This window comes from Saimiri boliviensis, chromosome 15 (assembly GCF_048565385.1).
Source record: "Saimiri boliviensis isolate mSaiBol1 chromosome 15, mSaiBol1.pri, whole genome shotgun sequence".
Taxonomy (NCBI): domain Eukaryota; kingdom Metazoa; phylum Chordata; class Mammalia; order Primates; family Cebidae; genus Saimiri; species Saimiri boliviensis.
In genome coordinates this window covers 32,690,530-32,834,708 of record NC_133463.1, presented here as the reverse complement: position 1 = coordinate 32,834,708, position 144,179 = coordinate 32,690,530, and the positions used below count along the sequence as shown (strand labels likewise).

General features: G+C 41.8%; 1 protein-coding gene across 2 annotated transcripts; it reads right to left on the bottom strand.

Moving 5' to 3' along the window:
* Positions 1-31,971: 31,971 nt before the first annotated feature.
* On the bottom strand, positions 31,972-111,388 carry CDH17 (cadherin 17). 2 transcript variants are annotated; one of them, XM_010349399.3, is made up of 18 exons: positions 111,296-111,388; positions 96,736-96,806; positions 89,105-89,203; positions 73,698-73,832; positions 72,658-72,796; positions 70,227-70,385; positions 69,919-70,118; positions 67,017-67,148; positions 66,577-66,727; positions 60,295-60,510; positions 56,725-56,801; positions 54,295-54,486; positions 46,612-46,856; positions 45,336-45,466; positions 42,538-42,777; positions 36,026-36,142; positions 35,776-35,889; positions 31,972-33,110 (listed from the first exon to the last, which is right to left on the bottom strand). In XM_010349399.3, exons 2-18 carry the CDS (start codon positions 96,784-96,786, stop codon positions 33,010-33,012), a joined length of 2,499 nt encoding a protein of 832 aa, XP_010347701.1. In that variant the 5' UTR covers positions 96,787-96,806; positions 111,296-111,388; the 3' UTR covers positions 31,972-33,009. The 2 variants fall into 2 exon arrangements, with proteins under 2 accessions (XP_010347701.1, XP_074242957.1); XM_074386856.1 differs by lacking the exon at positions 111,296-111,388 and adding an exon at positions 98,249-98,398.
* Positions 111,389-144,179: the final 32,791 nt, after the last annotated feature.

Genomic DNA, 144,179 nt, shown 5'->3' with positions numbered 1-144,179 from the left:
TAGCATTAAGTACGTCTTGCGGAATGGAAAAAATGTTCTAAGAGTCCATATTAATAGAGTGGGGTTATCTGTGGGGCAGAAAGATAGCTGTGACAGAAAAACGAAAGGATTAGACCACTGTAGATTATTTTAGGAAGAGTTGGGAAAGTGTCTGTCACAGGGCTATCCCCTTTTTATTAATTTGTAACTCCCCCTACTCGGGTGAGAACTCGGCATTTGTTCCTCTCCTAGCCTAACTTGAGTTCTCCATGTACACTGGGCCTGTTATCTGCCTCACGCTGGCCGTTTTTCCTCAATGCGTTCTTAGGCAACAGCTGTAACTGCCTTACTCCGGCGTGTCACTACCCACTTAATGATTTTCAATAGAAAGCTTCAGTACTTTAATCTGTGCCACTTTCCCCACTCATAACCTTCAGTAGATTTTCTGTAGCTGTTTCTAAGGTGACATCACAAGCAGAAGGTGACCGAGAGACAATGACTATCGTGTATCATGATATACCTACTATGTGTCAGGCAGAGTTTTACCTGTATTTTCTTGTTCAATCCTGACAGCAGCCCTCTATGTAATCTTGGTCACATACCGGTTGTGTAGCCTCAGGAACAGTTCTTACCCTTCTTCCAATTTCTTCAATTTAAAATACAATAAAAATATTGATAGAGAATACGTCAGAACTGTGAAGACTAACTGAGTTTAAGACATTTACTTAAAACAGTGTTCTGTATTCAGTAAGCTCTCAATAAATGTTTATTTCTAATGGGAAGCGGTTATAGTCATCATTATCTTTGTTTTACATAGGAGGAAGTTGCATGTTTAAATTACCTCCCCAAAGTCATCATAGCCAGCTAGTAAGTGGCAGAGCTGGGTGATGCCAGACCCTTTCTTTTAACACAAGACACCAGTTAGAATGGTGAGCTAACAGGGCTCTAGGCTTCAGTAAAGAAAGGTAAGGCCGGGTGCAGTTGCTCATTCCTGTAATCCCAGCACTTTGGGAGGCCGAGGTGGGTGGATCATGAGGTCAGGAGACAAAGATCATTCCTGGCTAACATGGTGAAACCCTGTCTCTGCTAAAAATAAATAATATAATTAGCCGGGCTTGGTGGCACATGCCTGTAATCCTAGCTACTCAGGAGGCTGAGGCAGGAGAATCACTTGAACCTGGGAGGCAGAGGTTGCAGTGAGCTGAGATCGCACCACTGCATTCCACTCTCTCTCTGGGCAACAGAGAGAGACACAGCCTAAAAAAAGAACAAAAGATGCCATGGTTGTGTGGATTCAGTCTCATTGCCCCTTTTTAAACTGGAAGTGGTGAGTGACTGTCTTGCTCCACGTTTTTGCATGCCCCGCTGGTTTGCATGGTTTTGCTGGGGCATTAGCTGTCCTGTGAAATTCTGTGAATGCCCGTTTCTTTCTAAGGGGATACGGTGTGAGCCATTTATGGGCAAAAATCTTCTCGGAACCTTGACCACAAATATCTGCTGAAAAGGGAGTTCTTCTGCACAACCCTGGTGTTCTATCATGTGAAAAGAAACATGGGTCATAAGATTTGCAAAATGAATCACAGAGGCAAAGATTCCCCCATATGAAATATCATCATGGGCATCTGTTGGAAAAACATTGAATGTGCTTAATTTACTTTTCATGATCCTCTTGGGAGTTGGCTCTCAGTGTATGTGCCTCTAAAAAGTTTCAAGACTCTTCATACTGATGCTAAAACTGCTGCTTACTGATGTCTTATTATGTTACAAGCAGAATCACAGCCCAGATTTTGATATTCTGATGTGTAAGGACTTCTTGTATTGGCATACTGTCTGTCCTTCCAGTGGCTGAAAGATATTCTCAAGTGTCCGCTTTGTTCTCTCCCTCAGCATCAACTTCGCTAGATAGTTGTTATGATCATGATTATTATCTATTGATGTCAAAACTCAGGTGCATTGATACTAAGAGGTGGTTCTAAGATTTGTATAGCTAGTCAAGGGAAGAACTAAATTGGTGTTTCCCTTTTTGCCTTAGTTGTGGGAATATAAATATGTCATAGTCTTCTATTAAGACTGTATATGATTGTAAGTAAATAAAAACCCAACTTAAAAACATTTGAAGAAATGGGAATTTTTCTCATATAACAATAAAGAAAAATCAAGATGGAGGCCATTATTGTCATTACTGATTCAGTAGCTCAGTGATGTCAGGATTGTCTCAGTTTCTCATTTGCAGGATGGTTGCTGAACATTTGTTCCCTTTTATCAAGATATGCTCCCTGACCCTTAGCAAACCGCTGCTTACATTCAGTTGCCAGAATGGTGGCATATGCAAGGGAGGCTCAGAAAGTAAGCATGGAGGAAGGGAACTGGGAATGGGTGTTGACATTCCCACCTTCACATCTGAATCTTGAAGGTTATACAGCCCCTAAATAACTGACTCAAAATTTTCAGTCCGGTCATTGAGCAAATATTCAGAGATTTATTTGGTGATGTAGTCATTAACTGTAATAGAATATTTTATTGTTCAGTAGGTTGTTGGGCTCTATTTGGACAGTCTAATCCTGCTGAAATCTTCTGTGCCTTTGGTTTACTGATATGCTTAGATAAAATCTAAACCAAACCAGTGGTTTTCAATGGCATTCTGTGAATCAGTGGATTAGCTTCGTAAGAGATACTTTTCTATTCTTGAGTCACTTTTGGTAACTTGAGTCTTTCAAAGAATTGGTCCATTTTGTCTAAGTTTTCAAATTTGTTGGCATAAATTTGTCCATAATATTCTGTTATTTGATGTTGGTAGGCACTGTAGTGCTGTCTCTTCTTTTGTTTCTGATATTGGTAATTCGTGTTCTCTCTCTCCTCTCCCACCTCCATTCATCTCTCTTAAGGTTTATTGAGCCCTTCAAAGAGACAGTTTTTCCATAATTTTAAAAATTGTTTTTTTAAATTTTCGAATTTATTACTTTCTGCTCTTATTTCCCTTCTTCAACTTACTTTAGGTTTAATTTACTTCTTTTTCTGGTTTAAGAAGAAAGCTGAGATCATTGATTTTAGTCCCTCCTCTTTTTAAAATATAAACATGTAGCATTATAAAGTTCCCTTTAACAACTTCTTTAGCTGCATCATACACATTTTAATGTTGTTTTTATTTTCATTTAGTTCAAAACACTTTCTAATGTTCTCATTTCCTTTTTTGTTTTTTAATTTACTGTATAGTTAAGTATGTGGTTTGACTTTGGGATTTCCCATATATCTGTTTGTTACTGATTTCTACTTTAATTTCACTACAGTCAAAGAATATACTCTGCATTATTTTGATTCTTCTAAAAATGTTAAGTCTTATTTTACAGCTCAGCAGGTGTTCTAGCTTGGTGAATGTTTCATGCACACAGAATGCGTATTCTGTTGTTGAGTACAGCATTTTATATGTGTCAACTAGATCAAGTTGGTTGCTAGAGATTATAAAATCTTTTATTTCTTGACTGGTTTTTGGTCTACTTCTATAAATTACTGAGAGAGGAATGTTTATCTCCAAGTATAATTTACATTTTTTCTGTTTTTCGGTTCTTATTTTACATATTTTGAAGCTCTTAAGTATATATATGCACACTTAAGATTGTTATTTCTATGAGATAAATTAACTCTCAATATAATTAAATGTCCCTCTTTGTCTCTGGTAATACTTCTTGTTCTGAATTCTACTTTGTTTGATATTAATATATCTACTTCAGGTGTCTTAACATTTAGTGTTTACATGGCATATTGTTTTTAATTCTTTTACTTTTTACCATTTTTATATTAAATTTTTTTGTAGACAGAATATATTTTGCTCTTACATTTTAATCATGCTGAGAATATTTTTAATTGTACTGTTTAGAAAACATATTTTATCAATTTAGTTGAATTTAAATATTCCATTTTACTAAATGTTTTCTGTTTGTTTCATCTATACTTTATTACCCTTTTCCTCTTTTCTTGGCTTTTTGAGATTATCTTTTGTATTCTATTCTATCTCCACTATATAGTCTATACATCTCTTTGTTGCATTTAAAAGTTAAATCTAAGGTTTATGATATGTACTTTCAACTTGTAGAATGTCTTCAAATAATATACCACTTTGCGCAAAAATATAAAATTCTCTTAATAGTATACTTCCATTTCCTGTATATCTTCCTTTGTATTATTTCATCACACATTTTATTCCTACATGTTATAAACTTCAAAATACATTCTTTTTGCTTCAAACAAAAATGTAACAGTCTCCAATATCTACTCATGTATTTACTATTTCTAGTATTCTTTATTCTTTTGCTATGTTAGAGTTCTCTAGAGAAACAGAACCAATAAGATACACACACACACACACACACACACACACATACACACACACACACAGAGTTGGGAAAAACAGCAAAGGAGAAAGGACTTACAAAGTGCCTACATAAATTGGTTGTGAGTAACATATAAACAAGGAACAACAAACTGCGGGAGACTTCAGCAGGCCTCTGAGGAGGAACCTCCATGCCTCAGGTTCCAGTGCAGGGTGACCTAGGCTCTATTACCATAAACATTGTGCTCAAGAACGTAAAACCCCTTGACTATGACATAGCACTATGACATAGCCAGACTTATAGGCTCCTTGTAAGGCCCGTGTTCCATCAGCTGCACATAGATAATAAGCTAAAGATAACCACATGTTCTTGTTTTGTGGAACTCCCAAGCTGCCAGTCTTATCAATCTTAGGATGACACACCAGTGCCGGTTCACTGATTCACTCCACCACCACTCTACCCCTACCCTATAGATCAAAGTGATTATAACCAATAAACAGTGTGAATGATCAGAGCTCAGGGCCTTCACTGCCTCCACCAGAGTAATAAAGTGATGACCCCCTGTCCCACTTTCTCTCCTTATCTGTCTTTTTCTCATTCCTTTGTTGCCACTGAACTCACAGTACCCATGGGTAATGTAGGGCTGACTCCCTACATTCTGGTACCCAATGTGGGACTCATGGATTCCTATGTTCTGGCACCCAATGTGTGGAGCTCATCAGTTCCCTACACACACACACATACATACACATTTACATATATATAAATTTGTGGAAGGATTTATTTGAGAAGTCCTGTAATCTGCCATCTGCCAGCTGGAGGCTCAGGAAAGCTGGTGGTGTAGTTTCAGTCCAAACTCAAAGTCCAGGGAACCAAGGGAGCCAATGGTGTTAGTCCCAGTCCAAGTCCAAAGGCCCAAGAACCAGAAACACTGATATCTGGGGGCAAGAGAAGATGGATTGTCCCAGCTTAAGCAGAATGAGCGAATTCGCCTTTTTTCTGCCTATTTTATTCAGGCCCTCAGTGGGTTGGATGATATCCCACATATTAGTGAGGGCAATTTACTCAGTCTGATTGAAATGCTAATTTCTTATGTGAGTGTGCCATTAATTTCCTCTGGGCAGCAAGTGGGTGCATTCACAAGGCTGACCTTGTCTGTTTCTCCTCCTTCAAGAATCACTCATGTGCTATGCATAGTCCAATGTCTGATAACAGTTGCTGCTCATCTTTTGTATAGTTTTCTGGCAGTTTATAGTAGAAAATTAAGTCTAGATGTCCTTGCTCCATCAGAGGAAGGTGAAGTTTTTCCACGTAATTTTTGATAGGCAATCGGTTTGAGGACCATTGATATTAACAGCATTGACATAATTTTTATCCATATTTTATCAGTAGCATGATAATATTAACGAAAGCACTTTCCCAGGTCCAATTTAGATAAGCATCTCTCTCTCTCTCTCTCTCTCTCTCTCTCTGTCTTTCTCTCTCTCTCTCTCTCTCTCTCTCTCTCTCTCTCTCTCTCTCTCTCTCTTCTTTCTTTTCTTTCTTTTCTTTCTTTTTTTGGAACAGCATCTCAGTCACCCAGGTTGGAGTGCAGCAGCATGATCTTGGCTCCCTGCAGCCTCTGCCTCCCAGGTTCAAGTGATTCTCCTGCCTCAGTCTCCCAAGTAGCTGGGATTGCAGGCACGTGCCACCATGCCTGGCTAATTTTTGTATTTTTAGTAGAGAAGGGCTTTCACTGTATTGGCCAGGCTGGTCTAAAACTCCTGACCTCAAGTGATCTGCCCACCTCAGCCTCCCAAAGTCCTGTGATTACAGGCATGACCCACCACACCTGGTTACATAAACATTTCTGATAACAGTACTAATAGTTTATAATATGTTGTACAGGCAGTCTACTAAGGACTTCATTTACATCATTTCATTTAATCTGCACAAATACTATTATTAGATCCATTTTATTAAAAAACCCAAAGTTCAAAGATATGATATAGTTTTTCCCTATGTCATTCTGCTAGTAGATGGCATGCTAACACCACATCTTGTGCTTTTAACTACTATAACACATTCTAGGATGCCTATTGAATGGCACATAGATTACACAACTGCAGCCCACCAACATTAAAAGCTGGAAAACCACATTTGCATGGAGTTAGGTTGGTAGAGACTGCTCATGTTGAGTAAAGATTTCAAAAGCCAAAAGATATTATCAAAAATCATGTGCCTCTAAGTACTTGACATTTTGAAATGACCCTGTTGATAATCAGATTATCTTAATGTGCAAAAAAAAATTTACCCTACTGGAATTTTACATTAAAAAAAAAATCACTGTAATCCTACAGAGTTAACATTCTTACCCCATTTCTAAATTTCACCCATGACAACTTTTACCTACAGGTTAAGGTCAGGGTGTTCTAGGCCGGGGGAGGATCAGGAATAGAGAGATCCAGAAATCTGTTGACTATCTCACTTGGCAATTTTTAAAAAAGAAGCAGTAATTTTTGATTTTGATGAAGCGTCAAAACACTGAGGTTAAAACAGTTACATCAAAATATTCCCTAAATCAAAATAGCTACATCCAAACATTTGTGTTAAGTCAATCCTGTTAAAATGTTTTTTCTTCAGATCGCTCCTTTTTTTTAAAAAAAAGTAACAAATCCCATTTTAAAAAATTGCAATTTGGGGAATATTTTGTTTTGGTGACCATTAGTTGCCTATTCTTTCTCTTCAATCAAATTAGGTTGGAATTTTCTAAGCAGATGTTAAAGCCCTGGATTAGAAGATCAAAAAGTAAACTGAGTCTGAGAAGACATCATCTTCTTAGCTCAGTCATTTAGGCAAGTTGTCTTCTGTGTTCCTTCTTAAGTCACAGCTCATTGCTTTTAGGTGAGATAATGGCTACAATGTGCTTTTTAGTAATAACATAGCAATACTTCTTGAGATAAAGGAATCCATGTCTATTAATACAGATTCTTAACATAGTAAATGATTGCAGGAATGTACTTGGATACACTTGGCTGTTGGCAGGACTCAGGTCCTCACTGGCTATTAACCAAAAACATCAGGGGTTTTTTGGTTTTGTTTTGCCATGTGAACTTTTCTTAAGGTAGCTCACAACATGGCAGCCGGCCTCCCCCAGAATAAGCAGCAGTGAGAGACAATCTTTTTGTTTCCTAATACGAGAAGCGACATCCCATCACTTCTGCCAGATTCTATTCACTAGGATTATGTCACTAAATGTAGTCCATATTCAGGGTAGGAGATCGCAGAACTGCCCGAATGCCAGGAGTTGGGGACAATCTTAGAGGCTGCCTACTGAATTAATCGTGTACATAAATTGCCACCCAGATTACCACTTTGTTGTAAAATCCATTTGACACACATTGGTCCTGATTTTGAGGTCTCTTGCTGCATTGCACCTTGTCAACCACTTGTTCCTTCTTATAATTTTTTTTCTGAATTTTTGTCAGCACTTCAGTCTGCAAGTTTTGGTCTTAGTTTTTTTGGCCACTGTTTTTATCCTGTTTCATGGGGCCATTATAATCTGACAAACTTCAAGCGTAGATCTTTCAAAGTACTTTATTTTTCACCTTTATTCTGCTTATTATATGTCATTTATTCATGTATTTAGTATGAATTGAATGAACATTTACTGAGCATGTAATATGAATTAGTTGCCCTGACATTAAGCACTCTTATTGGCAGAACCATTTAAAGATTAAATTCCTTCGAATCAATGGTCTAAGGTTTATATATATTCATATTATTGGCTCTTAGGGCAGTTATGCCGAAAACTTCTTCTGACTCTACTTTGCATCTGTTAAATTTGAAATCACCTGCAAAGGCAGGTGGGGAAAGAATGCACCATTCAGCCTTGTTTCCCGCTTTGCTTTTGGAGCATATGATGTAGTTTAAAAAGTCGGTAATGTTTGTCCTGAATTTGCTCATCTGAAAGTGATTTAAGTTGAGCAATTTAATGATTGGAACGTTTTGGAGCTTTTTCCAGGACACCAAAACTCTTAGCATGGTTTAGGAATTCTGCAGCACTCTGACTGTTCCCAGCTGCTTGGGAGTCTTTGCTGAGTCCTTCTGTAACTCCACAGATCTGGCCTCAAGAGGTTTTCTTGCATTTTGTTTCCTTTAAATATTTTCCCGTTGATATTAGGATCAGGCCCTGATTGTGGGAAAATACCAGAGACAAAAATGGTTCAAGGTAGGCAAACATTACCATAAGCATTTCTTTACTAATCATTTGGTGGAAGAGTCCTTGAGCCTAGAGTCTAGGAACATCCAAAATTCCTTCTGAAGACCTGATAGGCTTCTGTTTTTTGTTCGTTTGTCTTTTGAGACAGAGTCTTGCTCTGTCACCGAGGCTGGAGTGCAATGGTGCAGTCTCAGCTGCAACCTCCACCTCATAGGTTCAAGAGATTCTCCTGCCTCAGCTTCCCAAGTAGCTGGGACTACAGGCACCCGCCATTACACCAGGCGAATTTTTGTATTTTTAGTAAAGATGGAAGTTTCACCATGTTGGCCAGGCTGGTCTCAAACTCCTGACCTCAAGTGATCCATCCTCCTCAGCCTCTCAAAGTGCTGGGATTATAGGCATGAGCCACTGCACCTGGCCAAGACCTGATTGGGTTCTGTTGAGCAAGAAAATAAATGGATAGGAGATGACAAGAAGAAAGGCTGTAGTGATTGCTGCTATTGCTTTTTGACTGTCTTTTAGGGATTAAAAAAGTAATAAATAGAAAGTTGTGGATTAAGCACATAGTACATGAATCTGAAGATGATGATCCTTAGCTAAATTCAGGGAGCAAGTATCATCCCAACCATTGAGATGACTCTTTGAACAAGGCTGTCATTGACAGAGCAAGCTTCACCATTCATAACACAGTGAATGCTCATTTGCCCTCAATGAATGCTTTCTTCCTTTCTTTTCTCTCTCCTTTGCTTCACCCTGAGCATTTTTCCATGCTTCCTTTATATTTTAAACATGGTTCTATAAAAAGGTTATGAGCATTACTAATGTTAAGCTGTACTTAAGAGCTGGATGTATGTCAAGGAGAAAGCCATTTAGGGCAGGGTTCCAGAAAACACATACCCAGATGACTTCATTTCTTCCTCTATCACATGGTGTTACCCTTGGCTGAAATGTGGCGATTAATATTCTCTTCAAACACTGAAATAGCTAGAAGTTTCCTAAGAGATTAGGATTTGCAGCAAAGGATCTTGTTTAAATTTTTAAATTGTTGTTTCACTATAGCAAAAAGTTATTTTTAGTTTTTTCTTATTCAATCATGTATAATCTTGGGTAAGGAGAAACCTTCCAAATTAAGTCACAGATCGGTTAAAGCAAAAATGATATTCCTGTTCTTTAATAGTTTCTGACAAGTGGGACACAGAGTTTGATCTATATTGTTAAGAGGCAACAACTTTGGGCTCAGATGAATTGAGACAACTTGCTCTATTAAAATGAGCAGAGAACTGAACTTCTAGAAGGTCTTGGAACATTTCAATTTTATTCAATATTTACCAAGCAGCTGTTTTATTGAAGACTCCTTGCAGACACTGGAGTTCAGTAATAAGGCATGATCTCCTGCCTCAATGAGCTCAGAGTGTGTTTTTGCAGGAGGTGGGGTAGGGAAAGGAAAACTCATGAATACGTAACAAAAATAAGACTTGATACTCTGTAAACAGATTGTTTCTAGGCAAGATTTTTTTAAAAAACGCCTATTGAACATCAATCAGGACATGTATAAAATGGTAACAAGTCTTGACCTTTGTTTACTTTCAAAATATATGGAAATCCGTAAGTTGAGAGGTATACAAGTACATAATTCAGTGAATTAAATGTTGTGTTTTATTAGCTTCCTATTGAGAAACAAAACAGGAACAGCTGATAGAACACACTGTAATTGGTGAGGTCTAGCTGTACTTCTAAAATTTGCCTAAATTTATGAGGTACAAGTATAATCTTGTTACATGGCTATATTGCATAGTGGTGAAGTTGGGGCTTTTAGGTTACCTGTCACCTAAATAACACACATTGTACCCATCTAGCTCCACTTCTAAAAACCTGGAAGGAATTCTAAAATGCGGCCATCTGAGAGCCTTTCTGGTGATGAAGGGTCACTCTGTGCATGATTTAGAGTAAAAATAAAGACAACATTAGTCATGGTTTTTCCCCGAATAGCTTCATTTCTAGACTGAGGAGCCATATGAGATTTCAGTCTCAATGTCGTGTTGGGTCCCCAGAAACACACTGAGGAGAAGCTAGACAAATGTTCCTGGTGGTCTCAGCCCCATGTTTCAATAAGTAGGAGGAGGGACCCAGGAGGGAGGAAAGTTGAGGTCATTCCAGACACCGAACATGAAGGTGCTGCAAACCTGCAGCCAATAGAAAACTTTTTGTTCCCACACAGACTCCTTTTTCTCCCCCAGCTGGGTTTCTTATTCCCTAGCCACCCCTAACTCCGATTTCCACCTGCCCTGCTCAACGCTTACATCTCCTTGAGAGTTTCAGCACACATCAACCTCTCCGTTCTTTGAGCAGTCCAGTAGTTGATTATTTTCTGTGTCAGATGTGCATCTGACTCATTAATTCTAAGCAAAGCTGTTTGTTCATTCAAATGTGAAGCACCTACTACGTGGCAGGCAGCATGCTCACTGCTGGGATGCAACAGTCCCACTGTCGGGGGGCATCTTCAACATCCCTGCCCTGACGATGCAAACCAATACAACATACTATGAAAATTTCTTGGGAGGAAATGAACATGGTGCTATGATGGAAAATAACAGGCAGAGCTTCTCAGAGGAGGCAACATTTACACTGAGACCCAAAGCCAGAGAAGAAGCCGCCCATGCAAAAGCAGCTGAGGGTAGGAGAACATTCCATGCAGAGGCACGGGTAGAAGAGAAGTGGAGGGAGCTTGACCTCCTCAAGGAAGTGGCAGATGGCCAGGCCAAGAGCTTGTCAGAGGAAGGAGGCAGGAGATGAGGTCCAGTGGGAAGAGATGGGGGCAGCTCCGTCAGGCCTGCATAGAACCCAGTGTTATACTTCAATTCAGCACTTGGTGCTGAGCCTGCAATTTCCATCAGTTAGCCCCCTTGGTGCCCAGCACAGATCTTCGCTCAGAGTGAAGTTTCAGCAAACACTCAGCAGGCAGAATGACTCAGAGGCCCCAGTCTTGCACTGGTGCTTCCAGAACCTCCTGCCCATCAGTCCTCCCCCACCTGACTTCAGCATGTGTTGGGACTCCCAAAGGTCTCTCTCAATTCTCGTGTTTGGCCATATTTACCCTCTCTCAGCCTTCTCTCAGAAAACAAAGTGCTCAGTGGACAAGAATGATTTTGGTGAGCACGACTTGTCCCCAACCTCCCTTCCGAGACGTGGCCCAGCCATATGGTTGACATCTGAGACTGGAGAGCAGTGCCACTGGATTCTCATCTTGACTCCATTATCTGCCAGCTGTGTGCTGGGGTAAATCAGCTAAACTCCTGAGCCTCAGGCTTCTCTCTTACAAAATGAATCTCATGAGGGGGGTCTTCTTGGGGCTTCTATGAGGATTAAATGGGGTGATACACAAAAAGCCCCTTCACACAGTGCCTAGAACATGGTTAACACTCAATAAGCTGTTAGCTACTGTTATATTTTTAACATTAGCATGTCAATCAAGGACCCTAACATACTCAAAATATCCCAGTTCTACCCCTCTTCTCTCTTTGGAAAAACTCTAAGGCTCAGCCGGGTGCCACTTCCTCTGTAAGTCTTTCCAGGCAACCTCAGCTGGCAGTGATTTGCTCCTCTATGTGCCCCTGCAGCAATTTGTACATTTCTCTTGGGAGACACTTGATGTTCACCACGTAGCATGGTGATGGCATCAGCCTGTCTCTCCTACTCAACGGCCAAGTCTTTGAGAACAGGCATAGTACCTTTTTATAATAACTATCAGTTCACATTTTTCTTTTTTACATTTTAATCTCTCTGAAATTGAGGATGATCTTACCAATAATGGCATGCTGAAGTTAATTGACAGTGCTCTTTTTTTTCCTCGGTGTCACATAAAATAACGATACATCTTACAATAGATGGCACCTTAGGTTAGATGAAATGCCATTAACTTTGGTCGTGGGCTCTGGAGTCAGATTTCGGGGTCGCTTATTTGGCATGTAGCCTTGAGCAAGTTACATAATCTTTCTGTGTGGCAGCTTCTGATGTGGGCAACAGACACAGCAATTGCCTCATAGTTGCAAGGATTCAGTGACATAATACAATGAAAAGCATTTAGAACAGTGCCTGGCACATTGTTAATGCTGTGTATTTATTATCTATTGTTATTCCTGGAGACCAGCTCAGTTTCTGGCCATAGTGGGGCTCAGGAAATATCTGAATAAATAAAAGAACAAAAGAGCGACTGTGACAGCCATGGGAGCACATAATCAGCTCTTCCCAAAGAGGACTCGACTGCAGGGAGCTCGCAGACCTTTGGGATCACAGGGTCACACTCCCAGTCAGTGACTAAGCAAGGTGGGGTCCTAGATCTGGGTGGCTTCTTCCCAATGCTAGGTCCTCAAACAGATAATCTTGGTTCTGGGATTTCACATCAGCCTGGCTCAGATTTCTCAGAGTAGCATTGTGGCCTAAGACTCTTGCTATCCATCCGTCTTCCTTCCCTCCCTTCTTAAACAGCTATCAAACACCTCTCAAGGTCGAGGGCTTTCCATACCGACTCCTGTTCCCTCCATTTATTCTTCACAGGTTTTTCCCCCACTAAATCTCGTGCCTGTCTAATTCCGTCATGGCCTCTGCTTCTGGGCGGGCCATACTGACCTGTTAGTAAGCCTCTGAGAGAATGTGCTGGTGCCCACCAGGATCCAAGCAATTTCACAGTTTCCTGCTTGGATACGTGGTGCTGCCAGAGGAGAATCTGAGCAGAGAGATACAGGAATAGCTCAGGCGGAACTGACACCCCACGGAAGCCCCACTTCAGTGATGGCATTTGGCTTAAACTGTGCCAGGACTTCAGCGAGTACCCACCAGGCCACATTTGCCTACATGGAAATCCTTGCCGCCCTCCTCATAGGCCCCAGGAAGGCTGCCTGAGATCCCACTGTGAGAGGCAGAACTCAGTGGAAAACCCTCAGCTGGGGCCTTCCCCCTCCTGCTGCACAGCTGACCTGGACGCATCAAGACCCTTTCCCTAGTTTTATGTCCACCATGACCCAAGGCCATGCCTGACTTTGGTTGTGGCTGAGCAGAGCCCTGGGAAATTCCGCCTTTGGGATCTTTCCTTGGCCAGGAGCCAGAGAGAGGTCTAATTTGTCTTCTGCTACCAAAAATATATTCTATTTCCTTTCAGTCCTGTGCTTAATTCAAAAGAGGAACTAAATTTGCTGGATAAACACGTGCTATTTTTATTCCCACCTCCCATGTGCACACCCTCCTCCTCTTCCTAATGTAGCCTTGGAATCCCAGACGTACACTTCTGCCCAAATGTTGCAATGGGAAAAAATGAACATGCTTTCTCTCAGTAAGATGAACTTTTGCTTCTGTAGCCCACTCCTCCTTCCTTCAGTCTTCCTGCCTTCCTGCCCAGGATGAGGAACATGTAAAAGAAGATGCTTTGATTTCTGTTCAAAGAAACCAGGAATGATCTGGAGACAACACATGGAGGCTCAAGCATGGCTTTGCTTTGCTGTCAACATAATTATCCCTGGATTCCATGGCAGCCCCTTGCCCTTTAGAATTGCCTGCCATCTCAGTAGCCTAGCCTACTGGTTTTATGGGCCCAGAGGACTTGTAAGTGACTTGCACATAGCAGATACAGGAAGTCATTTTGAGATGTTGAATGGAGCTTCCATCATACTGCTAAGTAAAAATACAAACATAGAAAATCAGTAAAATGGTTGACATTCAAGGCAGACCCCCCCAAAAAGAAAAAAAGTCCATAAAATGAGAGTTAATTATATTATAAAAATAGTTTTTTCATTGTCAGTAATGTTATCTAAGTCATCTTTCCAAGCACATGCACAAAAGAGTCACTTGACACTAATGTGTATTTTTGAGAGCTGCATCTATGGTGAAAAGTGAAGCACTGCTGTTTCTTGCTCAGCTCCGGTTTGCAAAGGAGGGCTGCTCTTCTGCGGGCAAGAACTAGCTCCTTCATGGCTTCAGGGTTGGGATTTCCAAGGCTCTGATGTGGTGACAGAGTGACCCAGGCCGCTCTCAGTTGAAAGATCTCTGTGGGCTGAGGAAGCTTCCCTGAGTTCCAGGTCATACTACAGATGGGCATCAGAGAAAGGCCTGGGCAGGACTGGTCAGTGTTAGAAGTGCCCAAGAGGTTGAGGCCATTGGGAAGCTGATGTTGTTCTGAAGGAGGATCCTGATTCAGATTCTGTATTAGTCAGCTCAGGCCATTATAACAAAATACCGTGGACTGGGCGGCTTAAACAAGATGTTTAATTCTCACAATTCTAAGGCTAGAAGTCCTAGATCAAGGTCTGTCAGGCCTTGATCTGAAAAAGCCTTTTGAAAGGCCTTTCTTCCTGGCTTGCGGATGGCTGCTTCTTCGCTAGGTACCTGTGTGCCTGCTCCTCTGTGTATGTGTGGGAAAAAAGTGAGTAAGCTCTCATGTTGATCTACTTATTTTTTGAGACGGGATCTTACTTTGTTGCCCAGGCTGGAGTGCAGTGGTGAGATCACAGTTCACTGCAGCCTCAACTTCCCAGGCTCTGATGATCCTCCCACCTCAGCCTCCCAAGTAGCTGGGACCACAGGGATGCACCACCATCCCAGCTAAATTTTTTATTTCTTTGTAGAGATGGGATTTTGCCATGTTGTCTGTCCTGGTCTTGAATTAAGCAATCTGCCCACCTCAGTCTCCCAAAATGGTAGGATTATAGGCGTGAACCACTGCACCTGGCCTGTCTTTACTTCTGACGACACAAGTCCTATCAGATTAGGGCCCCACCCTGAAGACCTCATTTAACCTACCTCCTAAAGCCCTATTTCCAAATGCAGTCAGCATGGTGATTAGGGCTTCAACATATGAATTTTGCAGGGGACACAATTCAGTCCTTAGACACTAAAAAGAATCATAATCCACACCAGCCTGTACTAACTTGGTCTTTTAAGAATTATTTGGAACAAGGGTTCTCAGCTGTGGTTGCATAGTACAACCTACCAGGGTAGTTTTAAAAAATACCAAGGCTAGGACCCCATGCCTGAAGATGTTAATTGAATTGAGGGTAGAGCCCTGAAATGCATATTTTTTTTTAAAAAAAGCTTCTCCAGGTAATTCTGACATGCATTCATTCATCAAGAACCCCTGTACTAGACAACTGGTCATCCAACAGCTGACTACTCCTTGGGGCTCAGCCAGAATGAGACAGATTTCTGTGAGGAGAAACCTGGCAGCACGGAGTGTCTGTGTGTGTGGTGTTTGGGGAAGGTAAGTGCATTGTGTCTGTATTGTGTGGACATATCTTCACAGGCACAAAATGTGTGTTTACGTGTATACACTATGTCACAGATGAGCACATATAAAATCAAAAATAGCATTAGTCTTGAGACAGTCTCATGAGGCAATTTTTTCTAGGTTTGAATGCTACTTTCTCTTTTGATTACTATTTTTTTTTATTTATTTTTTATTTTTTAATTTTTATTTTATTGCATTTTAGGTTTTGGGGTACATGTGAAGAACATGCAAGATTGTTGCATAGGTACACACATGGCAGTGTGGTTTTCTGCCTTCCGTCCCCTCGCCTGTATCTGTCCTTTCTCCCCATGCTATCTCTTCCCACCTCCCCACCCCACCGCCCCTCCCCCATTTCCCACCAACGGACCCCAGTGTGTAGTGCTCCCCTCCCTGTGTCCATGTGTTCTCATTGTTCAACACCCGCCTATGAGTGAGAACATTCAGTGTTTGATTTTCTGCTGTTGTGTCAGTTTGCTGAGAATGATGGTTTCCAGGTTCATCCACGTCCCTACAAAGGATGCGAACTCATCGTTTTTGATGGCTGCGTAATATTCCATGGTGTATATGTACCACATTTTCCCTATCCAGTCTATCATCGTTGGGCATTTGGGTTGGTTCCAGGTCTTTGCTATTGTAAACAGTGCTGCAATGAACATTTGTGTGCATGTGTCCTTATAGTAGAATGATTTATAATCCTTTGGATATATACCCAGTAATGGGATTGCTGGGTCAAATGGGATTTCTATTTTTAGGTCACTGAGGAATCGCCACACTGTCTTCCACAATGGTTGAATTAATTTACATTCCCACCAACAGTGTAAAAGTGTTCCTATTTCTCCACATCCTCTCCAGCATCTGTTGTTTCCAGATTTTTTCATGATTGCCATTCTAACTGGTGTGAGATGGTATCTCAATGCAGTTTTGATTTGCATTTCTCTAATGACCAATGATGATGAGCATTTTTTCATATGTTTGTTGGCCTCCTGTATGTCTTCTTTTGTAAAGTATCTGTTCATATCCTTCGCCCATTTTTGAATGGGCTTGTTTGTTTTTTTCTTGTAGATGTGTTTTAGTTCTTTGTAAATTCTGGATATCAGCCCCTTGTCAGATGGGTAGACTGCAAACATTTTTTCCCATTCTGTTGGTTGCCGATTCACTCTACTGACTGTTTCTTTTGCCGTGCAGAAGCTGTGGAGTTTGATTAGGTCCCATTTGTCTATTTTGGCTTTTGTTGCCATTGCTATTGGCGTTTTAGTCATGAAGTCCTTGCCTACGCCTATGTCCTGAATGGTTTTGCCTAGATTTTCTTCTAGGGTTTTTATGGTGTTAGGTCTGATGTTTAAGTCTTTAATCCATCTGGAGTTAATTTTGGTGTAAGATGTCAGGAAGCGGTCCTGTTTCTGCTTTCTGCACATGGCTAGCCAGTTTTCCCAACACCATTTATTAAACAGGGAATCCTTTCCCCATTGCTTGTTTTTGTCAGGTTTGTCGAAGATCAGATGGTTGTGGGTATGTTGTATTTCCTCTGAGGCCTCTGTTCTGTTCCATTGGTCTATATCTCTGTTTTGGTACCAGTACCATGCTGTTTTGATTACTGTAGCCCTGTAGTATAGTTTGAAGTCTGGTAGTGTGATGCCTCCTGCTTTGTCCTTTCTGCTTAGAATTGAGTTGGCTATGCGGGCTCTCTTTTGGTTCCATATGAAGTTTAAGGTGTTTTTTTCCAGTTGTGAGAAGAAGGTCATTGGTAGCTTGATGGGAATAGCATTGAATTTGTAGATTACTTTGGGCAGTATGGCCATTTTCATGATGTTGATTCTTCCTAACCATGAACATGGAATGTTTCTCCATCCGTTTGTATCCTCTCTTATTTCGTTGGGCAGTAGCTTGTAGTTCTCCTTGAAGAGGTCCTTTACGTTCCTTGTTAGTTGTATTCCTAGGTATTTTATTCTCTTTGTTGCAATTGTGAATGGCAGTTCATTCTTGATTTGGCTCTCTTTAAGTCTATTACTGGTGTATAGGAATGCTTGTGATTTTTGCACATTGATTTTGTATCCTGATACTTTGCTGAAGTTGTTTATCAGTTTCAGGAGATTTTGGGCTGACATGATGGGGTCTTCTAGATATACAATCATGTCATCTGCAAATAGAGACAATTTGATTTCCTCCTTTGCAATTTGAATACCCTTTATTTCTTTTTCTTGCCTGATTGCTCTGGCTAGAACTTCCAGTACTATATTGAATAGGAGTGGTGAGAGAGGGCAAGATTTCAAAGGGAATGCTTCCAGTTTTTGCCCATTCAGTATGATATTGGCTGTTGGTTTGTTGTAAATAGCTTTTATTGTTTTGAGATACGTTCCGTCAATACCTAGTTTATTGAGGGTTTTTAGCATAAAGGGCTGTTGAATTTTGTCAAAGGCCTTCTCTGCATCAATTGAGATAATCATGTGGTTTTTGTCTTTGGTTCTGTTTATGTGGCGAATTACGTTTATGGACTTGCGTATGTTGAACCAGCCTTGCATCCCCGGGATGAATCCTACTTGATCATGGTGGATGAGCTTTTTGATATGCTGTTGCAATCGGTTCGCCAGTATTTTATTGAAGATTTTTGCATCTATATTCATCATGGATATTGGCCTGAAATTTTCTTTTCTTGTTGAGTCTCTGCCGGGTTTTTGGTTATCAGGATGATGTTTGTCTCATAAAATGATTTGGGAAGGATTCCCTCTTTTTGGATTGTCTGGAATAGTTTCAGAAGGAATGGTATCAGCTCCTCTTTGTATGTCTGGTAGAATTCAGCTATGAAACCATCTGGACCTGGGCTTTTTTTGGGTGGTAGGCTCTTTATTGCTGCCTCGACTTCAGACCTTGTTATTGGTCTATTCAGGGTTTTGGCTTCTTCCGGGTTTAGGCTTGGGAGGATGCAGGTGTCCAGGAATTTATCCATTTCTTCCAGGTTTACTAGTTTATGTGCATAGAGTTGTTTGTAATAATCTCTGATGATGGTTTGGATATCTGTGGAATCTGTGGTGATATCCCCTTTATCGTTTTTTATTGCATCAATTTGGTTATTCTCTCTTTTCTATTAATGTGGCTAGTGGTCTGTCTATTTTGTTGATCTTTTCGAAAAACCAACTCCTGGATTTATTGATTCTTTGAAGAGTTTTTTGTGTCTCTATTTCCTTCAGTTCTGCTCTGATCTTAGTTATTTCCTGTCTTCTGCTAGGTTTTGAGTTTTTTTGATCTTGCTCCTCTAGCTCTTTCAATTTTGATGATAGTGTGTCAATTTTAGATCTCTCCTTTCTTCTCATGTGGGCATTCATTGCTATATATTTTCCTCTGGAGACTGCTTTAAATGTGTCCCAGAGATTCTAGTATGTTGTGTCTTCGTTCTCATTGGTTTCAAAGAACATCTTTTTTTCTGCCTTCATTTCATTGTTTATCCAGTCAACATTCAAGAGCAAGTTGTTCAGTTTCCATGAAGCTGTGCGGTTCTGAGTTAGTTTCTGCATTCTGAGTTCTAACTCGATTGCACTGTGGTCTGAGAGACTGTTTGTTATGATTTCCGTTGTTTTGCATTTGCTGAGGAGTGATTTATTGCCAATTATGTGGTCAGTTTTAGAGTAGGTGTGATGTGGTGCTGAGAAGAATGTATATTCTGTGGATTTGGGGTGGAGAGTTCTGTAAATGTCTATTAAGTTTGCTTGTTCCAGGTCTGAGTTCGGGTCCTGGATATCCTTGTTGATTTTCTGTCTGGTTGATCTGTCTAATATTGACAATGGGGTGTTAAAGTCTCCCACTATTATTGTGTGGGAGTCTAAGTCTCTTTGTAAGTCATTAAGAACTTGCCTTATGTATCTGGGTGCTCCTGTATTGGGTGCGTATATATTTAGGATCGTTAGCTCTTCTTGTTGCAGTGATCCTTTTACCATTATGTAATGTCCTTCTTTGTCTCTTTTGATCTTTGTTGCTTTAAAGTCTATTTTATCAGAGATGAGAATTGCAACTCCTGCCTTTTTTTGCTCTCCATTTGCTTGGTAGATCTTCCTCCATCTCTTTATTTTGAGCCTTTGTGTATCCTTGCATGTAAGATGGGTTTCCTGGATACAGCACACTGATGGGTTTTGGCTTTTTATCCAATTTGCCAGTCTGTGTCTTTTGATTGGGGCATTTAGTCCATTTACATTTAGGGATAGTATTGTTATGTGTGAATTTGATACTTTCATTTTGATGCTACCTGGCTGTTTTGTTGGTTAGTTGATGCAGCTTCTTGATTGTGTTGATGCTCTTTTACCATTTGGTGTGTTTTTGGAGTGGCTGGTACTGGTTGTTCCTTTATATGTGTAGAGCCTCTTTCAGGAGTTCTTGTAGAGCAGGTTTGTTGGTGATGAAATCTCTGAGTGCTTGCTTGTTCACAAAGGATTTTATTTTTCCTTCACTTATGAAGCTTAGTTTGGCTGGATAGGAGATTCTGGGTTGAAAGTTCTTTTCTTTAAGGATGTTGAATATTGGCCCCCAGTCTCTTCTGGCTTGTAGGGTTTCTGCTGAGAGATCTGCTGTGAGTCTAATGGGCTTCCCTTTGTGGGTAACCCGACCTTTCTCTCTGGCTGCCCTTAGCATTTTCTCTTTCATTTCAACCCTGGTGAATCTGACAATTATGTGCCTTGGGGTTGCTCTTCTTTTGGAATATCTTTGTGGTGTTCTCTGTATTTCCTGGATTTGAGTATTGGCCTGCCTTGCTAGTTTGGGGAAGTTTTCCTGGATAATATCCTGAAGAGTATTTTCCAGCTTGGATTCATTCTCTTCATCACATGCAGGTACACCTATCAAATGTAGATTAGGTCTTTTCACATAGTCCCACAGTTCTTGAAGATTTTGTTCATTCCTTTTTGCGCTTTTTTCTCTGTTCTTGTCTTCTCTTTTTATTTCATTGAGTTGATCTTCAACCTCTGATATCCTTTCTTCTGCTTGGTCAATTCTGCTGTTGAAGCTTATGCATGCTTCACGAAGTTCTCGTGTTGTGTTTTTCAGCTCCATCAGTTCACTTATATTCCTCTCTATGCTGTCCATTCTCGTTAGCATTTCGTCCAATCTTTTTTCAAGGTTCTTCATTTCTTTGCATTGGGTTAGAACATGTTCTTTTAGCTCACTGCAGTTTCTTACTACCCACCTTCTGAAGTCTGATTCTGTCATTTCATCACCCTCCTGCTCCATCCGGTCTGGTTCCCTTGTTGGTGAGGAGTTGTGATCCCTTTTAGGAGGAGAGGTGTTCTGGTTTCGGGAGTTTTCATCCTTTTTGTGCTGGTTTCTTTCCATTTTTGTGGGTTTATCCACCTGTTGTCTTTGTAGTTACTGTCTTTCAGATTGGGTCTCTGAGTGAGCTTCTAGTTCGTGGATGCTGAAGTTACTTCTTTTTTACTTATTATTATTTTTTAAGCTTTCCTTCTAACAGTCTGGTCCCTCTGCTGTAGGACTGCTGAGGTCCTCTCCAGGCCCTGCTTGCCTGGGGATCACCTGCAGCAGCTGCAGAACAGTAAGGGTTGCTACCAGTTTCCTCTTCCTCTATCTTTGTCTCAGAAGGATGCTCACCAACTGTCAGTCCGTTCTCCTTTATGAGGTGAGTCTTTGGATCTATGGGGGTCAGGGAGCTACTTGTGGAGACAGTCTATCTTTTATTGGGGCTTAAGTCCTGAGCTGTGAGCTCCCTTGTTCATTCAGAGCTGCTGGGCAGGTACGTTTAGGTCTGCTGCAGCTGAACTCATAAAGCACTTTTTGTTCCCAGGTGCTCTGTCCCAGGGAGTTGGGGCTTTATGAGTTTCTGTTGCACTATTTCCTTTTTTGATTTTTCTTTCAAGTCTGCCCCGCCCAGCATGCAGCACGCCTAGCCACTGCCTGCCTGCAGAGGCTTTGCTGAGCTGCTGTGGGCTCTGCCCAGCTGCCCTGCACTTTTCCCTGCAGTCCTGTTTATATGGACGTAGTTAGAACTGTCTCAGCAATGGTGGCCCCGCCTCTGTTATGGCGGACTCTCTCTGTTGTGGCAGGTTGCCTCGGCAACGGCGGCCTGCCTCCGTAGTGGTGGAGAGTCTCAGTAATGGCGGATGCCCCTCCCCCACCGAGCCGGACCATTCCGGGTTCAGCTGTCCTTGCTTTGAAACACTCAACCCAGAGGGTTTCCTATTACTGTTTTTGTTTTCCTTGTTATGGGGGTCGGGGGTGGGACCAACTGAGCCTGATCACCTGGCTCCCTGACTCAGAGTCTTTTCTTTTAAGTTGAACGACCCCGCGTTCCAGTCACTTGTTGAAAAGGCGCCGCCGCCAGTGCTGCGAGTCACTGAGTTGGCTCAAACAGCAGCAACGGCTCCTGGCGGATTTTTTGCCTAGGAATCTCCTGGCCTGGCTCACTGTTTCAGATGAATGGGCAACTCTGCCGTCTCAGGGCTCCGATCACCAGCTAAGAGGGCTCCTAGACCAGTGGCTTTTGTACGGAGAACCGCAGCAACAGGGCGTGGTCACAGCAGCCGCGCGGGCGGAATCAGCCCCACGGGGGCCAAAACAGCCGCACCGGCCAGGACTGCAGCGCTGGTGACCCCTCTGCCTGGGTATCTCCTGGTCTGTGGGCAATAAAAATTCGTCTGGAAATGCGGCGTCCACTCACCCTCTGCAGTTTCACTGGGAGCTGAAGTCCTGAGCTGTTCTTAGGCGGCCATCGTCCCAGCATCCAAAACTGGTTACTATTTTAAAAACTGTTTTCAAATGATGCCATTGTGGACAAATGTTATGATTCCATTTATAGGAGATACTTAGAATAGTCAAATGTATAGAGACACAAAGTTAGAATGGTGTTACTGGGTGGAGTTATTGTTTAGTGGGTACAGGATTTCATTTGGAAGGATGAAGAAGTTTGGGAGTGCATAGTGGTGACGGTTACATAACACTGTGAATGTATTTAATGCCACTGAACCGTACACTTGAAATGGTTACAATGGTTTTTAAAGTTGATACTGTGAACTATGGTATTTTTTCAAGTTTACCAAGCTCTCATGATGAATACAGCATTGTATAAAATCCTAGAAGCAAATAATTCCCTGTGTGTATTAGATACTTGAGGTAATCTCTGATTTCTGCTTGTGAATTATCTACACCAAGGATTGATAGCTTGATCTCTCCATTCTTAAGTTTACTACTCCATAGAAGGCCAAGACTTTCTACATAACTGCTAATGAGACCCTCCAACTCTATCCCCACCTACCCCTGAGAACCTCTCGGTCTCACAGTTGTTGTTAGTCATCTAGAAATTATCAAAAGCTTTGTCATTCACAGGCCTCATTCACTGTTACATCCTGCTCTGAGGATATTTGGAGCATCAGGGTTTGCAGGTTGAGAAAAGGAGTGTGGTGAGGTGGAGGATGAAGGGGTGTCTGAGTGTACTCTAAGTGAACAGAAAGAATGGCAGTTTTCTTTAGTTCAGACTTTATCAAATGGGTGGCACTTAAGCTGTTGTCATTTAAGTGGCCAAAGTGAATCAGCTATTTCATTTATTCTTCAAAAAATTATGGAGGAACCACTATGAGCCAGGAGTTGGGCTCACAAAGTGGCATTGAGAGAGATTCTAAGAAGTCCCAGCCTATGTGGGGAGATCAAACAGGCACTAATGGTAAATCATGAGAAGGGCCATATGCAAAGTATATATATCCACCCTGTTGATTGCAAGGGGCAAAAAAATCATGTTTAAAAAATATATATATTGGCTCATGGGATAGAAAAGTCTAGGACAAGGCTGTGCTTCAGACACAGCTGGATCCAGGTATTCAACAGCTTCAAGATTTTCTCCTTTCTTGATTTTCTGTGGTCCTCATTCTTGGGGGAAGACTCGCCTCTTAGGGTAACTGTAATACTTTACTCTTCTACCACTTAGCAAATTCCATATAAAGCAAGCTCTTTTCTAAGAGTTCCAACTAAAATTTTCAAAGTGAATCTTGCTGAGATAAAGTACCCAACTCTAGAGCTGAGGGGATGGAGAAAAATGAGGAGCTGGCTCACTCAAACTATATTGATTGGATGAGAGCTGGGGGAGCCATTTCCCAGTGTGAGATCCAACTATTCTTACTAGAAGAGGGAATAGAACCTGACCAGGGAAACCACTGTTCCTCACTACACTGTGGAAGTTTAGGTGAGGTAGTGGCCTGGTCTCCTGTAAGAAGTCTGAAGGCTTCCCAGAGGGACCAGCATTTAAACTGGTCTTTAAGAATGGGTTTCAAGAGCCGGTCATGAAAGGATGAGAAGGTTGAGGGAGAGGACCCCTGCCCAGGGAAGAAATAGCACAAGCAACATGAATACTAATCAATGAGTTGATGGAAAAGTTCTGTGTGATCAGTCTATTACTGCATGACACCAGTTGCTCCAGAGAATAACATGGTGTTGAAGCAGGAGAGTAGTGGTATCTTTTAGTAATTATATGATTTCCTGAAAATAAGCAGGGCAAGCAGTAATGCAATTTTAAGTGACAACATCACATCACTCATCGAGTAAAAACTTACAAGTAGAATACCCACAGAGATGCTTAAAAGTTGTACTATTCCTCAGCTCTTGGAGTATAATTTGTGAAGTGCATTTGCTTTTTGTGCTCTTGGATCTTTTTTTTTTTTTTTTTTTTTTTTTCAATTTGTCTTTTGAGGTCAGACAGGAGATAACTTTACCCATTTCTGGGTGGGAAGAGGTAAAATCGTTTGAGGCACCGTGTAATATTGACGGTGGTGGTGGCCTGTCTGGAGCGGCTGCTGCAGAGAGGCCAGCTGCAGTGAGGGAGGCACAGCCATGTCTACAAGCTCTGTGGATCCAGAGGGGGTTGGGAACAGGCAGGAGTCCTGCCCGCTACTGAGTTGGCGGGGTGGGAGCCCTGAGCTCCTGGGCACGGCTGCTGTAGTCCCTACATGCTCTTAGGGGGCTTCCTAGGGCCTCTGCAGGCTTAAAAGTGCCCACTCCTGCTCCCTGGCCTCTCCCTACTCCCAATGCCTGCTCCAGGGTGGAGCAAAGCTGTGGCCAAGCTCAGGCACTGTTGCAACCCAGCCAGCTATGTGTGCGCTCATGGAAGTGCTGACACACCAGCCCCCTGCTGCCTTGGCCCTCTCTAGACTTTGGGCACCAACAGGCGCAGGAAGGAGGCTGAAGCGGGAGGGCAAAGAGGGCGGCTTGGCACAGGCATGCAGGCACCTCTCAGTGCAGACAGCTTAGGCGTTTGGACGACATGCTAATGGCAGAGGGGTAGAGCAGGTTCTCAGTGAACCCATCTTCAAGGGGGGACAGCCTGAAGCCTGGCGGCCGGGCGGCCAGTTCCAGGTTAAGTCTACCTCTGTGAGTGAGGGATTCACTGATGACTGTTTGGCCAATCAGATAGTGCTTTTTCCAGGCCCGCCCATGGCCACTCATGGACCAATCAACATGCACTTCCTCCATTCTGAGTACATGAAAACCCCCAGACTCAGACAGACTGACACCCTCACGGGAAAGACATGCCTGCAGAGAGAAGCTACGCACTTCATGTCTCCTGACAGCCGTTCTGTCACTCAGTGAAGCACCTCTGCCTTGCTCAGCCTCTAGCTGTCAGCATACCTCATTCCTCCTGGATGCAGGACAAGAACTCGGGACCCACCAAGTGGCAGGACTGAAAGAGCTGTAACACAGACAGGGCTGAAATACGCCCCCTGTTTGCCACTTTGTGGGTGACGAGGAGAGCTGTGGCCCTTCTGGGAGCCCAGACTTCCGAGCTGTGGCAAAGTGTAACACCCTCTTTGGGGCTCTGCAGTTCCTGGCATCTCCAAGCTTTCCGGCACCATTGCGCTAGCCTTGTCCAGTCACTGGTGCCCATAGCAGAAGCCACTTGTGGTACATTTGGTCCAGCTGCAGCATTGCACAGAGCCAGTGTCTGTGCCAGTGTGCCTGGCTGTGCACAGTGGCCAGACCCACGCTCGCTCGCTCACACCCCCCTCGCCTCTCTCTGCCTGGCTCGCTCTTGGCAAGTGTAGGATCTGAGCCCTTAGCACAAGCCAAGCGCAGCCTGCTGGGCCTAGAGGGTGGAACAAGCCCAAAGGTGCAAGAGAAACCCAAGCAGAGGCGCTGCCAGCCACAGAGATTTCCGGCTGGTTAAGCAACACTCTAAGGATCCAATGATACTATACAAGAAAGCAATACTGAGGTCTTAAAAACAGTTTGAGTATTTTGTCTTACATTTTGCTTTTAAAAAATAGAATAGATGATTATTTATGAAAAACCCAACCCCATGGCCTGCTTCAACAGCCATTGTATGAGCGCAACCTTCCGCAGTTGAGTTCTTCCTGGTTAAAATTTCTGAGAGGTCATGTAGTGTTGAATGCTCCCAAGGCTCAAATCAGGAGCCAAACAACAGTTCCACACCTAGAAATCTTTCAAATCTCCAAGCTTCTCTTATTTAAAATTTAAAAATTTCTGATATACTTACCTGAAACAATTCTATCCATGATCATGTGAGTGGTGAGTTTGTTTCATCATAGACTCCATCTCTTGGGCTAATTCTCCATGGGAGGCAATTTTTTTAAATTACTTTTTAATTTTACTTTAAGATCTGTGATACATGTACACAATGTGCAGGCTTGTTACATAGGTATACATGTGCCATGGTGATTTGCTGCTCCCATCAACCCACCATCTAGGTTTTAAGCCCCACATCCATTAGGTGTTTGTCCTAATCCTCTCTCCTCTTGCACTTCACCACCTCCTTCCCTGCCCAACAGGCCCCAGAGTATGATTTCCCCTCCCTGTGTTCATGTGCTCTCATTGTCCAACTCCCACTTAAGAATGAGAACGTGCAGTTTTTGGTTTTCTGTTCTTGTGTTAATTTGCTGAGAATGATGGCTTCCGGCTTTATTCATGTCCCTGCAAAGGACATGAACTCATTCTTTTTATGGCTGCATAGTATTCCATGGAGTATATGTGCCACATTTTCTTTATCCGGTCTATCACTAATGGGCATTTGGGTTGGTTCCAAGTCTTTGCAATTGCAAATAGTGCTGCAATAAACATACATGTGCATGTGTCTTTATAGTAGAATGATTTATAATCCTTTGTGTATATACCTAGTAATAGGATTGCTGGGTCAACTGATATTTCTGATTCTAGATCCTTGAGGAATCACCACACTGTCTTCCACAACGGTTGAACTTTTTAATGTTTGCCATTCTCACTGGTATGAGATGGTATCTCATTACGGTTTTGATTTGCATTTCTCTAGTGGCCAGTAACAATGAGCTTTTTTTCATATGTTTCTTGGCCACATAAATGTCTTCTTTTAATAGGTGTCTGTTCATATCCTTTGCCCACTTTTTGGTGGCGTTTTTTCCTTGTAGATTCTGGATATTATCCCTTTGTCAGATGGGTAGCTTGCAAAAATTTTCTCCCATTTTCTAGGTTGCCTGTTCACTCTGAGATATATAGATAGATAGATAGATAGATAGATAGATAGATAGATAGATATAGATATAGATTTTTTTTTTTTTTTTTTTTTTTTTTTTTTTTTTTGCTGTGCAGAAGCTTTTTAGTTTGATTAGATCCCATTTGTCAATTTTGGCTTTTGTTGCAATTGTTTTTGGTGTTTTAGGCATGAAGTCTTTGCCCATGCCTATGTTCTGAATGGCACTGCATAGGTTTTCTTCTAGGGTTTTTATGGTTTTAGGTTTTACATTTAAGTTTTTAGTCCATCTTGAGTTAATTTTTGCATAAGGTGTAAGGAAGGGATCCAGTTTGTTTTCTGCGTATGGCTAGCCGGTTTTTTCAGCACCATTTATTAAATAGGGAATTATTTCCCCATTGCTTGTTTTTGTCAGGTTTGTCAAAGATCCGATGGTTGTAGATGTGTGGTGTTATTTCTGAGGCCTCTGTTCTGTTCTATGGGTCTATATATTTTGGTACCAGTACCATGCTGTTTTGGTTACTGTAGCCTCGTAGTGTAGTTTGAAGTCAGGTAGCATGATGCCTCCAGATTTGTTTTTGCTTAAGATTGTCTTGGTTATATGGGCTCTTTTTTGTTTATATATGAAATTTAAAGTAGTTTTTTTCTAATTCTGTGAAGAAAGTCAATGGTAGCTTGATGGGAATAGCATTGAATCTGTAATTTACTTTGGGCAGTATGGCCATTTTCATGATATTGATTCTTCCTATCCATGAGCACAATTTTTTTTCCATTTGTTCGTGTTCTCTCTTATTTCCTTGAGCAGGGGTTTGTAGTTCTCCTTGAAGAGGTCCTTCACATCCCTTGTAAGTTGGATTCCTAGGTAATTTTTTCTCTTTGTAGTAATTGTGAATGGGAGTTCACTCATGATTTGGCTCTCTGCTAGTCTATTGTTGTTGTATAGGAATGTTTGTGATTTTTGCACACTGATTTTGTATCCTGAGACTTTGCTGAAGTTGCTTATCAGCTTAAGGAGTTTTTGGGTTGAGATGATGGGATTTTCTAAATATACAATCATGTCATCTGCAAACAGAGATCATTTTACTTCCTCTCTTCCTATTTGAATACTCTTACTTTTTTTTCTTGCCTGATTGCCGTAGCCAGAACTTCCAATACTATGTTGAATTGGAGTGGTGAGAGAGGGCATCCTTGTCTTGTGCCAGTTTTCAAAGGGAATGCTCCAGCTTTTGCCCATTCAATGTGCTATTGGCTATGAGTTTGTCATAAGTAGCTCCTATTGAGATGTTCCATCATTACCTAGTTTGAGAGGTTTTAGCATGAAGCAGTGTTGAATTTTATCAAAGACCTTTTCTGCATCTATCGAAGTAATCAAGTGATTTTTGTCATTGGTTCTGTTTATGTGATGGATTATGTTTATTGATTTGTGTATGTTGAACCAGCCTTGTATCCCAAGAATGAAGCTGACTTGATTGTTGTGGATAAGCTTTTTGATGTGCTTCTGGATTTGGTTTGCCAGTATTTTATTGAGGATTTTCTCATTGATGTTCATCAGGGATATTGGCCTGAAATTTTCTTTTTTTGTTATGCCTCTGCCAGGTTTTGGTATCAGGATGACGCTGGCCTCATAAAATGAGTTAGGGAGGAGTCCCTCTTTTTCTATTGTTTAGAATAGTTTCAGAAGGAATGGTGCCAGCTTCTCTTTGAACCATCTCTTAGAATTCAGCTGTGAACATGTCTGGTCCTGGGCTTTTTTTGGTTGGTAGCCCTCAATTTCAGAGCTTATTCAATTCAGGGATTTGACTTCTTCCTGGTTTAGTCTTGGAAAGGTGTATGTGTCCAGGAATTTATCCATTTCTTCTAGATTTTCTAGTTTATTTGCATAGTGGTATTTATAGTATTCTCTGATGGTAGTTTATATTTCTGTGGGATAGTGGTGATAGCCCCTTTATCATTTTTTGTTGTGTCTATTTGATTCTTTCTTATTAGTATGGCTAGCGGTCTCTGTATTTTGTTAATCTTTTCAAAAAATCAGCTCCTGGATTCATGTATTTTTTTGAAGGGCTTTTTATGTCCATATCTCCTTCAGTTCTGCTCCGATCTTAGTTATTTCTTGTCTTCTTCTAGTTTTGAATTTGTTTGCTCTTGCTTCTCTAGTTCTTTTAATTGTGATGTTCAGGTGTTGATTTTAGATCTTTCCAGCTTTCTGATGTGGGCATTTAGTGCGATAAATTTTCCTCCTAACACTGCTTTAGCTGTGTCCCAGACATTCTGGTACATTGTCTCTTGTTCTCATTGGTTTCAAAGAACTTCTTTATTTCTGCCTTAATTTTGTTATTTACCCAGTAGTCATTCAGGAGCAGGTTTTTCAGTTTCCATGTAGTTTTGTAGTTTTGAGTGAGTTTCTTAATCCTGACTTCTAATTTGACTGCACTGTGGTCTGAGAAATTGTTATGATTTCTGTTCTTTTGCATTTGCTGAGGAGTGTTTTACTTCTAATTATGTGGTCAGTTTTAGAATAAGGGCTGCGTGGTGCTGAGAAAAACGTATATTCTATTGATTTGGGGTGGAGAGTTCTGTAGATGTCTATTAGGTCTGCTTGGTCCAAAGCTGAGTTCAAGTCTTGAATATCCTTGTCAATTCTGTCTCATTGATCTAATATTTACAATGGGGTGTTAAAGTCTCTCACTATTATTGTGTGGGAGTCTAAGTCTCTTTGTTGGTCACTAAGAACTTGCTTTATGAATCTAAGTGCTCCTGTATTGGGTGTGTATATATTTAGGATAGTTAGCTCTTCCTTTTTAATCTTTGTTTAAAGTCTGTTTTATCAGAGACTAGGATTGCAATCCTTGCTTTTTTGCTTTCCATTTGTTTAGTAAATATTCCTCCATTCTTTCATTTTGAGCCCATGTGTGTCTTTGTATGAGAGATGGGTCTTGATTCTATCCAATGTGTCAGGTTGTGTCTTTTAATTGAAACATTTAGCCATTTACATTTAAAGTTAATATTATATGTGAATTTGATCCTGTCATCATAATGCTAGCTGGTTATTTTGCACATTAGTTGATGAAGTTTCCTCATACTGTTGTTAGTCTTTATATTTTGGCATGTTTTTGCAGTGGCAGGTACCAGCTTTTCCTTTCTGTATTTAGTGCTTCCTTCAGGAGCTCTTATAAGGCAATCCTGGTGGTAACAAAATCCCTCAGCATTTCCTTGTCTGAAAAGAATTTTATTTCTCCTTTGCTTATGAAGCTTAGTTTGGTTGGAAATGAATTTCTGGGTTAAATTCTTTATGAATGTTGAATATTGGCCCCCACTCTCTTCTAGCTTGCAGGGTTTCTGCAGAGAGATCCATTGTTAGTCTAATAGGCTTCCCTTTATAGGCAACTTGGCCTTTCTCTCTGGCTGTCCTTAACATTTTTTCCTTCATTTCAGCCTTGGAGAATCTGACAATTATGTGTCTTGGGGTTGATCTTCTTGAGTATCTTAGTGGTGATCTCTGTATTTCCTGAATTTGAATGTTGGCCAGTCTTGCTAGGTTGGAGAAGTTCTGGGTAATATCCTGAAGTTTTCTAACTTGGTTCCATTCTCCCCGTCACTTTTAGGTACACGAGTAAATCATAGGTTTGGTCTTTCCACATCATCCCATATTTCTTGGAGTCTTTGTTCATTCCTTTCCTTCTCTTTAATCTTGTCTTCTCACCTTATTTCAGTAAGTTGATCTTCAGTCTCTGATATCCTTTCTTCCACTTGATTGATTCAGCTATTTATACTTATATATGCTTCATGAAGTTTTTGCACTGTTTTTCAGCTGCATCAAGTCATTTATGTTCTTTTCTAAATGGGTTATTACAGTTAGCAGTTCCTGTAACCTTTTATCAAGGTTCTTAACTTCCTTGCATTGGGTTAGAACATATTTCTTTAGGTTGGAGAGGTTTGTTATTACCTGCTTCTGTCAATTTGTCAAACTCATTCTCTGTCCGGTTTTGTTTCCTCACTTCAGAGGAGTTGTGGTCATTTGGAGGAGAAAGGGCCTTCTGGTTTTTGGGATTTTCAGCATTTTTGCACTGGTTTTTCCTCATCTTCATGGATTTATCTACCTTTGATCTTTGAGGCTGGTGACCTGTGGATAGGGTTTTTATGTTGGGGTCCTTTTTGTTGATGTTACTGTTTTCAAACAGTCAGGCCTGTCTACTACAATTTGCTGGAGGTCCACTCTAGACCCTGTTTGCCTGGGTATCACCAGCAGAGGCTGCAGAACAGTAGAGACTGCTGCCACTCTTTCTCTGGAAGCTTTATCCCACAGGGGCACTGGCTTGATGCCAGCCAGAACTCTCCTGTATGAGGTGTCTCCCAGTCAGGAGGCACAGAGGTCAGGGACCCACTCAAGGAGGCAGTCTGTCCCTTAGCAGAGCTTGAGTGCTGTGCTGGGAGAATCCTCCTTGTCAGGATCATCTGCTCTCTTCAGAGCTGACAAGCAGGAACGTTTAAGTCTGCTGAAGCTATGCCCACAGCTGCCCTTCCCCCAGATGCTCTGTTCCAGAGAGAGGGGAGTTTTAGCTATAAGCCCTGACTGGAGCTGCTGGGGAAGCCATTTTTATACATGAAGAATAATCATTGTTATCCAGTCCTTCCCCTCCACAAATAAGAAGAAACAGGAAGCAGAGCTGAGGAGATCAGCAAACAAAAATGCCCACAACCAGTATTTATTCTTGATTTGTTATCACTCTTTTCATGTCTCATTTTCCTCCATGTGTTAAATATATAATAACCAAAACTTTATTAACATACAAATAAAGAAAACATGCGCAGCATGTAAGCATGGCAGGCAGTGAGGAAACCTGGCCAGCTGACTGGTTCTTGCACCAAGGTTTACAGAGTAGGTTGTGTTTGAACATCTTCTGTGGGTCTGTGTCATTTTCAAGTTGAATTTCAATCAAAGAGCAACATATGTCACATGGGCTAAAGACAGTTAATGACACAGAAGTGTTTCTGTTCATACTAAGGGAAAAGGCTGTTCTTTTATTTTTTTCCCCATGAGTTGTCACTTTGTTCTTTTCTGACAAATGTTTTAAATACAGTGAAATACCAAAGGAGACGAGGATTAGGCAGACAAAGGATGGAATCAGAAAAAACAGAAATGGAATCCAGGAAGTTGTGTGAGACACAACTGATTTCCTTCATAAAGAAAAAATGTACAGAATATTTAATGAGTCTGTCTTGGGAAAAGGAAAGGGAAAAACATATATATATATATATATATATATATATATATATATATATATATATATTTGTTTTATATAAGCAGCTAAGCCATTTGCAGAAGGGAAAAACATCATGGGAAAAAGAAAAATATCTCTAATATCTATAGCACATGAAATATCTAAGTAGGTGGGTGCAGTGGCTTATGCCTGTGTTGGGAGACCCAGGCAGGTGGATCACTTGAGGTCAGAAGTTCAAGACCAGCCTGGTCAAGATAGCGAAACTCCATCTCTACTAAAAATACAAAAATTAGCCAGGTATGGTGCCTGTAATCCCAGTTACTTGGGAGGCTGAGACAGGAGAATCACTCGAACCCAGGCAGTGGAGGTTGCAGTGAGCCAAGATCACACCACTGGGTGACAGAGCAAGACTTCATCTAAATATATATATAATTTAGTAAATATTAAAGGACAAGAGGGAATATCTTTAAAAAATTATAATGCACATGTTGGATGAAAGGTACTATTATAGGATTAGATCGTTGTTATTGAAATAGCAGTTGACATATAAATTCAAACATTCATTTTCAAATTCAGCTTCTCAGAGGTCTGACTTCAGATGCCTGAGCACTTTCAACATTATCTTTGCCTTTATCCTTCTTCATGCGGATAAACACAACTGCTAAAATTATACCTAAAAGAAAAAACCGAGGCTCAAATAAATGGAATCTTTTCAAATGTACTGTCACATTCATTTATGAAGTAGTACTGTGATGGGAAAAAAATGACTCAAACTCATCTTTTTATGTGGTTTAACAAAGTTTCATTGTCCTAATGAATAAGGGATTGTAGTTATTGACCTTCTTGGAGAGAAATGAGCTTATCATTTATCCTGTTGTATGTATGTATCAAGTCCCAAACCATAGCTGACTTGGTGGCTCTCACTGGATCTCTCCCTAAGAATATAGGACCTAATATGCCACACTATGGAGTGTATAAGCACCTGACAAAGGTCCTGAACTTTATATATACTTAATATTGATTCTATTCTTCCCCTTTCCTAGAGAAAATAATCCAATTAGCACAACCAGAAAACTGTTCTCTGACCTGCTCACCTCCCTGAAGCTGACTTCCATCGTGTACACACCAAATATCGCATTTCCTTGCACACCTTCCTCTTGCATCCTGCCTACATTGTTGTGGGACCCTGGGTAGACAACTTTCTTGGTTTCTCCCATCTGATGGATTAAAATTACAGTGTGCATCTTAGCACTGATTGTGTACCGTCAAACAGTCTACTACAAAGAAGGGAGCTGTTTTAAGGAAATTAATCTGCTAGTAAGTTTATAAGAGGAATCATGGCAGAAAAGACTGGATGCTCAGAAACTTCTTGTTTTCACAATAGGGTTGGAATTATAAGGGCATGAAACTGTAAGATCCTATTACTTCTATTTCTAGATGTCCCCAAATTCAACCAGTCTTTAACTTGCGGTAAGATTATAGAATGAAATTGGCATGTTAAGAAAACTGCTATTTGATATGTAAATTCAAAAATCCTTTCAAGGTGGGAGGGCAAATAAAGCAGAGGCAGAAGGGACCTTGGTAAGTGAGTGGGACCTCAAAAATCCAGCTCAATTACAGTAAAAATTACCATGAAAAGTGTGCAGCAGATAGTGGTTCTCAGGGAGAAATGGTGATCACCAGGCACACATTAGGGTGGGCAGTGGCCATGACAGGAACGCCCTCCCACACCGTAGGGAGTGTGGACTGGAGGGTATAAAGAAATGGGGACCCCTTTCTCTGATGCATGAATCAAAGTCCAGTGTGACACACTGGATCATGAGATAAAAGACCAGATGCTGAGAGAACAATCAAGAATACTTAGAATAATCCTAGCCTTTCTTTTAAAAGAAAAAGCATATGAAACCATGAACCGCTTCACTTAGGTATGCATGAAATAATGAAGTACCTGCTTCTAATATGTTTAGCTTGTGGTGGGGACAACACTTGAAAGAAGATAATTACTATATATAGCTTGAGTATCCCTAATCTGAAAATCTCAAATCTGAAACTTTTGGGGTACCAACTTGATGTCACAGGCAGAAAATTCTACACCTGACCTCCTGTGACAGGTTACAGGCAAAACTTTGTTTCATGTACAAAATTACCTAAATTTGGTATGAAGCCAGGTACCGTGGCTTATGCCTGTAATCCCAGTACTTTGGGAGGCAGAGGGGTGGATCACCTGAGGTTAGGAGTTTGAGACCAGCCTGGCCAACATGGTGAAACCCCGTGTCTACTAAAAATACAAAAACTAGCCGGACATAGGTGGCGAGTGCCTGTAATCTCAGCTACTCGGAAGGCTGCGGCAGGAGAAGTGCTTGAATCTGGGAGGCAAACTTTGCAGTGAGCTGAGATGGCGCCACTGCACTCCAGCCTGGGCAACAGAGTGAGACTCCATTAAAAAAAAAAAAAAATTGTATGAAGTGCTTTCAGACTATGTATATAAAGTGAATTTTATGTTGAGATATCTTGAGGATGGGACCCTAGTCTCATCATGTATTCGCAAATGTTCAAAAATCTGGAAACAATTCTGCTCTTAAGCATTTTGGGTAAGGAAACAATTTGAGTGGGCATTGAGTTGTTTGGAAAAAAGAATAAAAAAAGACAGCTACATCAGGGGACTCTACTGTCTAGCCAGGCCAGAGGCTATGGCAGAGGCTGTGGTCATGATGCAATGAGTTATTCTGAGTAATAAAGAATCAGGGTCCTATGCATAGGGAAGTTCTGCACTATACATTTCAGGTACCTCAGTGTCTCCACAGAAATAAGGGTATGCATGATATTGTACCTGGTTTTCAGGGTATTTACCACCTTTTTTAAAATATAAAATTAAGAGTGCAAAAACACTAAACTTCACATTTCTAAAAAATTTGATTTTGTCAACTTCTACCTATAACAACAGTGGCAGGTGAGACCATAAACTCGGTTGTTGGATCGATATGTCTTGCCTGTCACTGTATCCTCCATATCAAGCACAGTGCATGATGCATGACACAGCTACTGCATTTCTTCCCTCTTTATCACAAAACATTGTAACTAGGCATAAAATATAGCAATTGATGGCTATAAAGCCCCTTATATTTCTGAACTAAACAATGAGGCAATAGAGGCAGAGGGTGGTACTAAAGCTAAAACTCCAACCAAGAAAGTCTGATATAATTTGCCAGTGATTCTGGGCTATTGCCTGGGTGGCCATTTGAGCAGCCATTAGACCAGTCCAGGAAAACAGGCCCTGAGATAAGCTCACATTTCTGAGGCCCAGGATATGACTTTTTGAATTAAGAAATTACACTCACCAATGACCAGAAGGGTGGTCAACAGTATACCAACTGCCATGCCCACGGTGGGTATCCCAGGCTGGTGACCTGCTGGCCGGAAACAGCTTCCTTCCACACAAGTGCAGAATGTAACTGAAAAGCAAGACAGTATTTTGTAGGATAAATATTCAAGTGAATAGTTGCAGAATCCCCCATCAAAGAGGAGAATCTCCTCAAATGGCCCATGGTGACAGATACTAGCCTGAGTTGCCTACAGCAAAATACCTACCTGGTAAAGAAACAATGCCTTCTAAGGGGGGCCGACCCCCATCGTTGATGCGGATTAGGACGATATATTCCCTCTCCTCAAAGCTTGTGTGCCTGGTAGACAGTCGGGCATGAGTGCCTGCCAGGACAGGAAAGAAAACATGAAAACACAACTTCAGACTCTAGATCAGCAGGAATAAAGCTCACCTTGCATCACATACTAAGGTTGACTGGAACATGGCTGGATATGAGTTAAGCTGCCCAAAGTATCACACACATCATTCCACATGTATCTTCTCATAAGGTAAGAAAGGGCTAAAGCATCCTTTAAGTTCTTAATTCGTGATTTCTCTATAGACATTAATACTAAATATGGTCAATTATCATTTCTCACACTTACGGTCTATAAAGTTACCCCAAACACTGAATTAATGAATACTGAACCATTGCTCCTAGAGGAAATACAGGATTAGCTTCCTGTGAGCTTCTAGTCACATTTTCCCTAACCGATCAATATACAACTTTGGTTTTTTGCATGCTTATGTTTCAAGATATCTTATTTAACATATATTGTTGACTCTAACATTTCACGCACATCTAACAGCACTAGAATTCCATCCTGAACCAAGCTTATCAAACACACACATTTTTAGGTTGGTGGGAAAAAAATTGCAGTTTTGGCCATTACTTTTAATCTGTGGCCCAAAACCACAATTTTTCTCTGTAAGGCACACATCACAGCCTTCCTCTGCTTAGGAACTCTAAACAAGACTTCAGCGCCATTTTAAACCATGAAACCATCAATGAAAAGCACAAAAATGTGAAAAACGGGGCACTACAAAAACTGCAAAAGGAACAAAAAGACCCACTTAACAGCATAAGAGATGGGAACATATGTGTCCAGGAATTCAAATTTCACCACTCTGCCAGTGTCCATGAAAGCAAAAGCTTTAAGTACTGACTTTTGGGTTACACATTTTATCACTTAGGTGATTTTATAAACAGCGTCTGCAAATAATGGGATCGACTGTGTATGTCAGAAGATTGGAGAGTACCTGGGACTGAGCATCTGTAGACCTGACCTGGGTTTCAAATCTGCTGCTTGTTAGCTATGTCATTGGGTAAGTCATAACATTTATAGGCCTCGAAATCCCTCTGAGTCCAGAAATAAGGGTATGCATTGATATTATACCTGGTTTTCAGGGTATTTACCACCTTTTCTTAAAATAGAAAATTAAGAGTGCAAAAACACTAAATTTCAAACTTCTAAAAAATTTGGTCTTGTTACAATTCATGCTTATGCCCTCCCTGTTCATATCTGCCAATGAATTTTCCCAGACTGGGGAAGACTTAAATATTCATATTTAAAAATCATTATGGCCCAACTAGATAACATATAGTAACAGGGAACAGATTTACCATCCCACTAAAAACAACTAAAAGAACAGAAAATATATGAAACCATGGTTTTAAAGATTTATATATTAGGCAAGGGACAGTGATTTCTGAAAGAAGAAAAGCAAATGAGGTAAATATTATAATTGCCTCAGCTTATCATCCAAAGCAAATATTCAGGTCTCAGTTGCAGAGAGTGGAATGTTCCTGTGATGTCCCTGAGTTGAGGTGATGGAGCACAGGAGTAAGGGGAGGTCAAGGCAACTAGAGTTTACAGAGCAGAGTCCCAGAGAGAGCTGCAAAGAGAATGCTCACTAAGGAAATCTATAGAGGGGTCTCTGAAGGCTTTAGCTGAGTACTGATCAGCGTCTGTGTATGAAGAAACTACTCAAGGCTGGGGAAAGAACCATCTGAAAGAGCACAGAGCTTACAAAGGGCCAGGAATCATTCCTGGTTCCAAGAGCTGAAAATCTCATAATTCGTGTGCTACCAGGTGGAGTATGTAGAAGGCTTCGCCTCACAAGTTTGAAAACATTAACCCTAGAAAAGTCCTACCTAAGAAAACTTAAAAGCAACACACACATGAAAGTGTCAAATTTTTTCCAAGTAATCTACCTGTATTTCACAATAAAGTTCAAGAATATTTATGGGAATACAAAATATTCAGCATCCAAATGTCTGGAATTAAAAATTGCCAGACATTTAAGAAAAGAGAAAAATATGACTCATGAGAGAAAAGATTAATTGAAGCCTACCTGGAAATGACATATATAAATAGTAGGAAAAGACATGAAAACAGTTACTATATTCTATGTTCAAGAAGCTACAAGACTGAGAAGTATAGATGGACATGGAACATATTTTAAAAACCCACAGCTAAGAAAACTACAAATAGAATAGGTTGTATTAATGGCTATAATATAGCCATTGAATATAGCGGGGAAAAAAGCAGTAAACTTGAAGATATAGAAATAAAGCTATCCAAAAAGAAATAGAAAAAAAAAGTAAGTTTGAGACAATTTAAGTGGCCTAACATATGTGTAATTAAATCTCTGAAAGCCAAGAAAGATAGTGGAGAGAAAAATATTTGCTGAGACAATGGCTAATATTTTTTCCATGTTTAATGAAAACTCCGAATTTTCAGATCCAAGAAGATCAGCAAACTTCAGGCACAAGAAAAGTGAATAAAACACCACCAAAGCAATATAAGCATCAAATTACTTAAAACTAGTAAGACAGTATCTTAAAAGCACCCAGAGAAAAAATAATACAAACATTCAATGGAACAAAGAAGAAACCATAGTGGGCAGGGCACCCCAGGTGGTTCACACCTGTAATACCAGCACTTTGGGAGGCCGAGGCAGACAGATTACTTGAGGCCAGGAGTTGGAGACCAGTCTGGCCAACATGGAAAAACCTTGTCTCTACTAAAAATACAAAAATTAGCTGGGCATCATGGTGTGCGCCTGTAATCCCAGCTACTAGGGAGGCTGAGGCGTGATAATTGCTTGAACCTAGGAGGCTGAGATTGCATCAGTGTACTCCAGCCTGGGCAACAGAGTAAGACGATTGCCCAAAACAGCAACCAAAATGGTGAAATATCTTTGGAATACTGAAAGAAAAAATGTCTCAAAGTTAAAAGTATTCTAGTCATATGTTTTCTGGTTATGATATAATTAAATTACAAGTCAAAAAGTTATAGGAAATATTCCCAGAATATTTGTAAACTAACACATGATCACAAAATCTAAAGGGTTGGGTTCTACTGGAGTCATATAAGAGAAAAAAAAAATCTAAAGGGAAAACACAATGTATCAAACTTTGTGGGCCAGGCATGGTGGTTCACACCTGTAATCCCAGCATTTTGGGAGGTGGAGGTAGGAGGCTCACTTGAACCCAGGAGTTTCAGACAAGCCTGGATAACACAGGGTGATCCCCATCTTTACAAAAAATTTGGCCAAGTGTGGAGGCTCCCACATGTAGTCTCAGCTACTTGGGAGGCTGAAGCAGGAGGATTGTCTGAGCCCAGGAGTTCAAGGCTGCAGTGAGCCATGATCACACTACTGCACTGCAACCTGGGTGACTGAAGGAAACCCTGTGTCTTAGAAAAAAATGCAGCTAATGTAACACTAAGATAAATTTGTAGTACTAAATGTCTGTTTAACAAAAAGATCTCAAATTAATGGCAACAGTTTTAATGAAAACAGAACAAGAGCAAAAACACAATGTAAGAAGAATAAAGGAAATAATTAAGATCTGGCCAGTGGAATACAAAACAGAAAAATAGGGGAAAAAAAAATCAATGAAACCAAAAGCTGGTTCTTTGAGAATATCAGTAAAATAAACTTCTAGTCAGATTATCAGGAAAAAAGACAATTTGCCAATATCAGAATGAGGTGACAGCACTACATATTCTACAGATATTAAGAAATAACAAACTATCATGAACGATGTCAATAAATTAGATAAATGAATAGACAAATTATTTGAAAGGTACAAGCTAACAAGCTCAACCAAAAAGAAATATATAAATTGAATTTTCCTATATCTACAAAAGAAAATTGAATTTGTAGTTAAAACTTCTTTTAAAAAAATACACCAGGCCCAGATAGATTTACTGGCAAAAACTTTAAGAAAGAAATAATACCAATTTTATGCACACTTGTCCACATAATTGAAGATACAGAGGTCGAATGCTTCCTAACTCATTCTACAAGGCCAGCCTTGCTCTGGGGCCAAAGTCAGACAAAGACAGTACAAGGAGAAATAGACTAATGTCCCTCATGAATATAGATTCAAAAATTATTTAAGCAGTTTTAGCAAATCAAACCTAACAACATATAAACATGGTAATCCCAGGAATATGTTAGTTTTAGATTCAAAAGTTGCTATAATTTATCAATTAATAGACCTAAAAAATTAAATCAGCCACATAATCAATACATGGACAAAAAGCACTTGAATAATTTAACATCCATTTCTAATTTTGAAAAAAAAAAAACAACTTCATAAATAGGAGTAAAAAGTAAAGTCCTCAAACTAATAAAGATCACCTACAAAAAACCTGCAGCTAACATCTTACTTAATGGTGAAAGGCTAAATGCTTTCTCCCTAAGATCGTGAACAAGTCAAGTATTTCTGCTCTTACTACCTCTATTTGACATTGCACTGAAGGTTTCAGCCGGTAATTAAAGAAACAGAAGGCAAACAGATTGAAAAGGAAGAATTGTCATTATTCACAGACAACATGATCATATATGTAGAAAATCTATGAAATCTAAAAAAATAAGGTCAGCAAGGCTGTGGAACAGGCGTCCCCACACTTTTTACACAGGGGGCCAGTTCACTGTCCCTCAGACCGTTGGAGGGCCGCCACATACTGTGCTCCTCTCACTGACCACCAATGAAAGAGGTGCCCCTTCCTGAAGTGCGGCGGGGGGCCGGATAAATGGTCTCAGGGGGCCGCATGCGGCCCATGGGCCGTAGTTTGGGGATGCCTGCTGTAGAATATAGATTAGTATACAAAAATTATATTGCTATATCTAGAAATATTTAAAATATCAAACATATGAAATGATTAGGGAAAATTTTGCAAGAACTACATACTGAAAACTAAATCACATTGCTGAAAGAAATTAAAGAGCTAAATAAGTGGAGACATAGTTGGAAGACTTAATTTTGTTAATATATCAATTCTACTCCAGATTCCCCTATAGATTCAACACAATCTCAACAGGCTTTTTTGGTAGAAAGGAACAAGCTACATTCTAAAATTTATATAGAAATGAAAAAGACATAGAATGAAGGAATTTTGAAAAAGAACCAAGTTGGAAAAATTAGTCTACCTGATCTCAAGCCTTCTAGAGCTACAGTAATCAAGACAATGTGTTATAAAAATAGACACAGATGGATGAAACAGAAAAATCCAGAAATTGATTTATGTATAGGTGGTCAGTTGTTTTTTGCCAAAGTTGTTAAGACAATTCAATGTGAAAAGGATGTTTTAAACAAAAATGGTGTTAGAACAGTTAGGTAGCTATGTTAAAAACAATAAACTTCGGTCTTTACCACGCTGCCTATACAAGCACATCTCAGAGATATTATGAGTTTGTTTCAGGATCACCACTGGTCATTAGAGAAATACAAATAAAACCGTTATGAGATACTACTCCATGCCCACTGAAATGGCTAAAATCAAAGAGACTGAGCACAGGAAGTGCTGGGAGACCGCTGAGCAACTGGACCTCTCACACACCGGTGAGAATGCAAAATGTTAAGAACAATTTGGAAAGCAGTTCAAACTTTTCTTAATCATACACCTCCCGTAGGACTCAGCCATTCCACTCCTCAGTATTTAACCAAGAAAACTGCAAACGTATGTCCCTACAAAATATTTGTTCAATCCTCACAGCAGCTTTTTTTGTAATAGCAAAAGTTGGAAACACCCTTAGTTACAATCAACAGGTGAAAAGACACAGTCATTCAATGGAATACTACTCCTTAAAAAGGAATGAAGCATTGATGCCTGTAACACCACCAATATATCTCAAAATAATTATGAGGTGAAAGAAGCCAGACCAAAAAAAGTATACGTACTATACTATTCTACTTAGATAAAATTATTGAAAATGAAAACTAATCTATAGTGATAGAAGGCACATCAGTGGTTGCCTGGGGAAAGGGGATGGTTGGGAAGTGGAGATTATAATAATAGGGCATGAAATATCTTCTGGGGGTGGTGGAAATGTTCATTATCTTGATTGCACTGATGGCTTCAGTGGTATTTACATATAATGAATTCTCATGGAATTGTATACTTTATATATTATATCTCAAAGCTTTTAAAAATTTCTATAAAATCTGCTTTCCAGCTGTCATTGGAAATTTTGCAAATGATTCCTAGGTCATCCAACTGCTCATCTACACCAACCGGATGCTGTGTGGTCACAATCTTTCCTCCCTTGAAAGCCTGGGGCTTTGTCCCCTCTGGAGTCCTTCCCTACGCAAGTTTCCAAAGCATAAACTTCCTTCCTGAAGCACGAGAGAAAGCTCTGTGCCGAGTACTACAAACCCACCAAGTCAATTAAAACCTGCGTTCACCAGTCATCTGTTTTTTACCATGTATTTTTGACAACTCACCATTGATTTTGGAAACTTCCCAGTCGTTTTCTAAGTTTCCACTGGCGAGGGAAAATGTAAAGTGGGGACCCCGCAATGAGGGCTGATCGTCATCAGTAGCCTCGAAAATGAGACTTCCAGGTGCACTGAGCGGGTGGCAGAAGAACAAGCCTGTGTACTCCTTGGCCAGCCTGGGAGGGTTGTCATTCACGTCTGAAAGGGTCAGGTGGAACTCTGACACAGAGCTCAAGGAAGAACCCCCTAAAGAATTGAATGATTGAAACATGGGATCAATTCACTCATTTTCCTCTGAACAAGAAAGATTTCCCTTTCTTTAACATTTAAGCAGTTAGGTACACTGAGATGCTACAAAAAAGACAAGCTTTTGAATCAAAAACCTAGTTTCATTACTGGAGAAAAAGACTTACTGACCATTATAATAATAACTAAGGTCTATGTGCTAATATTGTACATCTATTATTTCAAAATAATTCTGAAAACTGAGCTCAGAAGTTGTGTAACTGGCCCAAGGCAGAGAAGTTTCAATCCAAGAGGTCTAACTCTAGCACTCACACCTTCACTTGCTCCTTACCAGGCCTTAAGCATGTTAGTCGAGTTTTCTAAGCTTACTTTCTTCAGCTGCGTGGCTTTGTGAGCAACCTGCATATAAGTGAATGTTCTGGAAAAGTAAAAGGCTCCGCAGACGTTTACTGTATGATAGGAATGAAAAACTTGGACTCTGCAGCATAACCGGTTGGTAGCTGCGTAATCGTGGGCATTTACTTAATTTCTCAGTGCTTTGGTTTCCTCGTTCATAATATGTAGTCAATAATAGCACCTACCTTATAGTGATGTGTGAGGAGTAAGTTATTACACTAAGTGCTGTGTATGGGGCTGTCAATGCAGCATAAACACTGACCATCATCATGTTCTCCCCGACACCAATCACAGACATTGTTTCTACAATCTGACTCTGACCTTACTTGATTCCAGGAAATATTTTCTTGCTCCTGCTTTGTTTCCAGTAAACCCTGTTTACTTGCTTTTCTTCTCCACATCTTTTATGTCCATGGCTACACTTAACCAAAGAAGAAAAGGGTGCTGTGTGCTTGAAGTCATTGTATCTATTTACAGCATGTCAGTGTCAAAAACTAAAAACAGAACAGGGTTTTGGGCCCTGGTTTTGATTTTTGAAACTTCTAGAATGTGAGAAACTCTTGGGACACATCCAGAGTGAACTGCTGATCCCCATGGTATGAGAAAGGGGTGTGCCTGGCATAAAGGCTCAGCCAGAACCTGCCTGCTGCTTCACTGGGAGCTTTTAAATCAAGAGTTAAATGTACACAATGTGATAGCAGAATGTGCTTAACTCAAGCAAGAGACAGAAACAGAGGGCCTGTCCACTCACACACACCCTTCCCAAGCTGGCACGCGGTTTTGCCTTCTACCCTTTTTGGTTTGACTTGACTGAAGTAATTTTGTTTTTCTTAGTCTTTCCATACGCAGGGACCATTTTTATGATTCCTGTCTCTGTTCTCCATTTCAGTAAACCCTGGGCCTCACATTCTGAAAGTTTTTTTTTGTGGGGGGTTGGGGAGGTCCTAAAACTATATTTATTGAGTAATAATTACTTTAATTATCTTTTCTGGTAAACCTGGCAGATACATTTACTAGCTAATTAGAGCCTGATCAGCACTGGATCAACAGATTTCCTACATATGTTTGAAAATTCCATTAAAATGCAAAGAAACTCAATTTGTTAGTTGCCAGGCTTGTTATTGAGTAAACATACTACTCTTACAAGTTTATTTTTATTTTAAAAATTACCTAAAACTCCACCTTTGGAGCCAGCAGGCAATATATATCACCACAACTGAAAAAGGATGCAAAGACTATACAAAAATGGCTCAAACGTCCCAGGCTTTACGGTATAATAGTCTTTCCTTTCAAAAGTTCACCTGATTTCATCAAGACACAGATTACCCTGGTTCACCCAAACCTAAGGAAGCAGAATCTCCAGGGGTGGACTCCTAGTGTCCATATTTAACAAGCTCCCCAGGGGATTCTGACACATATCAAAGTGGAGAACATTTCATAAAACATTTTCTGCTTCCAAAAGGATGAGAGTTACAATTTAAGGCTGAAGGAACAAGTGGTGGTCTAGGTGAACAGGTGAGTGGTTTGACTCCACTCAAAGCTCCTGGGAGAAACCTACAACCACATTGAAAGAAGGAAGGTAGTTCAGCCAGGGACATGGAATCTTCTACAAGAGGCCGTAGCTACTACGGGAAACCACAGAGTGAGCAGCACCCCTGCTAGGGCACAGGTATTTATCACCTTTAGCAAAACCATAATGGGGCCGGGCATGGTGGCTCCCCTGTAATCCCAGCACTTTGGGAGGCTGAGGAGGGTGGATCACCCTGCGGTCAGAAGTTTGAGACCAGCCTGGCCAGCATGATGAAACTCTGTCTCTACTAAAAATACAAAAATTAGCTGGGCATGGTGGCACATGCCTGTAATCCTAGCTACTCAGAAAGCTGAGGCAGAAGTATTGCTTGAACCCAAGAGACAGAGGTTGCAATGAGTGGAGATTGTGCCACTGCTCTCCAGCCTGGATGACACAGCGAGACTCCATCTCAAAACAAAAACGAACAAAAAAACAGGAAGGTGTGAGCACTCCCTTACACTTTTCTGCCCTTCTCATCTTTCCACTTTAAGGTTGTGATATTCTGGTGCTTTGGCACTGTCAGTTTTCTTATCTTCCCTCCCATTTCAACTCATGTATCTTCCGATAATATATGTTCCTTTTATTTGCTTACCTACTTCGGTGGCCACCACTTGTACCCGATACGGACTTCCAGCTTCTCTGTCCAATGGAGCCACACTAAAGATCTCACCAGTCACGTGGTCAATTTTAAGCCAACCTCTTGTGTCTCCTCTCAGTGAATATCTTCATCAAATGAAAAGAGCAAAAGAAAGCCCACATTACTTTGCATGAAAATGTGAAGATAGTTCATGCATCAACTAAATATGTTTGTGCATCCTTTAAATATGTTGTAAGTACAAATGATAATGCTCATAATGATAATCTCAGCATTATCAATTGTATATTATTTATAACAAATTTAAAAGATCTGTTATTAATGCTTTGTTTGCATTTCATCTTCAAAAGGAGGATTTGTTCATCCTTACAACGTGGTGTTTGTGCTTGTGTTAGGAAGGGTATAGTTCACAACCTCTGGGGAAAGTAGTTAAACTTTTATGGCAATCAAAGAATTCAAGTTAAAGTAATCCAGAACTATCTTTTAAAACCTCTTAGCAAACCACCCATCTAGAAAATTTGAACACCCAGTGGTGGAAACATTGGGCGAGATGGGTGGATACTCATAGACCCCGGCAATGCAGTGAATTCTTCATCCAACAAACATCTATTGAGTGTGGAGAAGATCAGGCAGTGGACCAAGGGCAGAGGTTACAAAATGGGGCACTTAGGCAAGCAGAAGAGGTAGATGAACAGATAATTCCAATGACATGTGGCAAATACAGCAGAGGGGGCCCTATGGAATCCAAAAGAAGTTTATAGGAATCAGCAAAGTCTTTCTGAAGGAGCAGAGGTTAAAGGCAAGAACAGGACACTTCGAATAGAAGAAGAGTATGAGCTAAATTACCAGGGGCCAAGGAGCAGCATGGTGAGTGTGGGATCAGGGATTTCAGCAGTGTTGGGTATGTATACATGGGGAACAGAAGGTGGCAAAAGATGAGCCAGATCATACGAAGCAGTGGGCAGCCAGCCAATGATTTAAGTTTCTCAGAGGTGAACCTCACCTCCTGAACTGTCCAGCTCTCAGCTGGGACCTGAAACTCATGGGCTGGAATGGAATCTCATGCCACTTCCCCCTTGTCTTGAGCCTGGATGCTTGTTGATAAACCACCATCCCTTGGAATGCCCCCCAGGGGTTGACACCTTCCTAAACCAAGGCCAAGCTCATCATTGCTGGGTATGCTGTGCTCCTCAACCCTGGAGTCAGTACAGGCCAGCTCCTCCTCCTTTGCACTGGCTTCGGTGGCCACACAGCCAGGCCTGCCCCCCCTTACCTTATGTCCAGACCTTCTGGATCCTTGGCAGTCACATTGCCCACTTTAGTGCCTATAGCTACATCCTCACTGACTTTTGCTTGGAATACATGTTGGGGAAACTGAGGTGCTTCATTCACATCTGTCACAATTAGCGTGAACTTGGCAAAAGAACTTTCATTGTACATCACACCAAACACTAGAGGCTCAGGATTTTCTGCTTTGAACACAATGTTGGAAACAGCTGCTGTTTCAAAATCAAGAGGCTGTGTAGGAAAAAAAGAAAGTTATTTTTGGAGTATTAGCTCCCTTAAAAGATTCATTCCCTATGCTTTTTAAACTCTCATATATTCAACATATGATATTGGGAAAACTGGATATCCACACAAGAGAATGAAATTAGACTATCTCATACCGTATATGAAAATCAACTCAGATTATAGACTAAAACATAAGACTAAAACGCTAACACCACTGGAAGAAAACTTGCTGACATTGGTCTTGGCAATGATCTTTTATTGTTTTTTATTTTTGCGATGGAGCCTCATACTCTGTCACCCAGCCTTGAATGCAGTGGTGCAATCTTGGCTCACTGCAAGTTCTGCCTTCCAGGTTTGTTCAAGTGATTCTCCTGCCTCAGCCTCTGGAGTAGTCGCCATGCCCAGTTAATTTTTGTATTTTTAGTAGAGGCTGGATTTCACCAGATTGGCCTGGCTGGTCTCAAACTCCTGACCCCAAGCAATCTGCCAGCCTCAGCCTCCCAAAGTGCTGGGACTACAGGCATGAACCGCCATGCACAGCTGGAAGAGAAGTTTATTTGGCTCCCAGTTCTAGAGGCTGGAAAGCCCAAGAACATGGCACCAGCCCCTGTTGAGGACTGTGACAGAAGGGCAAGCCATTTCTTGAGATGGAGAGAGGAAACTCATCCTTTTATTTTTAGTAGAGACGGGGGTGTTGCCATGTTGGCCAGGCTGTTCTCAAATTCCTGATGTCAAGTGATCTGCCCACTGTGGCCTCCCAAAATGCTGGTGTTATAGGCATGAGTCACTATGCCTAGCCTACAATGATCTTTCAGGTATGACCCCAAAAGCACAGACTACTAACGCAAAGATAAACAAATTGTATTGCGTCAAACTAAGAAGCTTCCGCAAAGCAAAGGAAACAGTGAAGAGACAACTTACATATTGGGAGAAAGTATTCGCACATACACTTTTGAAAAAGGGTTAATAAAAAAAAAATTTTAAGAAACTCAAATCAGTAGCATGAAAACAACCTGTTTAAAATGTAGGCAAAGGACCTGAATAGTCATTTCTCAAAAGAAGACATACAAGTAGCCAAACGTTATATGAAAAAATGCTCATTATTCATCATCAAAGAAATGCAAATTAAAACCCCAATGAGCTATCACCTCACACATGTTAGAATGACTATTATCAAAAAGACAAAAAATAAACATTGGCAAGGATATGGAGAAAAGGGAGCCCTGTACACTGTTGGTGAGAATGTAAATTACAAGAGCCACTGTGGAAAAGTATGGAAGAACCTCAAACAATTAAAAATAGAACTACCATATGATCCAGCAATCCCACTACTGGGTATATATGGTCAGTATGTCAAAGAGAAATCCTCACTCCTATGTTCACTGCAGCATTATTCATAATAGCCAAGACATAGGAACAGCCTAATTGCCCAACAACAAATGGATAAACAAAATGTGATACACACACACACACACACACACACACACACACACACACACACACACAATGAAATACGACTCAGCTTTAAAAACGAAGGAAGTTCTGTCATTTGTGATAACATGGATAAACCTGGAGGATATTATGGTAAGCAAAATAAGCCAGGCATGAAGAGACAAATACCACATGTTCTCACTGGTGTGTGGAATCTAAAGTGTTGAACTTAGAGAGTAGAATGGCGATTACCAGGAGCTGGGGTGTGAGGAGACTGGGGAGGTGCTGGTAAAAGCTTACAAAATTTCAGTTAGAAGGAATAAGTTTAAAAGATCTATTGTACAATGTGGTAAATAGTTAACAACAATATAGCGTATACTTTAAAATTACCGAGAGTAGATTGTGTTTTCATCACAAAAAATGGTAAGTATGTGAGGTAATGCAGGTGCTAGCTAGCTCTAATTAGCCATTCCACAATGTATACCTATTTCAAAACATGTTATACTCCCATATAATTATGTCAATTATAAACAAGACAAACTCTCATAGAAGTGGTTCTCAATCTAGTATCAGCAAAAGCCTTCTCAGAATGATTACAGAGCCATGAAAAAGTATTTTTTCTGCAGGACTTATCAGAGCTTACACTATGCTGATGTGTCTTAGAAGACGAACTGAAACATGGAATGCCTCAAATTTATTTAGCTGTGGGATACTTCATTTATTCAACAGGAATTTATTGATGCTCCCAAGAGTTCTCAGGTGACAGCTTGGGAAATACTTACATACAGATTTCCATTTTTTATGGGAAATAACTTTCCAGGAGCCTCGAAAGTCAAGCTCCCAAATCAAAGATTTTAAACCCATAGAGGATGGGAGAGGGAAATGGAGGTGACAGATGATCTGCTGAAGAAATGCCAGATGGAACCAGGAATGCACATCGAGGAACCAACTTTGGGTTCATATGAGGCAGAACTGAACAGTTAGGGCTACCCAAGAGTACTCTCCCAGCTCTTCAGGAGTGGGCTCCCTGCTGACCTCTCCATGTCTGCTTCTTCATCCCTACATTCAATCCTCAAACCGACAAGCTGCACATCCTCTGCAGTCTCATAGCACCTAACAGTTCTAACTGTTGATCTGTTTCAGATCTTCACTGACCCTAAGCTCTGTGAGAGGAAGACCCGCGTCATATTCATCTGTGCTTCTCGTCTCTTCCCCAGCACGCAGTGCCCATAGCCGATCGGTCAGGAAATACAAAGACCAGAAAGGCCTGGTCCTTGAGGGCCTCCATGGGGAGGAGATTCTGGAGAACATCCTCACCCTCCAGAGCCCCCTTCCCCTCATGCATGCACCAATACACACCATCGTGACTCACACTCTAGTTCATAAGTGCTGTGAGACAATTTTTCACGTGGAAGGGTGGGAACCATGTGTAAAGACTCGGGTCATTTGAGATAGAAGCAGCAATTGAAATTTGTTCAGATATGTAAGATATAAAATCATGTAAGCCAGCTAAGTGTGACAAAAGAGGCTGTTCATGGTGATAAGCACCCACTCTGTCTGCAGGGCTTAGCCTTCGACGACCTCATGATCACTGCACATGGTCCATGGTTCGATTAGGGGTTCTCCCCTGGTGCGGGGGGGTCAGGGGAGCAAGCTGAAGTTTCTGACTCACAGGGACCCACTCCATGTCCCAGGGGATGACAGCAGGACTGTCCAGTTGAGATAAAAGCCTAGTAGACCAGGAAGGCAGCAGCCCCCAGAATGAGCTTGCAATGGGGACAAAGAACACAGCTCTCTGTTCCTAGCTAGTCCAGCTAAGTGCAGGCCCAGGCAGGCAGCACAGCTGTCCATATGCTCAAGCAGAGCATGTGCATCCATCCTTACCACCAAGTGGGACCTAAACACCCTCCCTGGCTTCTCCCCATGGCATCACTGTGGCCCCAGAGCCAAGGGTTTAAAGAAATGAGACAGTGTATGTGTGCAAAGAGAAGCAGCTTGTGTTACCAGAATAGAATGCGTGAGGCTGAGCGTGGAAAGAGAAGACTGTATGGCGAGCTAAGGAGTTGGAACTTCATCCTTGACTAAGAATGTCAGATCTGTGTTTTAGAAAGAACTCCAAGAGCAGCTGCATGGGGGATGGATTTGAGGTGATCCACAATGGGGTGGGAGACCAGCCAGGAGGCAATGTCAGTGCTCCCTAAACACAGGTTGGAAGAATGAATGAAAAGCAGCAGGCTGCCACTGAGAATTCTATCCATGTAACTTCCACACCTGGAAAAACACCAAGCCAAATCTGGAGAAATCATTAGAAATGGAAGATGCTAAAGTAGCAAATGGTGATCAGCAGAGCTGAACCAAGAACAAGCCTTGTCTGGCCACATGCCTGTTTCATGGCATGGGGATATGACTGCAAAGCCAAGTCAAGTCAGTCCCATCTAGCATGATATATTCAAGTTAACTGAAAAAACCTGCTCATACCACGATTCCTTTTGTGCACACAACTGCCTGAAAGGCCAGACCTAGTGATTCAGATTCAACCTGGAGACAAAGAAAGTGCGGAAGGAGAGGGCTTGAGACTGGGATATTTGCCATTTTCACCAGTGATCTTTGATGAGATCAAGGTGCACACATGAGTTTTCCAGATGACACTTGGGCTGGTTAAAAATAGCGAATGAACTGAGAATTCAAAAAGATCAGCCATAGTGGAGACGTGACAAAATTTGCAAGTTTAAAAAAAAAAAAAAAGGCAGAACCCTGAATTTCAAGGAGGAGGGTCCCAGGAGAGTTGTTGAGCCAGGCAGGGCTCAAAGAAATAGCTTTCCTGCTCATGACACACGCTTGATCCTGAGAGCATGATAACCAACCACATGAGAGGCTGGAGTGTGGGCAGCAGTGAATACAGAGCAGGGAGCATTTCTGACACTTGTTTAATCTGAAGCATCACTTTGGGCACTTGCCAAAATTAGTCCTTTCCAGGCTTTCCCCTTGAGAGACTAAGGCCACAGTCCTCAATATGCACCATTTGACTCTTGAATTAGGCAAGTTTGGCCCCTGTAGGCAACAGGGAAAAGCAAACCTGTCCACAGGTAGAATCCTGGCTCTGATTAATTAGAATCAAGTGATGCCACATGTTATATTAAGTCTGCAACCTGCTGGATGCTGTATTAGGAACTATATATGTATTTTTGCATTTAATTCTTTCAACATCCTTACTAGAAAGGTGCTACCATTTTACCCATTTTTACAAATTGGAAAACTGGGACCTGAGAGGGTACATCATTCAGTCAAGGTCACAAGCTGGTAAGTGGCAACTCCAGGCCTCCCAGAAATTATTTCCTGAGAGGAGCTGGAGGCCTGGAGTCAAGTGGCCAGCTCTGCCATCACCAGAAGGCCTGACTGTGGGCCTGAATCTCTGCCTCCCTTAGGGTCAGTGGGAGAAGCAAAAGAGAGTTTAATGGAAATGGACCACAGTTGCCATATATGAGACCTTCAGTGATTTTTACCTTGATTAGCACATCTGTAATTCAGATGAACTGTAAGTGATATAATTGTATTTAACAACCTTAGTTTAAACTTTTAAAAATTCTTAACACAGTGGTTCTGAACAGTGGCAGTCCCTTTATGGCTTAATAGGCAAGGATTTAGAAGACAAAGCTGTGCATAAAAGCCATATTATACAGTCTATAATTAATTTAAAACACTTTAATAACAAATAGTATGAATACATACATTTGTTATGCTTTTATTCTATATCCTGGGGGCAATTGGCTAACATTTGGTATATCCTAATCAAGAATCCACAGCCCAGGGCTGACTGTTGCTTAGCATCTGAGAGAACCTAATCAGAGAGCTATATCCTAGAGGTAGCTATGATAGTCCTTCAGCCAACACTATCTCAATCAGAACTAAGTTCGTTAATTGGCAAAGTGATCTCACAAATAAATTTTCTTGGTGACATGAGTGGTGTCTGAGACATGCACTCATACTTGTAATCCCAGCACCATGGGAGGCTGAGGGGCAGGTGGATCATTTCAGCCCAGGAGTTCAAGACCAGCCTGAGCAATATAAGGAGATCCCATCTCTACAAAAATAAAAAATTAGCTGGGTGTGGTGGCACATGCCTGTGGCCCCAGCTACTCAGGAGGCTGAGGTGGGAGGATTGCTCAAGCCCAGGAGGTTGAGGCTGCAGTGAGCTATGATTGTGGCACTGCACCTGTTTAAAAAAAAAGTGCTGTTTGGCTAAAAGTATAATGTATCCCTTAGTCATTATGAACAGAAGTATAAACATGTGGCCTGACCAGCAGATTATACCCTTCAGAGTTCCAGGGCTCAATTCTGTTCTGCCAGTTATCACTCACCTCTGAATGGTTGAACAAATCCACTGGCTTAAGGAATTGCTATCACAGTGCCCAAGGGACAGAGAACTGAGATGCCACAGGCCTAAAGCACAGGTTGGATGATCACTTATGTGTCTGCTTGCTAATAATTGTATATGGGACAGAATTCATTTATTAAGTCAAGCAATATTTATTTAACCTGTATGCCAAGAGACATTCTAGACACTTGAAATAGAACCACATACAAAATAAGGATATGACAAAGTTTGGTCAGAGGCCTACTCTATTGTAGCATACCTCTCATGTCAGGTTGCAAGGGAGGATACTTACAGCTCTCACCCCCTGCTTATCATTGAGGTAGGTGCCAACATCTCCCTAAAAGGGCCCATTAACCACAAATGGCCAAGTTAAACCGTTGTTTAAAAAAAGATGACGTGTGGACCTTGGTCATACTGGGATAGATAGACCTCTATCTTCCCTTAGAGTCCTAGTTCAAACTTTTAAAAATTATTCACACAGGGGTTCTGAATACCTGGTCCTGCAAAAGGGTAGAAGAAAGCTGCCCCCCATCACCTGCAAAAGAACACATCAACCCACTGTAAGCTCTGAAAACTGCCCTTTCTTTTAGCCTTTCTTCTCTCCGTGTAGACCACTATGAGCACAATGGGAGGTTGTCATGGTGCCTTTTCCAAATGTCAGACTCACACACAGGCCAAGGCTTTGAGCTGGTCCACAGAAACCTCTCTGCTGAAATGCAGCAGGGCCCTTGTTTTGAGCTGGGATGTCTGATATCAATGGGATTAGAATTTCAAGCCTCTGTCCGAGGGCTTGCTTCACTGGGCTTCTGTCCATTTTCTGTGAAATTATTCTATTTTGTCTTGTTAGGCTCTACTTTCAGTTTTCTTCTATTCTAGCTCAAAACTGTACTCCAGAGCTTTCTTTTGCAACTTCTCGCACACTGCGCTGCAAACCTTAAACAATTAGCTGCCCTTGCAGATTCTCTCTGACCCTTTTTAACAGTGAGGTTTTACTCTTTCCCCTAGGAAAGTATCTTAACTGTAAGTACATTGGATGGCATTGAGTGCCGCTTCCAATTGAGTCATCTGGTAAACCCATGACATGCTCTTACACAGATGAGGCAGCCATAGAGAAAAGAGTCAAGATTCAGGTGTACGTGGCAGGGGACAGGAGTAGACTGAGGGAGGGTTAGGAGGATCCTGTACAGAGACAGGAACCAAGGTAATTAAGGCTTTGACTCCAGATTACCCAGTCCTTACAGAGGGAGAGACAGAACAAGAGTCTAGCAATACAGTAAAAGATGAAAGTAAAGCAGCAGGGAGGGAGATTGAAAAGAAACTTGTCTATTAAACCTTGAAAGGAGACCCAGCAGTTTCATTATTCAAGAGGTATCTCTGCCTGGCACATTACAATAAAGCATTTACAGCGGGGTCATCCAACCCAACACCTCACATTTGCAAAGGGGGACGTGAAAGCGAGGCCCTCAGTGCCATTCCTGACCCCTTGCAGGGCTGGCAGATTTAGCAAATAAAAACATAGAGCACCTAGTTAGATTTGAAGTTCAGATAAATAACAAACAACTTTTTAGCACAAGTGTGTCCCAAATATTGCACGGAACGCACTTATACTAAATTCTGTTAAATAAACGGGCTATTTACCTTTTTAATTATAACATGTCCGGTATTGGTGTGGGGATCCGTGTCAACCCCCAGGCGTCCCTCACTGTCTCCCTCTATGATATGATACAGAATTTTAGAACTCCCAGTAAATGGCTCATCAGCATCCGTGGCCTGGATGGCTAAGACGGTGGACCCAACCTTTGTATCTTCAGCGAGAGTCAGGTTTCCATACTATGGAGAAAAGGGAGAAGGAAACAATGAGAAGGTTTGTTGTCATCAAAGCCAAAGGACAAATTTCTCTCTCTGGTTTCAGAATAAACACAAGCCATAGTTTGCATCAGTCTTCATGGGGCATGTTTCTTCCTATTGATGAATACCGTATGTTGCAATTGATTTTAACAGCTCATACTCATGAGCTGATATCCATTGTACCAAAGAACACAATATCTCAGAGAGCTACTGGTTGGATTCTAAAACAAATTCCCCCTCCCATATGCAGTTTGTTTAATGACTTAATTAATGTAGTAGTGATATAAATAGCCACCATGTACGGAGGCTGTCATGTGGTTGGTACATTATATACGTTATTTAATTAATTCTGGAATCAACAAAGGGATAGAGGTTGATTAAAAGCTTGAACTTTAAACAGCCTGAATATGAATCGTAAGCTTGCTTCTTATTAGCTGAGTGGCTTAAAGCAAGTTACTTCACTTTTTTTTTTTTTTTTTTTTTTTTGAGACAGAGTCTCGCTTTGTCACCAGGTGCCAGGCTGGAGTGCAGTGGCGTGATCTTGGCTCACTGCAACCTCCACCTCCTGAGTTCAAGCAATTCTTCTGTCTCAGCCTCCCGAGTAGCTGGGACTACAGATGCGTGTCACCACACCCAGCTGATTTTTATATTTTAGTAGAGATGGGGTTTCACTATGTTGGCCAGGATGGTCTCGATCTCTTGACCTCATGATCCGCCCGCCTCTGCCTCTCAAAGTGCTGGGATTACAGGTGTGAGCCACCGGGCCCGGCGTTACTTCACTTCTTTAAGTGTCAGTTTTATCAACTGTCCAATGTAGACAATGATAATAGAACCTACTTCATGTTTGCTGTGGGCATTAAGGGAGACAATACATGTAAAGCTTCTAAATGCCTGGCACATAGCAAGTGCTCAATAAGGAAAAGCAACAAAACACCCTATGGAGTAGTTATGTTATCATCTCCATTTATGAGGAGCAAAGGCTTGGAGAAGTTAAATCCACTGAGGGTCACACAGCTAGTGGGTCACAAGATTGAGATTCAAAGCCAGGTCTGTCCAACTCCAAAGCCTGTGCTCTTGAACACTCGCCTAGACCATCTCCCACTCTGCTAAAACTCCTCTAGATCATCTCTCTCGGCATCATGATCCTAAAGAGGGTTGTAAGTAGGGTTCAGGAGAGAAGATCACAGCATTGAAAGAAGTAGGTTCAGTCTCTCTGTAGCTAGATAAGTATTTCAGCTCTGAGACACCAAGTACAGGATTCTTACCCTCAATCTAAAAAACACTGTCTCAGTGAAAGGCAGGAGTTCATAAAGTTAGCAAAGGATCAAATGCCCGAGAGAATGGAGGCTGAGAAGACACGGGTTCTTTATTTGATGCCTGCTGAACCTCAGTGCCTGTTATATAAGACATGTCCACTCACACCTCTTCCCACCCCCATTCCCCTCATAAATCAATTCCCTTCTTTGTCACAGCCTTGTTCCTGTTTTGATTTATGAACATCATCACAAGGCTCTGGGCTGCCTCATAACTGACTTTAAACATGACGTAACAGTCTAGTCAAATGGGCTTCTTGCTTCTTCAAAATAAATAAATGGGGACTTCCCTCCTAAGGGAAACAATGATAAAGTCATCACCAAGTCTGAAGTCCATATCAATGACAAGAAAATAGTAATTTGTATTTTTCTTGAGGTTCTCAACTGATTTTTTACTTTCTGTCCAATTCTAATTCTCTCAAATGTCTTGGGCACATTTTTCTTTGGCTTACATCAGAGATTCACTTTTTCTTTTCCCTTTCTCTTACCCAATTATTACAAATTAAATTGCCAATATTCCAAATATTAAATTTTTGACCAAAAATGCTTGAGACCTAGAAGTAATCTATTTATTGTCTGAATACACAAAAATATATAATGACAACCTGCAAGCCCCATTCAACTTTTTTCAATTTGACAAAGATTGTGGTTGCTGTTTTTAAGCAGCCCTTGGAATAAATGAGCTGTTGGCAGGAGTTTATAAACAGATGTTCCCAGACACCTATAACAGTAAATGTTAGTGTTCCCCAAAGAAGTCCACTGAAGATGGCATCTGGGTTATTGGTGAACTGACCAAGGTTACCCGTTAAGCCTGGCATTTTTCCTAACTACTCTCTGTGTCTTTATCCCAGAAGAAGGGGTCAAGTAATATAAACAAAGTAAAGAAAAAACAATGACAACTACTCACATCTGATTTTTCAAAGATGGGGATCTGATCATTGATGTCAATAACATTGATTTGCACAGAACAAAGGGTCTTGAAATCTGAAAATCAAAGTCATAGGTCACAGAAATTTTCACTGAAAATCATACATTAAAATCAGAAATCCACAAGAAAATACCTGGCAAGTGAAGTAGCCACAGTTTTGCAATTGACATGCAATTTATGCAGAGAGTGGGTTATCTGCTTCCCACCTGAACCCAAGTGGGCTCACCAGGTGTGAGGCAGGGTGGTTAAAGATAGATCTAAGAGAGATTTTTCTGGGGTTTTCATTGCTGTCCACCTGCCGTCTTCCTAAGTAAGGTTAGGTAAGGTTTGTTCCTGAGCAGGATGGCTTCTTTTTGTGAAGCAGTCTTTTCCTGACTAATGAATCTTATCTTCAAAGTCCAGAGAAAAACTCTCCTTCCAGAAAGCCTTCTCTGAGCATCCCAGTGGCTGTCTCTCCTTCTCCGAACACATCCATCCTACATCTGCTCTGCCTTCTATGGTGGGGAGGTTCAAGGGCCTGCTCTCTCCTCTCCAAATAAGGAAGGAACCAGTACAATTGGCCTCTTCACAAGTCTGGCTGCCCAGGCTGCAGTAAGCAAGGTGGGGACAGAGGTAGCTCCTGGAACCCTGGAGAAATCACCCAGGCTTTCAGGGATGGGTTTCACAATTCCAAGACCCAGGCAGGTAGCAGCTTCAGCTAGCTTCCAAATGTGTGTGGAGTGCAGGTGGGGACAGGATGCCTGGGGGAGAGAGAACGAGAAACAAACTGACAGGTTCTTTGTTGGCTTGCTATTGTTCGAACCGAGGTGCACTGCACTGTAGTGATGGTTAAGACTCTGGGCTTGGAATTTACTGTTTGGACTTTGGCTCTGTCACTTAGCATATATGTGACAGATAAACAGTTTATCTATAAAATGTGAATAACAGAACTGAGGTTTTCATCATCATACAATTGTTAGTGGCCTCTATATACCAGCAACTGTATGGCTTTACCCGAGTTACTCATTCATCTTCATGATAACTTCATGATGTAGGTGCTATTGTCATTCCCACTTATTTAACAGATGAGGAAGCCAGGCAATAGAGAAGTTCAGGTAACCTTACCAGGGTCACACAACTAACTAGTGGTGGAGCCAGGATTCAAACCCGGAGGCTCCCTTTGCCCTTGCAGCCACTGTCCATTCCTGTCTGCTCCACAGCCCAACGGGCTGACCTCGTGAACTGCGTCAAAGCACCTCCTCGCCCTGAGGGTAACAATTGGGTTCTGCCAATGGGAGGCCTGGCAAGAGACTGGAGAGAGGACAGGAGGAGCGTGGCTGGGGGTGTCATGTCCCCATGCCAACAGCCCTCTTCTAGTGACATCCCCCTTTGGGGGATGTTCCCTTCCCTGGCTCCTCCAGGTTTTAGGGCAGAAAATGCTGCTCACTGTGCTTCACACCTCCTGCTGGTGTCCCTTAACCCTGCCCACAACCTTTGCAAAGAATCCCTTCTTTAAACTCTTTGAGGGGAGCCTCCATTTCCCGCTGGGATCCTGACTAATATTCCCAGGTAATTTAACTCTAGAGCTAGTGTTCAATGTAGTGGACATGATCCCAGGGACAGAATCTATTAACAACCCAATTACAAGCAAATGGATATTGATTAAAGTTAAAGCTGGTTCTCAGAACGTTTGTAGACAACATGAATGGCTGAAGACGGGAGTGGTGCCAGACCCAGAACCACCTGGCACACCGCTCTGCACATATCTTGTCTGGCCAGCAGTGGGCCTTCTGGATAAATGGCCCTTGACGGTTTTATGTAAAACTGTGTTTCATAGCCTAGTCTCTAATTTTCTGTAGTGCACAGAATGTTTAGTTATATCAACATACACACATATTTGAATATATTTTATAATCTGGTCCATAATTTCTATAGTTGTATTCATGCAAATAAACAATTTGTATTCTGATTTCCACTTTAAACTCTATCTTCAAATTTCTGCAGGTCCCTATGTGTTTCCACATGGATCCCCACTCTCCCATAAGCCCTGCATGATTTTGTAACTTGTCATATTCATCCTTCAAAGCCCAGCTCGGAGATACCTCTTCCAGAAAGCTGTACCTGTTCTCTCCCTCCATTGAGTCACATTTCCTTCATGGGCTACCTTGTACAGTTCCTTGCAATTTAGTGACTCACGTGTCCATCTCCTCTACCAGAATGAGTGCTCCCTAAGAACAGAGTCATCTACATCTCCCCAGTACCTTGCATGGTGCCTCAGATAGGTAAATGCTGAATAGCTGCTGAAAGAATGGACTGCGAGTAATGTGAAATTGTTAGCTCATCGTGGATAGGGAAGATTTGCTATACTTACATCTGTTTTATCTCATCATAATGCAATTAGGGCCTTAATATTTGTCAAATTACTGGGTTTCAAACATTCTGTGTTGGAGACCTACTAAACCTGGGTTCTGCTTAGTATCTCAATATCCCAGTAAAGGAGAGAAATGTGAAGCACGGTGTGAACCATTTCTTGTTTGTTCTCCATACCTGTGCCTGCCAGCAGAACAATTACTGAATTATGTAGTAATTGAAGATTCAGGGCGAGTCAACTCAAAGGACCATCTAGGAGTCTGAGTGCCCTTGAAATGAGTCTGTCTTTGAATCCAGGTATTTTGCGTGTCTGTGCACATTTAACAATGTGTGCAATTGATTGAGAATGCACAGTTTTTATCAGATTCTCAAAGGCTCTTGTGACCCAATGGAGATTAAGAACCACTTGCTCTGCAATTGTGTAAGGAGTATAGGGAAGAACGTCTCCTGATGGTGTCAAATGGCCAAATAGAAGCTGAAAGGATAAGACAGAACTTCCTGAAAGATGCATTTCTCCTCCACTTTCATACAGTAGAGCCCTTTCAGTCTGAAAGCAAGAATTGGGACATACAATTAGTTTTCCCATTTGTGATCAGGGTCTGCAGAATGTGCCTGGCAGATATTCATTGACGACAGCCCACTGCTGTACTCTGAAATCCACTACCACATTGGCCCTGAGACCTCCCTTCTCTGGGCTGTCCACAGCCAGTCACTGAGAAAAGCAGCGATGGTAAGTCTCCTAAGTCTCATTCTCAAAGACAGTGAACTCCTTTGACAGCCAACTTTAGTCTCCCCAACAGCTGTGCCGAGCTTTCCTCAGACTGTTCTAGACTAGGACATTCCCACCAGCCTGCCTTCCCCATCTCCCTTCACTCAGGGTCAAGTATCAGGGTCATTGTATTTTGGTCTGATGGCTCTCCCAGCCTTTTTTGTGCCCTCCCCCAATAAAATACTTGCACATTTAATCTCCTTTTGGCATGTGCTTCTCATAGGACCCAGACTGACACGACAGTGGTGCCTGAGCTGCAGCTCTGGCCTTTACAATGTTCAACAGCTCTGTGTTATGTGTGTTTCACAAAGGAAGCAAAGAATGTATAAATGGCATCATTCTATAACATCCCAGACTTCCGAGCAGGCAAATAAGTCACAGCTAGAAGGAAAATAATGATTTGTACTCAAGGCAGCAGATGTGATACTAACCTTTGTCAGACACTGCTACTGTTAAGTTATACTGAGGAGTATCTTGCTTCTTCAAGGACTGTTTAGCTAACTGTAACATTCCAGAAAAGTTTTCAATTAGGAAGAGTCCATCCATGGGAATTTTGGGAGTTTGATCCACAATACTATAGGTTAAAAAACTGTTGGCAGTATTTTCTTCATCCCTGTCATGTGCAGTAAGGGTCCCGATACTGCTGCCTATGAGGAAGAAAAGGAAGAAATCCAACCATTACAGGCTCCATGTAATCTATTAAACTAGTTTCACTGGATAAGCACATTCCTAGAAAACACCATGAATAACTCTGGATAACAGACAAACATTCTTAGATTTATTTTGGTTCTATCCTATCATGTTGTAGGAAATAAGAATAAATAAAAGGTTCCTCTTCAAAGCTTTCCTTCTAATTCATTACAAATAAATAACAATTTCTTCAAAGATTAATTGACTTTAGAACTTTTGCTAATAATCTTAAAGTAGCTGTTAGTCATAATAAAAAAGTGTATCCTGTGTTCTTATTTCTTACACTTTAACCTAGATATTTGCCCTGACATGCCTGAACAAGCCCATTCAAGCCTTAGGTCATAGCTTATTCCCCTTCCTAATTTGGAAATGTTATCACTTCTGTAAGCATTTCTCAGATTATCTCCTCTTTTTCTTTGTTCTCCTCTGCCTTTACCTCTTTAGAATATTTCCAAGGTTTTAGCCAATCAAGTCAAGTATAGAATGTGAGGTCCCATTCCAACCAATGGAAACTGGACACAGCAGTAGGGCAATTGCATCAGGTTATGAAAGTTATAAATGTCCCTGTCTCCTCTGTTCAGGTGTGCTCCCCTGCAGGAAGTAAAACTAGCCTTGATGAGTGACCCATTGTCTTGGTGTGGATTTTTCCCAATGTTATAAACCTGTTTCCAACAATGTAATGGGTTGAATAGTGTATTAGTTAGCCAGGGCTGCCATTAAGTATCATGGATTAAACAACAGAAACGTATTTTCTCATAGTTCTGAAGCCCAGAAGTCTGTGATCAAGGTGTCGCCAGGGTTGGTTTCTTCTGGGGCCCTTCTCCTTGTCTTGTGGGTAGCTGTCTTTTCCTCCCAGTGCCTTCATAGCACCTTCCTTCTGAACCTCCCTATGTCCACATTTCCTCTTTTTTATTTTCTAGTAAATGATGACATCAGTACTAGTTCTGGTTTTCTGATGCCCAGCACATTTCCTCTTATAAGAAAACCAGTCATATTGGATTAGGACCCACTGTAAGGACATTTTACCTTAATTACCTCTTTAAAACCCTTATCTCCAAATACAGTCACATTCTGAGGTACTAGGGGTTAGAACTTCACCACATGAATCTGGGGGAGGGAGAGGACAATGCAGTTTGGAACAGAGGGTTACTACCTCAACATATAATTTACGGGGCAGGGGGGACACATTCAGCCTGTAACACCTAGTGCTCCCTCCCAGAACTTCATGTCTACCAGAACCTGAGCATGGGACTTATTTGCAAATAGGGTCTTCCCAGATGTCACTAGTCAAGGATCTGGAGATAAAATAATCCTGGATTTAGAGGCAGCCCTAAATCCAGTTACAGGTGCGCCTGTAAGAAGGGAAACACCGAGATGCACACAGAGCGGGAGGTGACATGGAGGAGGAAGCCAGAAGTTGGAGTTATGCTACCCTAAGTAGCCAGGGAACGCCAGATGCCAACAGAAGTCAGAAGAGGCAAGTAAAGAGTCTCCCCTTGAGACTCTGGAGAGAATGTGGCCCTGCTAGCACCTTGATTTCAGAATTCCAGCCTCCAGGACTAGGAGGGAACAGATTTCCGTGGTTTTAAGCCACCAAGGTGGTGGTGATTTGTTGCTGCAGCCCTAGGACACTAATACACGTGGCAAGATCACTAAACAAAGAGAAGCCAACCCTAGATTTCTTCTAAGCACCTTCATGGAACAATTGCAGAGACTGACTCTACCCCAAAGACAGCACAGGGCAGAGACCAGGTAGGATCCTCTCTGCTATGCTGTAGTTTGTGGTCCTAAGTATTTTGTTCCTGTGAGAGTTTCAGTCCAGGGAGTTCTACAAGCCAGTGGCTATGACTTGGTCCTGTACCCAGCTCTGGGTGAGTTCTGACAGGTTCCAGACCATCCTACTCTGGTAGGTAGGAATTGTGGGTCTCTTTATATGCAGCAAGAATCCCAAGTAGGAGCTCAAACTTGAATTCATCCCATTCTTGAAGTTACACCCCACCCCCCATCCACTGACACAGTTTGCATCCACTGACACATATGGAAATTTTGAGGTTTTTTGGTTTGGGGTTGGGGAGGAAAAAGAAAGTACCTATGTTATGTTTACAGTGGAGCTGGACACATGCAGTTATGTCTCATGGGCTGCACGCAGGGCCCGTGAAAAGGAATAGGACAGAAGAGAATATACATCTAGTGCATATGGCATGCATATGCCCTTGCAAGAAAAGTATCTGTGTACTGGAATGAAAGAGCATCTTACTCAATTCTGTGGTCTTTTGGTGTCTCAGCAGCCCTGCTGTGGCCCTATCCCCTCAGCAGGTGAGCAAGAAACTGTTAGATACGGTGAACTCCAAGTTTTTCTTCAAAGAATTAGTATGTCAGCATGTTCAGCTCTCTTATTCTTTAATTCTCCATTTTAAAGTTTAACTTCCCTGTAATTTCAGTAAACAACCTTTTCCACCAGCTCTAATCAGTAGTTCACATCTGTTCCTCCGGTCCCCTGATCCATCCTGACTCATTCTGGTCACCGGCTCAGGTCACCTGCTTTGACCCCTGCTTACCTGCTCTGACCTGCCTGTAACCATCCTTTCTGCCAAACTACCCACCCCACCACTCCAGCTCATATCACTGCTTCCTTTAAAATAGCCAGTTGGAATTAGACTAGACTGTGTGTTCTAACCCTAGCCAGTAGGGGAACAACACAGCAGTAGGGGTGACCTGGGTCAGAAATAAGAACCCCTTCCCCTCCCTTTCCAGGTGTGTGCTCGCCATTGTTCCATCTGTGAGCCACATCCTTCTATAGAAGTAAACTGCCTTGCTGAGGAAATTCATATTCGAGTGCCACTTCTTTTGTGGCACCAAAAATTTTACATGTAACAAAACTGAGGACACTGTCTTCCTCTCACCCCACAGGAAACTTCCATGCTGCCGGAGGCACCAGGAGGACCGCAGGCATCAGAGGACATCCCTCACTGGGAGCAGAGGATCTTGGGGATCAGTTGGAAGTGAAAGGAGAATCATGTCTCTGAGTGACTGAGGCCAGGAACAGGTGGCAGCTCAAACTGATACAGGAGTATACACAGCATCTCTTGGAAATACGCAGAAATATTTAGGGAGGTGAGGCTTTTATGAGAGTCTAAATTTTCTGTATGAACATAGAAGACTTGGGGACAAGTGGGATTCAAGTATAAATGTTAGTGTTGCTATCACGTGGGGACATGAGTCCCACAAGATACCAAACAGGAGAATGTAAATACACTGGGGAATGAAATATGTGTGTGTGTGTGTGTGTGTGTGTGTGTGTGTGTTTGTATAAATATGTGTATGTGTATATATGTGTGTGTGTATATATGTGTATATGTATATATATATATGTGTGTGTGTGTGTGTGTATACACACACACACACACACACACACACACACACACACACACATATATACATATAAATGGAGTCTTGCTTTGTCACCCAGGCTGGAGTACAGTGGCATGATCTCAGCTCACTGCAACCTCCATCTCCCAGGTCCAAGCGATTCTCGTGCCTAAGCCTCCCAAGTAGCTGGGATTACAGGCATGCAGCACCATACCTGGCTAATTTTTCTATGTTTTTTTGTTTTGTTTTGTTTTTGTTTTTTGTTTTTAGGAGAGACAGGGTTGGCCAGGCTGGACTTGAACTCCTGGCCTCAAATGATCCACCCATCTTGGCCTCCCAAAGTGCTGGGTATGATTATAGACATGCACCTGGCCTAACTCAGTATTTTATCAAGGTTTTATTTGTTAGTATTTTCACCTACTCATGTCCTGTCAGCTCAGCTAGACGGTAAGTACCCAGGGGGAAGGAGCATTATCTTCTACCTCTCTCAGGTTACATATATAGAATATGCTCCATTGATTTATAAGAATTCCTGGTCCACTAAAGACTCTGAAACATTTTTACAAAATAAATTCTCACCTTTAGAGAGGCAAATAGCATGCTGATCCCCTTTAAAATTTATTCTACCACCAATGACATCTTCAGTCTCGGAAAACCAGCGCTATCCTCTTCCCAAATGAGGTAAGTGCCTCTAAAAGGGATCCTAGCAATCCCCATATCTCCTGATATTTGTGATTTTTCATAACTCCATCCTTTTGAGTGCAGGCTGGGCCCAGTGACTTGTTTTTAATGGCAAAAGTGATGGGATCACTCCCAAGGTTAGGTCATAGAAAGACTGACTTCCACCTTGCCTGTACTTTCCTGCTCTGCCATGCTTCTCTCTCTGCATCTCCCCTTCTCTCTCAGAACTCTCACTCCGAATTAGAGGTACCCAGCTGAACTGCACCCAGATTCCTGACTCACAGAAACTGTGACATAATACGTTTGTTGTTTTAAGCTGCCAAGCTTCAGGGCAATTTGTTTTGCCGAAAGAAGCAACAAATGCACTAAATGTTTGACCCAATGTAAAAGAGGCTAGAGGTGTCATGTTAAGGTCAAGAAAGGTTGTCAAAGATTTTCCACCTTTATTCAGTGTCACAGACCATCCCAGATTTCCCAAAAGTGTGATGGCACACATGTTTGCTGGCTATTGTGACACATTCCATTGTTACACAGTTGACACTGTGAGAAGATTCTTCCTTATAATGAACTGAAATCCTTCAGGCTGGCATTAACTCTTCCTGTTGTGGCAAGAGTTGGAATAAATGAAAGAGAGGAAATACAGTGACACAGGAAACACTGACAATAGGCAGCCCACACGACACCTAACAGCAAGATGAAAAATAATGAGCAGTGTGAGGAAGCCACTTCAGCAGCACCCACCAAGCCTCTAGGGAGACACCCACTCTGTCAGGTGTGTCTGGTGAGAGATGGGGGAACCAAAAGGAAATGTGAGCCCATCCACAAGGCATATGAGGATCTGCCCACAGAACAGCAAACCTCTAGAAATGATAGTCGTAAGAGGCTGCTACACTTGGAAGCCCCTGAAATGCACACAGCAAAACAAAACAAAACATTTCAAGAAATGCCAGTCGCTCAGTCAAGGGGCTCAGTGCCAAGGGGGAAATAGACAAGCACTGTCCCAAACCCAGAGAAGCCATAAAACTCCCCGAAATTATAATGTTCTTCTAGGAGCTGTTGTATACAAAACTAACAAGCCATCAGAGGACGCAGTGAAAGAAAACACAGCAAGACAAAGCAAAACTGACAAAAACAAAGGGACTTGGACATCATGCAGCAGCCTCTTGAATCATATTATCAGCTTCTTAAAGAGGGAGGCCCAAGGGTCAAAAGTCAACTTCCATGGCCGGGTGTGGTGGCTCAAGCCTGTAATCCCAGCACTTTGGGAGGCCGAGGCGGGTGGATCATGAGGTCAAGAGATCGAGACCATCCTGGTCAACATGGTGAAACCCCGTCTCTACCAAAAGTACAAAAAATTAGCTGGGCATGGTGGCTCGTGCCTGTAATCCCAGCTACTCAGGAGGCTGAGGCAGGAGAATTGCCTGAACCCAGGAGGCGGAGGTTGCGGTGAGCCGAGATCGCGCCATTGCACTCCAGTCTGGGTAACAAGAGCGAAACTCCATCTCAAAAAAAAAAAAAAAAGTCAACTTCCATTGGTATTGCTTGCGTATTGCAGGGTGTCTGACTTTGGGTGTAAATGTTTAGATTCTTTGACAAATGTGATGAGATTAGATCTCTTTTAAATGAGATTAGAGGTCAAATAATATATGGGGAAATCCTGCAAACGAGATATCCCTATACACATATACAAGACATTAGTGTAGGTAGTTATGATACTAATGAGAGTGGTAAGGATAATCATAGCAGTGATAATTGTAATAGTGGTCGTGGTTGTTATAAAAGCGCCAGTTTAAGAATACTACTCAGATACTGTTTGATCCCAAATGTGGTACCCATGTGACTCCCAAGGTGCAATCAACCTCTGTGCTGTGCAAGACATGGATTATTGACCCAATAAAGTCTCCTGCCCTTTACCCAACAGAGGAGAGAAATGGAAGGCAGTTACACAGCATTAGGCAGCTCTCGTTTCTTACCCAGTCGTTCATTCTCCTGGACCTCAAATACGCTTACTGGTGATGGACATGTAGGTGGATTATCATTAATGTCTTTAACTTTTACACGAATTGTCAGCGGGTATGAAAGTGCTTCTCCATACTCATCCTTTGCAACTGCATAAAAAACATACTACAACAGGAAAGTCAGAGTTAAGACAAGACTCACCCATCACCCTCTGCAAAAGGCAGAGAAAATAGCTGGTTCATTTACTCCCTTATTTTTAATTTACTTAAAACTGGGAAATAAGAAAAAATGAGAGGGGTCAGAATCACGTGAAAATTATGTCTTTGAAAACCCATAATATGCTGAAGTCTAGAGTGTGTGTGTGTGGTTTAAGTAAAATCCATTTTGCTCTCCACTGCAGATGAGCGTGGGACTTTGTCTTGTTGCCTGTGAAACTCGCAACTGTTTTACTCACTGCATCCTTTTCTTCTCGGTCCAGGGGCTGAGTCACATAAATATCTCCTTCCTGGTCAATTGAAAATGGGAATCTTAGCCACTTCTCTTTGTCAACTAAGGAATATTGTGCACCAGGATCATTCCACCGCACCTACAGGACCCCAAAGTCAATTGTTAGGAAAGCTACATTTGAACAGAGAGAAAACTGGAAAGGAAATAATTTTCTGGTTCTCAGCTAGAAATCTCTGACAACCTTGTTTGTGTGTCTGTGGTTTCTTATAACAACTGAATTACATTTTTCACTTTCAACTTAAAATAAGTCTGTTCTCCGCCCCACCCCCACCACCAAGTTATATTGCTCAAAAAAAGCACACCAGGGAATTTTTCTTCTCTAAAGCAATTCTTCACAAACCCTCTAAAGGGTTTCTGAGTTGCTTTATTTTAGAAGTCTGACTGTGAAAGTTTCCTATCCATGAAACATCAATTTAAGAAACAAAATATACTTTGTAGCTGGCAGTGTCTGAGGACTAAGCCGTGGTGTGTGGTGAGTGTCTAACACTCACCAATGAAGATGAACAGGGGCAGTAGGGGCCACTCTAAAGTCCTCTCCATGCCATTAAGTAAGACAAATGATATAAAAATAAGGATATTCCTTTCCTAAATATTTAGTCTTAAAGACTTCAGAGATGAGAATTACTGCCAATTCCTAGAGTTGTTTGTAAACAACCTGACAAAAATAAAAAATAACACAAGTAAGACCAAACTACCGGCTATATAGACAAAGCCTGGTCTCTCTGATATATTAATAATGTTTACTGAGTTTGTCACATGGCAGACACAATTCTAAACATATTTATGTGTTACCTCATTTAATCTTCAAACAGTTCTATGAAGTACAGACTACTGTTATGAAAAACTAGGGCGCAAAAAAATTAAGTGACTCGCCCAAGGTCCTACTGCTAGTTGAAATTTCCACAGTAAACTATCCTCAGAGCAGCCTGGGAAGGTACCACAGATGCACCTTTGTCCCTTCCTAATTATTTAAACACCACCCATCCATGCAAAGACTACCATCTTGGTTCTAAAGGGAGCTCCTCTTGTGTCCTAAAAATTCACCCCAAGTTCCTTTCAATCTCTTGAGCTATGCTCCTTCTCTCTCTTCTCTTGGATTTTATAATACCCAGAGCATTTTCTCCAGGCCCGAAAATTGGGTAGGCACTCTAGAATGTTTCCTTGGCAGCCCCAAGAGCCACTAAGCATACATTCTTTGTAGCACTTACAAATCCCGATAGGAGTAACCTGAATAATAGCTAGGAAGACTTTAGTCTAGGCCCCCAATTGGAAATTTTCATGGTAATGAGTGTGACATGCTTTTTTCTAACTGGGAAAGCAGAATTCTTTCTGCTGTTGTTCCTTTCCCCGACGCCTTGAAGTTGAAGTTCTTTAATTCAACATTCAATAAAGAAATAAATAAATGTCCCTGGGCCCATCCCAATAAATATGATGGGATAAGCCATTCCAGGGCCCCTTAACAATAGTAGCATTAAAAAAAAAATTAGGGGAACTACAGACTAGTACTACGTTATAGTATTAATATCTTTTAATATCTAGCATTTTATTTACTTTTACAGATACTATCTCAGTTAATCTTCACAAAACACTGAAGTATTATCCTTACTTTATCAATGAGTCATTGGGGCTCGAAATAGTTCAATGACTTGTTTATGATCAGTCATTCAAGTAATGGGACGGAAATATGATTTTGTTCATCTGCTTCCAAATCCAGGGATCTCCCACCAACCCACAACTTTCATGTCGAGGAATCTCCTAGGCTTCTAGAAAATATCAAATCTGGGTGGGGTCCAGAGTGGATTTCCAGGAGCTAAGGTAGGAGGGGGCCCAGGGTGAGGGCACATGCCATGGAGGTGGGGAAGTAGGAGTGTCTGAATGGAGGGGAGAGGCACACACAGGAGACAGAAGGCCAGGGGTGAGGGAGTTTCCAAGTGGAAAGGTTCCCTGCTATGATCCTTTTACCCCTAGCCAGTCCTATCTCTGTCTCCCAGCCTATGTTGGGTAAGTCTGTTGGGTCAAGATTTTCTCCAACAATAAGAAGAAGCAGCCTTTCAAAACTATTTGTAACCCCCAAATCAAACCATGTCCAAACATACAATGTGTGCACCATATATGACCCACTGCAGGGCAGCCATATCCCACACTCACAGGGAACAACAAACGTCACTTCTGTCTACTTTTAAGGTGAGGGTGAGGGAATTTCTCTCTGAAAGCAAAAATGTATATCTGATGTAGTTTGGATGTCTGTCCTCTCCAAATCTCATGTTGAAAATAATCCCCAGTGTTGGAGGTAAGGCCCGGTAGGAGGTGACTGGATCATGGGGGCAGATCCCTCGTGAATGACTCAGCATCATGCCTTTGGTGATAAGTGAGTTCTCACTCTGAGTTCACGTGAGACCTGGTGTTTGAACATGTGTGGCTCCTCCCAGCTAAATCTCTTGCTCCTACCCTTGTCATGTGATGATCCTGCTCCCCCTTTGCCTTCTGCCATGATTGTAATTTTCCCAAGATCCTCACCAAAAGCAGATGCGGAGTCATGCTTGAACAGCCTGCAGAACCACGAGCCAATTAAATTTTATGAATTACCCATCCTTGGGTATTTCTTTACAGCAATGCAAAAATGGCCTAACACAATATCTGCATCCAACTTTTCTGCCCATGATGCATGGTCAAGTCCAGTGACTCAGGGCCAGGGCTATATAATGGGCTTTATAATCATGCTATGCAAAAATATATCTAATAAATGTATCAGCGAAGACCGTGAGGGTGGGTCTGTACAAAGTGAGGCCATTAATCTAGCTGGTTCTTAGTACTACCTCAGTACTACTCTACTTGGGCTTGGGTACTACCTGAGTGATTTTGATGGGGTGAGGATCAGTCGAGTTTTCCACCATCTCCACAGGTTCTGGTGCTTTCCAAATATTTTCTGTCACTAGGATATCCACAGATGTGGTATCACTGAAGGAATTCTCACTCTGGCCGCCCATGTCCTTCACTGAGACCACCAGATTATAGGAAGGATTCTTAGCAGGATCCAATTCCTTAGCTCCTATGAGAAGTAGGGGAGAAGGGAATAGGAAGCGTCTCTGGAAGAAACAGACCCAACTACTTCCTTTTTCTGACCGAGACAGTCCTACCAGGGCACCCCTGAACATACCTTCTCGGGTAAGAGAGATGCCCCCGGTTTTGTTGTTGATCTGAAAGTACATGATATTGTTGATCATGGGAAGCTGGATAACAATCTGGTAGTAAAGCTGAGCATTGGGAGTGGCTGGATCATCCAGGTCTGTGGCGTTGACGTACAAGAAGGGCTTTCCTGTTTAACAAAGCATACCCAGAAAAAAGACATTAATTGAAACCCAAACCAACCATAGCTACATTTTCCTTCTAAAAAATGGAAATAGAATGGGAAAAGGTATGATAATTCACACCAGCGGTGAAATAAAAATTTATCCCACGCCCCTTCCCTAAAATAAGATTTCTCAAGGTCTGGTCTAAGACCCTCTAGGGGTCCCTAAAACTGTTTCAAGCGCTCTATGAAGCTAAAGGTCATGTATGTGTAAATGATCCATTTAAAGTACAAGATAATTTAATTCACTTTAGTGTAAAAGAATGGAAAATATGGCATTGATATTGATTTCACTTTGCAACTAATATTTAAGAAACCACCATTTATTGAGTTTGGGCATAGTACTAAAAATGTCCAGTTACCTGAAAATACTATTAAAATATTCCTCTCTTGTCCAACTGCATCTGTGTGAGGCTAACTTTCCTTCATATATTTCAACCAAAATAGCACATGACAACAGAATGCATGTAGAAACAGACATGAGAATCCAAGTATTTTCTATTAATCCAGACATTAAAGAGATTTGCAAAGATTAAAGCAATGCCATTTTTTCACTCTTTTTGTCTTGAATATACAGCTATTTTCAAAAACATCTTGATTAGTGTTATTTTAAATGAATTAATAATTTTTTTAATTTCTAATACAGTAAATGTTGATAGATATAACCAGTGATGTATTAGAGACAGCTAATGAGACTCAGTTGTTGAATTTTCAGAAATTTTCTGTGTCAATTAACACCAGTGGTCACTTGCAATGGACCATGGTAGGAGTAATTGCAACATGGAAATTGGAAAATTCTACAAATCAGAGCTTTGTTCCCCCAAGAGAAATAGCTGTTAAGCCTTTACCAGGACACCACTGAATATAATCCAGGTGTCTAAAAGTTCTTTGGAGTCCTCAGTAAATTTTAAGAGAATATAAAAGTCCTGAAACCAAAAAGTTTGAGTACCATTCCCTAGATTCTATTAGTGAAGAGAGAAAAGGTACAGCCTGGAGGTCTGGAGGCTTCACATTTAGCAGAGTCTGTGTGAGTCTTTGGTATGCAGCCTGAGGAATAGGGACATTGTCCACATAATAAAGTGAAGTGAATTTTTTTCCTGAATTATTGAAAGCAGGCATTGAAGAAAGAGAAGGAAAAGATGAAGTAACTTAAAGAGAAGCTCGATGGTGGGATGATGCAAATGGTCCCAAGTCTTGATTAGTATTATTTTAAATGAGTATCTTTTTAGATTTCTAATACAGTAAATGTTGATAGATATAACTAGTAATGTACTAGAGACAGCTTATATTTCTGAGAACTCAGAAATCTAATATTCATTTATGTTGTGTGCATTGTTAGGAGGTGACGCTCCTTCCTAGGAGCCTGGTGGACACATTCATGCCTTATGAGGGGCTCTTGTGGAAGTGCAATGTGGCATAGAGAAGGGCTGAACCATAGCTGAGACACGAGAGAAGAAAAGAGCTGGAAACCACCAGTGACAATGGCAATGGAGGTTCCTGAGAAGATAAGGGGAGTAAGTACACCTTTCTAGAGTGTTCTAGAGCTCTGAGGTATCTTAAATCTCACCCTAGAAAACTGTTTTTCAACTAGAGGTAATTTTTTTTTTTTTTTTTTTTGAGACAGAATCTCCCTCTGTTGCCCAGACTAAGTGCAATGGTGTGATCATGACTTACAGTCTGAATCTCCTGGGCTCAAGTGATTGTGCTGCTTCAGCCTCCCAAGGAGCTGGGACTACAGGCGTGTACACCACACCTAGCACACTTTATTATTTTTTTGTACAGACAGGGCCTCATTTTGTTGCCCAGGCTGGTCTCAAACTCCTGGCTCAAGTGATCCTCCCACCTTGGCCTCCCAAAGTGCTGGGATTTTGTGCCCCCCAACCCCCAGCAGATGACATTTGGCAATGCCTGGAGACATTTTTATTGTCACAACTTGGCAGGGGACACATAATGGATAGAGGTCAGAGGGATGTTGCCAATCATCCCACAAGGCACAGAACAGCCTCTGATCAAAAAAAGAATTACCAGGCCCAAGATGTCAACACGTAATGCTGCAGTTGAAAGACCATGCTCTAGAGCAATAGAGAGATAGTGAAACAACTCGCAGATCAGTGTGAAATGTAGGTAAGATAGTAAGTGCCTACTCAGTGACAGTTGCAGCTGCAAGTCACCAAAGTCTGCCCCTTCCACCTGACACCCTTCCTTCTTTCCATAAATATCTCTGGCCCCTGCCTGTTACCTGGGCGAGAGTTCTGCCTTACTGAGCCTTCATACTTTGACTGGAGAAACATGGGTCGATTGTCGTTGATGTCCTTCACTTCTATGGTGATGGGGACTGGACCCTCCACTATAGCTCCACTAGCATCCAGGGCTGCAACCTGATGTTGAGGGAAAGGAAAGCATGTTGATGAGACTGGAGTTCATGTCACATGCCCAAAAATCATTGGAAGGAAATTAGAGCTCAAAGAACCAATGGCCTAGTGACTGTAGGAGAGAAAGAACTCATAAAAGCCTAAATCGGGAGCTGCTAAAATGGAGACTGTATCAGTTAAGCCTGGCTAATCATGACTGTGACCTTCTAGCAGTGAGGTGTGCTGGACACTGAACATGGTCAGTTCTGGATGGCTGGAGTCCATGAAACAAGGGCACTTTGGCCCCTGAGAATATGAAAGTGTGTCCTCTTCCAGAGCCATTTTGGTGGTCAGCCTGCAGGGCCCGCAGCAGAAGTACCAAACAGAAAGCTTTTATCTCACTCTTTTTTCCATAGTTAGCTTTCTGCCTTTACTAGGTATTTAGATACCAACTGTGAAAACTAAAGGAGAATGAGTGGGAGAAGGATCTTTTTAGTCAGCTTCTGGCTATCGGTTCCTTCTGCTTCTGCCAATGCTCAAATGAGCTCCATCCCAGCACAGATACAGCCTTCTTTATGGTCTAAGCCAATGCAAGGGCCCCAGGCAGATACCACTGAAGTATCAGAAACATGTTGACTTTTGATCCAAGTACCTAAGCATGGCCTTATATGGATAAGTAATGCCGTCAGAGGGTCCTGGCAATGTTATTGGGGTTACTCTGGTTAAAAAGCCTGAAGAAAAGGATATGTTTGCCACACCCTTCTGTAGTTGGTAAGAAACGGACAAATGAGGATTGCAAAAGCATCCCATTAATGTAGGGAAAGCTGTAACTGGGCCTATGCAAGGGAGGAAGTTGTCGGCAATACTTCCAGAACAAAGGGTGCTAAAAGAGGCTGGAATTAGATTCCTTCACCTGGTGTCAATTTACCTGGAGATTATGAGTGGATCTTACTTCCCTGTCCAAGGCTCTGGTGTAATACAGAAGTCCATCCCGTTCTATCATAAATATGTTGTCTGTCTCCCCGGTTAGTTCAAAAGTCACAGCAGGAGGATTGGCCTTAAACTGGGGTGGGGGAAAAGCAAAAAATAGATTAGGTTGTAAGGGAAAAAACAATGTTGTGGAATTTGTAAAAGGTCACCAATTTCAGGTAAAATTCTCATTGTTTCAATTACTAAATAAGAAATCCTCAATTTTTAAAGCAATGCCTTCTAAAAGTTTGCTTGCACAATAATTGTGTAACATTCAACATGCATTTTCCTCAAGAAACAGTATATAATATGATTCGATACATTGACAAAACTCATTAATGCTTTAAATTGTAGCTGGGATTAAAAGAGACTTTTTGGTAATATCTGAAATCTATGACATTACTAGTTTCTAAGAAACATTAGAAGGGGTAGCTTTCTTGCTAGGATAAAATGTCATTTAGCACTACTAAAAATTGCATCAAAGAATAATAGACACATTAATGTTAAGAAAAGTTTATAAGTGGCTTCAACTTAATGCAAACGCTATGCGATAATCTATTACTTTTTCAGAAGTGAAGAAAATACCAACCACCATATTCACAGATATGGCTATGTCACTTTTAAGATCATGAGAATAGAAAATTCACATAAAATGAAGAAAACACAAAAGTTATTCAACCTTAAGTTTTAATATACTTTTATATATTTTATTAACAAATTTAAGACAATATCAATGCTAGTATGGATGTAAAGAAACATTGATGGAAATATAAGTTTCTATGATCCTTTTAGAAATAACTTGAGGCATAAAATTTTATACCCTTTAATAGCAAACATTACTATATAGAATTTACCCTAAGGAAATTTTTTTTTCAAACAAGTACATGCTTGTAGTGTAAATAACTTTGTTTATAATACCAGTAAGGTTGAAAACTCCTAAATGATCAAAAAAAGGACAGTGAAATTATTACGGCACATAAACTTGACAGAATATTAATCATAAAGACGTTCATTCTACAAATTATGAGGAAACATAAGAAACAATGATGTAAAGTAACAGAAGTAAATTTGAGAGTAAATCTAGACTGATTGTTAGAGTACCAAAAGAATTCATGTTAGTAGGGAAGAAATGGAATTTTTAAAAATACAAAATAGCTGATGTGTTAAATTGGTAAGATTATAAGTAAAAAAGTTTTTGTGCATCCCTGCTTGTTGATATTGTATTGTTTATATAATAAATGAAAGTGTTGCTATTTTGTGTTTTCAGAAAAAGACCTGGACATCAGTGGGAAAGGTGGAGTAAGGACCTACAGAAAACTGCTCCTCCATAAAAGCAATGAGAACACTGGCAAAAATTGTAAATATCATCTTTTTCAGAATATGGGAAATTAACCAGATGCTTGCAAAATCCAAGGAATATTTATAAAAAGAAAAAAACTACTAAATATCAGTGAAAGCCAAGTTTGTGGTGTTTTAATGCCTCCTAATCCCATGGTCCTTTCCTAAGATCTGAAGTAGCCTCGAGAACAACAGCCTCATGCCACAGTATGATGGAGAGGGCAAGAACCATTTGTATCTTCCCAAAAGCTCCATCACCAGAGAACTATCATTATCTATGCTGTTGGCATTTCCCTGGGAACACCTACTCACAGGCTTATCTTCATTTGACCTGACTCACAATTCACGCACTACACACAATTTTTCTCCTGGGGCATTTGTTGAAAACAATCATCAGCAATTGTTCAATACTGCAGTTACCTGAGACTGTGATAACAGTTGAAGCAAAGAAGCAACTGACCAAAACACTTAAAAGAGAAAGCCTGGAGTGGTGGTGGGAGTGTGGGGGTGGGGGATTAAAAAAAAAGAGAAAGCCGGGAAATGAGATGCCCATAAGGGGCTTTGAAAAGCTCTAATATATTCCTGGCAATCTATAAAGCCACCGTCATGAGCAGGGCTGTGTACATGCCTGGGAAAGGCCTGAGAAGGCCCTAATCCCTCCCCTCTGGCTGACCTGGAGGCTCTGCATAAGCAGAAAAGGAAGGCTAAGGCAGAGTTGTAAACAGCCTGCCACACAGTTGAAGGTGTGTCTCAACATGCACACAGTGCCCCTTGGTAAACACCAGGCAACTTAATGACTCAAAGCATTTAGGGAAATCTCTGTCTAGTCATTAGCCGAACACTAAGCTAACTAAGCAGAGACCTCAGTGGCCAGACACGACAAAGAACACAGACTTTACAAAATTCATTCAGAAAAGTCACTAATCAAACAAACAGCATCAACAACCAACTCTAGAAAAAAGATATATGATTTCTAGAGTTGCTGCATCACATTATTTAAAATGTTCAGTTTTTGACAAATTATGAAACACACAAAAATATTAAAAATTAAGTCAATAGAAACTGTTCCTAAGAAGCCCAGATGTTGGATTTACTAAAGATTTTAAATAATCTATTTTAGATAGATTCAAAAACTAAAAGAAATTATATCAAAAGAATTAAAGTTTAAAAATAATGTCTCATCAGATATAGAATATTGATTAAAAAATAGACATTTTTAAAAATAAAATTCTACAGTTTATAAGGATAACTGAAAGGAAAAATTCATAAGAGGGTGTTCAAAAGTAGATTTGAGCTAGCAAAAGAAAGAATTTGTGAACTTCAAAAAAGATTAATAGATATTATCTACCCTAAATATGGAAAGAAAAAAAATGAACAGATCCCCAGGGACCAGTGAAACACTATCAAGCAGACAAGCACATACATAATAAAAGTTCCAGAAGGAAAGGAAAGAGTTAAGGGGGAAGAAAGATTATTTGAAGACAGAATGACCCAAAACCTCACAAATTAAAGAAAAACATGAATCTATATATCCAACAATCAATGAACTCCACAGAATAAACTCAAAGAAATCCAAACCTAGTCACATTATAAACATTTGAAAGATAGAGAATCTTGAAAATGTATGGACTCATCACATACAAAGGATCCTCAATAAAATTAACAGCTGATTTTCCATGGGGATCAGAAGGCAGTGGAATGACATATTCAAACTGCTGAAAGAAAGAGTGTCCAAGTAAGAATTGTAAATCCAGCAAAGCTATCCTTCAAAATGAGAATAAACTGTATTACTATCAGACAAAACAGACTTTAAGACAAAATTTTCAGAGACAAAAAAGGATACTCTATAATGATACAAGGGTCAATCCATCAAAAAAACCATAATGATTATAAACATATATGCACCTAACAACAGACCTCGAAACACATGAAAGAAAAGCTGACAGAAAGGAAATTAAATAATTCAAGAGTAATAATTGAAGATTTCAAGACTTCACTTTAAATAATAGAATAGAAAATTAATAAGGAAACAGAAGACTTGAACAATACTATAAACCAATCAGAAGCTAACAGACACCCAACACTCCATCTAACAAAAGCCAATCACATGGAAAATTCTCCAGGATAAGTTATTTGTTAGATCATAAACAAGTCTCAATAAATTTAAAAGGATTGAAGTCATACAAAGTATTTGACAACTGAATAAAATTAAATATAATAGAAGGAAATTTAGGCAAATACTCTTTGGTCAAAGAAATCAAAAGGGAAATTAGAAAACACTTTGAAATAAATGAAAATGAAAAGAAACACAGCATGCCAAATCTTATGGGATACAGATAAAGCAGTACTTAGAGGAAAATCTATCACTGTAAATACTTAAAGTTAAAAAAGATGAAATATCCCAAATAACCTAATCTTCTACTAAAAATACACACACACACACACACACACACACACACACACACACAGAAAAAAGAAGAACAGCAAAGGAAGCAGAAGAAAATAATAAAGATCTGAATGTAAATTAATAAAATGGAGAATATAAAAGCACAGGAGAAAAGCCAACAAAACCAGAGTTGATTATTGAAAAGATCCACAAAAGTGACAAGTTATTGACTAGACTAACCAAGAAAAATGAGGTAAGATTCAAATAACTAGAATCAGGAATAAAAGAGGACATACTACTATCAACCTTATAGAAACAAAAAGTATTAAGGAGTATATTATGAGCAATTGTTTTCATCTAGACAACCTAGATGAAATGGGAAAACTTCTAGACAGACAAAAACTACTAAAACAGACTCAAGAACACATAGAAAATCTGAACAGAGCTATAACAAGGGATTGTGTTAGTAATCAAACAATTTCCACACACAGAAAAGCCAAGAACCGGATGGCTTCACTAGTGAATTGTACCTAACATGTAAAGAATTAACACCAAACCTTCAGAAATGCTTCCAAAAACTAGAAGAGTAAGGAACACTTACTCAGCTCATTCTATGAGGCCAATATCCTGATACCCAAACCGGAAAAAGTTAATGCAAGAAAACTTCAGACCAATATCTCTTTTGAATGTAGACACAAAATTTGTCAATTAAATACTAGCAAACTGAATCCAGCAACATATGAAAAGGATTATATACCATTACCAAGTCAAAATTATCCCAGAATACAAAGCTGGTTCAATATATGAAGGTCAATTAATGTAATACCCTATATTCATAGAATCAAGGACAAAAATCACATATTTCAATAGAGGCAGAAAATCATTTGACAAAATCCATCATCCTTTCATGATAAAAACACTCAACATGCCAGGAATAGAAGGTGACTTCTCAGCCTAATAAAAGACAACTAAGTAAACCCCACACCTAACATTGTACTTAATGGTGAAAGACTGAAAGCTTTCCCCATAAGATCAGAAACAAGACAAGGATACTTAATCTTCCCACTTTTGTTTAACATTGTACTAGAGATTCTAGCAAGGGGAATTAGGCAAGAACAAGAAATAAAAAGTACCAAAATTAGAAATTAAAAAGTAAAACTATCACTATTCACAGACGACATGATTTTACATAGGAAAAATTCTATAAAACCTAAAAAAAAAAAACCATTACACCTAATAAACAAGTATTATAAGGTTTCAGGATAAAAGATCAATAAATAAAAATCAATCTATTTCTCTCCATTAGCAAAGAGCAATGCAAAAATGATATTTTTAAACTTCATTTACAATCAGATAAAAAATAACATATCTCAGAATAAACTTAACCAAAGAAATATGAAGTTTATAAAATAGAAACTACAAACCACTGTTGAAAGAAATTAAACAAGATCTAAACAAATGGAAAGACATCTCACGTTTACAGATTTAAAAACCTAATGCTGTTAAGATGGCAATACTTCCCAAGTTCATCTACTGATTCAATACAATTCCTATCGAAATTACAACTGCCTTGTTTGTGGAGTTTACAGGCTGATCCTAAAATTCATATGGAAATATAAGAGACTCAGAATAGCCAATAACAAAGTAGGAAGACTTAACATTATCTAATTTCAAATTTTACTACAAAGGTATAGTTCCAGATAATGCAATACTGGCATAAACATATATAGATCAATGGAATCAAATTGGGAGTCCAGAAACAATTTAACTGATTTCTGATGAGGTTGCTAAAATAATTCAGTGGGGGAAAGAATTGTGTTTTCAATAACTGATGCTAAAATAATGCAAAAATACTGAAGTTGGACCCCTACCCCATACCATACAAAAAAACTAACTCAAAATGGATCAAAGACCTAAATAGAAAAACTATAAAATAGAAAAATAGAAAAACTGTAGAAAAATAAAAAAATAGAAAAACTATAAAACTCTGAGAAAAAAGCATAGACATAAATCTTTATGATCCTGAATGAAGGAATTATTTCTTAGATATGACATCAAAAGTACAAATAACAGTAACAAAATAAATTGGACTTGATCAAAATTAAAAGCATTTGTGCTTCAAAGGACACTACCAAGAAGGTGAAAAGATAACTTATAGAATGTGAGAAAATACTTGCAGCAAATCATATCTAATAAGGGAGAACCTGAATACAGAATATGCAAAGAATTCTTACAACAATAAAAAGACAAACCCAATTAAAAATAGGCAAATGATTTGAATAGACATTTCTCCAAAAAAGACATATGAATAGCCAATTGCCACATGACAAGATACTTGACATCAGTCATTAGGGAAATATAAACCAAAATCACAAAGAAATGCCACTTCACAGCCTCCAGGATAACTGTAATTTTAAAAGAGAGATAACAAGCTCTAAGGATATGGATAAATTGGAACTCATACCTTGCTGGTGAACTGTAAAATGATTCAGTTATTTTGGAGAACAGTTTGTGGTTTCTCAAAATTTAAACAGAATTAACTTTGACCCAGCAGTCCCACTACTAAGTGTGCGTATGTATGTGTGTGCGTGTGTGTGTGTGTGTGTGTCCAAGAGAATTGAAAATGTCCTCATCAAAAATTGTATATGAGAGATGACCCAAGATGGTCAAATAGGAACAGCTCTGGAGTGCAGTTCCCAGTGAGAATGCAGGGGGTGAGTGATCACCGCATTTCCAAATGAATTTTTACTGCCCACAGATCAGGAGATTCCTGGGCGTAAAAGTGCCACGAGTCTCCAGCATGGCTGTTTCAGCCGGCGCAGTGGGTCTCTGACAAAAACTCACACAAATCTGGGTGGCTGTTTGAACTGGTGCCTGGAATGCCTGGGAGACAGAGTGGCCCATTCAACTGAAAAAAGGGGGGCTGAAACAGGGAGCCAGGTGATCTGGCTCAGCTCCCACAAAGGTCCCACCCCCACAAAGACCAGCAATCTGAAACACTCTGGATCTAGAATTTCACAACAAGCACAGCTGGACTTGGGACGGTCCAGCTCTGTGGGGGGAAGGCTATCTACCATTACCAAGGCAGTCCACCACTACCGAGGCAGTTTGCCATTACTGAGGCAGACCACCATTACCAAGGCAATTCTAACTATACCTCTATAAACAAAACCACAAGGAAGTTCACACAGCAGCTGGTCAGAGCCCACGACAGCTCAGCAACACCTCTGCTGGCAGACTGTGACTAGGCTACATCCTTGCTGGGCAGGGCATCACTGAAAAAAGGCAGCAGCATGTCAGGAACTTATAAATAAAGCACCACCTTCTCAGGACAGAGCACCTGGGGAAAAAAAGGTGGTTATGAGTTCCACTGCAGCAGACTTAAACGTACCTGCCCAGCAGCTCTGAATGGAACAACAGAGCTCACAGCTCAGCACTTGAGCTCCTATAAGGGACAGACTGACTCCTCAATCAGTTCCCTGAGCCCCATATATCCAAAGAGACACCTCATAAAGGAGAGCTCGGGCTGACATCTGGTGGGTATCCTTCTGATACAAAGATAACAGAAGAAGAAACTGGCAGCAACCCTTACTGTTCTGCAGCCACTGCAAGTGATTCCCAAGCAAGGAGGATCTGGAGTGGACCTCAAGCAGTCCTACAGCAGAGGGGCCTGACTGTTAGAAAGAAAACTAAAAAACAGAAAGACATAACTTCGTCACTAACAAAAAGGATGTCCACTCAGAGATCCCATCCAAAAGTCACTAACTCCAAAGACTACAGATAGATAAATTCATACAGATGGGAAGAAACCAGCACAAAAAGGATGAAAACATCCAAAACCAGAACGCCTCTCCTTCTCCAAGGGATCACAACTCCTCACCAGCAAGGGAACAAGGCTGGATGGAGAATGAGTCTGAGGAATTGACAGAAACAGGCTTCAGAAAGTGGGTAAGAAAAAACTTCTCTGAGCTAAAAGAACACATTCTAACACAATGCAAAGATACTAAGAACCTTGAAAAAAGGTTTGATGAAATGCTAATGAGAATAAACAGCTTAGAGAAAAATAAAAATGAACTGATAGAGCTGAAAAACACAACACGAGAACTTTGCAAAGCATACACAAGTTTCAATAGCTGAATCGACCAAGCAGAAGAAAGGATATCAGAGACTGAAGATCAATTCAATGAAATAAAACAAGAAGGTAAGGATAGAGAAAAAACAATGGAAAGAAATGAACAAAGCCTACAAGAAATATGGGATTATGTGAAAAGACCTAATCTATGTTTGATAGGTGTACCTGAATGTGACAGAGAAAATGAATCCAAGCTGGAAAACACTCTTCAGGATATTATCCAGGAGTACTTCCCTAACCTAGCAAGGCAGGCCAATATTCAAGTCCAGGAAATAGAGAACACCACAGAGATATTCCTCAAGAAGAGCAACTCCAAGGCACGTAATCATCAGATTCACCAGGGTTGAAATGAAGGAAAAAATGCTAAGGGCAGCCAGAGAGAAAGGTCGAGTTACCCACAAAGGGAAGCCCATCAGACTCACAGTGGATCTCTCAGCAGAAACCCTACAAGCCAGAAGAGAGTGGAGGCCAATATTCAACATCCTTAAAGAACTTTCAAACTAGAAATTCATATCCAGCCAAACTAAGCTTCATAAGCAAAGGAAAAATAAAATCCTTTATGAACAAGCAATTGCTCAGAGATTTCATCACCTGCCTGAAACAAGAGCTCCTTAAAGAAGCACTGAACATAGAAAGGAACAACCAGTACCAGCCACTCCGAAAATGTACCAAATGGTAAAAAGCATCAACACCATGAAAAAACTACGTCAACTCACGGGCAAAACAATCAGTTAGCATCAAGACGGCAGAATCACATTCACACATGACAATATTAACCTTAAATGTAAATGGGCTAAATGCCCCAATCAAAAGACACAGACTGACAAATTGGATAAAAAGTCAAAACCCATCGGTGTGCTGTACCCAGGAAACCCATCTCATATGTAAGGATACACAGAGGCTCAAAATAAAGGGATGGAAGAAGATTTACCAAGCAAATGGAGAGCAAAAAAAAGCTGGAGTTGCAATCCTAGTTTCTGAGAAAATACACTGTAAATCAACAAAGATCAAAAGAGACAAAGAAGGGCATTACATAATAATGCCCTTAAAAGGATCAATGCAACAAGAAGAGCTAACAATCCTAAATATATTTACCCAATACAGGAGCACCCAGATACATAAAGCAAGTTCTTAATGGCCTACAAAGAGACTTAGACTCCCACACAATAATAGTGGGAGACTTTAACACTCCATTGTCAATATTAGACAGATCAACGAGACAGAAAATTAACAAGGATATCCAGGAGTTGAACTCAAACCTGGACCAAGCAAACCTAATAGACATTTACAGAACTCTCCACCCCAAATCCACAGAATATACATTCTTCTCAGCACCACATCACACCTACCCTAAAATTGACCACGTAATTGGAAGTAAATCACTCCTCAGCAAATGCAAAAGAACGGAAATCATAACAAACAGTCTCTCAGACCACAGGGCAATCAAATTAGAACTCAGGATTAACAGACTAACTCAGAACCACACAACTTCTTGGAAACTGAACAACTGGCTCTTGAATGTTGACTGGATAAACAATGAAATGAAGGCAGAAATAAAGATGTTCTTCAAAACCAATGAGAACAAAGAAGACACAACATACTAGAATCTCTGGGACACATTTAAAGCAGTATCTAGAGGAAAATTTATAGCAATAAATTCCCACATGAGAAGCAAGGAAAGATCTAAAATCAACACCCTATCATCAAAATTAAAAGAGCTAGAGGAGCAAGGTTTAAAAAAACCTCAAGGCCAGGCACAGTGACTCATGCCTGTAATCCTAGCACTTTAGGAGGCTGAGGTGGGTGGATCACGAGGTCAGGAGTTCAAAACCAGCCTGGCCAAGATATTGGGAGCCTGTCTCTATTAAAAATATAAAAATTAGCTGGGCATGGTGGCACACCCCTGTAATCCCAGCTACTCAGGAGGCTGAGGCAAGAGAATCGCTTGAACTTGGGAGGCAGAGGTTGCAGTGAGCTGAGATCATGCCATTGTACTTCAGCCTGGGTGACAGAGGTAGGGAGTTGGGGAGGTATAACATGGGGAGAAATGCCAGATATAGGTGATAGGGATGCAGGCAGCGAACCACATTGCCATGTATGTACCTATGCAACAATCCTGCATGTTCTTCACATGTATCCCAGAACCTAAAGTGCAATAAAATAAAGTTGTATATGAATGAATAGCCATAGCAGCATTATTCATTATAGCCATAAGTGAAAAAAAATCCAAATGTCCATCAATTGACACTGGACATCCAAAATGTGATATATCCATATAATGGAATATCAGTCATAAAAAGGAATGGAGTTCTGGTACATGTTACCAACATGGATGATTATTTAAAACATGATGGTGCATAAAAGAAATCACACATAGAAGGCCCATGTTGTACAATTCCATTTACATGAAATGTCTAGAACAGGCAAATCTATAGAGACCAAAAGTAGATTAGCAGTTGCCCAGGGCTGAGGTGAGTGGAGGCTGGAGAATGACTGCTAATAGGCATGGGATTTCTTTGGAGGCTGATAGAAATATTCTGGAATTAGATTAGCAGTGATGGTTGCACATCTTTTAAGATACTAAAAACTAGTGAATTTTAGAGGCATCAATTTTGTGATCTGTGAGCTGTATCTCATTAAAAATGAGAAAAGACCTCTCTCAGATTTGTATCACACTGTCTGATGATCTGGAAGCCTCTGGTGAATACAGAGCTGGCACCAGTTGAAAATCCTCAATGAAAGAAGTCCATGGTTGTTCCCTTCATTTTACTTTTGAGGATACATTAATAACCCAACAACCAACCTCATGAGTCAATGAATATTCTTTACACCTCTGTAGGTCCAGCTGCTGGATGAGAGGATTTGTACAGTTACCTTTTCCCCACCACTAAAACGAAGAGCTTCAACCACATCTTACCAAGGCTGGGTTTGCTCACTATTTCCACATACAAAGATGGAGAGAGCAGAGAGTGCTTGACTAGAAGTCAGGAGATCTGTGTTCTATTCTTGGCTCTGCCATTAACCAACTTAAGCCTCAGTTTTCCCATTTGTAAAACAAGTGGTTGGTACCAAAACTCTCCAGTATCTTTTCTAGTATGAAGCTTCTGTGATTCTAAAAAGAAAATTACCTTCATCTTCTACTCACTACTCTTTCATCCCAACCCCACGTCCTACCCCAACATAGACACACACACAAACCTATAAAGAAGAAACATTCAACCATGATAACCAGGCTATCATTTTCTGCCAGAAAAGATAACTTTGTAGCATGGTTAACAGGGGAAAAAAAAAAAAAAAAAAAAAAAAAAAAAAAAAAAAAAAAAAAACCAAAAACAAAAACGTGGAGCAGCCCAAGAAATGATTTTTACGGACTGATATCCCCGGAGACTCTGGGATGATCCTACTGAACAGTTTCTAGGTCTGGATATTTGTCAGTTGTAAAGCTTGTTAGTTGAAGGTTGCATCTATGAACAATCCTGGTTCCCTTCAACGGAGAGTGGACCTGCACCCACAGAACACCTACTCTATTTTCACCTTGAGTCTTTTCATACAGAACTCTCAGAAGGAGCCACAAACTTTGTTTCACAAATATGTTTTGTTTAGCTTGTAATAAAAAGAAATGCCAATTTTTTTACATCAGTCAATTTTATATAAATATAAAATCTTATGCCTTTTTAAAATAAAATCTAGTACAGTGGTACCCAAATTCTGACTTGTGAAAATTGTCTGGAGCTAAATTGAGCCCATCCCCTTTTGACTTACTCTCAGTTTGCCACAGTCCCCACTACTCCCTCTTGTCCCAAATACTAAAATCAACTATCAGAAAGCTTTTGATATCGTATTTGTGCAGTTAGGTTTTTATCTCATATCTGTTATTTTGTTGTTGTTGTTGTTGTTGTTGTTGTTTGGCTGTTGTTTTTCTTTTCTCCAGATGGCTTCATTCAACACTCGGCTGGCCCCTAAGGGCAGTTGAGGTAACTCAACACAGACAAGAATCTGTCACACCCAAGAACACTATTGGCACCTATATGAGGAAGGCTCTCCGATCTGTATCTCTAGACCAATATGAACACTGTCTCCTAGACATCTCCACATGGCTGCCTCACAGATAACTTAAAATCAATAAGCCTAAAACTTATTCACTTTTCTCTAAATCTTTTGCTATACTCTCTCTTTCTCTCTCACTAATACCATTAACTACCCAGTCAAGAAGGCCAGAGACCTAAGAGTCATCCTACTTTCTGTTCCCTCACCCCTGTGCTTATTCAGTAACCTATGAGCAACAGAAGTTTATCACTCATAGTTCTGAAGGCTGGGAAATCCAAGATCAAGGCACCAGCAGATTCAGTGAGGACCCACTCCTCACAGATTACACCTTTCATGTGTCCTTACATACCAGAAGGGGCAAACAGGCTCCCCCAAGCCTTTTTTATAAGGTCACTAATCCTGTTCATAAAGGCAGAGCCCTCATGATCTAATCACCTACCAAGGATCCTAACTCTTCATATTTATACACTGGAGATTAGGCTTCAACATAGGAACTTTGGGGGGACACCAACATTCAGACCTCTCCAGTTACTCTAACCAGGCCTCTATCACTTCTCTTTGAACTATTGAATCTGGCGTGTGCTGCGTCCCATGCTGCACAAGCGTTCAAAAACCTAAGAGGGAACAGCAGGGGATAAAGAAAAATGACATACAGACAGACATATATAAAGCTGGGCCAGGTGGTCCAAAAAGCTGATGGTGTCAGTCTCTTTGGCCCTGACCTGCCCTAGAGTACTTTATTTTACATGTTTAAAAAGCACATAGCAGAGGAAGGGTGCAGTTACTTAGAACAGCCTGTGGTATAATTCTCACATTTTAACATGCTTCAGCTACCAACGATATTGCAGCAAGGTCAGTGGGAGCTGGTTATCTTTTTCCAGGCCTCTCTGATTTTCTCTGAGACATACACATTTCCCTATTATGGTTTCACTTCTCGAGTTCACCCAAAGTTCGCAGCAGCCTTGCTGTGGAGTCCCCCAGAGGGAGTGGGCTACTCTGGCTCTCTACAATTGAAAATAGTTTTCTAAGATCCTTTTAACCTCTACACTCACCCACTTTCAGCTCATGCACAGAGCGATCACACAGTAAGCTTCTACAGCACGTATCTAGCTATGGTTTTCCCTGTTGAAACCCTCCAGCAGCACCCTGCAGCCTGCTATAGGACAAAGGACCAGTCCAGCCCATGCTGACCTCAGCAGGCATGCAGACCTTTGACTGAATACTGTCTCCCTCCCTAGACTCTGGGCCACACGCCATCTGTCATTTTCTTGACAAGTGCACACCCCAGGCTTTTTCCCACCCTTTACTCAGTAGGTGCTTCCAGGCTGTGAGCACCTGCTCATCTTCGAATACTCAGTTTAGGAGTCAGTGAAACCTCTTCTATTTACTCACTACCATCTTTGTTTGAAACTGATTATTTTTAGATTTTAAGTGTTCTCACCACAAAAGAGATAAGATAATGCATATGTTAATTAGCTTTAGTCATTTCTCTCTACATATGCTTCAAAATGCATTGTACACATATATGCAATGTTATCAATTAAAAAGTAAACACAAACGAATAAAAATCAGCCACTCTTTCTTCGCGTACCCTCTGCCCGCTCCACATCCCACCAGGCCTGCAGGGCATGTGTCTGTTTCCTTTTTAGTTTTCTCTTACTAGCTGGTAAGCTCACTGGGGCAGGGATAGAGTCAGGGTCATCCCGTATCCCCAGTACCCAGCAGAGCACCTGGGAGATACAGTAGTCACTCTGTACGTGGTTAATAAAAGACAGTGTGTGTAAGAAAGTAAGCAGCTCAACTCTGTGTGACCCCTGCCAGAGTCTCCTAACAGGTTCCTTGCTTTCTCTCTTCCTCCTCTAGTTTGTAGACAGAGTGACCTTTTCTCATGGAGTCTTGATTCAGATCCGTTGCTTTTGAGAAAAACCCAAGATTCTGAGGAGTCAGGGTCCTCCCTGTCTCTGTGGCCTCCTCCTCTGTGTCTCCCACCTGCTCCTCCTGGCTCCATCGTCCCCAGCTGCATGGCCATCTGCCAGTCCTTAGTATGTCTCCTGCCCTCCCCTGGCAGAGGGTAGCCAATCCTGCTGGGCCTTTGCTAAGCTCTCTTCCCTCCCTTCCTCACCAAGTTAATTCCTGTCAACTTTCAACTCTCAACGCAGTCACTGCTTCCTCAGGCCCTGACTTGTCTGCCTGGAGAGGTCGAGGCCCCTTATAACACCCTACCCCACCAGGCTGCATAGTCATGCATGCGTGGCCCTGCCAGCTCTTACTCTGGGGCCCTTTGCACTAAACTGGTACCAATGAAAGAAAGGGGAGGAGAGACAGCTTTCAGCCTCTCCTCTGTGGAGGGGAACTGTCCAGCACAATACATTTGTCCCTTGGCATCTGTGGGGGATCATTCCTGGACCCACACAGATACCAAAATCTACAGATGCTGAAGGCCCTTCTATGAAGCGGTGTATTATGGTCATGGAACCTATATGCATTCTCCCATGTACATTAAACCATCTCTAGATTATTTATAATACAACTTAATGCTATGTAAATGATTATTTTAAAATTTGTATTATTTTTATTTTTCCCAAATATTTTTGATTCTGCCAGTTGAATTTGCTGACACATGAATCCAGAGATACAGAGGGCTATCTGTAAATGTTTGGCAGTTAAAGGAAGGCACCTGCCTTAGAAGGTAGCTCAGCAACCTCTGCCACTTCCCTGGTTCATGGGATGGGGAGGGGTCACGGGCACCCCAAAGAGGCTCATCAGCAACCTCCAATCATTTCAGGGCCAAGGGGCCTTCCAGGGGGATGTCTGGTAAATACAGTAGTATTCTTCTCTTTCTCCACTACATTTCCAAGATTATTTATGTGTCCTTAATAGCACTTCTGAGGGGACTTAGGACCCTCCCCGTACTCTCACCTGCAGACCACCCATCCATCTGATACTGTTCATGGTTTTCTAACCAAACAAGACACCTGCCTCCCAGCACACCTTGGCAATGGCCCAGGTGGGGGCTCAGAGAAGGCAGTGAGGAAAAGGCAGGTCCTCTGGTCAGAAAGCTCATTCCAGCGCTGACTCCAGAGAAGCCACATCTTCCAACACTTCAAGCAGTAAGCTCATTGATCAGACAACCCAGAGGGGGGGATGGCCATTCCCCTCTCCAGAGACAGGTTTCCTTTCTACTCTAGGGGAGAGGCAGAGCCTACAGGCACCAAGCTCTCTGCAGAGGGATGGGAGCCCTCACCCCAGAGATAATTGAGGAAGTCCAAATGAGAATGGCAGGTACAATTCTTATGATACTGAGGCCACTCATCTCTCTGTTTAACTTAGCTTCTGAAATCATTCTTGATAATGAGAATGCCATGCCTTTATTTTACTTCCTGCTGTACAATAGATAAGGGAGTAAAAGTCCATCAAGAGAGCACACAAAATCAAGAGGACAGTGATCAAGGGTAGCTTTTACCTGGAATATAATTTGACTTGGTTCTTGACCTTCAAAAATAGAAAATGTCATAGGCTTCAGGGGTCCACTAAACTTCCCTTCTTGGCTGTATCCAGTTGTCTGTTAAAAAAAAAAGAAAGAAAATTAGCATCTTGTATGAATTTGTCTGTGTCATTGTTGATTTTATTAGGGCCTCCAGCACCAATATATGAAGCATAGAATTCTATCATAACCGAAATCTGATCAAAACAGAAGTGAGTGTAATAGCTGCTGAAGCTCTACCATGTCAAACAAAGTAGCTTGTTACAAACCGTTGCATTGCTTTTCTTAAACGTCTGAGAAGAATAGGAGATGAGAAGAATCACCCTATGAGAAGAATATTAACATCCCCATATTCAAAATGAAATTTAAAAAGGTTAACACAGCACACACACATTCAGGTCTGAGCTAAAGCTCATGGTCTTGCACAGTGCCACACTGTCTTCTAAATTCTGTTTTTACTCCAGCTTCATAGAACACCTCCCTCCACTCTTTTTATTTTATAAGGACATTTACGGCAGATTGCCAGCACTCTAAACTTTTGAATTTATAAGGAGGAGAAAGAATATATAGACCTATTTAGTACAAAGTTTGCTTGGCACAGTTACACAGTAAGTTTTAGCCAAATTTGAATCTGAATTTGAACTATAAGCAAAGCTCACTATTTTAACATTTGATTAGCTCTTTACATTCATTTAGAACAAAAATAATAAAAGAACAAAATGTTTACTTTAAGCAGCAGCCCCACAATGGTTCTAAAATCAAAAGACCCTAAACCTGAGAGCCAAGCAGACTCTGCAGACACCCAAGTCAAGACTGGAGTAGTAGTGAGTGTGGCTGGGATGGTAAGAAAAGTGGCTCACATTTGCTACGTTAGTACACGTGGAGCTCTGTACTAAGCACAATTAATCCTGACAACAACCCTCAGGGAGGAAATTACTATTGTTACCCTTGTTTTACAGGTGATGAGACTGAGACTCAAAGAGGTTAAATTATTTGCCCAGGTAATGGCAGGAAGCAGGATTTGAACCTGCAACTCTGGAACCAGCCCTCTCAGCCTCCACACACCAGCAGCCACCAGAGGATGTGAAACAGCCAAGACATCCTGGAGGAAAAACCAGCAGGCTGCACTGAGGATGAGCATGAGAGTGTGACTCCCACCATTCCTGGTCTCAGAACATGGGGAGCATCACTGCAGCCCTCACCACGACAGCACCCCTGAAGGCAGGTGGAGTGGTCACCTGCACGAAGGGGCAGTCAGTCATGAACCCACCTTGGAGCACCCTCTAGGACAAGGGATTTAGTGCCTCATCCCCAAACTGGTCTTCTCTCCTTCCTGGGCAAGTCTTTGGGTCTCCCATTTATGGTGGAAATCCAGGGTGACAGAGATTGAAATCAGAAGCACAATGTGGCAAGCCAATGAACTGGGAGTCCAGGACGGACATCCTGGTGCCACTAGGTTGAGGGGAAACCATTTATTTTCCAGTTATTTAGGGAGAGCAAGTACACTCTTGACATGAAAACTGCTCCCTGCTGGGAATATCCAAAACCCATCAATATGGCAAGGATCAGAGAAAGGTCTTATGCTAGACCCCTCAGTTTGGGGAATCTTGACTAAGTTGGATGCTGGATATCTGGCGAAAGGGCAATAATGAATGAGAACACAGGGGCTTTGAAGTTTGGTTTTCTGTCCTCAGAGTTGTGGTAGGGCCCTAGATTTGCTGCCCCTGGGCCACTGCCAAGACCTCTCCTTTGCTGCCTCCCACCACAGAGGCTGGTAAACCAAGTGGTCCTTTCCCAGATTCCCTAGTGGCCAGGAAGGTGGCCAAGTGGCCCAGTTGTGGTTCATGAAACGAGAGGCGAAGTCCACTGGTTAAGCTTCTGTTTTCCCAATTTAAAAAAAAAGGCAGTTGTGGCTGCCATTGCCCTTTTCCTGTGGCTCCTGCTGAGACAATGGACCTTGTGTCTGCAGTTGGGGCAGCTGTAATGAACCCTGATCGGACAAACCAGCTCAAAAAATGCTGCAACAAAGAGAAAGTAGCCCAAGTCTCTGACAACATCATGGAATTGCTAAACCTGCCTGGATTCCTGGATTGCTACTTCAGCCTTCTTGTTATCTGAGGAAAATAAACTCCTATTTATTTAAAATGCTCTAAATTCAGATTTCCTCTTATATGCAGGAAAATCTTTTTTTTTTTTTTTTTTTTTGAGACGGAGTTTCGCTCTTGTTAACCAGGTTGGAGTGCAATGGCGCGATCTCGGCTCACCGCAACCTCCACCTCCTGGGTTCAGGTAATTCTCCTGCCTCAGACTCCTGAGTACCTGGGATTACAGGCACGCGCCACCATGCCCAGCTAATTTTTTGTATTTTTAGTAGAGATGGGGTTGCACCATGTTGACCAGGATGGTCTCGATCTCTTGACCTCGTGATCCACCCGCCTCAGCCTCCCAAAGTGCTGGGATTACAGGCTTGAGCCACCGCGCCCGGCCTGTTTTTTTTTTTTTTTTTTTTTTTTTTTTTTTTTTTTTTTTTTGAGAGTTTCGCTCTTGTTGCCCAGGCTGGAGTGCAATTACTGCAACCTCCACCTCCCAGGTCCAAGTGATTCTCATACCTCAGCCTCCCAAGTAGCTGGGATTACAGGTGCCCATCACCACGCCCGGCTAATTTTTATATTTTTAGTAGAGACAGGGTTTCACCATGTTGGCCAGGCTGGTCTCCAACTCCTGACCTCAGGTGATCCACCTGCCTCGGCCTCCCAAAGTGCTGTATTACAGGCATAAGCTGCCATGCTCAGCCAAGAAAATGCATTCTTAACTCACAAAGTAATTTTGCCAGACTTCTGGCCCATCTCCTCCTTTTTTTTTATTGCATTTTAGGTTTTGGGGTACATGTGAAGAACATGCAAGATTGTTGCATAGGTACACACGTGGCAGTGTGATTTGCTGCCTTCCTCCCCCTCACCTATATCTGGCATTTCTCCCCATGCCATCCCCCCCAACTCCCCACCCCCCACTGTCCCTCCCTTATTTGCATCCAACAGACCCCAGTGTGTAGTGCTCCCCTCCCTGTGTCCATGTATTCTCATTGTTCAACACCCGCCTATGAGTGAGAACAACATGCAGTGTCTGATTTTCTGCTCCTATGTCAGTTTGCTGAGAATGATGGCTTCCAGGTTCATCCATGTCCCTACAAAGGACACGAACTCATCATTTTTGATGGCTGCGTAATATTCCATGGTGTATATGTGCCACATTTTCCCTGTCCAGTCTATCATCGATGACCCCTTCCTGACACCTTACACTAAAATTAACTCCAGATGGATTAAAGACTTAAACATAAGACCTAACACCATAAAAACCCTAGAAGAAAATCTAGGCAAAACCATTCAGGACATAGGCATAGGCAAGGACTTCATGACCAAAACACCAAAAGCATTGGCAACAAAAGCCAAAATAGACAAATGGGACCTAATCAAACTCCACAGCTTCTGCACAGCAAAAGAAACAGTCATTAGAGTGAATCGGCAACCAACAGAATGGGAAAAAATTTTTGCAGTTTACCCATCTGACAAAGGGCTGATATCCAGAATTTACAAAGAACTAAAACAGATTTACAAGAAAAAAAACAAAACAAACTAGCCCATTCAAAAGTGGGCGAAGAATATGAACAGACACTTTACAAAAGAAGACATACATGAGGCCAACAAACATATGAAAAAATGCTCATCATCACTGGTCATTAGAGAAATGCAAATCAAAACTACATTGAGATAACATCTCACACCAGTTAGAATGGCGATCATTAAAAAATCGGGAAACAATAGATGCTGGAGAGGATGTGGAGAAATAGGAACACTTTTACACTGTTGGTGGGAATGTAAATTAATTCAACCATTGTGGAAGACAGTGTGGCGATTCCTCAAGGACCTAAAAATAGAAATCCCATTTGACCCAGCAATCCCATTACTGGGTATATATCCAAAGGATTATAAATCATTCTACTACAAGGACACGTGCACACGAATGTTCATTGCAGCACTGTTTACAATAGCAAAGACCTGGAACCAACCCAAATGCCCAACGATGATAGACTGGATAGGGAAAATGTGGTACATATACACCATGGAATATTATGCAGCCATCAAAAACGATGAGTTCACGTCCTTTATAGGGACATGGATGAACCTGGAAACCATCATTCTCAGCAAACTGACACAAGAGCAGAAAATCAAACACCGTATATTCTCGCTCATAGGCGGGTGTTGAACAATGAGAACACATGGACACAGGGAGGGGAGCACTACACACTGGGGTCTGTTGGGGGAAATGGGGGAGGGGCGGGGGGTGGGGAGGTGGGAAGAGACAGCATGGGGAGAAATGACAGATACAGGTGAGGGGACGGAAGGCAGCAAAACACACTGCCATGTGTGTACCTATGCAACAATCTTGCATGTTCATCACATGTACCCCAAAACCTAAAATGCAATAAAAAAAAAAAGAAAAAAAAAAATCTGGAGACAACAGATGCTGGAGAGGATGTGGAGAAATAGGAACACTTTCACACTGTTGGTGGGAGTGTAAATTAGTTCAACCATTGTGGAAGACAGTGTGGTGATTCCTCAAGGACCCAGAAATAGAAATTCCATTTCAACCAGCAATCCCATTACTGGGTATATAGCCAAAGGATTATAAATCGTTCTACTATAACATGCACACGAATGTTCGTTGCAGCACTGTTCACAATAGCAAAGACCTGGAACCATCTCCTCCTTTCTAAGTTTATCTTCCTTTGGAAGCTCTGCTTCCTTTCTCTTCTTTTCCACATCTTTTCCTGTTCCATTTACTCCTCTAGAAGGCAGGGCATAAGAACCGGTGTGCAGAACAGAGGTCAGGTACACCATGGTTGGTTAAGTCAGGGGAGTGCTACCTATGGAGCTACTGCTTAATAGCAAACTATCTTCATCAGCTTGGCACTCATGTCAGCAAGCAGTCAGTCTTTGAGTTAGTCACACCAGTGAAAACTCCATTAGCCACACACAAACACAGCTGCACTTTCCCAACAAAGACAAGCTGGCTTACTCATCAGAAAATGGGAATCATGTGTCGGTTCCAAAGTTCAAAGTCGCCTGCTTGTATCAGAGCAAGAAATCTCTCTTCCTGCCGATTAACATGGCTATTGGGGCTATAAAGATTTCAAAGTGCACGTCACACTGTGAATCATCAAGCCACATTCCCCAGAAGTGGGAAGGATGGTGTGGTGGAAACTTGTGTAAGGACAAGAGGGTGGCTTTATGCAGGAGTTGGGGGTATAGCATTTACCATCTTGCACAAAGAGGTGAAAGGAAGAGAATGGAACTGCCACTTTAAAGTCACTTTTAGTGTCTTTTATGTGGCAGTAACGGGACTAGATCACCACATAACACCATTTCATCTGACCAATGCTATCAAGAAAGTATCTCCAGAGAAGAGTCCCACCATAGGGGCAAAGCATTCAGAGATAGAGCTACCTGCAGAGGGGAACCAGCATCATTGGACCACCAAGCCCCAACTCTTGACCACATTGCTGCACTGCCTTCCAGGCCAAAGAACATGTGCAGTTGCCAGGTTCAGCTACCTGCTAGCTCCGTCAAGTGCTCAGTGCAATGATTATGTAGTATTTGCACCCAACTCATCTTCCTTCTAGAAGTCCCAGGCAAAACTCCAAAATAGATGGCTCTGCCTTGGTTTCCTCCGATTCCCTATTCAGTTCCCTTTCCCAAATCCTGGATCACTTACTCTGTCTTTGGTGCCCTTGAAGTACATCTATGCTGCATTTGTGTTTCCAACCCTCTGACAAATCTATCTCTTGGAAAAGTGAAGGTCTACTCACAGTATGGAGTAAATTAGCGCCTCTGTTGAATAAAGCCCTATGCAGAAGGCAAGATTCTTCACGCAAACTTCCAGTCTTTATAGGAGAGACCTTGGGAGGTGGTAGGAAAAAGAAGTGTCTCCCTCCCAACACCCCTGAAATCCCACTCCCCGACTTCATCCAGAGACAGTTGTGCTTGCACTGTCACCTGGGGAAGGCGCTACTGCCAGCAGGGGTTGGGCAGTATTTTTCACTCTAGACAGAAATCCCCCTGGGGTGAGAATAGATAGAAGGAAACCTTATGTTCAACTTTCATCCAGAAATAAAAAAATGCGTGTTCCCTTCTCAGACAAGAAGCAAATGAGGCCTCATAATTTGATATTATTAAATAATTTAGAAGTGCATTTGGTGCTGAATCTGCAAAGGTGACAAAAACACAGTCCATTCTTCATGGAGGTCAGGGTCCATATGGATGTAGACACCAAACACTTAAAATGCTGCAGCAATTATAGTAGCTAATGTTTATTGTGTCTTTAACTGTCAGTCACTGATCCAAGAGCCTTGTAAATGCAGTATCTCATTGAACAGCCACAACATCCCATAAGATAAGTACTATTATTAGATGCATTTCACAGAAAACTGAGGTTCAAAGCTTAGGTAACTCACTAAATTCCAATTACTGGTAGTGGAGGCACCAAGTTTGAAAACAGGTCTGACTTTATCACTATCCTGGGATAAACATAGGTGACGAAGGACATTTGAGGGGGTAGGATGAGGAAAGAGGTCAACTGGGGATGTCTGATATCCAGCCCTTATACAATCCTGGAGACAGGCTCTGACCCTCCAGGCTATGAAGACTCATGCTTCTCATAAGGTTTGAACAGCAGATTTCCCCTGGGAGGAAGGCTCTCATAGTTTTAGGTTTCACTCTATTTCACTCTGTAACTATGTGAGCTCTAGGGTACTTTTTGGGACTCGAAATTTAGTGTATTATTTATGGGTCCTAGAAGAAAGAAAATAAGGTTTGAGCTATGAGGATCTAGAAGCTTCCTGTTTAAAAAAAAAAAAGCAAATGCTTTTCCTAAATCTTATAATCTTGTTTCATAATACAGCAATTTTTGGGGCACCTTTTGTGAACCTCAGGAGTCATGTAGGTTAAAAAAAAAAAGGCATCTTCTGTTTACCCCGAGGTCAAGGGAAGGACTCCCCAGTTTTCATTCAGCTCCAAGCTCTAGAAGGCTGGCAGTCAATAGGGTTAAGCTAACAAACGGTTAAAGACAACCAGAAAACTCCAAACCATTGTTGAGAAGAAAAGTACAGAGCACAGCAGGGCTGAAAATAGAGAAAATCCTTTTCTTGATGTTTCAGTGGTAAGTTTTCAAGGGCAAAGTTTTGTTTTTTGTTTTTTGTTTTTAAGTCAAGATTAAGGGACACAGACTAATTCATGTATCAGTGCAATGTCATTCCAGATTCCCTGAGCTATACATAAACAGATCGATTTGTTTTCAGCCTTACCCGTAACTGGTATTGGCTTTTAAGAGCGGGAAAGAAAATACATTCCCTAGTTGAGGGCAGACATGTGATTTGTAGCCATTTCATCAAACATATCTCAGTGGAAAAAGCTATGTTTCCATTCTATACAACAACTTAATTTTGATAGGTCATCTTTTTTAAAGTAATGATAGCCATTCTTTCCTGGTATGGGGTAGAAAGTATCAGAAAATATTCTAGTAAATAAATAGAGAAGAACACCCATTTCTCTTACCAAATAAAGTATGAGAAGACACAGGGAGTGAAGATGGACCTGAGGTATCATAGTTTTCTTTATTCAAATTCCTGTGAATAAGCCAGAGATAAAAGTGGTTAGTTACTAGTCTGTTAAAATCACGTCTTTCCAATCAGTAAGAATCAATGTATGATATCCAGTTATAAACCTAGTAAAACGATACCCCAAAAGGCTAGGCTCTTCTCTGTATGGAGCAGCCCAGTCTTCTAGAAGCTTCATGCACATCATCCATAGTAGTATGCAAGCCAACATCTCAAAACATGCTCATGGCAATTCCATTTCTCAAATGCTTTGCTCTGTTATGATCTTCTTCATTTAAGCATATTAAATAATAGGCAATACATGTTTTTTTGTTTGTTTTTTTTAAGACAGAGACTAGATATGTCATCCAGGATGGGTGCAGTGGTGCAATCTCATCCCACTGCAACCTCTCCCTCTTGGGTTCAAGCCAGGTAGCTGGGATTACAAATGCCCATCACCATGCCTGGCTAATCTTTGTATTTTTAGTAGAGACAGATTTCACCATGTTGGCCAGGCTGGTCTTGAACTCCTGACCTCAGGTGATCCACCTGCCTTGGCCTCTCAAAGTGCTGGGATTACAGGTATGAGCCACTGCACCTAGCCAGCAGAGTATTCTTTTCACTCTTATTATATGGATGGAGAAAATATATTTTGGCAAATGCCAGGATAACTCGATATAAACATTTTGATTCAAAGCCACAAACATATGAGACTCCTTAAGTGAAAAGAACTCAAGAATGCTCACAATTCTTCAAAGGCTTCACCAGCTACCTTTCTGGTCTTCCAGATATTATCATTACCTATGTAATAAACCTAAGAAAATTCTTACTATTCCAGAAGAGATCAAACAAAAATCTGAACTCTGTCCTCATTCTCTCCTGTTCAATATTATTTTTCCGTTCCTCCTTAAGGCTTCCCATTTCACAGAGATTATAACTTTCACCCTGAGGCATGTCATGACTAATTGATTTTAAGATGTGAGATAAATTTTCCACGTCCTAAAAAGCAGTGTTGTTGCCTGTCGTAAGTTTGGACTGCTCCCCCCACCCCGCCACCAAAAAAGAAAGTCAAGAAAATTTTTTAAATGTATTTATTTCACTAAAATTCCAATCACTTTCTTATCTCTAGAGATTATGAATAATCTTGGTTTACTTCATTATCTTATTCTTTATTATTTAAAGGGTTTTTTTTTACTACTTTATATTTTAATTTTATATTTTTTAATACACGTATTTTATTGCACTTTAGGTTCTGGGGTACATGTGCAGAACATGCAGGATTGTTGCATAGGTACATACATGGCAGTGTGGTTTGTTGCCTCCATCCCCCAGTCACCTATATATGGCATTTCTCCCCATGTTATCCCTCCCAAACCTCCCTACCTCCCACTCTCCCTTCCTTATTTCTCCCCAACAGACCTCAGTGATGCTCCCCTCCCTGTGTCCATGTGTTCTCATTGTTCAACACCCACCTATAAGTGAGAACATGCAGTGTTTTCTTTTCCGTTCTTATGTCAGTTTGCTGAGAATGATGGTTTCCAGATTCATCCATGTCCCTACAAAGGACATGAACTTATCATTTTTTATGGCTGCATAGTATTCCATGGTGTATATGTGCCACATTTTCCCTGTCCAGTCTATCATCAATGGGCATTTGGGTTGGTTCCAGGTCTTTGCTATTGTAAACAGTGCTGTAATGAACATACGTGTGCATGTGTCTTTATAATAGAACAATTTATAATCCTTTGGATATATACCCAGTAATGGAATTGCTGGGTCAAATGGAATTTCTATTTCTAAGTCCTTGAGGAATCACCACACTGTCTTCCACAATGGTTAAACTAAGGTTTTCTATATGGAACACACATGCCACTAATATCACCAGCACGGAAAAAAATCCACTAACATTTTAGCCACTCTAAAAATTTACATCCCAAAAATTTTATATAACCTACATTTACATAATTTATATTTGAACTTTAAAGGGTAAAAATGCTATTTCATTTTAGCCTCACTAATGTTCTGGGAGATAAAGAAACAACCCTTTATAAAGCATCACCAAGGATGTAGGTTTGTGGAGAGGTCTTTAAAAACAGTAACAGGCTGGGCACAGTAGTTCACACCTATAAGCTCAGCCCTTTGGGAGGCCAAGGTGGGTGGGTTGCTGAGATTGGGAGTTTGACACGAGCCTGCTCAGCATGGCAAGACCCCATCTCTACTAAAAATACAAAAATTAGCCAGGTGTGGTGACACATGCCTGTAGTCCCAGTTACTTGTGATACAGGATCTGGAAAGAAATTACTTAGGCAGATAGTGAGGGTAAGACAGTCCTTGGTAAGGTTTCCTTTTAACGAAAAGCAGCCCCAAAATCATTTCTTTTCTAACAAAGAGCAGCCTGTAAAATCAAGCTGCAGACATAGATAAGCAAGCTGGAAGCTTGCATGGTAAATGCCAGCAGCTCTGCCAATAGGAAAAGGCCACCTGAAGGCCAGGCATGTTCAACATGGTGGCTCCATCTTCCCCTTTCTTTGTCAACTACATGTACAGTAAAGAACAGACAATATGGTGCTGGCCAGGTAGAGAATCCATCTGCATAATAAAAGATTAGGGTGGGATGGCCAGCTTCTTCATACAGTATGCAAATGTCACACCTGCACCAACCAATCTCTCAGGCCCTATGTAAATCACACACCATTTCCTCAAGCTCACATACTAAACCTGTGGCCGGGCGCGAGATCACGCTCTCAATCCCAGAACTTTGGGAGGCCAAGAGGGGCGGATTGCCTGAGGTCAGGAGTTCGAGACCAGCCTAACATGGTGAAACCCTGTCTCTACTAAAATTAGCCAGCATGGTGGTACACACATGTAGTCCCAGCTACTTTGGAGGTTGAGGCAGGAGAATTGCTTGAACCAGGGAGGCGGAGTTGCAGTGAGCCCAAGATCATGCCACTGTACTCCCACCTGGGCGACAAAGCAAGACTCCATCTCAAAACCAAAACAAAACAAAAAAAAACCATGCATTTCACCATGAAACCTGAAGACCCACTTGGATGCTCCCCTCTCTCTGCAGGAGACAGAGCTATTCTCCTTTCTTTCTTTTGCCTATTAAACCTCTGCTCTTAAACTCACTTCTTGCGTGTCTGGGTTTTCTGTTTCCCTGCTCTGAGATGACAGACCTTTGGTATTTACCCCAGACAATGACACCACTTCACTTGGGAGCCTGAAGTAGGAGGATCACACCCAGGAGGCAGAGGTTGCAGCAGGTCATGATTGCACCACCACACTGGAGCCTGGGTAACAGAGCAAGACCCTGTCTCAAAAAGTTAAAATTAAAAATAGTAAAAGAGTGGGCCAGCAGATAGGCTTGGAGTCAGAAAGCTGGCTCTCTGTAGCTATGCGGCTCTGGATATACTACTTCATCTTTCAGTGCCTCAGTCTCCCCACATGGAAAATACACAGCAAATGCTCAGTAAGAAGTTTGTGCTCTTATGATTTTCTCAGATATCATGAGCTGGGAATTGCTCTTCGCATTTTGTAGGTGAGAAAATCGAGGTTCAAAGTCAAGCAATTTTCCTAAAGACACCATACAGCTAGGAAATGACATTACCTTGCCTCCAACCAGATTATCGATTCCAGAGTTTAAACTCTGGAATTTCAACTCCGTCTACTGCACCTTATACAGTGTGATAGCTACCTAGATGTAGATGTATGACAAAGACCACGGACAGAGAAAGAGCTATACAGATATACAAATACTGTATCAGTATATGTATTTATATGTAGTATATAAATTAAGCAACTTGCCCTGAAATTCCACAATTATTTTCAGGAAAAGCTAGGATTAAAATCCTTTGGGATTCCTAGATTCATAAATTCCTTGAATGTTTAAAAATTAGCTTTTGTAACAGAATTAATTTGGTCGACATATCCAAGTATCATTTTAGAATTAACTCACAGATGAGCATTACTGCTTTAGACGGCTTACTTGGTTTAGATACACATAGAAACAAGTAACGACCTCAGGTTCTAGCATATTGCAAGATGATATTATCACTTATAAATGAATACATTGATATTAAGTCTAACAAACTAATTTTCTGTAATAGTAACAAAATGCACATGGTCAGCTGTCAATCTGCTTAATGCCAGTAAAAATACAGGCAATAATGACATATTGGGAGATCTTTCTCCTTAAACTCCTCAGCATTCAAGATCTTTCAAATGCTGCTCCAACTCTTCCAGCCTTATCTGCCACTCCCTTCTCACACCCAGTCATGCCTCCACCCAGATGGACTTTGCACTCCGAGCTGTCCCGCAGCCAAGCTCTCACCCCTGCTGCTCTCCCCGCCTGGCACAAGGCCTGGCCCGGAGAAAATGGACAATGGAGATTTGCTTAATGAGATGGGATGGAGATGTTCCCTCATTTCTGCTTCTCACACCTTACCATCTAATTTCAACTTGCTCATTTATTTAAACAGCATTGAGCTATATATCTAGCATGTGCCAGTTACTGTGCTAAGAACCAGGGTACCAAGAAAAAGGGGTACAGGGTCTACCTTCATGGAGCTAGGACCTAAAGTCTACTTCCTTCATAAAATCTTCCTTGATTTCCAGCCAGAAGTCTCTTCCTCCCAAAGCCAGTTCTGATCATATTTTTTAAATCATTTATTTATCTGTTAGCATTCCTGCCACTATTAAATAAGATCCTTAAGGGCAGAGGCCTTATTTTTAAATTGTTTTTTTTTTTTTTTTTTAACTTCTCAAGGCTCTTCATGCTATCCCTTGCATATATCAAGCCCTCATCAGATGTTGGGTAAATTCTAAAACATTTGTGATTACCTAGCATGAATATCCTATTAATTTGTTCTCACCTGTAAGAGCTTTCAGAATAAACATGGTATATGAAAGGAAACTCATTCGAAATTCAAAGCTTTATTTTGAAGCAAAGTAATCCATTTTTACTGTTGATGAAGAGTTGTTTTCCCCTTAAATACACTAACAGATTTCTGCTCAGTAAATAACCTAGAACTGATTGAAATAGATCATCTCTTCTTGAACTGATTTTTTTTTAAAACACTTTTAGTCTTCAAAAAAAAAAAAAAACACACAAGTTGAATGATAGAAAAGCAAATAAAAATCAAAGGAATGCCTTGTTTTGGTCGGATGCTCAGAGAGACTACTGTCTGAGATGTTTGAATAGAACCTAAGAAGTACAAGGAGAAATGTACTTATCCTTTAATTTGTCATTTATATTTAGCCTGCCCCTCACAGAAGAGTTTCCCATGGGAAGAAGTCATTGCTTTCCACTGCCTCATGTAGGGTGCCATGATTTATTTGAAGACAAATCTACCACACTATGTGGTTGTTAGGAGCATAGACCCAGGGGTTAGACAGGCCAGCTTGGGTCCTAACTCTTCCACTGGCTGACTGGTGGCCCTGTCTACTCTCTGTAAAGTAGGGATAATAATAATAATAATACCTACCTTCAAGAGTTAAGAGATTCAGCAAGTTCATATTTGGAATGCTATTGGTCAAAAATTCATTTTGTCACCCACGTTTGCTTAGTCAAACTGTAAGCATTGTCCAACAAGACATTTCTCTTCACAATTCCCAACTTTTGGTGGTCTGCTAATGCAAATATTCTAGAAACGGCCTCCACAGCAACATCCTCACAGCCAAAGGAGGCAGCGAGGCAAAGCCCAAGGCAAACAAGACTAACGCTATGATTAGGTCAAAAGAGGACTTTGCTCTCTCAAACCATTCCCAACTACACTTCCTCCTTCCAGGGACACAATACCATTCATGAACGGCGCTCCCTGGCCCATGACGGTGCTGACAGGAAGCCATCCTTCATCACCCAAATTGCCCGAACCACCAAGCCAGACAACGTATCATAGCTTTCCTCGCAAACGCTACTTGGAAAAGAATTGGAAGAGATTTCCAGAGGACTCTGTGCCATTTTATCTCAACTACCTCTCATAGTTGATCCAACCATCTGCATGGAATTTCTGCCATTTGTCAGGATTTCCCTCAGATACAAGGACTAAATTCAAAAAGTTTCTATGGCAATTAATTATTTGAGAGGCTAAGCATCCCCTTTGCAACATAGATCAGAGGTGTTTAAAAAAAAAAAAAAGTTTTGAAAATAAGGCTTGGTTCCAAAACTGTGGCTGCCCTCACCCAGTGGACACCATCGCCACCATCACTTGCTCAATAGTAGGCCAGGGCGTGTGCTTGCAGAGGGCAACCAGGGCTGCTGGGCTTACCCTGCAGGAGCTGTGCCTCATTTAATCCACCGCACAACAGAAGACGCGGGAATCCCACCACAGCCTCAATCTGCATCCAGCCAGGATAAAGGCAAAGGCAGCCAACATTGCCAGAAGACAGTTTGCTGCATGCATCAATAAGACTTGGTGGTGAATTACATTGCTTATTCTCAAAACAACTCTATGGAACAAATGCTATTATCATCTACCTCTTAAAGACAGAAAATCAAACAGTGAAGACCATAGAAATGAAGAGTCTTGCTCAAGGTCACACTGCCAGGCTAATTTTCACTCCCTTTGAAACACAAATATCTTGAAGATGAGATGCCAAGTATCATTTCATCCATTACAAATCTTTCCAAAACTTTGAAAAGGCTTTTTTCCCCCACTCTGTAGCTGCTCTTTTGTTCCAGATGCTTACGTGACCCACCCCCACCCACCTGGAGGAAAAGGCTGCTTTGGTCTGGGAAGTTCATTTCTACTGTAAACGTGTTTCTGTGTCTCACTGTTTCTCATGTCTGCGCTTCACCTTAGGGATCTTCCCTTTTTTAAATCAACCCAAATGCTATGGGTAGAATTGTGCCTCCCTCCCCCTGCCCAAAAGCAGATGCTGGAGTCCTAACTTCCAAGCACCTCAAAATGTGACTTTGGAGTCTCTACAGAGGTAATGAAGTTAAAATGAGGTTGTTAGAGTGGGCCCTAACCCACTATGACTGACATCCTTCTAGAAAGAGATTTGGAGACAGGTTCATCCGCAAAGAAAGAACACTGTAGGAACGTGCAGACGGCATCTACAAGCCAAGGAGAGAGCCGGAGGAGATCCTTCCTTCGCAGCTCTCGGAAGGAACCAACCTTCCCACCCTCTTGGTTTCGGACTTCCAGCCACCAGAACTGAGATGGCAAATGTCTGCTGTTTCAGCCCTCCATTCTGCGGTATTGTGTGAAGGAAGCCCTAGCAAGTGAAGACCCCGGGGATCTCTGGTTTTGCCTGCGCTGCCATCCCAGGGCAGAGGTGGCCTCACAGGAGGCTTTGCTCAGACATTAGACACCGAGGGGCCCTCCATGTCTCAGCAGCCCACCCAAGCCTTCACTGATTCTCCCACTAGGCTCCAAGCTCCCAAGAGGCTTAACAGCATGAATTTATTTTTTTTTTCCAGTTATATAATTAGGTCCTACTTAAGAAATTTAGAAAACCAATTTGTGAGGGTAAATTCCATTTGTCAGGGCACACACAGATCGCAGGTAGCCCTGGAACTGAGGAATACCTTTGAGTTTTGGTCACATTTGCCAGTCCACGGCTTTCTGATCAGACTTGCACTGCTTTGTAGTCTCATATTTCTCTTTTTCTGTGTTGAAGATCTCACCCTCCTAGTGTCTAGGCTTCTGCAGCTGCTTCTTAAAGTAGGCATCAGTAAGATGTTTTGGGTTCTCACAATGCTTAGTTTTTGTTTTTGTTTTTTTTTTTTTTTTTTTGAGACAGACTCAGTCTGATGCCCAGGCTGGAGTGCAATGGTGCCATCTCAGCTCACTGCAACCTCCACCTCCCAGGTTCAAGTGATTCTCATGCCTCAGTCTCCCAAGTAGCTGGGATTACAGGTGTGAGCCACCACACCTGGCTAATTTTTGTATTTTTAGTGGTGACAGGGTTTCACCATGTTGACCAGGCTGGCCTCAAACTCCTGGCTTCAAGTGATCCACACGCCTTGGCCTCCCAAAGTGCTGGGATCCACATCCGGCCCTGATACCAATTTTTATGGAGGTGGTGAAGACAAATTTCTGGTATGTACTTTACAGAGGAATTCCACTGATGACCAGAGGTTCAACCACAAGTAACAAGCTACTGCCCAGCTGCTGCAGGAAAGCCACCCTCCTGCCTTGGTGGCGTCCCGGGAGGATGAGCACTGTGGTCCCGGGGGCCATGCTGGCTCTAAGTTTTCTCATAAGCTGACTGCAGAGTTTCCTGCCACGGCTGGACAGCTTTTGAGGCACATCTCCAGTAGGATAATATCAAGGCATTTTGTGACGTTTAACCACCCAGGCATCATCATTCTTGTCACCAGCAACTGGTTTTGTAACAGTTAGTTGCAAGAATCTTCTTTTCACTCTTGGGTTTCGCAGCTAAGTACTTCCTCTTGTACATGGCCTTTCTGGAATACCTAGCCAAATGTACTGCGGCTGTGAATTCCAGAACATCTGCCGAATTCTCCAATAAGGACAGGATTTGGGCTGAGCAAGGCCTCCCCTGCTTGTTAGCCCTTTTCACCTTGCCACTGACAAAAGCCTTCTTAGCTTTTGGTTTTTTCTCCTTAGCATCTGGCTTCTCAACTCTTTCACCCACCATCTTGTAAGATGGGAATGTGATGTTTAGACACTCTTGTCATTCACCCACTTATTTGAGTAAGGACAAGGAGTTTCTAGGTCCCAGATCTCCAAATTTATGTGTCAACACATAAGCATTGATTTTTGTCCCCCTCGTGAAAAGCTAAGTGATGAACGAACCTTAGAGTCAGTCATCTCTTATTCTTTTTATTTTTTAAAAACTAAAGCATGAAGGGCTTTGAATTAATTCACCTAGCACTAAGGCTGAGCCACGCGGCTCCAAAGGACAAAGAAGTTGCAGAAGGAGAGAACTACAGAATTGGTTTTCAAATATCCTAAGGTCGTGTGGGCAGGAAGGGATGTGACAGGAATTCATAACACTGCCAGGACCCAACAGTGCCAAAGATCCTGGGAACCATTTATTTTTCCTCCTCACTGTATTCTGCTAAGAGCAGCAAAAATTATAAGGCAAGGCCAGATAGATATAAAGATCAGATGAAAATCTCGCTCAAAACGTTATTCATCGAGTAATGTTCAGATCTGTCACGCCCATCTTTTTGGTCAGGCTCACAGATCTCTGGCATCATTCAAAGTTTAGAGAACCACAGAAGCATCTGACCAATTTGCACTTTTGACAAATTAAAGACCCAATTAAAGTAGCCATTAATAAGCTAGAAACAAGCAGGCAAGTATAAATCTGGGCTTCTGCCTCACGCTTCCAACGTATTACTCCACATGGGGAGGAAATGGGCAGCTGGATGATTTGTTTTTAGAGAGGAGAGGAAGACAAGAAAGAAGGGATGAAAGGAGGGAGGGAGGGATGAACATACACACAAAAACATAAGCCAGATTTTCTGTCACTAAACTCTAATATAGATGTGCCCTTCTGTCAGTATGTGACAATCTGGATTTACACATATGCAAAATTGGAGGTGGTTATTTGTTCTACCAATAGGTTCATGAGGAACATGGCTCACAGGAAGCTAAATGGTCCCCTGGATAACTTAAAATGGTCTAGATTGATACGATCAATTATAATACACATTACTAGCATAATTATTCTTTTTAAAAATTGTCAGGTGAAACCCCGTCTCGACTAAAAATACAAAAAATTAGCTGGGCATGGTGGTGCATGCCTGGTAATCCCAGCTACTCAGGAGGCTGAGGCAGGAGAATTGCCTGAACCCAGGAGGAGGAGGTTGCAGTGAGCCGAGATCGCGCCACTGCACTCCAGCCTGGGTGGCAAGAGCGAAACTCCATCTCAAAAAAAAAAAAAAAAAATTGTCTCATTTTTTCTTTAAAAAACTTTTACTTCAAGTTCTAGGATATATGTGCAGAACATGCATGTTTCTTTCATAGGTACACATGTGCCATGGTGGTTTGCTGCACCTATCAACCCATCATCTAGGTTTTAAGCCCCACATACATTAGGTGTTTGGCCTAATACTCTCCCTCCCCTTGCCCACCAACCTCTGACAGGCCCCGGTGTGTGATCTTCCCGTGTCTACATGTTCTCATTGTTCAACTCCACCTTATGAATGAGAGCATGCAGTGTTTGGTTTTCTGTCCCTGTGTTAGTTTGCCGAGAATGATGGTTTCCAGCTTCATTCCTGTCCCTGTAAAGGACATGAACTCATTCTTTATGGCTGCATAGTATTCCATGGTATATATGTGCCACATTTTCTTTATCCAGTCTACCACTGATGGGCATTTGGGTTGGTTCCAAGTCTCTGCTATTGTAAATAGTGCTGCAACAAACATACGTGGGCATGTGTCTTTATAGTAGAATGATTTATAATCCTTTGGTTATATAGCCAGTAATGGGATTACTAGCATAATTCTTATTAAAGAAAAGAATGAATTCCAAGGAACATTCTAGAAAGGTGTCATGCTCATTCCTGGTTGGCTTTCATTCCCCCAGCACTCCCCCAAGACAGAGCAAGGGAAGCGTCAGCTGTGGAGAAGAGGCCTCTTCTCCGAGTCTCCCAGAACATCCCAGTGTTGAATGGAAGAGGAGCCTGGAGCAGTCATAGGAAAGGGAACCCGCTGACATAGGGACAACAGTGACTATCCCGCCGGGACACTTCCCTGCTGTCATAACCCATTTATGCCTGAGGTTGCAAAGTTCTGAATTTTTGCAATCAGACCTTGGCAATGACCTTGAGCAATAGGATATAAATAACTCGCACATGCTTAGCATTCCAATAATGGGACACTAGGCATAAATGGATTTTAAGCAGGTAGCCAGGAAGGACTTCATCATTGACTTCCCTGAGATGTGCAGCTATAAATCCCAAAAACCCTAGAAAAGTGGCAAGGGGATACCCTCTTTCCCCCAGATCTAGCAGAACAATATCACAAGCATCTTCCCTGGACCAAAGAGGAGGACCGAAATGACTGTTTCTCATAAAAGGTGGCTTGGCTAATTTTTTTGACAATGTGTTTATTTATTCATGTAATAAAAAGTTTACGGATAAGCATTTTGTCAAGATAATAAAGCAACACATCCTGGCCTTAGAAATTCAGTAGGAAGTAAATCTAAATTAGATTCCACCCCACAGGGTTTAGACACTGAAGGATTTAAAGAAAGACAAGGAAAAAACCTTCTCTAATACCAATTCATTTGCAAGGTGACCCGAGGCAGGAATTTTAATGACAAGAATGTGTAGCCATGCTTAAGTATGGCAGGTTCACGGGTCTGATTTCTGTAATTAAATCGTAACTGACAATGATTTAATGGGTAGAAGAAGGGAAAATAAATTTAATCCTGCTTAATAAAAGGTACCAGACTACGATGAAATCTCATTCATGAATTGGTTTAAAAATCATTGAAACTTTAAAAAAATCAAATGCTCAAAAAATTGCAAGCTAAGCTAAGCACTGCAGGGAACTTACTTGAACAACACAATAATTGTACAACGTGGCCTGTTGTTATCCCACAGAGCAAGAAACTGAGCCTTGAGCACTCGAGGAAGTGGTATGAATGCAGCGGCCGAGCGCCCAGCCACTCTGCCCGCCGGCCTCTCGGGGAGGAAGAGTTCATCTTTAGCTTAGACATCGAGACAACAAATCTGCCATTTCGATTCTCTTTGTCCCTCACTTAAGAACAAGTTCTGATATTTTTAAGCAATAAGTGTATAGCCAAAAATGAATGACTTAGAAATATGAATGCGAAAATTCCATGTCAGTCTTACAGAATATTTGAAGAGAATTTTTCTTTGTACCACATAGACAACAATCAAGTTTAGCTTAGTTTGTTACATATTGCTGAAGTGAAAAAAAAAAAAAAATTTCAATGTTAGTGTAATTCTCAGCCACTGGAGGAATATCAGCTATTAAGTTAATATTTCTTGTACCTAAGTGAACATTCCCGTCTGTTCTCACAAGTAACAAATCAGTAGATATTCCTTAAAACTCATCATGTCTTTCTTCGGATAATCACCGAGCAGTTACAGAACAACTAGCCCCATTCTATGTCTGACACCAGGGATTTCTGACTCAATGCAATTTTATGCCAAATCTATACGTCTCCACCCCTGTGAACCAGCTCCCATGCAAGCACTGTTTGCCGGCCTCCAGAGCAGGGAGCAGGACAATGCCCAGCGTCCCTCCTCAGAGTTGTCTCTGTTAATGTGAAAGAAAAATGAGGGACACATCCTTCTAGATATTGTTTTTGACAACAGAAATAATGCCATTAAAAAAATCTACCTTTATGCAAGAGAGGAACTAATTCTGTGTTCAGGAAGTGGGATTAAAAAATAAAAGAATAATAAAACTATTGGTTATATATATCTATATATGTATATATGTATATGTATATATGTATGTATGTATGTATGTATTTTAAAGCCCTTCTGATGATTCCCGTGTAAGTCTTTGGGTAAGGTGCAGGTGTGGCATGCTTTGAAACTCACCCAGACAGAAAGAGTAGAGGTAAATTTACTGCCAGGATATATTTTGCACCATCATCTGGCTTTTTTTTTTCTTTTCGTTTCTTTGAGACAGGTTCTCACTCTGTCACCCAGGCTGGAGTGCAGTGGTGCAATCATGGCTCACTACAGTCTCAAACTCCTGGGCTTACAGAAACCTCTCACCTCAGCCTCCCCAGTAGCTAGGACTACAGGTAAGTGCCATCACTCCTGGCTAATTTTTAATTTCCCTGAACAGAAGGCAGAGTCTCCTTCGTTCAGACCTCCCAGGCTGGTCTTGAACTCTAGCACAAGTGATTCTCCCTCCTCAGCCTCTCAAATTACTGGAATTACAGAAATGAGCGACCACACCCAGCCATATTTTCCCTTTTGTATGAGAAGGGAGGAGGTACTGGAAAGGTAACCTTCACCTTGAACAGGGATGACTTTCTTCAGAGGTCATCTGGGTGAGTTTCAAAGGATGCCACACCCGCACCTCACCCAAAGACTTATATGGGAACCATTGGAGGGGCTTTAAAATGCTTCATACATATATTTATGTATATATATATGTATATGTGTGTGTGTGTGTGTGTGTATATATATATATATATATATATGCAAAAACAATCATTTTATTAATCTTGTATTTTTGAATCCCACTTCCTGAACATAGAATTAGTTCCTTTCTTGCATAATCGTAAATGTTTTATGGCATTACTGATTTTTTTTTCTTATTTTTCTTAAGAATGAAACAGCAACTTCTCAATTTGTCCTGAGTCACCTACTTGAACTTTTTCATGGAGTAGAGAGCTAACGTTCACTGGATGTGTACCGTGCACCAAGCAACATAGTAAGCTCTTTACCTACTTACCTAATTTACTTCTCAGTAACTACTTGGTTAGGCAAGCCTCTGTTTTACAGACAAAAAAAAATTAAGGCTCAGAGAGTGACAGCCCTCTGTTCTGTGCCCACAGGCTGGAAAGTAATCAAACTAGCCTAACCTATCTGGCCAACCCTGAAGACTCATATGGCCCTATAACCCACTAGAAACCTCTTCGGTAAAGGGCTTGCTTTGTTTCCTAGTGAGAGCTGAATAGCATGCACCTTCCTTTCATCTAAACATGTGTTTTTCCTCTTCTTACAAATAATGCCTCATTTGCTATTTAAGTTTTTGAAGAAAAGTAAAGACAAGAAATTATTAGATATGTAGTGTCCTTCCAATCTGCTGCTTAGCATCCTCTACCACAAAGGGCATCTGTCATCATAAAGTCACCTGTCATCAAGAAAAGACCAAGATAGAGGTAAAGGCTGGACCATTAAAGATATCAATAAGCTATGTGTGACTTAACATAAAAACACACGTTTGCAGGTGGTACACTCACCACCACGGCCAAAAGCAGCCCAGGAAGCTGAGTAACATGCACATCAGCCTCTCCTCTCACATGTGTAGGCAGGTCTATCTGTCTCCGTCTTCATTTCTTACTCCAGTACTTTTACAAAAAGGCTTCTTTTCTTCTCTGCACTTCCCCTCCCTTGCCATGTCCTAGACAATCCTAAGAATCCCAAATTGAATCTCATTCTCTGAGAAGTAGAATGCCGAGAGATGACATGCTTTGCGAGAATGTGATTCCAACCCCAATTTCTAGAATACAAGAGCCCCAGAGCATCTTAAGACCAGGCACTTTTATACGCTCATCACAAAGAATGGGTGGGATTACTTGTTTAAACATCAGAGAACTCAGTCTCCCCTTTAATTCCACTGCCAAGCTTGATTTCACTCCAGCCACTTCATCAAATGAATGTATAAAACAGAGCCCAATGAAAAGAAATTACAAAAAAAAAAATTGTACTCCACAAGCAAAACTTATCATGCCAGCAACAAATTTCCCTTCTCTGCTTGCTACGTAGCCCACCTCAAGGAAAACATTTGTCAAGCGGCTTTTTAAGTTCCTTCTCCCTCCATCTACTTTGTCCTTCTGGAAGAAATATGTTAGTGACACAGGTAAGACATGTCAGCCCTTACCTTTCTGTAAGTAACAAAATGGTGGTTAAAAGTCCTTGTCTCCCATTCAGTGGTTGAGACTCTTGCTGCGACTTGAGTATCTCCCCAGGGAACACTCCCTCTGCCCTGCTTTGCCTCCCAGCCTCTCCCTTCAGCTTCAGTCAAACATTAACCATGAACATTTTTTATTGATCTTCGGGAACCACTGGGGTATCATAAAAAGTGTCATTACATTTACCCTAGGAAAGAAATGGCTTTGTACCACAGGAAGTGTAATTTACATCTAATCCATCTCAAAACAGGTTGTTACATTTTCCAATGTAGTCGAGTCAATGAAAAGACAAGAAGTTCCAGTGGAAAAGCTTTTTGTGTGTTCAACTATCTCCATGACATCAAAGACTTTTGTTCATATTTTGCTCTCCCAGCACTTGGCACAGGAGACTTGATCAGCAAATATTTGTGTAGATTCCATCTTGAACACCAAAGAAAGAGCAGGAGCACCATTTCTGAGCAATGACACAGTTCATTGATAACCAGCCACAAGAGATACCGTAAATGATTCAGAAGACATGAGGAAAGGCGAAATCTAGCTGTGCCTGCTTCTGAAATCCAAGGGTCCCTTCCAAAGTCTATGAGAAACAACTGATAGCAAATTTTACCCCAAACCCAAACCAAGTCCTTTTCCCCTTACAATTCACGGAACAGAAGTACCTAGGAACAAGTTATTTTTCCCTACTCAAAATTAAGTTTTTGATTAACCAATAAAAGGTAATGCCCTCAGATGTTTCAAATCAAGGCTTCTTTTAGACAGATTCCCGATTTCCACACCTCAGTCACTCTGGGAATCCACACTGAAGGTGAGCATCAACGTCACGTCTGCATCTAGTGTGTCACACTTGGCCCTGTTTCTGTGGACCTTCTCATGCTCATTTCTGGGCTTCTCCTGAGCTGGGGTTATGATTTCCATTCCTTTCCAGGTGTGCACCTGGCAGAGAGAAAGCACAGGAGCCCAGCCCACTCTCTAGAAGGGCTCCCTCCTTTCCAGATTTCATGAGAAGGCTTCACGAGTGCTCTAAGCCACTGCGGGAATAAACCTCATTTATTCCGGGACCCTGCAAGTGAAACCATCCAGTTGCATGCCAGCAGTTAGCATCCCTGGTGGACTAGTGGGTTCTGCAAGGACCCTTCTTCCTTTGTTCCGCAGCAAGCACCACTCATTTCGGAGAATGAGGTTATCCAGGCTAAGCACTTCTCACATTCGTCACACCTCTACCCTCCCATTAGCTGAATAAAGTGTGCTTGTTCTACAAAGTCAGATCGCTTCCACTTGCCACATGTTTCAGTTCCTGGAATCAAGGGCAAGCATCTCATCACACAACATTGCTCAAAAAGAAGTTTGGATCTTCTTTGGAAATTTTAAAATAATAAAGTGCTTTTAAATTTATGAGTTTTTCAAAAATAAAATGCATATATATATCATATATAGTTACTGTTTTTCAGCAACAGTAACAATGTTTGTGACATGTTGGTATATCAATTAAAATTTTGTTTTCTCACTTAATCTTTACAGCATGTCTGCAAAGTAGATTCCAGTTTATAGATAGAAAACGGGGGCACAGAGAGGTTTTATTTCTTGCCTAAGTCACACAGTCTTTGACTATAGAATTGGGACTCCAACTCTGATCTGATTCAAAGCAACTATTCACTACAGCTATAGACTCTGCCAGATTTTTTTCCTTTCAGCTTTATGAGTCATAAAAAAAAAAAAAATCCAAGGGCAGAAATCCCTGTATGAGCCCATTCCTGTTGGAAGAAGGCCAAGTTCCAATATGAAGTTCCCCTGTACATCACATGCTACCTCTCACCCCCAGCTTCCAACTCAAAGAATCAGGCTGATTAAACACTGAAAACACCAAAACCACCCATTAGAGAAATTAACAGGTGATTGCATTTCTGAATTACAGAGGCTGTCTCTGTACTCTGGGATACCAGGTTAACAAGATTCTGAGAGCTGTTCATACATTCCTTACATGGTTTATATATCCTTTATATGAAAGCCAAAGAGTAAGAGCATGCATGTTCCAGGGTCACCACCACTGCATTTTAGAAACCCATTTTCATGCAAAAGTGAGACATTGCTAGTTCAATAGACTTGCTAATAAAAATAACAGGAATAAGGAAAATGTAATTGACAAAGATTATTGATTTAATTTTCAAAAACAAAGGAGGTATGATTTATAGGATAAAAACAACCGAATGCCAGGCACAGTGGCTCACACCTGTAATCCCAGCACTTTGGGAGGCTGAAGCAGGCAGATTACCTGAGGTCAGGAGTTCGAGACCAGCCTGGCCAACATGGTGAAACCCCGTCTCTACTAAAAATGCAAAAATTATCCAGGAGTGGTGGCAGATGCCTGTAATCCCAGTTACTCAGGAGGCTGACTCAGGAGAATCACCTGAACCTGAGGTTGCAGTGAGCCGAGATTATGCCACTGCACTCCAGCCTAGGCGACAGAGCACTACATCAAAAAACAAACAAACAAACAAACAAAAAAAAAACAAAAAAACCCCTGAAACTGAACAAGGGAAAAGACTTGGGCTTATGCTTTTGACTCACAGCTTCATGGTAGTGAAAACATTTCAACACTTTTGTCTATAACCATGTTTTAAGAATTCCTCCAATATTATCCCTAGAAAATACATAAATAATTAATTTATGAACATTTGTTAGTACGAAATTAGATCTAGATAGTCTCCCAGACAGACAAAAAAGTTATGAAAACTTGGAATTATTCCTAAAAGTCTGTTACATTCCTAATATTTTTATTCTTTTTCCATTTCATTTTATTTATTTTTGAGACAGAGTCTTGCTCTGTCCCCAAAGCTGGAGTGCAGTGGCACAATCTCGGCTCCGTGCAACCTCCACCTCCCAGGTTCAAGCGATTCTCCTGCCTCAGCCTCCAGAGAAGCTGGGATTATAGGTGCCCACCACCATGCCTGGCTAATTTTTTGTATTTTTAGTATACAACATAGAACCTATCTCTACAAAAAATTTAAAAATTAGCTGGTGTTGCCCAGGCTGGTCTTGAACTTCTGACCTCAGATGATCTAATGGCCCTTGGCCGCCCAAAGTGCTGGAATTACGGGCATGAGCCACCATGCCCAGCCTATTTTTATTCTTTAAAACTCAAAATGGAATCTATGAGTGCTAAATTTTTCAACGTTTCAGGTACTTGCATTTTATATGTTCTTTATGTGTTACTTATTACACATTCAGAATATTTTATCATGAGTCCATCAACACATAAGCATCACCTAATGTAAGTGTAAAATAATATTTCAATTACTGAATATCTGTCTTGCTCTTGTTAACCTGATGATGGCAGGAAGTTTGTCTTCAATTAGCACTCAATAAGTACTTCTTAGAACTCAACTCCATTCAGTTATTTAATTCAACAATTCTAAATAGTTATGATTACCTGCAGGCTCAACCAAGGGCAATAAGAACCCAGAAAAGCAAATTATTTTGAACTTCATGAAACCTAGAGTTCACAGTTTTTGTTCCACATTTATTTAGTAGAATGAATTGAAACTATTTTCTGCTAGTCATTATTTTTAAACTGAAGCAGAATCTTCATTAACTACATTTACTGGCCAGGACAGAGCCCATTTTCTGATAAATTTAATCAAAACAGCTTCCACTTTCCTGTAGCTCTTATACTTTTTCTTTTTTGGAAACAAGGTCTTGCTCGGTCACAGGCTGACAGGCTAGAGTGCAGTAGTGCAATCTCATCTCACCTCAGCCTCGGCCCCTCAGGCTCAAGCCATCCTTCCCACTAAGCCTCCCAAGCGGCTGGGACTACAGGCACACACCACCATATCCCATGTTCTGTAGAGATGATGTTTCACCATGTTGCCCAGGCTGGACTCCAACTCCTGGGGTCTAGAGATCTGTCCACCTGAGCCTCCCAAAGTGCTGGGAATACAAGCATGAGGCACCCTGCCTGGCCTACACTTACTTTTGAGTTTGTTTGGGTTTGGGGTTTTTGTTTGTTTGGAGGCTTTTCTGTTGTTGAGTTTTGTTTCGGCAGTTTTGCAAACCAGAACACCTGAGAGAATTATTACAAGATTTAAAACTTAGATAACAAAATGAATCACTAGTTTCAAGTAAAAAACATTGAATCACCAGGTACGGTGGCTCACACCTGTAATTCCAGCACTTTGGGAGGTCGAGGCAGGCAGATCATGAGGTCAAGAGTTCAAGTCCATCCTGGCCAACATGGTGAAACCCCATCTCTACTAAAAGTCCAAAAATTAGCCGAACATGGTGGCACCTGCCTGTAGTCCCAACTACTCAGGAAGCTGAGGCAGGAGGATTTCTTGAACCCAGGAGGCGAAGGTTGCAGTGAGTCAAGATCCTGCCACTGCACTCCAGCCTGGGTGAGAGTGAGACTCCATCTCAAAAAAAAAAAGAAAGAAAGAAACATGGAATCATACATAATGCTGTTTAAAAATCTTAGCTGACAGCCACCTTGGTGCTTTTCTGAAAAATATTTAGGGAAGACAGTTTCAGGCTAGTAAAGATTTTCTTCCCCACTATCTCCTCTGACAGAAGTGGATCCACTTGGCATTTTGTTTATTCCAGGAAGATTTTTAACTTTATCTCTAGATGCTGGCTCCAAGCAACTGCCCAGCAGGCAGGGCCCTTAATCTGGTTTCAGCTACCCGTGCCATGAAACTACTAGAGAATCTCATGAATGGGATGGCTAGTAAGTATTCACATCATCAGCTGTACATTGGACAAATGTGTTCCAGATCTTTCCAAACTAGAGTTCCCTAAAACTGGGTCTTACACTATGAAATCCTGGTTCAGGGTATGTCCCCGGGTCTCTTGCTCTGTTGCCCAAGCTAGACTGCAGCATGCAATCATGGCCCATTGAAGACTTGACTTCCTGGACTTAAGTAATCCTCCTGCCACAGCCTCCAAAGTAGTTGGGACTACAGGCAAGTGCTACCACACCAGGTAATTTTTGAATTTTTTTGTAGAGATAGGCTCTATGTTGCTCAGGCTGGTCTTGAACCCCTGAGCTCAAGTGATTCTCCTGCCTCAGTCTCCCAAAGTGCTGGTATTACAGATGTGAGCCACCGCACCTGGCTGGCACTCTGAATTTCTGATGCAGGTGGTTGCATGGGCCTTTCTGAGAAACACTAGTTTGGGGAGTTACTGCTTTATCAGCAGTAAGTATTCTTTAGCAATGCCTGTACTTAATTGAGATTAATTATTCCACACGTAGAACCCATTTCTGCAGGAATGTCTGAGATAACCATGCAGTCGGTCTGATGTTGAACACACAAGCTGGATTTGGTAGACTCGAGCATGCTCATCTTCCCTCAGACATATTTTTCTCAGCTAAGCTTTTTATTTCATCTTGGATTTTCTTTAAATTCCAAGAAATTACAATCATCTCATTGGTTTTCTGAGACCTATCTCTGTCTCTTATCAGATTTCACCTAACAAGCTTTTGCTCCCATCCAGCTCATGCTCAGATCATGGAATCTGGCTTCCATCTTCACTGCTCCACTGAAACCACCCTGGCCAAGGTGGCCAACAACCTCCTTGTGATCATCAGATGGACACTCTTCCGTCTGCACCTCACCTAACCTCTCACAACAATCAACACCATGGCTAGCTCTCCTCAAATTTCCATTTGCCCTGGCTTCCTTGCCAATACTCCGACTTTTCTTCTATCTCTTGAGCCCTTGTGGTCTTACTGAGGGCTCATCCAACTCCTTGGGCCCAATCCCAGATTATCTTGTCTCGTCACTCACTCTGCGGGGGGATGGGGTCAACTCTGCTCCTATCTACTTGCCAACATCCCAAGTCTCTTTCTAGACTAGATCTCTCCTCTGGTCAAGGCTCTGGTTTTCTATATCCAACTAATTATTCCACAGCTTCCCCAATATGTCCCATGTGCACAAGAAACTCCACACAGCCAAAGTGAACCATCCTGTTTTAATTCCTCCAAAACATACGCCTCCTAGGATGTTACCCCCTCATGTTAGCCCTGGCAGTCATCACCACTTAGCCAGACAGTGTGCAGTGACTGCCTAGGAAGTCCCATCATGGGGAGAAGTAGGAAACCAGTGTGCATGTTATCTTTGTTTGGAAGGACTCAGACTTGGCCACTAAGGCTTATTAAATGGTCTCCCTTCTCTGCCTGTGGGTCTCTCACTAGACAGCAAAAACAGCATTGCCTCTGGAAATTCTTCCCTTAAGAGAAGTATTTCCTGGGAAAGAATATTCCTTTTAATAAATGGTGAAATTGATCTTCACATGCAAAATGATGAAATTGGACCCTGACCTCACAGCATTCAGAAAAATTAAAATGTTTCAAAGATATAAGGGCTGAAAGTATAAAATTCTAAGAAGAAAGCAGAGGTAAATCTTTATGACCTTGGATTTGGAAATGATTTCTTAGCCATGACACCAAAAGCACAAACAATAGAAAAAACAACAACAAGAAATTGGACTGGACTTCATCAAAATTAAGAACTTTTTTGATTCAAAAAGCACTACGAATAAAGTGAAAGAATTTATAGAATGAAAGAAAACATTTGTAAATCATGTATCTGACAAATGAACTGTATCTAGAAGATATAAACAAATCTTAAAACTCAATAAATAGCTCAATCAACGGACAAAGGATCTGAATAGAAATTTTTTAAAAGATATACAAATAGCCAAAAAGCACGTGAAAACATGCTCTTCCTTAGGCATAAGCAAAATGCAAATCAAAACCACAGTAAGATGCCATTTCATACCCACCAGGACAGTTACAATAAAAAAGAGATAATACCAAGTATTGAAGAGGATGTGGAGAAATCAGAATCCCCATAAACTTCTGGTGGGAAAGTAAAATAATGCAACCACTTTGGAAAACAGTCTTGGAGTTTTATCAAAAACTTAAATATAGAGTTACCATTTGACTCAACAATTTCACTCTTAGGTGTATAGCCAAGAGAAATAAAAAGATCACACAAAAACTTGTACACAAATATTCATAGCAACATTATTCATAGTAGCCAAGAGGTGGAAACAACCCAAATGTTCATCAGCTGATCAATGGATAAAATGTGGTGTATCCATGATAGCATATTAGCCATAAAAACTATATGAAATACTGATACACACTACAGTAAGGCTAAACCTTGAAAACGTTATGCTTAGTGAAAAAAATCGGAAAAAAAAGGCCAAATGTTATATGATTTCATTCACATGAAATGTCCAGAATAGGCAAGTCCACAGACACAGAAAGCAGAGTTAGGAGCTGCCTCCAGTTGAGGGGCGGAGAGGGAATCGGGAGCTGAGAGCTAAAAGACACAGGGTTTCTTTTGAGAGTGATGAAAATTTTCTAAGATTTATTGTGGTGGTTGCACAACTCTGAAAATACACTAAAAACTACTGAATTGTGCAACTTAAGTTGATAAAAACTATATGGTATGTGAATTATATCTCAATAAAGCTGTTCCAAAAAAAAAAAAAAAGGTATTCCCTGCAACCAGTGCATATTCACTGCAAAATAATGAAATTGAACTCTGACATAAATATACAAAACATAGGCTAAACATTTTCAGTCACCTTGATCTAGGCCCTTCAGATCATTTTGTTCTATTACCAGAAACGTCTTGGGGTTTTCAAAATCATTTATTTTCCTTTATGAGGGGTTTTTTTTTTTTTTTTTTTTTTTACTAATTTTACCTATTATTTGACCTCTTTTGTGTTTTATGCTAGTAAGTGTAAATAAGAACATTTCAGTACACCAAGATAGTCTTTGCCCTGGATAAAGAAGTAGAAAATGACAATGTGAGCCCCTCCGATAGCGTCTCAGCTCAGGCAGTTTAGCTCTAGATAAACCCCTTGACTCGACTACTTGCCTGAAAGAGAAGACTATTTCCTTTCTGAGTGACTAAACCTAGAAAGTCAGGAGATGAGGAGGCCAAATTCTCCTCCCTTTGATTTTTCCACTCAGGATTACATTCGGCCGGGTCTCAGGAACAATCCAGGAGTTTCTGGAAAAGCCACGTTACCTTCAAACCAGAATTTTCCAATAGTTACAGCAGGAAACACAGGAACTGAAAGCTCACATCTGCAATCTGCATAATTCCCCTGCCTCGGGTGGTCCGTGGGAGCAACCCACAGTGCAGGGGAACGAGGAGGAAGAACAGAAGCCCTGCCAGGGAGAAACCCCCTGGCTCTATCGATAAGCCTCAGCCCAGGTCAGATCCCTTCTAAGGAGGCCTGAGAGGAGGCCAGCGGAGGACCCTCACTTCCTTGCTGGATTTCCACTTGGCCCACATGCTCCTGCTTTAAACCTGATTAGATTGACCAGCTTCCCCAAAAGGCAAGGCTCCAGAGGGTTTCGTTTGTTTGTTTGAATTCCCAGATCTTCCCAGGTCAGCTTTCCCAAGCATGAGAAGCGGAATTGCCTAGAACCAGGACTATATCTGAAGGGATTTATAGACAGAGGTAGCTGTACTTTTTCTAAGTTACCACTTTATGCAAAAGAAAATCAATGGTAGCTAACTACACAAGACATGACTAGAAGTTTTCCAAACGCCTCCACTCTTTATCTGTGAAGAGAGGGTTTTTTCTCCACACAAATAATAAATTTTAGTACAGGGGTTCTCAGCCTTGGCTGCATGGAGCCACGGAGATTCTGATTTGACTGGTCTTTGGTGAAAACTGGCAGCAGTCATTCTTCAAGTTCCCCTTGGTTCCAATGTGCAGCCGAGGTTGAGAACTATGGCTTTGTGTCTACCCTCTACCCAGCACTTCTGCTCTGCCTATATGACCTCGTTTAATCTTCACAACAACACTGGAAGGTATTTTTACTACAAGAAAAGAAATAAAGGAACAAAGAAGATACAAATTGATTCTCTAAGATTTGAATCCAGATCCGATTCAAAAAAATAATAATAATTAAAGCCTGAGCTGCTACCCTTGGCGACGCTGCCGTAGCCGCTGCTGAATGAGCCTCCTGTCCAGCCCTGCTTACCTCCCAGGAGCTGCAATCAGACAATTGGGGTGTGGGGGATCGAGTCCACTAGGCAGATTGATCAACTCAGATCCACAGCCGAAATATCAATACTTCCACCCTAATTACATTCTCGCCCGTCACCCCTCCCACTCAATCTTTCTGAGAATTATATTTTCAGGAATCCTACCCTAGCTGAGAAGCCTGCTTAGGTAGCATTTTCATGAACTGGTAATACTCACCACTTTATTCCCTAGAGCGTTTCCCCCGACAGCTCCACGCCAACTCGCGTTCTCTTCCCTTTCCTCCCCATCTCCCTTGTTACAGACCAGTAGCAGCACCTGAGCCCCTCAAACGCAGCCACGGTCTTTCAGCTGGCCACGAGGCAGGCATCCTCTTCCACAGCTAGTAAGGAAGTGGTTAACTTGACTGTAGCTCGGTTTAACTCAGACAAGCCAGGCCTAGCCAACAGATACTGTTCAGAGCTATACAGAACGCCAGGAGCACCTTGCCCCCAGCAATATGAATTATCTTGATTCAGTGGACTTTCTAAAATTTACCCTTCCCTCAGTATTGAAAACCCGGTCCCGAACGAGGGTAGAAAGGGGCTCCCAATACAGCCATCCTGACCTGGAATTTAACATGGGTCTGTAAGGACCTTGGACTTTTTGAAATTATTATTTATATCTCTGGAATAGTTTCCTTTTCTTTTTTGGTCACAAAGCAAAGAAGTATAAAAAGAATTACCAAAAGTAAAAGTAAAAAAAAATAAATAAAACAATAAAAACAAAAACAAGGAATTACCAGGGACCCAGTCCCATGGTACTCAGGGTCAGTGGCATATTTTCTGAGCTTGACGTGGGCAATGAGAACTTATTTATGCCAATCTTGATTCAGCTCCCTAATAATCCAGTATTCTTTAAGGTGTATTGATTTTACGGTGAACACACCTGACAGCAATAACTGCAGCATGATCCCATATGGCAGATGCATCTGAATGTGTATTCTGAGCTCGGGAATCTGGGCGTGGCCAACGTGGAGCTCGGTTCCTCGTCTACGAGGAACATCTGAGCATCTCCCACTGCACCTTCCACCCTCCGCCCCATCCCATGGAACGTGGGCAATACTGGGGCTGGAGGCCCTTTGTTTTGGGTTTAATGAAGGTTTCCAGGTGGAGGTTATTAGCAGGAGCGTGTTAAGTGAAAATGCTGGATAAACTGATGCATTTTGCAAGTAGTTGTGCTTCTCCTGTCCAGCCCACTGCCACTGGGCTCTGTCCCTCTGCATGTGAGCCCCCAGGAAAACCCCATGTCTCATTTGCTGGGCCGGGGCTCTTCCGCAGCTTCTTGAATCTTGCACCAGAGGTTCTTGAACCTTGAATCCCTGTAGGAGTCGATAGGGGTTGGGCACAACACTGTTTAAGACCAAAAATTTAGAGACTGGCAAATTGAGACTGAATCCCAATTTCTATTCTTTGGCTATTCTTTGGCCTGGATATTCTTCACCAATATAGGTTTGGAAATTCTAATGTGGACCCTCAATATCACACCCCTCCTCTGTTTGTCTGGGCTCATAATTATAATGGCCAACCAAGAAAGTAAAAACTGAGGTGGATTATGGGTCTTTGTTAGGGAGATCTGAACCCTGTTTGTCTAAAAATGGTACCAAGTTATTTAAGTGCATGTTGAAGGTGTAAAGAGAAGATCCAACATTTTCCATTAATTACTTTTCTAAAGAGACTTTCAGCTCCACTTCTCCTGACTTGAAAGTATTTTTCATTCATCCCCCAGCCACACTCAGACCAGAAACCAATAGCAGTTAGCCTTATCTGTCACAAGCCTAAGCAACTGGTGGCTGATCACCCTATCTTGTGCTATTACTAGGCCGTTAGGAAGCTAAAATTAAAACCTGGTGTCATTAACATACCAGACCAAATACAGAGAAAGCCACAAAAAGTCAAGTTCAAATCCTCTTAATAAGTTTCTATTTTAAAAATTAAAATACAGCAAGCTTCACTGAGAGACCTTAAGATGGGTCACTAGACATCACGGTAAACATGATTTTTTTCGTACTGTTAATATTTCTAAGCCAATGGCTTCTGGAAGCATGGTGGGAACCCTGATTTCTGTAGGTAGCCACTAAATCATTCCCCTGACTTTATAATCCTACAGCAATGTCTTCATATTTTGTGAAGTTGAGAACCCTTTCCAGGGGAAACCTGCACACTCATAGCCAAATTGCAGAGACCCTATCTAAAACTGGTTTAAAGATGCAGAATTTACTTTGCCACCAGAAATGTTCATGTATTGGATTTAGGGGTGGGCTTAAATTTTGCTTGACTATTTGGTTAAACAGTTACTTTGGTGACCTCTATTTAGCTCATGTCTATTCTGTGCCAGGCACTGGGCAAAATGCTTGGCTTCTGTTATCTCTGATGTGCACAAATCTAAAAGGTGGGTCAAATCTTCAATCCCCATTTACAGTTGAGGAAACTGATGCTCAGGGAAGTCAAATATCTTGCTCAAGTTCACATAGCTGGCAGGTGACAAAGCCAAAAGTTTAATAAGGTGTGTTGACTCACGACTGTTGCCACTGTTAAGGCTGTTCCTAATCTATGCCATGACCTAGTAACCACCTCTACCCTGACACCCTGGCCACACCCTTCTCTCATCGCTTGCCCTTGTGGTGGCTTTATTGCTACCAACTAGAAGAGGCCTTCGAAGGTAACTGTTTTACAACAGTCTAAAAAAGAAGCTGAAGAATTTATGCCAAAACTGAAATTATTGCTTTGGGCAAACGCTGATGTTCAACTAGGCAATGTTAAACCAGCCCTATTTACTCTTAAGCTCTTATACCTCAGGAAATGTTTACATAAATTACCCCAGACGGTGCTGTCTAAATACATTGGTCTCCATTTCAGAAATTGCCTGGACTCACTGTTTCTCCTGAGTTTGGGGAAGGCAGCTGCTGATTGCTTTCTTTCAGCTTTTCCAGGCTTCAGCCATGTCTGCCACATGCTGTGGATCATGAGGAAAAGTTTCTCTTCTAGAAATCCTCCAGCTAATAAACAAAGACAGGGCAATAAAATTAGAATATTATCATTTTGCAAACCCCTACGGAAGTAAGTCTAGGCAAGGGTCATCATGGCTGCTACCTCACAAAGAGAGACAGCTGGTCATCGTGCACCTGCTCATAGATATGAAATGCTGCTTATGAAGGATTCTTGCCGAAAGCATCACATCTGGATCAGATCAAACCAACTCTAGGATCACCCAACGACTGCGAAATTGCCAGAATCAAAATGGAGTTGCCAGTGTTAAAAATCAAAACAAACCCTGAAAAATAGATCTGTGGAAGACCATGAAGACAGGTTCTCATGCTTGTATGCCTAATAACAAAGCTATCACAACAGTCTCAAAACCACAGTCTTGCAAAATGGCCACTGCAACCTTACACCAAAAAAAACACTTCCACAAGGACATCTGCCCAGCAACCGCCTGTCCAGCTGCACTGGAATCACCCTTGTTATTAATCTTTATAGCCAAGTATAATCATTTCAAAATAATTATGTAATCTGCCTCATTTTTTTCCTTTGAAAACTTCTGTCTTTCTTTACCTCCCTGAATCCATGCATAGTTTACTATGGCAGACATATTCCTCTTGCAATGATCTATTCCCAAATAAATATTTTCTTTTAGAAAGCTTTGCTCTGTTGTTCGGTTTGACTATATAAGAGGAAATCTCTTTGCTGTGATCGTATAGAAGATGCGGAGATATTCTCTGTATTGGCATTTTTCTGTGTCTTCCCTTGATGAAAGCAATGGATGGAACATTAAAGGACAACTTAATAAAGACTTTCCATAGTAGTGTTAGTTAATGGGATCCATCCAGAATATAACTTTCTGGTAATCAATTTGATTCCAGAATAGTGAAAGACACCTAGAAGAGTACACATAGTCAGATACCAAAACTGACCTTTAAAAATTTCGTCGTTTTCAGAAATCATTTTTAGCAATGATATCAATATTAATTATTCTAAAACATGTATAGTAAGGCAAATAAGTAATTATGTTAATATTGTCTGGAACCAAGATTTTAGGTAGAAGAGGGAAGATATGCAAATACAAAATAAAAGAAGCTAAACTTTAAAAAAATCCCTGTGACACTGAATTCAAATTCAGAATGTTAGTATGAACTCACGGTGCATTTTCTCTGAAGTAGTGTTTTAAATTCTGTCCGCTGAAAAAGGCCGGGAACAATGATCAACTCTTAAGGAATGGGCAGCCCTAAAGCCAGCTTATAATTTTTAAATATCATCGGAAAATGATATTGAAAGGAACCAAGCCTCCTTGGAGAAATTGCTGATCATAGGTCAGGGACAGGAAAAGTGCATGTGCCTGGCACATTTGTCATACCAGACAGCAAGGAAGTTACTGAAAACTGTGATTGTCTCGAAGCATTTAGAAGCCAAAAAAAAAAAAAAAAAAGCGGCTATCACTAGGAAAATGCGGAAAAATTTGAAAGTAAGAACAATGACAAATCAAATGTGTTAAAAATCCACAAGATCGTAATTACACTTGACCGCAAATACTCACTGACCACCTTTCATGAATGCCAGGCAACCACGTGATCAACCTGAAAATGAGAAAATACAGGGCAGGAATCAAGGGCTTAACCTGTCCTTGCTGTATTAATTGTATATCAGGATAATTTTTCGAGGTAAAGTTTCTCTTCATGTCTTTCAACTAGTAAATGAAGGAATGATAGATTTAGAATATTGCCATTTTGCAACCCCTACTGAAATAATGATATAAACAAAGGTCATCAGTGGCTGCTGCATCACAGAGACAACTGGTCGGTCTGTGTCTCCTAAGAGAAGCATGTGATACTCCTAATGGAGGATTCTTGGCAAATAAATTGGACTTGAATCAGATCGAACTTCCAATTCGAGAGTCTAGAATTTATAGGAAACGCTGGTCAGAGAAACCGGCTGCAGACGAAATGCACTTCAGGGTTGCAATAATGCAATTAGAGAAATCTGAATGTTGTCTATTTTTAAGTGTGATAATGATTATATGGTTTTAGTTTTTAAAGAGTTCTTATCATTTACCAATACATATGGACATTGTTACGGATGAAATGGTTTTCTGTCTTGGATTTGCCTCAAAAGAATCTATCGGGGTTGAGCAGGGTGGCTAGCATGGTGCAGAGAAGCAAAGATGAAATAAGATTGGGCATGAGCTGATTCTTCCCCATGCTGGGTGATGGCACTCGGGCATTCATTAGCTCGTTACATTATTCTCTTTTCTTTTTTTCTTTTTTTCTTTTTTTGAGATGGAGTCTCACTCTGTTGCCCAGGCTGGCATGCAGTGGAACGATTTTGGCTCACTGCAACCTCCACCTCCCAGGTTCAGGCAATTCTCCTGCCTCAGCCTCCTGAGTAGCTGGAATTACAAGCGTGTGCCACCACATCCAGCTAATTTTTGTATTTTTAGTAGAAACGAGGTTTCACCATGTTGGTCAGACTGGTCTCAAACTCCTGACCTTGTTATCCACCCACCTCAGCCTCCCAAAGTGCTGGGATTACAGGCGTGAGCCACCACGCTCAGCCACATTATTCTCTCTACTTTTGCTTATGTTTTCAGTTTGCTTCATATACATATATATTTTTTTATTATTGTACTTCAGGTTCTGAGGTACATGTGCAGATCATGCAGGATTGTTGCATAGGTACGTACATGGCAGTGTGTTTTGCTGCCTCTATCCCTCTGTCACCTATATCTGGCATTTCTCCCCATGTTACCCCTCCCCAACCTCCCTACCTACCACTGTCCCTCTCCTAATCCACCCCCAACAGACCAAAAATGTACCAAATGGTAAAGACCATTGACACAATGAAGAAACTGCATCAACTAACAGGCAAAACAACCAGCTAGCATCAAAATGTTTTCAGTTTTCTATTGGAAAATGTCAAAATGAGAAAACTCAAGTCACACACACAAACACACGTTCTATTCTTGTTTTTGAACAGAGGGTCTGGGTCAATAATGAGTGAATGGTGATTTTTATAAAATAATCAAGGCATTTACCTCCTTAAGGATAATAATGAACATGTTCTCGTTGGAAAGCTGCCCGAGAGGAGACTACTCAACCATAGTGCCACATGCTGAATTCTCTTTATTTCACATTCTCAATCTGGCCTTACAGAAAATTTGAGTGAAGATTTCTGAATTAGAAGGAAAAATTTGGAAGTCAAAGTGCTAAAATGCTTATTGAAACATGCGAACTGTTCTACCTCGTCAGCATTTAAATAGTGTAAAATCTCTCCCCTGAGCTGGGAGTCACGTCCAGGTGAGTGCAGGGAAACAGAAATAGCACATGCAGGCACAAAGCCAGTGGCCTGGGAGTGAGGGGGGATGGAGGGAAAATGGGAAGATTGTCCACTTGAGACTAAGCCTCGAGAATTTGCAGGAATTGTGGGGATCGTTGCAGTATAATTTAAGGTTCTCGAGAGTTTTGTCTGACTCTCCAGCAGTCAGGAAAATCTGAGCTAATGACAAAGTTGCAAACAATTATACTACCTGCCATTTGTAAATTATCATTCCAGACGATGTACTAAGCATTCTACATTAATTGCCACATTGAACCTTTATAACTCTCTTGCCCAAACCACTATAACATAGATATTATCACCACATTTTGACAGAAAAGAAGGAGGAGGTCCAGGGAAGTTGAGTAACTTATTCAAGGTCACACAGCTGGCGAGTGATCTAGCTTGTCCTCTAACCTAGGGCGGTCTGCTTGCAAAACTCTTTCCCAGCTGTGTGCGCTTGGGTTGCCACGGAGCCGCACTTTACGGACACCAGTGGTTGGTGTCGCTGCAGGGGTCATACAGAGAGCATTTCCTGGTAAAAATTCTAACCCTTGCAAGAAAGAACAGCAGCACATTCAGGAATGCCAATGAGTTCTGAAGATGGATCATGCTTCGATCTTTTATTTGGGCAGCAAATGTAAAAGCGTCAGAGAGACTGGCAGGTACTGATGAAAAACAAAAATTAAGAACATGTATCTCCTAGCTCCTTTTTCCCATTATCTTATATCACCTTTAAATAGATCATGAAGGATATTTTAGAGAAATGCAGCCCCTTTTCCCTGGTGGCAAGTAATGCAATAAAAGCGAATGTATTTAGCATCCTATTGATTAGAAAGTAGTGATACAATACAATGAGAATTGATGACAACAGACACGATTCAAACGTGGCCAGATATCCTAAAGAAGTTTATGACTCATCATCAAAACAAAATTATATTCCAAAGAGGCAGAGCATTAAATCTATTTTATTGAATTAGGTTTATCTGACACTGTTCAGCCACAAATTGTCACATGAAATCCATAGAACCAGAATAACTGATTAGCCAGAATAACACATTCTCAGACCGCGCTGGTTTTTCTACCATTGGACCTAGACAAACATGACCCTCTGCAGCATACATATTGACTGCATCACTTGAAGATTGTGGAGAGAATAGACTTATAGCTGAACTGGAAAGTAGATGATAGAAAATGTCTGGAGACAGTTATTTCATAATACATCATTTCTAGGAAGAAAGTAAGCACTATAATTTGGGAGCCTGTAGTGATGGCTCAGTGCATTGAGTGAGGTGTCTGGCATCAATTATGTTTGAGAAATAACATATGTAAAGGGCCTGTGTATGCCCATTAACTGGCAAGAGCCCCTAAGCGGCAGCTACTGTTATCATTATCATATGATAGTTATTAAATCAGGATGCTTGCCTTGTAGGTACTTAGAACTGAGGTTGGTAGAAGCTGGCTTGTGTTGTCTTTTGCCTTCAAAAGAGGAACAGGTGTGTGTCTTTGGTCTTACTCTGAGTTAAGATTCACTTAAACATAGTGCAATCTAACAATCACCAAACTATTCCCCCATTTTCTGTTTTTAATTTGTCTCAAACAAGCGAATAAATGAAAAGCAGGCATGAGACAAAAAGGCTATTTTCCACAAAGTCTCTGTGGAAAAAGGGCTGTGAGCCCAGTTGTTGAGTGAAGTTCCTCAGTCCAGAGAAGGCAGCAGAGAATGCCAGTGCTGGCGGGGTACAGTGGCTCACGTCTATCATTCCAGCACTTTGGGAGACCAAGACAGGCAAATTGCTTTGAGCTCCGGAGTTCGAGACCAGCTTGGGCAGCAGCACGGCAAAACGGCATCTCTACGAAAAAATACAAAAACGAGTGGGGCATGGCCACCATGTATGTGTCTGTAGTCCCAGCCACTCGGGAGGCTGAGGTTGGAGATTGTTTGAGCCTGGGAAGGGGAGTTGAGATCATGCCACTGCATGCCAGCCTGGGTGACAGAGTGAGACCCTGTCTCAGGGGAAGGAAAAGAGAAAAAATGTCAACAATGTTCTCATTGTCTCTCCATCTCTCTCTGAGTCAGTGCTCTCCAGAGAAACAGAATCAATAGGATCTCTATACAGAAAGATTTCTTTTAAGGAATTGGCTCATGCAATTACGGGCTGGCAAGTCTAAAATCCGCAGGGGGAGCCTGTTGGCGGAAGAACCAGAAAGAGCCAAAGTTGCTGCTGGAATCCCAAGGCCAGCTGTCTGCCGCAGACTTCCATCTTGTTGGGGGAGGTCAGTCTTTTGTTCTTTTCAGGCCTTTGTCAGATCAGATGAGGCCCACCGGTACTAGGGAGGGCAACCTGCTTTACTCACGGTGCATGGATGCAAATGGTAACTTCATCCAAAACACTCTCACAGAAATATCCAGAATTATGTTTGACTGCGTACCTGAACACCGTGGCCCAGCCAAGTTGGTACAGAAAATTAGCCATCAATCTTTCCCTCTGTCTCTGTCTCCATCTCTCTTTCTCTTTCTTTCATACACACACACAGACACACACACACACACACACACACACACACACGAGCAAAGTTTATCACAAAGTAATATCACAAAGAAAGCCTGGGTGCAGTGGTTCATGCCTGTAATCCCAGCACTTTGGGAGACTGAGGTGGGTGGATCACCTGAGATCTGGAGTTCAAGTCCAGCCTGGCCAACATGGCAAAACCCTGTCTCTACTAAAAATAAAAAAATTAGCCAGGCATGGTGGTGCACATATAGTACCAGCTACTCAGGAGACTGAGGTAGGAGAATCGCTTGAACCAGGGAGGCAGAGGTTGCAGTGAGCCGGATCGCACCATTGCACTCCAGCCTGGATGACAGAATGAGACTCCCTCTCAAAAAATAAACAAACAAAGTGAGGAAGGAAGCATGAAGGTGTGATGCCAACCACCAAGGCTATCTTGGGACCCTCCGAGAAGGCCACACCTGAGGCGAGGAGCACTGAGCATGATCGCATCAATTCCAAGTAGGATTTCATCTCTTCTTTCTTGAGAAAAATAATTCATTGATTCTGAAAAACAGCATTGATTATCTACCTACGATGCTATTTTTAAAACCTCTGAAGTAAATATTGTTCTAGCCCCATCTCACAGATGAAGAAACTCTTTTCGGTTAAGTGACTTGCCCCAGCATCCATTGCTAAAAGACGGAAGAATCTAAAATTCAACACAGGCCCTCAAATGTGTCTTGTGATTGCTCTCCATGCTGCCCCGCAGGTAAGGAAAACAAGCATGTCAGCAGACGTCTCTAACGGAAGCAGCCTGCGATGGTGAGCATGGAGTAGTACGTGTTGTTCCAGGATTCCGTCTCTGGTTAGGGGACTTGTGGGAAGCAGCACTGACAGATATACATAAGTCTGGGGCCTGCAAACCAGAACCTCTCCTTCCAAAGAGATCTGTAGATGCTTCCGGGAGCAAGAATTGCCCATCCTACCACACTCTCTAGACAAACGTCACCTGTTGAAGATTCCTACTGAGGCCCTGGAAAGGCTCTCCCATGGGCTATCTGCCAGGCCTCTGATGTCGGCCAGCTGCCAATCTTAGAGCTAACGGTTGCTTTTAGTTGGTGGCACAGTTATTCCAAAGAACTACTGAGATGCAGGCAGCTGACGGTGAGGCTGCTCTTTAGCTGGCTCCTCACAGCACCCTGAGCGACCCACCCCAGGGCTCCCCTTGGGAGACCATGTCCTTGGATCATGCTTAGAACTGCCCTTGTTCATGGCTGGATGTTCAGAGTGTGGAAACACGGAGAAGGTGGTTGTTATAGAAGCTCTTGTACTGTGTGCTTTTAAAGTTAGGGTTGGGATTAAAGTTAGTTCTGGGAACGTGGTCTACCTTCTTTCTTCTTCCTGCACCCTCTTCCGACCCTCCTCACAACTTTGTACATCAAATGGCAAAAAGAATCTTATTCCTGCCTTAGTTCACCATCTGACCTTCAGTAGGACCACAGGCCTGGGGCAGGGGGAGAGGTCGAGTGTGTGGTAGAGCTACAGACATTCTGGATGCAGACATGATTGAAAATCACACCCCAGACCATGATGGCATGTCACCCAGCTGGGACTTCAGAGTAAGCTAGTTCTGCCATGGCCACCTCCTAGTGACAGCGGCACAAGAGGGCCTGCCTTCCCCTCTGCAGTGCTGCAAACACTTGGCCGGTGCACATTTGTCAAAGCTCTGAATATCAGAGCCAAGCTGAAAACCAATGCAAGATCGGGCCACCTAAGTGAAGGCAGCTACGTGCATGTGCTAAATTATCATTGCAGAGGGGTTATCCCAGGCCGTTTAGTACAAAGTTAATTATCGGAAACCAGGAAAACGGTTGCTTTAATTCAAAAACCACATTACTAGTAATAAGGTGATAACCATGAGAGGATTCCTGCACAGAGGGTTCTGCACCAAAAAAAAAGGTAACATTAACTCATTCCGATCTGAAAACATTAGCTATGATGTACTTACTATTATTATCACTATTTTCTAGTGAGGACACTCGGACCCAGAGAGCTTAAGGAAACTTGCACAAAGTAACTGAGCTAGTGAACTGGTACCACAGGACTCGAAGCCAGGAAGTCTGATTCCCAAGTCTAAAAACATAACCACTCTGTCATGCTGCATTCTGATTGTATAATTTTTCTGTGCTTATGAGGCATTGTCAGGCCTGTTGAGATCTATCATTTTTTAAAATTCTTCCATCTTATTTTGAATAATAGTATCACATCCATTGGTTTACAATAAAGACTATAATAAAATTGTATGTTTTCTGGCCATGCATAGTAGCTCACGCCTGTAATTTCAGCACTGTGGGAGGCTGAGGTAGGAGAATCGCTTGAAGCAAGGAGTTCAAGTCCAGCCTGGGCAACAAAGCGAGACCCCCCCTCCCCCGCCATCTCTACTAAAAATAATTTTTAAAAATGGCTGAGCACAGTGGTGTGCACCTTTAGTCCAGCCTGGTCAACAAAGCAAGACCCCATCTGTACTAAAAAAAAAAAAAAAAAAAAAAGAAAAGCTCCACACCTGTAGTTCCAGCTACTCAGGAGGCTGAGGCGGGAAGATTGCTAGATCCCAGGAGTTTGAGGCTGCAGTGAGCTAGGGTTATGCCACTGTACTCCAGCCTGGGCAACAGAGCAAGACCCCATTTCTTTAAAAAAAAAATGGAATGTTTTTCAAATGTTTTATAATTTAATTTTTTGTCCCACTAAATAAGATCTTATCTGTGCCATTTCTCCATTATTTTCCAAATACATGGCTTTTACTGGGCTAGCCAGTTTTAACCCAAGGAGGCTGTTGAAAATATGAGATCAAATACTCACAAGGGAGTGGATACTCATTCCCTTATACTATGTTGTTTACTTTAGGTCATATTAAGTTTTCGTTCCTTTCAAGACTGTTCTGATTTTATCCGAAATTAAGACTTTAAATTCAGTACTCATTCATTTTCACATCTCAGTGAAGGAGACGAAAGGAAACTGAAGTGAGATTTGGGTTTTCTGGTTTTCACTTTTGGGGAGAGATATTTTTTAACACGGGGTCTTCCTAAAGTCATACCAGGGAGATAATCTTATTCTGGGTCTGTAGGTAGGTAAGCAATCTGTTTCAAGGTGAATAGAACTTTTAGAGGGTTTTAAAAGATGTCATTCCAGTGCCTTAAACAGTCCTCATAGTGTTGCAAGCAATACTGTGACCTGATTCTTCACAGAGTTGCTGTGACATCATAACACCTTTAAGTCTTAGTTGTCTCAACTACAAAATTGAGTCAGCAATATCTACTTCTTGGGTTTAGTAAGACATTAGTAAAATACTAAAGACAGACAGGCACAGTGGCTCGCGCTGTAATACCAGCACACTGGGAGGCCGAGTCAGACAGATCGCTTGGGTCCAGGAGTTCAGGACCAGCCTGGGCAAAAATGGCGAAACTCCATCTCTTTTGTATTATAAAAAAAATACAAAAAAAAAAATTAAGACAAGTGTGGTGGCATGCACCTGCAGTCCCAGCTACTTGGGAGGCTGAGGTGGAAGGATCACCTGAGCCCAGGAGGTTGAGGCAGCAATGAGCCATGATCGCACCATTGTGCTCCAGCTCCGGTGCCAGAGTGAGACCTTATCACACACAAAGTAAAATAAAACCAAGATAAAAGACCTAACACAATGCCTGACACAAGGATGCAAAGAATAACTGCTGTAATTTCCCCAGTTTCCCTAGTCAGAGCTCTACCAATCACCGGCCGCTGACTTTGAATGTGCTTAACTCTTCTAGATCCTGTTTCCTTGTATGTGGATTTAAATGTCAAAGGGTCCTGCTGACCTGGACTCCCTGTGATTCCACAATGTCCTCTGTCCCCCTACCCCTGCCCAGTGTGCTGCTGACTGCCCCCTGGCCCGGGCTGGCACTTAGACCTGGCCCAGGCTCCTATTAGCAGATTTTCACATCTTCGCCCACATCTACTATCTCCAAAACATCTGCACTAAGTGTGCCCGTCATACACACTCAACCACTTGCACAGTGTAAGGCTACCCCCATTGAAATGAATGTTGGGCTGAAGAAAACTAACTTGAAAAAGAAAGGGGAGACCCAAGTTTGCCAAAGAATTTTCTTAACGTTCTTAATAATCTAGAGTTGGCAGAGCTAAGGTCCCCCCAAGCAGCGGAAGTGTCTCTTCTGCATTCTTCCAACACCAGCATGCTCCAGCCCAGAATAACAGCAGCACCACCTCTCTACCCATCGTCATCAGACTTGCTTGGAAACTGGACCAAAGAGTAAAGCAAACCAAGGATGAGCTTAGTAAACAAGGGAATGCTGAATGAATAAAACGGTAATTACATACTAGCCACTGTTTACTGAACACTTACTGTGCATCTAAGTACAACCATGTAGACATTTAATCCTCACCACAATCCTATGATGTAGGTAGTTATTTATGAAGTAGGAATTTTAATTATCCTCATTTTCAGATGAGGGAACTGAGGCAGAGGTGAGGCGGTCCATCTTCAGAATGCTTCTTCACCACCATGTTATATTGCCTATGACAGCAAGAGTAGCAATGTTGATAGCTTATATGTAGTGAGTACCTGCAATGCACCGGCTGCTTTATTAATGTAATAGGAACAGGGAAACAGTTTGGTAAAGAAAAACAAAAAATAAAAAGAGCTTGCAGATGTCCATATTTTAGGTGAGAAATTCATCTCAGAGGTACATGGTGTTTTAATTATCCCAGTAGTTTTCAACCCCCGCCACACTAAAGTGGGACCTTTTAAGCAATGCTAACATCTAAAATCTACCCCAGAGCTGGGTGTGGAACCCAAGTGTCAGGAATGCTTTTTAACTGTTGAAATGCTTTTAACTTTGCAGATCGCTCATGTGCCCAGAAGGCTGAGAACCACTTTCAGTCCGACACACTTAGGATCATTTTCCGTTGTAAACATGATTGGAAAGAAAAAAGATTGTCAACAGAGAAGAATGAATGTTATGTAACGATTTGGAGGCTTCTTCAGATAGAAAGAAGAATCGGGTCCCATAGAACAGGGAGAAGAGAATATTTGGAAGGAGCTCTAGATAGTCCAGATGGAGACGCTGAAGTTCCAGCAACAGGACAAGAGGCAAGACCCTGAGGGGAAAGATGGCATGGAAAGTTGCAAAATGTGGACACAATACTTCATTCCTTGTGTGTCTGTGCCCTTTGCAATACGGCTTTGGAGCTTCTCCCATTCGAAGGTGATGTCTATTTCCCCTCCCCGTGAACATGGGATGATCGTGTGACTTGCTTTGACCAGCAGAATGCAGTGGAGTCCCAGCTGAAGCCCAGGTCTTGGAAACCTCACATCCCACTCACTCGCCATGTCCACAAGCCTAAGGCTCATCTGCTGCAAGTTGACAGACTGCATGGCCCAGAGCCCAGGTGTCCCCGTCAAGCCTCCAGACACGTGAGACGGTCCCAGCAAGATTAGCAAATGGACCCACAGTTCGTCGAAGACCCATATGAAAATCCAGCAGAAGCTAGAAGAGCCACCCAGCTGCTCTTAAATTGCTAATACACAGAATAGCGATCACTGAGTTCGGGGATGATTTCGGAGCAGTTATGTCAAATTAGCTAATTGATACAAATGGCCAGTGAGATGGTTGAGAGACATGAGAAGATAACGTCTAGCACTCAGTTTTAAGTTGCCTGGTCTGGGCTGTAAACCCTTGAACCACCCCCAGTAAGGCCCAAATCTTTTGTAAACAGCCCTGGGGAATGGTGCTTTTCCTAGTGCACGGTGGTGGTGGCGAGGGTAGGAAATAACAGGAGGGAAGTCATGGCAGGAAAGACGCAGAGGGGGCTTGATAGCTCCACAGAGGCAGGAAACCAGAGTGAGAGGCCATCAGGAAGGAAAACAAATCCCCCAAAGAATCCCCAGAGCCACAAGTGAGGGAGGGGATTAGACAAGCCAGAGCATGTGGAATGGGCCTTGGGTGAGTCTGTTGAGATATTAAAGGGTGCCCTGTAAGGCTGGAGGGCTAGAAACACACCTGCAGCAGACCCCTGCGTCCAATCCTTACACCCACCCTGACAGGGAGGGATTTATTATCCTCATTTTATAAGTGGGAAATCCAAGGATCGGGGAGGTTAAGTAACCTCCCCAGGTTAACTCACCCAGGAAGTGGTGGAAGCAGGTGTGCCTGACTCAAGCTCTCTGAGTAGATCTAATGAGCTGGTCAGAGTTCTGAAGGTTTACTCCCGAAACTCCTAACTCCCAGGCCCCCACTGCACTAGTTAATAGTGCAGAAGGGCGGCGGAGGGAATAACAGGAAAAATAAAAGAAGAATTGCCAATAAAGAAAAAATAAATGTTGTACATGAATGTGGAGCCTTGCAAATTCTTATTTGAAGCGTGAATAAAGTGATCCCAAATCCTCAGATCCAGATTCTCCCGTCCCAATCAGCCACCTGAAACTTCACTCCAATGAACACTTGTATTGGCTTCCTTGATTTCCTCTCCACTGTTGTCAACAGAAGCTAGTGCGTCAGCTCCTGTGCTCACACACACAAAAACATACATACAGCGCACACACTCATCACACACTTGCACACACACCACACTCACACACACATACACACACTCACAAACATACCACACACACACACCCCACACACACTTGAACACACATACACACACACTCATACACACATATACACAAACACACACACAGGAGTGTTTGGTGCCCCTCACTAGGTCCAGTAGGGAAAACTGAGACACATTTGGGGTTACAGGGAGCATCTGAAGGTAGAAGAGCCCACCTGCAGCTCCTGTTCCCGCCCCTCTCTGCGGACAGAGTCAAAGTCATGTGTGTACCTTGGGAATTTTCCCCCTAAAAAAAACTGGCCAGGTGAGATGGCTCACACATGTAATCCCAGCACCTTGGAAGTCCGAGGCAGGTGGATCACCTGAGTTCAGGTGTTCGAGACCAGCCTGACCAACATGGTGAAACCCTGTCTCTACTAAAAGAAAACAAAAAGTACAAAATTGGCCAGTCGTGGTGGTGGGCGCCTGCAATTCCGGCTAATTTGGAGAGGCTGAGGCAGGAGACCTCCTTGAACCCAGGAGGCGAGGGTTGCAGTGAGGGGAGATCGCGCCACTTCACTCCAGCCTGCCTAGGCAACAGAGCAAGCCTCTGTCTCAAAAAAAAAAATTTTTTTTCTTGGGAAGAAAACACAAAAACAAATTCTGTTTCAAATTCCAAGAGAATAGGCTTGATTTTACCTCCCTAGGACTCCCGGAGGCGGGAAGGAGGACAGTAAAGCTGCTTCCTTCCCCATCTGCTGGAGCTCTGTCTTGCGTGTCGCGCACAGCTCCCACCCCCGCCCTCCGGCGCTGTGGAGCCCCCACCTCCCCGCAACCCCGGCAGAGAATGTCCCTTCCCAGAGCGGGGAAGCCCGTCCCTCAGGACTTGGGCAGGTCAGATGAGAATTCGTGGAAGGTGAGGCACCTTCTCCTCGCTCTGAGGGCGAAGCCAGTGTGCAGCCTGCCGTGGGTGAGGAGTTTCATGACAATGAATCCTGTGTTTTATGGGAGGGGGTGCGGAGGCAGCGTGGGCCGAGTCCCTGGGTTTCGGGACATGACTGTGGGCGTCCCCCGCGGTGACTCACAGACGCTGCCTCACACCAACCGTACCAACCCTGTGGAGGCTGTGACCTTCCTCCACCGGTGTCTGTCACCGGGGGCTGACCTCACAGTTCTCAGAGCCACCTCTCCTGGGGCCCAGGTCTGGGGTCACCACCCCCTGCCGCTTCCAGCTTCATCTCGGTGGCGCTCTGTTTACTCCACCCAGGACTGTGCCCGAGCTGCCGGCTACCTTGAGAGGTCCCCTTGGAGCTTTGGCAGATCCCACACACTTCCTGTCGCTAACAGCTGAGGCTGAGCTTAGCAGGGCTGCCTGCGGGATAAAGACCGGGGCTGCGGGGCCGGCTTTCAGCTGCCGATGAGGACCCCACTTTCAGCCACCTACCTACCTTCAGGCACTGCCCGGGTTCCCTCACAGCCAGCGAACTGCCAGCCCTACTTCCAGCCCTCCAAGTCTGGAAAATCACAGGAGTGGAAGGAGAGGGGCCCAGGGGGCATATTAGGAGGGGACCCCTGGGTTTGGAATCCAGAAGGGCTGGTGTTTGAATCCTCCCTTGTCATCCTTTCTCTGAGCGCCCTGGGCTAGGTATTGAACCTCTCCCAGCCTCGTGGTAGAAGGCAGGTTCTACTGCCTGCCTTACGGGGTTGTGATGAGATAACGGAGCCACAGAGAGCAGGAGTGAGCTCCATCCATCCATGTGGCAGGTCAGGTCTGCCCGTGTTTCTAGGAGCTAAGGTCAATCAGGCCTTCAGCCCAACTCTTTGTGTTGGTGGAGGGTGAGATGAGCTATTTCTATCCCCTTTAGGCCTCCACTCCCCATCTGTGGGTTGAGGGTGCACCCCAAGACTTTTCAGCCTTCCCACAGTGGCAGGAGGTCACGCAGCAGCCCTGAGGTGAGGGCAGGGTGTGGCCCAGGTGAATGTGGTGCTCACTCCACCTGCCAAGCACTGGATAGAGGGGACCAAGGCAGGCTTCAGGGAGAAGAAAGACCTTTGGGGCCTGAGGGTAGCAGGATCCCAGGATGGCAGGCCCTGGGGAAGGGGAGGGCGTCAACCCTTAGCAGTGCCTTTCCCACCAGTTCCCACCATCCCTTCTGGAAAGTGACCAGGTGCTCCCCGCTCTCCGCTGGCTCTTATTAGGGCCCTCTGAGTCTGTGGGACCTGGACTGGCTTTGGAGCCTTGACTGTCTGTGATGTTTCTCCATCAAGGCCGCAGCCTCAGGCCTTTGAGCTGAGAACCCACCAGAGTCTCTTTGTAGCAATTCCCTGGGTTCCTCTGGGTTGCCGCCTTCCTCCAGGTGGGACCCTGCCAAATCGACAGGTTTCTCCTCTCTGGGCAGGAACAGAGCCCATTGTCCTCCCCATCCCCTCTCTCCATGATTCCAGAGGCAGGCAGACCCAGGATCAAAGGGGGCTGACAAGCTGTGGGATTCTGGACAAAGGACTCAACCTCTCTGAATCTGCTTCCTCCTCTGTAAAATGACCATCATAAGCACCGTGAGATTTCCATGAGATGACAACCTGTGTCAGGACCCAAAGTAAGTGCTTGGCAAATTATAGTTCTTATTACAGTGCGTGGGGACATCTGGGAGAGGCAAAAAGAGTCACAGCCAACTACAAAGCAGGGAACACTGGACTGTTATGCAGATCTGAATTCAAGTCCAGTTCTGCTGCTTAATAGCCATGTGTCCTTAGACAAGTCCCTTGACCTCCAACCAGTAGGACGAACAACACATCTCTCAGCATGATTGTGACAATGCCTGTGAAAGCACACAGTGTCCAGGGGCTGCCATAGTCAGGCACTGTTTTATAGACTCATAGAATGGGAGAGTGGCAGGAGACCGTGGGAACACCTTCACAAGGGCATGTGGCATGCCTGATTTAATGTCACATCCCTGAATTGCTTGAACTGGGGAAGCAGAAGTTACCATGAGCCGAGATGACTCCACTGCACCCCAGCCTGGGCAACAGAGCAAGACCCTGTCTCAAATAATAATAATGATAATAATAATGTCACATCCCTCTAGCATAGAGCCCAGAGCATAATCAAAGCTTGGTAAATGTTCTTTTTTTTTTTTTTTTTTTTCTGAGATGGAGTTTTGCTCTTGTTACCCAGGCTGGAGTGCAATGGCGCGATCTCGGCTCACCACAACCTCCGCCTCCTGGGTTCAGGCAATTCTCCTGCCTCAGCCTCCCGAGTAGCTGGGATTACAGGTACGTGCCACCATGCCCAGCTGATTTTTTTTTATTTTTAGTAGAGACGGGGTTTCACCACATTGACCAGGATGGTCTCGATCTCTTGACCTCGTGATCCACCCGCCTCGGCCTCCCAAAGTGCTGGAATTACAGGCGTGAGCCACCGTGCCCGGCCAATGTTCATTTTCGAATTGGTTGATTTAACAAAACTCTTTTCACTTTATAGAGGAAAAAAAATTCTGAAGCATGAAGGAGAGCAAAACATTTGCGGAAAAGCTGAGGCTGTGCCCCAGATCCCCCGTTTCTCGCTTCCTGGTTCACATTCTAGAAAATACCTCCCTTGGTATCAGGAGTCCCACTACCCATCTCATCAGTCCCAGCTTTTCTGCACTCAGTTTTCAGGTTATTAATCCCCGAACCTGGCCTTCTGCGAAGCAAGGCTAGTCTTTGAGGTCAGAGGATTAGGAAGCTGCCTTCAAACCTTGAAAGGCTCCCAGCAGAACCCTGATCGTGCCATCCTGGAAACCATCTTTAGAGGCCCCCAAATTACCCTGCCAATTGGTACTAACTTTCGCAATTAAAAATAACTGCTCCCACCTTACCTGGGAGCTGGTAAGGGAACGACAGCCCTAATGGGTGTCATTCATTCCTTGCACACCAGGATTTATGAAACAGTAGAAATACTGAAACCTGCTTGCTGTTTGGAGAAGCCAAAAGGTGCTGGTAACAGAAAACAAAACGGCACCAATTCTGAAAGTCACAAAAGATCCCCAAATCAGCAATGGATTCACAGCTGTGTCCTGGGAACATAGGGCCCTGCCCAGCCCACACATCTTTCCATCCCCAGTCACCCCAAGCCAGCAGCTGTCAGATACTCAAGAGTTAGCAAAGCAGGCATCTGGCCAAGGTCATGCCGTTACCTGCCTGGCCACGTAGCCAGATCCTCTCCTGGGTGTCTACAGGGACTTCCAAAGCACAGCTCTAAGGGGGTAGTCACGGTGAATGTAAGGTATCAGGATGAGGAAACTGAACTGTGTTGGTCGTATGTATGCGCCTTCAGAAGTTCACTATTCTTTTTAGAAGCTGGAAGACCAGCTATTGCATTTTGAGTTTTGCTGTTTGCTAGTTTTTTAAATTCTTTTTGTTTTTATTAGAGACAGGTCTCACTATGTTGCCCAGACTGGTCTTGAACTCCTGGGCTCAAGCAATCCTCCTGCATCAGCCAAATAGATTACAGGCATGAGCAACTGCATGTGGCTTGCATTTTGAAAAAGAGGGTTCTTTCTACCTCCAGGAGCCTTATCAGCATTTGTCCCAAGGTTTTGGACAGTGCCCATCAAAGACCTGCTCTATCAAAATCTCTTATTAAGTCTGCATAAGAACATTGTTCTTTTTATAAGCATACAGGAGAATTTCCCAAAGCCTGTTCTGTGGAACATGAATCTTGTGAGCTGCACCCAAGGGTTTTATGGACAAATAGGTATGAGAAACGCTGCATACTGTTTATCCCAACCCAAAATTCAGAAAGCAATTTCAACAGCTCCGAGAACATTTTCAGTGAAGAAAAGTAGTGGGTGTCTATTGCGTGGCCTGCCAAGCACTCCTTTCTCCCTCCTTTGGTAACAGCATTTGAGTTTTCCTTTGAGGAAAAACTCCCTCCCTCCTACACATCCGGCCCCTGCATTTAATGTGGTCCTGTTTGTTGAGACCATTCAGTGACAATGCCACCTCATCCTCAACACACACACACACACACACACACACACACACACACACTCCCACACGCTCCCACCTGCAGGCCCCTAGCCAAATGTGGTAACCAGTGCAGAACTACATGCTCAAAAAAGACCACTGGAACTGAATCTCTCAGATCATAGCATCCTTAGAAGCTGTCCATAAGTTCCTGTTATTAAGACTCCTAAATCTTTCCCAGATCCTGTACAACCAGTGATTTGACCACTCACTTTTTCCTTTAATTCCTATGAACTATCTAAAATTATTCCAATAATTTTCCCTTTTTCCTTAAGTTAGTCTATCTCAAGCTGTTGCTTGCAACAATGAACTCTAGTTGATGAAAGAAACCAATTTCCCACAAGCAAGAGATAATTAAATTGGACCTTTATTCTACATACAAGAATTAACTCAAAATGGATTAAAGACCTAAACGTAAGAGCCAAAACTGCAAAATCTTAGAAGAAAACACTGAGAAAGTCTTTGACTGTTGTTTCTTGAATATGACACCAAAGGCACAAGCAACAAAAGAAGAAATAGATCAATCGGACTTCATTGAAATTAAACCTTCGTGGCTCAAAAGACACTCAACGAATTGTAAAGGAAATTCACAGAATGGGAGAAAATATTTGCAAACCATGCTTAATAAATAATTAATATTCAGAACATATAATGAACTCCTACAACTCAATAATAGTAAGAAAGAACAAATGACCTGGTTTAAAAATGGGCAAACAATTTAAATAGACATTTCTCCAAAGAAGAGATGCAAATAGCCCATACGCACATGAAGAGGTGCTCAACAGCACTAACCACTAGGGAAATGAAATCAAAACTGCGGTGAGATACGACGTCACACCCAATGGGAATGATTATTATGTATTTTTAAACAAAAACACAGAAAGTAGAACGTGTTGGTAACGATGAGTAGGAATCGGAACCTGCGTACATTGCTGGTAGGAACATAAAATGCTTCAGCCTCTGCGGAAAACAGTATGGCAGTTCCTAAAAAATTTTAAAATAGAATTGCTATATGATCCAGTAATTCCACATCTGGGCGCAAAAGACTTGAAGGCAGGAATTCAAACAGATATTGGTACACCCATGTTCATAGCAGCGTTATTCACGATAGCCAAAAGATGGAAGCAATCCAATTATCTGTCACCAATGGGATAAGCAAAATGTGGCATATACAATGGAATAAATTTTCTTTTTTAAGATTGAGAAGGAGTCTCACTATATTGTCCAGGCTGGTCTGTAACTCCGGAGCTCAAGCAATCCTCCCACCTCAGCCTCCCCAGAAGCTGAAACTACAGGCTTGTGCCACTGCTGCCAGCTGGAATAATATTTAGCCTTTAAAATAGGGGAAATTCTGATACATGCTCCAACATGGATGAACCTTGAAGACATTATGCTGAGTGAAAGAAGCCAGTCACAAAAAGACAAATATTGTATAGGGACTTGGAGTAATCAAATTCACACAAACAAAGTAGAATGAGGGTTGCCAGGGGCTGAGGAGAGGGCAAAATGACAGATTATTTTATAATGGGTATAGAGTTTCAGCTTGAGATGATGAAAATTTCTGAGTATAGAAGGTCATGATGATTACACAACAATTAGAATATACTTTAATGCACAAAACTGTACACTTAAAAATTGTTAAGTCGGGCTGGGCACAGTGGCTGATGCTGGTAATCCCCCAACTTTGGGAGGCCAAGGTAGGAGGATCATTGAAGGTCAGGAGATGGAGACCAGCCTGTGCAACATAGTGAGACCATCTCTACAAAAATTTAAAACTTAGCCAGGCGTGGCAGTGTGCACCTGTAGTCCCAGCTACTGAGGAGTCTCAGATGGGAGCCCAGGAGTTCAGAGCTGCAGTGAGCTATGATTGTGCCACTACACTCCAGCCTTGGTGACAGTGAAAACCTGTCTCTAAAAAAATTAAGGACCGGTGCAGTGGCTCACGCCTATAATTCCAGCGCTTTGTGAGGCCAAGGCAGGCGGATCACCTGAGGTCAGGAGTTCGAGACCAGTCTGACCAACATGGAGAAACCAGGTCTCTACTAAAAATACAAAATTAGCTGGGCGTGGTGGCACATGCCTGTACCCCCAGCTACTCCGGAGGCTGAGGCAGGAGAATCACTTGAACCCAGTGGGTGGAGTTTGCAGTGAGCTGAGGTTGTGCCACTGCACTTCAGCCGGGCAAGAAGTGCATCTAAAGATAAATAAATAATTTAGAACTCCATCTAAATAATAATAAATAATAATTTAGAACTCCATCTAAAAATAAATAAATAAATAAATAAAATTTAAAAATTTTTAGAAATGGTTAAAACGGTACATTTTATGTTATGTGTATTTTTACCACAATAAAAATAAGAAAACTATTTTGCTTTCTTTAACTTAACTTTCCCTGAATTACTTGACCATGGAAATCTCCCTTTTCAACAGAATTCACATTAAAATAATACAACAGAGAGCAAGGGTCCTAGAGAACAAACACACTTGGGAAAAGCTGGCCTGTGACATTGTGACGGCACCTTCAAGGATAAAAATCCCATGGTGGCGCAGGGTGAAGCACTCACTGCAGGTGGAGGAGAAACTCATTGAACCAGTCATAAGGGAAGGAAGATGCTTGTATCCCACCTGATAAATTAGGATTCAGGGGGAGAGCACAAGAATTGCAGAGGGTAGGGAAGGCATCTTCTTGTATGGGTTTTGACATTATAGTATCTATGAAGTAGTTTCTGAGTAGAGGTTCTTAAGAGGAATCCTCTATTGGAGGCACGATTGGAAGCTTGCAAACAAATCCAGGCAGGAGGCCTGAGATAACACATTTCTCAACATATGCCCCAAGAGGGGACTAAGTACCTCTGATACTGTAGACTATATTGTTTACATGCCGAATACAGGTTGCTTAGCCACCTCAGAACTGAATAAAGGCTTTTTGAAAATTTTAGCCTGATCTCAGCTGCTCAGGGGAACTCCTTTGGCCAGGGCATTACGGCTGGATTACCCATGAGAATAGTACTAAGGGGAAGATGAAAATTTAGGATAATAGAGAAGAGTCTCTGGTTAGACAACTGGTCCCTACTTTCAGAATTCCTCCCAGGACAAATCCCTGAAGGCTCTTGGTTTTCATTTCAATAAAGAAAATAATAAAATATAGCTAAAAGTGGCCAGGTGCGGTGGCTCACGCCTGTAATCCCAACACTTTGGGAGGCCAAGGTGGGTGGATCATGAGATCAGAAGTTTAAGACCAGCCTGGCCAAGATGGTGAAACCCCATCTCTACTAAAAATACAAAAATTAGCCAGGCGTGGTGGTGCGTGCCTGTAATCCCACCTACTTGGGAGGCTGAGGCAGAGAATTCCTTGAACCGGGGAGGCAGAGGTTGCAGTGAGCTGAAATTATGCCACTGCACTCCAGCCTGGG

Coding starts and splice junctions, on each gene's coding strand:
- CDH17 (XM_010349399.3), bottom strand. CDS start 96,786: ATGATACCTCAGGTCCATCTTCACTCCCTGTGTCTTCTCATACTTTAT. Junction 72,797..73,697: donor GATCCACTCATAATCTCCAG/GTAAATTGACAC, acceptor CCTCAACATCAG/GTTGCAGCCCTGGATGCTAG. Junction 46,857..54,294: donor GACATGTTATAATTAAAAAG/GTAAATAGCCCG, acceptor TTTCCTACACAG/CCTCTTGATTTTGAAACAGC.